At 48.4% G+C, this 121,896-nt stretch overlaps 1 protein-coding gene across 1 annotated transcript; it reads left to right on the forward strand.

Annotated features, from left to right (window-relative positions):
- The first annotated feature begins 50,954 nt into the window (after nt 1-50,954).
- On the forward strand, nt 50,955-119,717 carry ALX4 (ALX homeobox 4). Its single transcript, XM_037840850.1, has 4 exons — nt 50,955-51,423; nt 109,921-110,231; nt 116,555-116,683; nt 119,388-119,717. The coding sequence occupies exons 1-4, from the start codon at nt 50,955-50,957 to the stop codon at nt 119,715-119,717; spliced, it is 1,239 nt and encodes a 412-aa protein (XP_037696778.1).
- Nucleotides 119,718-121,896: the final 2,179 nt, after the last annotated feature.

Here is a 121,896-nt window from a genome sequence, read left to right on the forward strand (position 1 = left end):
ACCCATCAGTTGTGAAGGGAGTGGTTCAGGCTGATGAACCCTGAGGCTGGTACTGGCACCAAGACGTGGGGATGGAGAAAGTTCCCCTGGAAGGAAGCACATTGCTAGATGTCAGAGGATGGGGGAAGTTTGATTAAATGGGCATGAGGGCTGGCAGTGGGGAGTAGGGGAGCCAGCCTGTTGGCTTCTCTCATTCTTGAGACAAATCCCTTAGGCATGTAGAGTAGCCCGTGGCAGCTCTCCTAAGAACAAGAAAGTTTTTATATTAAGGGGAAAAAATCCAGTTGGGGGGTCAGCAGGAAATATGGTAGGAAGAAAATGCCCTTTGCTTTCCCTAATGAAAACCGAAACGGGGCCACCTATAAAATGACATGTCCGGACAATGGAAAAAGTGGCCCCACCAGCAGGAAGGATGAGCAGCCCTTTGGCCGACCATGGAAAGATTTTTCCATTTTCCTAATGTTCTCCAGGAGGCCTGGTCTCACGGAGAAGAAATGCCAAAACTGGCCAAAGAAGTTCAGAAGTGGGAGTTTTCCGCTTAGAACAGCTCGAAAAACCTAGAACTTCGGGAGTTGTGTGGCTCCCCGTGGGACTCGATCCCACCCTGTCTTGTAAGACAGTGGCCCTGAAAATGGCTGGAGCCATCTGCCCCATGTGGACCCCCAGCCTCCGGGTCGCCAGGCAGAGAGGCCCTGCTTTCACCCCTCTTCAAGGTCATTATTGCCCTTTGCCAGGTGAGAAGCAGGTCAGGGTGAAAGAACCCCTGCCTGGTGGACTTTCCACCCCACACTGAGACCCACCGTGGGTGTGGGATGGGGACGGTGTGCTGAGAACCTGGCTGCCTGCCCTCCTGTCCCATCCCTGCCGCAATCAGCCCCAACAAAGCAGCGGCGGACAGAGTGGCATTTAAAGTCAAACCCTCGCATATCAGTTTTGATTTCAACTGGAATCGCCTCCCTCGGCTGGATTTCAAAAGACAGCGTTACTAATGAGAAACACACAAGTTCTTGAAATGAAGTTAACTTTTTTTTTTTAAAAAAAAGGCCTTTTCTTTGGCTCCGTCGATGTATATTAGAACCACATTGTCTATGAAAAAAAAGAAAAGCCGTTCTGCTTCTGAACAGAAATACGGGAGTCCTTGAACTTTGGAAGATACTAGAAGACTGGTGTCCCGGCCCATCATATCTCTCTCAACTTGGAGGGAGTGTGTGTTTATGTTTTTGTTTATGTTTTTTAAAGGCACTAGGGATTTGCAACTTCAATTCAGAACAGAAAAAAAAGGAGGGATACAAAGTGCCTGAAGTGGACAAAAATCAATGGGAAGGAAGTTAGGATTTTTTTAAAGAGCTAGCTTGATAACTGTTTCCAAGAGAAGCAGGAGACGAAGACTCCAGGAGAGACTTGGGTTTACAGTCTGCCCCTGTCTGCTTCCAGCTCTGTGCTCCTGGGCAAGTCATCCTTCATGACTCCGTTTCCTGCATTTCTCCATGGGATTGTGAGAATTCCAGCCTCCCGGGACTCCCGAGAGGACAAGAGGTGAACCATGAGAAAGTGCCGGTGTACTTGTGACACCCAGCCCATGGTCAGAAAATGGCACTTGGATGGGGAGGTCACTGTCCTCTGAGGTCTGTTGGGCCCCGAGAGCTCTTTGGGGCCTGGTTCTTCAGAGAACACTTCTATCTCATTTTCTCTGGAACCCCCCGGAGATTTAATAAGTCTTTTCTCAAAGAATGTTCTCATTTTCAGAGCTGAGAGAAGACCTTTCTCTTCTCCAAAGAGGAAAGGAGAGGGATGTTTGATCCTTTTTCCTGAGCACAGCCAGAGCCCACCAGGACTTGGGAAGCAGAGGGACTGCAGAAGCCTGAAGCAGGGAGGCTGTTTCTGAATATTCCAGTTGCTGGTTCCCCCTGGGGCCTCTGAGTGGGTCCCTGGCCATCTATTTCCCACCCCATCCTTGTCAGCTCTTCTCCAGAGAGGCGGCCTGGGCCCCTGGAAGGCTCGCCAGCCTGGAAGTCAGCAGCTTGGCTCCAGTCCCCACTTGGACAGAGCCTTCCCCTCCCTGTGCCTCAAATTACCCCTCTGTGCCATAAGGGGGTTGGATGAGATGACCCCCAAGGTCGATTCCAGACTCTGTGAAACTGAGATGCCCTCTGACTTGGGAAAGGCTTTCAGATGCCCAAGAGGGGGGTTTCCAGTGGACCCCCAGCTAGCTCAGCACCTTAAGCATCTTCAGCAACTTCCCAATGTAGCCAGACACCGTACTGATGCGGGCAGGAGAGGAAAGGCTCAGTCCCTGTCTTGGAGGGGCTTGGAGGGGACAAGGAATGCATTTGTCTGCATAGTTAACATTGGGGATGGGGGCCTGGTATCAGCACCAAAGCTTCATTGCTGAGGAAAAAGGGAATCAAGTGGGCTCTGTGGGTCCCCAAACACTGCAGGGGTCTCTTCCCCCTTTGGAGGGGGTGGAGGGGGGTCTCAGCATGATCCAGGGCCAGTTCTTGGTTCCATATGGCTTTGATCGGTTCCTTTAGCTTCTCCAGGGCCTTAGTTCTAAGAAATAAGACCTTAGCTTCTTGCCAGAGCAGCCCGAGGACAAATCACAGGCATCCTTCATCCTGTGCTCTGCCCCTCCATGCTGGTTTCCAGGCAGAGGTTCTCTCTAGAGATCTGGGACTTCAGATGTTCCCCCACCCCCACCCAGGCATCTACAAGGAAGTGGGGGGTGGGTTGCAAAGTACAAAGGGTTTCTTCCTCTAAGACCAGAAATGGGGTCTCTAAGACCAAAGGCCTTCACCTTTCTGAGCCTCAGTTTCCCCAGCTGTGAAATGGGGATGGGGAAGCTTGCCTTGTAGGGCTGTTGTGAGGACACACCCTGTAATTGGCTCTCTCCTATTTGAAGGGGAACTTATTCAGATGCCTGGCTGATATTGCGCTCTCTTTGCAAGTTCAAGAATTGTCTGGTGGCAAAGTTAGGAGATGGATTAGCAGCTGGTCTAAAAAACCAACCCAGCGAATTCTTCCATCTCCATCTCTCAGGCTGGACCCAGCATGTGTCACCGCTGGGACAGGCTGGAGTCCTCCAGCAAAGTCCTCCTGTGCCCACCTGTAATCAGGCAGTGAGGGGGCTGCAAAGAGAAAGGAAGGCTGTGAACAAAATGGGGCCATCCGATCAGGATTTTCTAGCCCCGGGACCTCACAGCTGCCCTGTCCCAGGCTGTCTCTCCAGAGTCTGGGGTCTTTGGGGGTCAGCAGCCCCCTAGAGGGCTAAGCCAGCTGGGCCTGCACTAGCCTCCTCCTCAGCAGCTGTTCCAGCCTGGCCTCTCTGCATCTGGGGAGGATGTGTTTTCAGCCAAAGCCAGACCCTGACCCAACAAGCCCCAAACCCTTTCAGTCACCTTGAGCAAGGAATGTTTTTTTCATTAACGTCCCACTCCTCTGCTGCCCTCCCCAGCCCCCCAAAGAGGCCCCCAAGCTTGAGTTTCCTCTCCCTGTCTCTGCAACTTCATAATATCCCCAGGCAGCTGGAAGGGAGAAGGCAGTGATCTCAGCCGACAGCCATGTGCTGTAGCCCCTGCCGCCCACCCCGACCCTTCAACTAACAAGCTGTTTTCCTCCCCTTCGCCCACAGTGGAGACAGCTCTGAGCCCAGAAGGCTTCTCCCCTGCAAGGTCGCCCCAGAGCACCCACCCCAGGGACCGCTTTGAAGCAGGAAACCCAACAGCCACTCCACTTGCCTTGAGTGGTCCCAAATACAGGCTTGTCCAACCATCCTGTCCCCATTTGACAGATTAGGAAACTGAGGGGTCTTATTTAGACTTCGCCCCTGCGGGAAGATCCTTCTTAGTGGTGGGGATGGCCCCGGGTTTCCTGGGCACCCCCTTGGCTCCCCCTTCAGGACCCCCGAGCCTTGGCTGCCACCACTACGTCCTCCTGGCCAGCTGTTGTGCAGCTGTGCTGACCCAGCACTTCACCCGCCTCTGTCTTCCCCTCGCCTCCTTCAGAAATGCTGACTTGGGTCAACGATAAAAATTTTCCTTTGGAGGAAACTGATGGGCCTGTGGCCTAAGGAGTCATAAGGGGAGCACGTTTTACTTTTTAAAAAAATCAAGAAGCATAATGTGGCTTTAGAGTCTTTCAAACTTTGGTTCAAAGCTTGGTTCTGCCACTTACTGGCTGTGCAACCCCTGCAAGCCATGTCTCTCCTCTGAGCCTTGGTTTCCTCTACCGTTAAAGAGGTGTATTAGAAATGGTACCTATACCCAAAATTTGGGGGACACCATGTGAGAATTGTAAGTTCTTGGAAAATGCTAGCTATGATGATAAAGAAGGAAAAGAAGCGAAAGGAGGTGGAAGAGGAAATGTGTAAGGCAATTGATGCTTATTGCCTTGAGGTAATCAATTACTCTAAGTTGCTCCAAATTGCCTTCCCACCAACATCAGGAAAGGAAGAGAAGTAGCAAAAGCATGGTGGCTATTGAAAGTTACTTTAATTAAAACTAAACAAAATTAAAAACTAATTTCCTCAGTCAGTCTACCCACATTTCAAGGGTTCAAGAGCCACAGTGGCTGGTGGCTCCAGCACCGGCGGCACCTGTAAGCCCTAAAGCCCTGGTCTAGAGCATGGGCTGGGAGCCAGGCTGCCTGGATTAAAATCCCGACTCTGCCAATTACTAGCCAGGGGACCCTGGACAGGCTTCTTAGTATCCAGCAGCCTCAATTTCTTTATCTATAAAATGGGGATGATGACAGTCCCCTCCTCCTAACACTGTTATAAAGATTAAATGAATTAATATTTCATTAAAGCACTTCAACAGCTCTTGGTACATAATGAAAGCTGCTAAGTAAATAAAATCAGATTAAAAATGAGGAAAGCTGGTATTTCAGTTTGCTGCTGTCGTGCAAAATATCAGAAATGGATTGGCTTTTATAAAGGAGGTTTATTTGGCTACAAAGTCACAGTCTTAAGGCCATAAAGTGTCCAAGGTAAGGCATCAACAATAGAGTACCTTCGCTGAAGGAGGGCCATTGGCATCCGGAAAATCTTTTTTAGCTGCAAAGGCACATGGCTGGGGTCTGTTTGCTCCCAGGCTGTGTTTCAAAATGGCATTCTCCAAAATGTTGCTCTTGGGGCACTTTGTCCTCTCTTAGCTGCAGCTCCTCTTCAAAATGTCACTCTCAGTTGCTTTGAGGTCTCTCTGTTTGTGAGCTCTTTTTACAGGACTCCAGTGAACTAATCAAGACCCACCCTGAATGGGCGGGGACACTTTTCCTTGGAAACATTCAATCAAGAGGACACATCCTAATCAAAGGTGTCACTCACAGCTGGGTGGGTCACATCTTCATAGAAACACCCAATCAGAAGTTTCCAACCTAATCAACACTAATACATTTGCTCCCACAAGACTGCATTAAAGAATATGGCTTTTTCTGGGGGACATAATACATACAAACTACAACAGCTAGCATTCTGAGTCCCCACATATAAATGTCAGGTTCCTGCCTCAGTACATACCAGATGCCAGATTCCAGACCAAATGGGTTACACATGTGCAATACCTCCTTTAATTTGAATGCTTGCACATAATTTAAGCAAAAAAAAAAAAATGTTAATTAAAGGAAGGGGAAAGGAAATGTGTCAGAAATCAGAGACCCAAAAGATACAGCAACTGAGCACTTGATCTTATCCAGAGCTTCCTGGTGGCCAAGGTAAAAAAGGAAAATATGACAGATGGTTTAGTTCTTACTCTCTGATGATCACTTGAATTTGTGTGCTTCCTTGTATTAGAGATCCAATAAAAAAGGAAATCTCAACATGTGTGTGCCCCAGTGTAGATTAAGTCAATGATGAGACCTCCTTCAGGCAAATTCCCAAATTTCTCAGCTCCTACACCCAACTTAGAGATGCAAACCCCACCGGTATGTGGCTTTGTCTCCCCATATCCTCTGCCCCAAAGAGGGTTGGTCAGTCTCAGACTCCTGGTTATCCCAATAACCTTGGCAGTGCTTCTACCTGCCCTGACCCTCAACCCTGAGCCTCTGTGCGCTTCAGCCCCATCGTAACCTGGTACGTGTCTGTCTGGCTATTAGCATGGGAACAACCACAGAGGTCATTAGGCCATCATGGAATCTGACGGTATTGCCTATTTCACAGCCAGAGGAAACAAGGTCACTGAGACTCAAGCTTCTTGCCCCTGGCACAGAGCAAGTCAATTGCTGGACTTGTCAGAGAAGGCAGCATCTCCAAGGTCTCAAGAGCCAAGCTCAGCCCTGGGCCTTGCTCACACTTGAGCTGCCTCTGTCTGGGGATTGGCATTGGGCTACAGGCCAGGGAGATGGAGAGGAGCCTTGGAAGATGCAGGATGTGGCTGCTAACGAGATTAGCCTCAAGCAAATGCCATCCCGCCTGGCTCCACGGGGACGTCTGCCAGTCTGCCCAGCTCACCAAAGCAGCATCTCCCCACCCCTCCCCCATTGCCCTGCACCCAGGCCTGGCAGCCTAGCAAGCTGGGAATAGAACTGGGGTCTGGTGTCCTGCAACGTGGCAAAGTCAGGTTTGAAGGGATCTTGTAGGAAATGGCTGGTCCCAGGACCAGCCCATGGCTGAAATCACAACACGGGTGACAAGTGTAGAAGTCTGCAAGACCTGTGAGCTTCTCTCCTGGATCTCTGTCCTCCCTGACATCCATCCCAGTGGTGGCAGCTAATTTCTGCTATATAAGAGGAGCTGACAAGGGGAGGTTCCGTCCTAGAGGTACTCCCATTTGGGAAGGGAACTCTCAAAGTTCAAAAAACCTTCAAGTCCCAAAGCAAGGAAGCTATAATGATGAACTGATGGGTCCAAGGCCCCTAATTATTCTGCCAATAAATTGGACCACAGACCCCAAACAAGGTTGCCAAGTAAATCTCATCACACAAGTAGAAGAGAAAGAGAATGGGTATGTGCTGAAGGCTACTAGGTATTGGTCACACATTTACTGCAAATGTAGTCTCATGTAATCCTCCCAATCCCACCAGGAGCAGCAACCCCTCAGCAGTGAAGCTCTTCCGAGCTGTGTTTGAACTCAGGTTTGTTTGGCTTCAAAACCTGGGCCCTGGGAATGTAAAACAGTGCAGCCGTGGTGGAAAACAGTTTGGCAGATCATCAGAAAATTAAACATAGAATTGCAATATGACCCAGCAATTTCCAAGGTATATACCCCCAAAGAATTGAAAGCAGGGATTGAATAGATATTAGTGCATCCGTGTTCATAGCAACCTTATTCACAGCAGCCAAAAGGTGGAAACAACCCACATGGTCATCAACAGGTGACTGGACAAGCAGTATGTGGTCCATCCCTATGGTGGAATATTACTCAGCCACAAAAAGGAATGAAGTTCGACGACATGCTGCAATATGCATGAACCTTGAAATCGTTGTGATGAGTGAAACAAGCAAGTGACATGAGGACAAATGTTGTATTGCCCTTTTATGAAATATCTAGAGACAGCAAATTTATAGAGACAGAAAGTAATTTAGAGGTTCCCAGGGGGTGGGGGGAGGAGGAAGAGGGGGAATTGTTGCTTGATGGGTATAAAGAATTTGGAAATTTTGGAAATTGTTAAATAAACTTAAGAAAAAGAAAAAGAAAAAAAAAAAAACAGGCCTTTTTCACCAGATACTCTACCAGGTAAAAGGCTTTCTGAGCCAGAAGTGTACAGACAGAGGGGACTCCTGGGGCAGATGCCACAGCAATCTGTGAGTGCTGAGCACCACACTGGGGGCGGCGTCCCCGAGTCTCCCAGAGAACAGCCCCGAAGCGTTGTTCCTTGGCAAAGGAAAGAGGCCCTGGGAAGGAAGAATAAAAGGAGAGGAACCCAGACAAAGGGAATTAAAGATGAAGAGGACACTGAGGTGGGTCCAAGAACCAGAGGAGAGAGGAATGCTCTGTCTGCTCTGTCCGCAGCTGGGAAAAGTTCCCTAAAACTCCCTCCTCCCTGCTCCCCAAACCTGACAGCACCAGCACCGAACGTGACAAACGCAGATAAAGCTCTCACAGCACACCAGGCCCTCTGTTCAGTTCCGAACCCTCTCTCCTGCTTTCACTCCTCCCCTGTGTAGAGAAGGAGGCAAAGGGCTCAGAGAGGGAAGTGATTTGCTCAATGACCGCGGCTAGTCAATGGTGAGATGGGACTTCAATCCCTACAATCTGGAGCCAGAGGCCCATTCTCAACCAGACCTCTGCATTGTTGGAGAGACTGTTTCAGAAGCTTCATGGTTCTACTAAAGAAAAAAAAAGGGGTGAGGTGTTGTTCAGTTCAGCTACCAACCATTTATAACCCAGAATGAATGAGAATATATTGCCTTTTGGGGGGTGCATTTTGAGAGGGTGAGAGTGAGAAAAAGCTGATGGCCTATAGGGGGAGGTGAAGGCTCCCAGAAGAGAGAAAAGGGTCCGGAGCTGGGAGGTTGAGGCCAGATTTGCACAGCAAGATCTGAAGTCCTTGACCACAGAAGCATCCACCCTCTGCAGGCAACTGGTCGTTCCGGGGGGCTGTCCCCTCGTGCTTCTGGGCGTCCCTTCCTGCATAGAGTGCTGAGGGAACGTGAGCTCATTTGTCTAATTAAAGCCTAATTCCAAAATTAGATCTGTGGCCAAAAGCAACAGTTATCATGGGGAAATGCCCAGGATTTATGAAGTGCAAAAAAGATTACACAAGAAGTTGCATTGTAATGGCCACAGTAAGCTAAATCATATATTTATTATACGTTGTGCCAGCTTGATTTTGAGAAGAGTTGTACTTATCTTGTTATTGAAATGATTGAAGATTTTGTGACATTGTGATGAAACAAATGTATTTTTGCATTTGGAAAGAAAATGTCTTTTTGGGGTTTGTGGGGTGGAGTGTTGGTGGTTTGAAACTGTTATGACCCAAAAGAGCCAAATCTTTTAACCCAATCTTGTTGGGTGGAACATTTTGATTAAATGTTTCTATGGAGATGTGACTCATCTGTGGGTGACACCTTTTTTGGGTTATTTCCATGGAGGTGTGGACCCCACCCATTCAGGGTGGGTCTTGATTGGTTCACTGGAGTACTTAAGAGAGCTTAGGAGCCAACACAGGCTCTGATGCTTGAAGACGCTTGGAAATGCAGACAGAAGGATGTTTGGAGATGCTGAGCTAAGAGATGGAGCCCAGAGTTTGTCCTAGAGAAGCTAAGAGAGGACCCTCAGATGCTTAGAGAGAAATTCCCTGGGAGAAAGAAGCAAGGACACACAGGAGCTGAGAGACAGGAGTGAAGACAGGAGCGCAGAGACATTTTGGAGAAAGCCACTTTGAAACACAACCTGGGAGCAAAGCACCAGCAGACTCCAGCCATGTGCCTTCCAAGGTGACAGAGGTGTTCTGGATGCCATCAGTTATTCTTCAGTGAAGGCATCCTCTTGTTGATGCCTTAGTTTGGACACTTTTATGGCCTTAGAACTGTACATTTGTAACCTAATAAATCCCCCTTTAAAAAGCAAATCCATTTCTGGTCTTTGCATAACAACAGCTCTAGCGAAGTGGAGCATATATCTATGTATTGATATGTTATAATGAATATACATTCACCCTTCCTTTGGTAATAGTATCCCAATTTTTGTCTGGAGAACACTCCCTTCACTCTCGAGCCAGGTGCTTTTCCAATTGAGGTATAGCTTATGTACAGTAAAGCACACCCATTTTAAGAGTTCAACTCAGTAAATTTTTGCATATATATAGACCTGTCTAGTCACCCTCAGATCAAGATAGAGAACATTTCCAAATCTCCCAGAAGACCCCTTTGTGCCGCCTCCTAGTGGGTCCCCATCCCACTGGAAGCCACTACTCTGACTTCTGTCATGTGGATTTGCTTCTTGTCAGGCTGTGAGCTCTTGGGCAGAGCTGAATTCACTCCCCACTCGAAAGCATGCGGCTCAGACCTGGCCGATCAGAGCTTCACATCCCTCTGGCCACAGTGATGGGTTCAGGGGTGGCATGTGGCCTGAGTAGGGCTGAAACTGGGAGTGCTGGCAGTGACAGAGGCTCCTTCACCGTGGTGCATGTGGAAAGCCAGAGTGTGGGTGCTGGTTGCTGCAGGAGATCCCCACAAGGAGCCTGGGAATAAAGTCAGCATGACGGATGACAAGGCTAAGAGATGGAAAGACCCTGCATCCTGGGGACATGGTTTGAGCACCTGAGTCAAGCTGCAGCCACATGAGCCAAAAGAGTCTCTCATGCTCAAACTATTCTGCTAAAGCACTGACTGATACACATATACACCAAAAAAAGAGAAAAAAATAAGAAAGAATAGATATCAAGTACAAACTTAAATCATGCCGATCTTTATTTATAACAGTTTTGGTTTCCTTTGCTCTTAGGATGAAGAACCAAAAATCCTACTGTGGTCTTCCAACTCTGGGGCACATGCTCACCCCCTTCAGAACAGTGGGATGGTGGCCAGGCTCTCCCCAGTCCCCGGGGAATGTGCTCCACCCTCTCTGAGGCCGGGGGTGGCAGCACTTTTCCTGAGCACGGAGGCAGAAGGCCTGCGCTCTGCCTCCGGGGCACACTCACCCTTTCTACGTGCATAGGTTGTTCCGCTCTCCCTGCCAGAGACCTCTTGACTCCAGACCTCAACTTCCATGGCTCTGTCCTTGGAGAAATTTTTCCTTCAATTCATTCCTTCTCTGTCTCCTCCAGTCCAGACCAGCAGTGGTTCTGTCTATACAGATCTCGCAAAAATTCTGTAGGCTTGGCATGCAGTTTACAGAGGTCAAAAACATGAAACAATAGGACTTTCCACAAATTCTTTCTGGATAACCCCATCTCCAATCCTGGCTTGTACTGAAATGGCTGTCGGGTTCCATGTTTGTTTAAATCCTCATGTGGGGCTGTAGCCTCTGGCGTCTCACTTTCTGAAGACCCAGAATTTTCCAGACTATCAATTTCTGGTTTCTTTGTACCCAAGAGTTCATTTCTCAGCTTATCTCTGTCCTGTCGCATTTTACTATAAGCTGCAAGGAGAAGCAAGGATACATCTTCTACATGTAGTCTGGAGATCTCCTCAGCTAAGTATCCCAGCTCGGTGCTTTCAGATTGTGCCTTCCATCTGACACCAGGACACAATTTTGCTAAATTCTCTGCCACTTGAAAACAAGGATCGCCTTTCTTCCAGTTGGCAATAACACATTCATCATTTCTGTTTAAAGCCATATCAGAAGTATCTTTAGAGTCCATATTTCCACCAATAGTCTCTTCAAAGCAGTTGAGGCCTTTTCTATCAAGCTCCTCACAATTCTTCCAGAACCTTCCCATTATCCATTTAAAAAGCCATTCCAACATGTTTGGTATTTGCAAACTCAGCAGCATCCCATTCTCAGTACCAAAATCTGTTCTGGGTTGCTAATGCTGCTATTATGCAAAATACCAGAAAAGGATTGACTTTTATAAAGGGGGTTTACTTAGTTATAAATTAAAGTCTGAAGGCCATGAAATTTCATGTCCAAATTAAGGCATCAACATGAATATACCTTCATCAAAGGAAGGCCAATGGCGTCCAGAAAACCTGTTAACTGGGAAGGCACGTGGCTGGCATCTGCTGATCCCAGGTTGGTTCCAGCTCCTTTCTCAGCTCTTGTGCTTTCTTTAAAATGTTGCTCTTGGGGCATTTTGCCCTCTCTTAGCTTCTCCGGAGCATGCACTGGGCTAGCATCCCCAAAGTGTCAGCAAAAGTCTGCTTTCAGCAGCTGTCTCCAAAATGTCTCTCTGAGCTGCTCTCCAATATGTCACTCTCAGCTGCTCTGAGGTCCTTCTGTTTATGAGCTCTTTATAGGACTCCAGTGATTAAATCAAGATCTACCCTGAATGGATGGGTCCATATCTCCATGGAAATTATCCAAACAGTTCACTCACAGCTGATTGAGTCACATCTCCATGGAAACACTCAAAGGATTCAACACTAATACATCTGCCCCCACAAGATTGCATCAAAGAACGTGGCATTTTGGGGGATGTAATACATCCAAACTGACACAGTTGGTTTTCTGTGGTGTTTTCCTCCTGGTACGTGTGTGTACTCAATGTTGTGATTTTTACTGCAAACATCTAGGAAAGTCATGTCTTCTGCTGGTTAAATGATTCCTTGGTTCACATGATGGAATTCAAGTTCTGTGGTCCCTGGAGCTTCTCTGTGAGCTCAGAGACATTTGAGCTCAGCCAGGCACAGCTGAGAAGATGACACCATGCTCTGCCAAAGCCAGAAAGAATGGGATGGGTGTCGGGAGACCGGGGCTCAGATTCCAGCCCTGTTGCTTACTCGCCCCGTGATCTTGAGCAAGTACCTGTGCTTCTCTGGGCCTCAGTTTCTCCATCTCTATAATGGAAGGAAGGATTTGATCAGACCAGCAGTTTCCAAAGTTGATTTTGGCCAGAAGTCTTATTTCTTTTCATATAAAATCTAAAGCAGAAACTCAATATTTTAACAGATAAGAGTCAAACTTCTTTGAGGTGGGAATGGGGGCCGAAAGCCTGTCCACTTGCCATTCCTTTTGCCTGCTGAACCCCTACCTCCAAAACAAGCACACATACAGACACATGCACACATTTATGCACATACACACATGAGCACACATACATGCATTCACACACAAGTGCTGGCAGCAGCCCATAGGACACCTGCACAGAATCCCTAGGGCACTGGGGAGCACAGCACAGTCTGCAAGTTGTGAACTAGTTCATCTCCCATTCCCTTACCAGCTCTGTGATTTTGTTTATTTTTATATTAACTCTGCCTGATTTCCCATCTAGTGTTTATTTCACTAGTTTGTTCAGCAGATATTTGCTGAATAAGTGCAAAGGACTAGGTATCAGGCACTTTTCTGGGACTATGAGCAAGGCCCTGCCCTCACAGAGCGTAAAGTCCTTAGGGGGAGACAAATACTAAACTAGCAATGGCACAGATCATGCATGATGATTGTAGCAAGTGCTATAGAGGAGATTCCAGTATTGTACAAGAAAGCAATCTCAGGGCTGGGCTGAGCCAAGACAAAGAAGCAACATTTGAGCAGAGACCTAGAAGATGAGGGGGGCTTGCCCTGGTTAAGAAGAGAGGCAGAATATCCAGGGAGAAGAAACAGCACAGGCAAAGGCCCTGAGTCCAGAGCTTAGCACATCTGGGAACAGGAAAGAAGACAGGGTAGCTGGAGCTCAAGAGTCAAGGACAGTGAGAAGAGCTAAGGAGGGGGTAGTCCACAGGGGCTGGCCATGTCGGCTTGAGAGTGTGTTACAGAGGCTGCTCTTTATGCTAAGAGAAATGTGAAGCCATGAAAGAAGCATGAACCCGATCGACATACATGCATACAGCAGCATTTATTGCGCGCCTACTGTATGCAGCCACTGTTCTGGGCCCTGGGTTAAGGAAGTTTAAAAAAAAAAGAAAAACACAAAAATCTCTGCTCTCAAAGAGAATATATTTTAATGATAGAGGGAGAGACTGAATAAACAAAATTAAAGCATATAAATTGTCAGATGTAGGGGCAGGCTTATGTGGGGCTGAAGTTTATACTATATGGGGAGGTGGGCCCTTTAAGAAAAAATAATTGACAATTACAAATACCAGATTAGGTATAGGGCCTTGGAACCTGCAGATGATGGGTCAGACAATGATGACTGTCATGGAGAAAAATCAACAGGGAGGGTGCACTGGGTTGACTAGTGTCCCCCCCCACCAAACTTCACATCCACCCGAACCTCAGAAGGTAACCTTATTTGAAAATAGGGTCTTTGCAGATGTAATTAGTTGAGATGAGGTCATACTGGATTAGGGTGGGACCTGAATCTGATATGACACAGAGAGAAAGTGGTCAAGTGAAGACAAAGGCAGAAATTGGAGTAATGAAACTATAAGCCAAGGAAGGCCAAAGATTGCCGGAAGCCACCAGAAGCTAGGAGAGTCACGGAAGAGATTTCAGTCTTCTAGCTTCCAGAAGTGTGAGATAATGTTTCTATTATTTTAAGTCACCCAGTTGGAATCTAATCAGAATCTAATCAGAGGAGAATCAGAAGCCTTGGGAAAGTGGCTGCAACTTGAAATGAGGTGACGGGCAAGGGCTCGCTGAGAAGGTGACCTTGGGAAAACCCAGTGGAGGAGAAGGATCCAGCCATGGGGATATTTGGGGGAAGAGCATGCCAGGCAGAGGGATCCGCACATGCAAAGGCACTGAGCCAGGAGCCGCTGGCGTGGGCAGGAATTCGGAGGAGGCCAGTGTGGCCGGAGCAGGAGAGGGTGAGGGAGGAGAGGGGTGGGAGACAGCTGAGGCCGCTGGGGTTAGACTGGCCTTTTTACAAAGAAAACTGGATCCAAGGGGGCCGGAAGTGGATGCCCAGAGACCAGGTGCCAACCGATTTCAGGGAGAGATGACGACTGAGAGCCTGAAATGGGAGGACGGGCCGTGGAAGCAGAAAGATGGGAACACATTTCCAGGGCTATTTGGGGGTAGACTCTCAGCACAGCCAAGGGGACGCTGGCCAGAAAAGGCGGAAGAAAGAGCAGAAGTCTAGGCAGGAGTGGAAAAGACAGAAACCTTCCCGCATCGTTGCACTCCCACCCAGCATGTTTTCTGAGAGGAAACAAAAACATGAGCTTCCGTAGGCAAACGTGACTCCCGTCCAAAGTTGTTTATCACCCACAAAGATGGCAGGGCCTCTGCCAGGCTGCCACAAAGAGGCCGTCTGTGCTGCGTCCCCACCAAACTCACCGGCCCCCCTTAGGGGCAGCAGAGGGGGTGACGGCAGATCCTTTTTGAGGAAGGCAAAGCAGCCCTGACACGGGTGATGCCAGAGGAACACTGGGGCGTTGATGGCGAGCTCTGGATTTCTCCTCTGCCAGGGAAGGTGGGGGAAGGCCAGGGGGTGGGGGACAGGATATGCGGTTGTCGTCCCCAGGGGGTCAAACAGACCTGGGGATTGAGTGCTGTTCCAGCGAGTTAAGGGGCACAGGGTGACCCCTAACCCCCAACCCCAGGTGCTTTTACTCCTAACAGCTCACCCCTCAGGACCAGCTGCACTCCCTGAACAGGCTGTGATGGCCCAGCCTGGCAAAGCAGCCGCCAGTCACATCTTCCAGTGTTGGAAACGGGAAGCAGGCTCAGGGGTTCCTCAACCTCCCATTCCAGAGCAGGCCCAAGGCCCCAGGGGTCCTTGGAACATCAGCTGCCCTTTGTTCCAAACTGGGCACCACTTTTGGGGGCAGTATAGGTGGTTAACCATGAGGCCAGAGACCCAGCTCTTCCAATACAAGCTGTGTGTACTTGAGCATGTTAGTTAAGCTCTCTGAGCCTGTTTCCTTATCTGTAAATGGGGGTAATACTAACACCACCACCTCCCAGGGTCTTTGTGAGAATTCAACAAGTCTCCAACAAAGACAAGTGCTCGGTAAGTTGAGATTGATATTATTATTTACAGACCAAACTTTGAGGCTTCTAGTCTGACATGGGGACAGCGGCACCAAGGATTTTAAACCATAGCTGAAATCCAGGACAGGTGGGCATTCTACCAAGGGGTATCAAGCTCTGATCCAAAAATGAAAAACCCAAAGACTCTGGGAACTCCTGTTGACTGGGGAAGTCAGGCTCTTCCAGGCCTGGGAAGGTGGAAATTAACTTAGTCAGTTTCAAGGCAGGAGGTGACAGACCTTGGCAGGTGCAGAGAACACCCTTGGGAGGTGACCAAAGGGTAGTGTCCACTGCTGGGAGACCGCTCTGCACAGAGAGAAGGGCTCCTTCTGGAGACAGTCAGGGTAGTTCAGTACTCTGACTCAGTGCTCCAATCGGGGGAGACAGACTCGATGTTAAAATTGACACTAATGGCCATGGGGCCCATTTCCCAGCTGGCATTCCAGAAGTGCTCATCGAACAAACGCTGGGGACCAAGCATTTTGCTGACTCATCAGGAACATGATTAATGAGACAGCCCTGTCTTTCTAGAGCTCAAGAAAACATATATTCCCACCTCCTCTGTGAGTTTCCACAAACATTATCCCCTTTAATCCTCAGAACTGCCTCAGGAGGAGACATGAGGAAACTGAAGTTCAGAGAAGTTAAGCAGCTGTCCCAGATCACCCAGTGAAGTGTGTGACAGTCACAAACCTCTGGGCAGAGACTTGGCTCTCCACTCACCTCCTAGTGTTTGAGGCTTCGGCCTTGCAGCCCCAGCTCCTTGCTTGTCATCCTTTCCCCCAAAGTCATCTCTCTGTCCATGAAGATCACATCCAGGCACGCTCTGTGATAAGAAGTTTTGAGGGGAGAGCAAATTCCCCATTTCCACTTCCCCAGAACCAACCCCCTCCATGCCCCTCCTTCGGGCCTGGGGCACTCACCCTGTCCGCTTGGCCCAGGACCAGCCCTGCCCACCCTGCCCAGAGGGACACACCCAGGTTCACCCCACAGGGACTGAGCAGAGGCCTCACTGTGAGCCGCCCAGCCGCCACTGCCATCAAGCATGCAAATCAAACCCAACCGTGACCCCAAACCACAGGGATTTTCTGAACCTTGAAATGAACACAAACCTTCATGATTTACAGAACCTCAAACCCAGTCAGAGGTTGACACCTCCTGAAAACAAAACCAGCCAACAAACAAAAAACATCCAGATGGATCCAAGCCCAAACATTTGCTCCCAGAAGAGTGTCAGGGCAAACCCAACACCCCCAATATTCTGGTCATGGCTTTAAGGCCTTGAATATGAGGAGGGGAGTGCTGAGAATTCAGACCAAACAGGGACTGGGAAGGGTGGGGACAGAGAGAAGGAAAGCCTGACTTGTAGAGTGGACTGGGGTGGAAATTCTTCCCTGGGGGAAACAGGTGAGGGTGGGTTCTTCCCACAAGGAGGCTGCCAGTTACCCCCAGAGCCCAAGGGACGGGAGAGAAAAGAGAGAGAAGGCAGCGAGGAAGGCTGTGGCTCAGCCGGCATCTTCCCGACCAGGCATGGGCCTCCTCTCGGTGGGCGGGGCAGGGCCTGGCTGCCATCTTGCAACTTCTGCTTCCTCTCCTTCCAAGCAGGAGAGGGCTCTCCCAGGAGTGGAGGTGGGAATGCCAGGCTAGGAGCCTTCACCCCAGGTGGGATTCGAGGCCCTGCCTCTAAGGACTCCCCTCCTCCATTGCAGCTAGTCTAGTTTTGACACCTGGTAAAATAGTTGTCTGGTAGGTAGAAGAGACATGGACTTGGGAAATGGGGAAGGCTCTCCAGTCAGCACTCTGGGCCCACCAGAGGCTGGTGATGGTGAATTTAAAGGAAGAGCAGTCGGTGTGGCGGTGTGAGAGCTTTCCAGCCATGTTTAGCCACGAGAGGGCAGGTGAGGAGCAGTGGGCAGGAGCCAGAGGCAGGGAGACCTGGCGACTGAAGCCACTAGAGATGGGCCTCAATCTCCCAGGGGCGTGGGAGGGGGACCCTGGGGATACACAGTAATTGCTGGTGCAGAGGTCACCAAACCTCTCCCCCAAAAAGAGGTGACTGCCCCACCCAGCCAGCACCCTGGGTTCATGGCTGAAAGCCGCGCACCGCTGACTTGAGGGGATGGGGGCTGTCCCAGGGCTGTCCCATCCCACAGAGAAGCAAGCAGCTTCCCTGCTGGGGACTGGGTGGGGAGACCGGAGCTCAGTGGGGGAGGAGGGGGTCACATACTGGGGGCTCAGTGGCCCTTTGAAGGATGAGCCTCCATCCTTTGTGGGGCGGAAAGAGAGTTCACCAACATCAAGGCATGGCTGCTCTAATGACAAGACCCACTTCACAGACTGCCCTGGTGGTAGGTGGGGAGCAGCTTAAAACCACAAGGAGGCCCCAAATGGATTAGAGATAAGAACCTCTACAACCAAACACTCTGCCAACTTAGATCACCTTAGTCCAGGTCAGCCCCTTCCCTGGGACAATGAGCCATTATGTTGGTGACATAAACTTCTGGAAAGTTCCCAGCATAGAGTAGGTGATGTTGGGGAAAACATTTGGGGGTCCACAGAGGCTAAGTTCAGGTACCTGTGTGCTTTGGCGAGTTACTCAAAGGCTCCATCCCTCAGGGTCCCAATCTGTAAAATGGAGATAATCACATATTCTTTGCAGCACTGGTGTGAGGCCTACTCTAGGCACATAGTAGGTGCTTTAAACAGTTTAGACCTACCTGGAGTGGTTGTTTGCCCCAAGGGCACAGAAGGCCTTGGCATTCTGAACCAACCAACCCCCAAAAGGGCTCCAGCCACCTCCTCCCAAAGCCTCCAGCTTTGCCCAGGGCACGTCGCCCAGCCACCAGTTTTTGCTTGTTGAGCCCCTCCACGGAAAAAAAAAAAAGAAAAAAAAACTTGGATGGGCTGGAAAATCCCAAACTAGAGTTACATTTTCAAACCTTCTCACAATCCAAATGTCAACACCAATCGAAACAATATGTTTATTTTCAGACCTCCTGCCAGACCGGATTAATTTCTACAGGCTCAAAGCCCATTTTGGAACTGTAATGTCTCAATTTTACAGATGAGAGGAGGGAGGAAAAAAAGCCAAACCCCTCTTTGCCTCCTTGATTTGGGAAGTGTAGGTTGTGGTGGAGAGCACCGGGAAGGCTCGGTGGTTGTCTGTGTCACTCTGCATGGACAGGTAGGTCCCGGCAGCCATGGGAGCTGGTCCTGGGTCCCCCGCACTCCTGCGGCTTTCATTGGCAAACACATCTCTTCTCCGCGCCTCTACCTCGCAGCTTCCTTTTCCCCTCTGCTCTATGGGTCGCCAATTTCTCTGCAAGATGGAGGCCTGGAGGGGTGGCAGGTAGGCGGGGGGCCTTCAGCCAGGGCCAGGAAGACGAAAGCTGAGCTGAGGGATAAAACTCCTCAGACCCCCAGGGTTCATGTGGGCCCCAGATGGGCTAGGGCCTGGGTGTGTGGCCTTCTAATAAGGACAACGATGTCTTGAGTCCAGACACCGGGCCCTGCTGGCAGAAAACCCACGTCCTGCCTCAGACATCTTGGCCTGTGCTAGGCATTAAGTTGGCACTTAGCACCACCTGGAATCTTCACAGCAGCTCGGCGAGGTGGACACTGCTCTACCCATTTTGCAGAACAGGAAACTGAGGTTTGCCCCAAATTACCAGCATGCATGTGGCCGAGTCGGGATTGGAGGGCAATCTGCCCAAAGCTCAGGTCCCTTCCACTCCCGTGAACCCCAGCAGTGGAAAAGTAGAAGGAAGGTCTTTCAGGGCAAGCTCTCCTTGGGGTCAGCACCAAGCTCTCCTGACCTCACAGCCAAAGGGGCAGCCAGCTGACGAGGACACAGGGGGAAGGACAGGACTGGACACTGAGTTTGTTTGGGGTATTATCTGACACATTTCTCTCTACTTACTTTTCAACCCCACCTGCCATGAAAATAAGTTCAATCTAACCATCCCTAGGCAAAAGTTAAATTCTAAGACTATTGTGAGAAACATTTGAAGTCATATATGTGGAAGGGCTGCGGAAACTCCTAAGCCTTCCTTCCCAACCGCAAGACCCACTGTGCTAAAACTCCCACCCATCCTTCAAGGTGCAATATAATGCCACCTCCTCTGAAAAGCCTCCCCTGATTTTCCACAGTTAGGATGAATCCCCCTTGCCCCATGCTTTTACCAGTGGAAAGCACTTTTTTTTTTTTTAAACCTGGTGTCATGTGTCATATGTAGAGATTTATATGTCTGGAGCCCTCATAAAGTAAAGAACTTGGCACGTGGGAGGCCCTCAGAAGAATCTTTATTGGCGTGAATTGAGAATGAAGATACATTAGCACCACAAGCCAGGCATTGTCCTACGTACTTTACTGATACCAGCTCATCTAATCCTCAGTGTGTATGACCTGAATCATTTCATCCCCACCTTATGAGGAAGGTGCCATTATTGATCCCATTTTAGAGATGAGGAAACTGATGCTCAGAAAGATGAACTGACCTGTCCAAGGTCCCACAGCCGGAAAGTGACAGCACCCAGTCCAGGCCTGGATGACTCCTGACAGGCATTGGAGTCAGGACAGCAGTCAGTTGTGCCCACTCAGAGCGTTCCCCCAGGACCCTCACCCCACTGGCCACCGCAGGTATTGGACCAGGCTCTCAGCAAGGCTGGCAGAGGGCTGGAGAGCAGGCACACCCAGAGGGGGACTGCCTAGCAGTTCCAGAGGGCCCTCATGTGGACTCGGGATCTCAGGATGGACATGTAAGTGGATTCACTTCAAACCCATCTTCCTGCCATCCCCTGACAGGGACTCTGGAACCCGTCAGGCCAGCCCAGCCAGGGAGGGTTGAGGGGGTGGAAGCAGCACAACAAACAGCAGCAGAAGCCGTGTCCTGACTGCCCTGAGAAGAGAGGAAGGTCTGCGCTGGGGAGTTTGTCCTGGCTGAATCACTGGTCCAGTGGCCAGAAGGGAGCCCTGGAGCTGCTCACCAAAACCAAGTGTGGACCAGGGTTCAGTGACCGCAGTAGAGCACGGCAGCTCCCCGGAGCAGATGGGAGTCAGGAGAAACTCGGGACGGTGGTCTTGGGCCTCCAGAGGTTACCCCTCTTAGAACACATTTCTATGAGAGGATCAGGGTCTGTTTATTCATCTATTCATTTATTTGTAGTCACTCACCTGTCATTAGTTTTTAGAATTATCAAAGGAGCAAGCAAAAGGAGACAAAAAGAAACAGAAAATCCTCCCATGTTCCCACCTTTGGGAGATAACCACTGTTACTATTTTGATATCTATGATTCCAGATTTTCTATGCCTCTTATTTTGTTGTTTTAAAAGTGGGATCATCCTGTTGAAAGCTTTTTTGTAACCTACTCTTTTCACTTCACAATGTGAAATTATTATATAAGCACACAAAATTTCCAGAAGGATACATAAGAAATTGTTTATTTGGTTGTTCCTGGAGGGGGAGACCGAGGATCTAGGGTGCGAAAAAGAGCTACTTATCATTTCACAAACTTTTATTTAATAAACATTTCAAGGATATTTATTACATGCCAGATACTGTTCTTCTAAGCACTTCATAAATAGTAACTCATTTAATCTGTGTGTAAAATGCTCTTGTAGTGCTTCTGTTTCTTACCAGGTGTATGTGTTACTTTTATAATTTAAAATGAGTCTAAATTCTCACATGCAGTGAATGTCTCTCCACATCAAATGATTTCCATTTACAGAATCCCTTTACTAGCTATTTGGGCACAGTTGTACAGGGTCAGTCCTATTTAAAGGATCAGTTCAGGACAGAGAAGTCCAATCACTCAATTCCTTTCAAGAGGAGCAGAAGCAGAAAAACGTGACACATGTGAGCAGCCACGTCTATAAGTACTTTATAAACAGAAACCCTTCTTTGTCCTTCTTTGTCCTTCTTTGAACCAAACCAGGTGCCAGACAAGCCACACTGAATTGTTAAACCTCCAACCCAAATGACCCAAACCCTAATCTGTTTTTTTAAGCCAAAATGTCAACAGAACCAGAACTATTTCCCTAAAACCCCAATAAGCCTGCTCAGAGTGGCATTGAACCTCCATATTTTTCAAGCAGTTTAATTGCACCATTCCTTAAATCTTTGAGAAGAAGCTAAGTTTCAGCATCTTGAGGCCCTGCATCTTTATCGATGTAAGGACATTCTGGAATAGTCTCCACCGAGGCAGGGCTCAAGGTTTGGGATCTGAAGGGCCTGGGTTCTGGGTGACCGCGCACAGCTTATATGATTGCTCTGAGCCCCAGAGCCCTACTTCCCAGGACTCTTGTGGGGTTACCCAGCCCTAGGAAGGGGGTCCTTAGGAAGCCGTGGGTATGGAGTGGACCAAGCCCCTTGGTGAAGTTCCAGGTCATTCTGAAACCAAGCCACAGAAGCGGTTCGGAGCACCCTCAAAACCCTGCCTCTCAGGCCTCTCCCAAGCCTGGATGCCACTGCCTCGCTCCAGGCCCTAAGGGTCGTAAGGGTAGCAGGACAGACAGTGCCACCCCCAGCTGTCCTTTCTGAGGTCACACCTGCCCCAGGCCACCCATTCCAGATTCCAATCTCAGCCTAGTAGATGGCAGCATCAAGGCCACTTCCTCACGGGAAGAGTGTCCAGCGTGATAAAAGAGAGCCTGGGGCTTGACACAGGGGTTATGGCAGCCCCCATTCCCAAACGCACACACACTCCCCCATCCATGGGCAGAATGACCACCCTCCCCCACCGAACACCCCCTCTCTGCAGCTGCCACCCCGGCTCAGCTCTCGCAGGCTGCCCACCGCTGCTTCTGCACCAACTGTTTCCACCATCCCTCCTCCCCAACCAGGAGAAGCAGCCTGAGCCGAGCCATGTGGTCGGGGAAGGGGGGCTGATAATCTGTGCAATGATCCCCCACCTCACCCCTCACCCCCCCCCCCCAGCACTGCTAAGAGGAAGCAGCCCAGGCCCTCCAATGGGGAACCCAGGCTTCCGTGGGAGGACAAGTCACAAAATGTGCCCAGGAGACCGCATGAGAGACCCCAGCACCTCAACATCCAGCCCACCACCCAGCAGCTCACGGCTCTCAGCCTCTCCTGGACCCTCCCCAACAATAGGTTAAGGTGACTGGGAGCAGCATATTCTAAAAAGGTGTTTATTTTCAGCAGGCTCCATGAGCCCCAGGGTAGCCTGGGAAGCGTTCACATCGGAGATCTTTTCCTTGTGGCAAAAGCCTCCCTGGGAAGGGCAAAGTCAAAATCCAGGCCCTGCTGCCTGCGCGGAAGGAAAAGCTAGTGCCACAAAATAAACCAGGACTCCAGCCCCTCCGCCCTGCCTCGTTTGGTGTTCCTGGTCTGTGCTGGGGGTTGCTGGCAATTAGACATCAAATTGCGAGCTGACCTGGAGTCTGATCTGTCTCCCCAGCCTAGCAGGGAGAGAGAGGTCAGGGCTGGGGCCCTCCGGTCTCAGGCACCAGGCCCCATCTTCTGGAACTATTATGACAGATCAGGAAAGGGTTTTTACCTGACGCACAGTCCCCGTCTTCAGGAGAGACTTTGATCACTAGAAACTCCCAGTGAAAAACCTCTTTATACCCCAGAAGTCTGCATGTCCCCCTCAACCGACAGAAGACAGACCCTCCAAGGAAGGCTCTGGAACTCAGAATGCTCCCACAGCGCCCCAACTCATGAATGAGTCCCAAGAAAAGCAGATCACAGTTCCCCAAGGTGCCCAGGGTGCAGTGGTAGCACCAACCCCGGTGCCTGCCCCCAGCCATCCCAACTCAGCCCGCAAATACTTTGCATTCCTCCAAATTAGAATGGCCAGGGCCCGTTTTGACAAAAATGCCATTGAGGACTAAAATCCCCCCTGTCAGAAGGACACACTCTCCCACCCCCACCCCAAGCTTCTCAGAAGCCGACTGTGCTGTCCCTGAACTTTGCTAGTTAGGCCTCTCTCACCTTCTTCAGTTTGCTGGGGACTCTTGTGGTGGCCCAGGGGTGATAATAATTATCCAGAAAAATAAATGCTCCCTGGCCCTTGCTTGCCAATCTGTAATTCGAGGGTTGTTGATTTCTGGGCCAGGCACACACAAGGAATGTCGCTTTGGCCTCGACACTACCCTTCACAGCAGACGTGGGTTTTGCTGCCGAACGTGAATGAAAACAGCACGTCAATATCAAGCTGGGACGTGGTCTGCTCTAAAATGCATACACAATTCATAATGATGCATTTGATGAATGGTAAATGAGCATAGAATTCTGGGGGCCAACCCATGTGACGGCCACATTAGCACCAGATGAAACTGTCATGGGGGCTGGGGGGTGATGTGACAACAAAACCCCAGAGCGAAGGACTGCAATGGGGAGACCCCAGGCTGCAAGGGAAAGGGAGACCAAATTTTCTGCAATTTTCTTTTCTTTTTTTTTTTTTTTAATAAGGGGGAGAAGGCAGAAGAATCATCCACTAACAGACATAAAGGAAAAAAATAAATCCAATTTACACATTCGGAAGTTGCATTTTAAAACGAAAAGGTGAGATGTGAACGTAAAGGGTTGAATTTCTTTTTCTCTCTTGTCAACAGGGGTCAGCTCATAAATCCAAAGGGATCATACTGGGGAAAATGGTCTCTTGTGGTTCTCTGATAAGCTCAGCTATTACTGATAGTCAGGAAAGCCATTAAAGAAGGGCAGAGCTCTTAAAACCAGTTGGGCGTTTAAAACAGTGCTGAAAAGTAGAGTCCCGGGGAGCGCGGCGCGAGGTGCAGCCGGCTGGCCCGTGGCCTCAGGCCCAGCATCGCCCGCAGCCCCAGGGTCGGCGTTTCAAACGCCTGCGCTTTGCTGGACGTGCAATGCCTTGCACTCTAGCCCCTGGACGTCTTATTGAAAACATTATCTTTTCCATCAATAATACCTCTAAGTTCTTTATTAACAAACTCCCTGGCAAAAGCTGACATATTTACGGCACGCAGTAAACTTTACGTATTGGCAACAATATTAAAGGAGAGAGGAGAAAACCCCCACTCAGTGATGGCCACAAATCATCCTGTCTTAAAATGATCAAGTGGGAGCCTAATTGTCCTGAAGAGGAGGGCTCCTGACGACTCCCATCCCATCCACTAGCCAGGAGGAGCGTTAACAAAGATGAAAAAAGTATGTTTGAGGATTGGAAACATAAGAATACATATTTAAAAAAAAAAAAAAAAAAAAGGAGAAAGAAAAGAAAACCCAACTGATATCACCGTCTAGGCTGAAGGGGAAACCTGATCTTGAGATGGAATGGTTAACATTTGGGATTGTTTGGAGAGAATTGCTCCAAGCTGTTTTTGTTCAAAATGTATAGATTTAAGGTAAGAAGTGCTGTGTAGGGTGTGCAGGTCACAGCCACTTTGGAAACAAGTCCCCCATTACTTTTCAACTGACCAAGGTAGGGGCGATTTTTGTTTTTTCCTTTCTTCGCCGGGTAGCTTGGTTGACTTTTACCTTGGGAGCGTGCTGGAAAAATAGTCTCTAGCCTTGTTCTTTTTTCATCACTCTGCCAAAGGTTTCTCCTTTTTGGATTTTGTGTCTTTCTCTCGGCTCTTTTGACCCCTTTCTCGCTGGCAGCAAGGCCGATGAAGTGCCGGCTCAGGGAAAGCTTCTCCATGGACCCCAGCCTTCTGCTCCTCTAGAAAAAGAAGGCGGATTGTGCGGGAATTCTGTGTTTTCCTCCACGGGAAGGAATATACAATAGATAGAGCTAGATAACGAAATCTCAAGGTTTCCCCAGGAGGTCACTTGAGAAATGGGGGGTCCCGGTCGCCAAAACTTCCAGCCACAGAGAAAATGATTTGTTTTGATGAAAAGAGAAATAGATGCATATTTATCTGGGAGGAATCCTATCAGAGGTCTTATGGGAAGTATTTGATTTTTAGTTGTTATTTAGTAAATCTGAAGAAGGAATTGGGTGTCTATTTGAAGCTTCTGTTTTCCATCCATTTTCTTAAACGATTCTCCCTTTCCCTTCAGTTCAACATTCAACAATTTTCCTCAAGGAAAAAAAGAAAAAGAAAGGCGAATATTTCCAACTTGAAAAAAAAAAACTTAAATATGCCTTTAGAAGAAAATATCAAAGGTATCTTAGGGAGGAAATGAAAATAATTGTGCTCTAGAAGGACAGACTTTTAAATGTTTTCATACTTTGCACTTGAACAAAAAGATTTTGGAAACTTGCTTTAATAACTAGCTTCCCTGGGGCTGTTCATTTGTAGGGATCTGTCCGTACAGTCAGCATTTTTAAAACCCCTCTTAAATATATGCATTTTTTTTTCCAACTTCACAAATGAATTGTCACATACTTAACACGATCAAAAAAAAAAAAAAAAAAGGAGAGCAGGGTATATTTAAATCAGAAAATTTATTTTTAGTTGAAACCTTTGGTAAAGAAATGTATATTAAGAGTCCTGTTTTTAAAGACAGTTGTTGGGGCAGATTCAAATGCAAATTGGCAACAATAAAATGTCATCGGATTCTTATAATTTTGCCATACAGAACATCATCAAAGTCACCCCATATGTTAACATGGTTTTTATGTATCTTTTGTATGTGGCATCAATTTAATTTTTATCAACAATGACAGTACCAATCTCCAAATATTTGTATCAGGGGCAGGAAGGGGATACACACCCAAAAATACCCTCAAAATTATATACTGATGTCAACACCACTCTTTAGAGCTGTTATGCTTTTGTGGTTTTTCTTTTATGAAAACATCTCTTCCACAAGCTTTTTGTCCATGCTATATCTATATAAGATTTTTTTTTTCCTTGCAGTAACAAGGACCACAGTTTTTGGCTGCTCCATCAGCAATATCTTTTAATTCGTTCTTTCAGCCTCAGGGAAGCCATACTATTTCTTTTTCGGTTGGTCTGTGCTGGAAATGAATTCCACAATTTGCAGTCTCCGGCATCCCTTATCCCATAACAATACAAGATGTGGAAAATGAGCTTAAGATCGAAAATCACATTTTGAAAATCCAAGCATTTCTCTTACTAGACGTTTGCTATGCAGCTTACTATACAAATCCAGGTATTGCTTAAATATCTCTAGGGGTAAAAAGCGGGAAAAAAGAGCATGATGTACTATTTATTATATTTCATTAGATAAACCTCAAAAAAGTAAACATTTTCTCCCCTCGATTCACCCACTGCCTGTTTCAGATTTTAAAGCTATGATATGTTTTTCCAGGATCTTGAATATTTATATTTCAGAACTTAAATATCTTTATTTAAACCATACAGTCTCAATCTCCAAAACCCCAGATTTTTAATATTTTGGCGACTGAAATCTGGCATGTTTGAAGGTCTGCCTCTCTGCAGAAGTCTCTTATTATCCAAAGTAGAAAAACAAACTGGGGACAGATTATAAACTGCCCAACGCTGGCTGCTAGCACAGCGAAAACACTGCAGCCGCCCTCTTTATGCCCTGCCCTGGGGACAACTGCTTTCTTAATAATAAATAGGGAAAATGTAAAATGTTTTCTTTAAATTAAAAATCGAAACAAATTGTTTTAATGAATATCTCTGGTTATGAGGGTAAAGCATGCCTTCGTGTGTACACATTCTGAAGAAAAATTTCCTGTGTGGTTTTCCCTGTGAGATCAAAAGGAACTAATTAACTTTTCTATAAGGTAAACAAAACTTTAACTTGAAATATCCCCATGAAGTATGTGGGAAGTGAGCTTTTGTGTGAGTGAAAGCGGGCGGGAGGGAGGGAGGGAAGAGGGAGAGTCGGATTTAATTTTATATTCGAAATCGTCTCATGCTCAGAAGGTATTGGAAAGCCAGTGTTGTCCAAGATTCAGCCTTGTTTTTTCTCCCCCATTACCAAAATGATATTTAAATCAAAGGCTGAAATGTAGCCAAGTTCAAATCCCTCGTAAGATTAATAGGGCATTGTTCTGTTCATAGAAAATTCGTTCTTCTTAGAGCCCCTTGAAGAAGCACTGGGTGTGTGGAGGGACATGCAGGAAAGAGTGTGGGAAAGGGAGAACACTGAAAAACCAGCCCCGTGGCCTAAGTGGGAGGGTGGGATGGGGAGAGAATCTTCAAGAGGACAGACAACTGCCCGCCCCACCCCCAGCCAGAAGAAATTGGGGTCGCAGAGACCGGGCCCCCAGCTGGAGCCCCATTTCCCCAGGACTTGGCTCGTTTTCTCAGGTTTCTGGGACAAATGAACAGGAGTGGGGGAAGCGGTTCAGAGGGAACCGAGAGTCTCTGGGACTGTCCCCACTCTGGGGTGCGCGCCCCTGGGCTAGGAAGGCTGTGCTGAGAGAGCACGAGGGGCTCCCGCCGGCCCCTCCCAGGAGGAGCAGCTGCAGCCAGGGCTCATCCCCTCCCAGGACACAGAGTCCTTGGCCTGCTTCGGGAAGCCACCTGGGGCCAGGGGACCCTGGCTGGGCCTCCAATTTGCCCTTGCCAGGGTAGAGACAGGCAGCCAGCCCAAAGGGCAAGAGGTAGCCTGTGCAAGACGAAAAGGCTCCTCTAGTGGAGACTGCAAGGTTGCAGACGGTGCCCAAACCTCCAAAGTCTGCTCTTGCCTCCTGGTCTTCCCAGTTTCCCCAAGGCAGAGACACAGGTCACATGCATGTGCTCACACACACACACACACACACACATTCACACACTGACACATGCCTCTGGCCACTTATCAGCATCTCCATTGTCCTTGAAGGTTTCTGCTGAAGATGGTGTGGTGGTGGCAGTGGCTATAACCACTAATATCTGTTCAGTGCTTACCAGGTGCCAGGCTCTGTGCCTTCTCTCTCTCTCTAAAACTTGACAGCAAACATATGAGGCAGATATTGCTACTAACCCCATTTAACAGACCACAAAACTGAGGCATACAGAGCCAAAATAAGTTACTCAAGGTTACTCACAGACTTACATACCCACTCTAAGTTCATTTACTCATTTAATCCATTTACCAAGACCTAAGTTTGCAAATGATTTGCTTTTGGGTAAACTGGCAGGGACTAGAGGCCTTACAAACTTGCCTCCCACCTCCATTCACATCCAGTGAGCTCTCTTGAGAGTACAGAAAGGCTGGTGGGGGAGAGGGGTGCATTTCCCTCCACCCATATGGTCTCTGGTGCAGCCCTTGGAAGAGGCTGGAACAAACTCCATCCTTCCTAGATGGCAAGCCAGAGGTAAAAAACAAAAGGTTGAATCCTTTTTGCTCTAGAGAGTAGCTAAATGCTCACAGGAAAGAAGGCGAGACAGGGGACAGGCAATAGCTCTGCTACAGGATTTAGCCACAAGAACAGCAGCGATCTTTCCCTAAGGCCCAGTATGGGAGTTAGGTCAGACCAACGTGGCCACCTCCTGGCTGTGTGGACTTGGGTCAGTTGCTTTACCTCTCTGAGCTGCCTTTTCCTCATCTGTTAAATGGAGATAGTTCCAGCTACCGCTAATGAAATAAGGTGTTTTCTCTCCTTATCCTTCAGTCTTCATAGGGGCTCAAAGAAGGATTGTTCTCTTCCCTCCCCATCCGCAACCATGCCTTTAACTCCCCTTGCAACCTAGATTACTGAGTTTAAGTTGTAGTCTTTTTTTAAAAAGGTTAGTTATTATAGGAAGTGTCCTCGGCTGGAGCCCTTCCGTCGCAGCCAAATCCCACCCACTTCTAGTCAACACCGCGGCCGACTCCGCCCCCTGCCGACGGCCGACGCCGACCCTCCCTCTCCCCTAAGACGCCGCCGCCTCGGCTGGGGTGGCTCAGGGGAGAATCGCCTGCCCACCAGGGAGAAAACGCCATCCGCTGCCGGGGCCCTCGCAGTCCCTAACGCCCAGAGCTCCGCAACCGGGCTCCTAGGCCATTCATTCTTGCTGCATACATTTGCTGCGAGCCTACTGTGTGCGGGTTGCCGCGCGGCTTACCGGGAGTTCTGGGGTGAACCCGCCCCACCAGGGCCGGAGCGCGAGCTCCGGGGGGGGGGTCCAAGACCCGCGCACGAGTGTGTCGGGAGAACCAGGAGGGTGGGAGGCTGCTTTATTTGTTCAGTGAGTTGGGACCACTCCTTGTACAAGTCCCTCCACCTCTCCAAGCCTCTGTGTTCCGGTATTTTTATTAAGAACCTCCTGTGAAACATTGGGACTGGCGGTTTGATGTGCTGAGCCCTTGAGCAAGGGACTTGACCTTATGAAGCTCGTTACTGCAAAGGAGAGTCTAAACTTGCATGTAATTGTGCCTAAGAGTCTCCCCCTGAGTACCTCTTTGTTGCTCAGATGTGGCCCTCTCTCTCTCTAACTGAGCCATCTCGACAGGTGAACTTGCTGCCCTCCCCCCTACGTGGGACCCGACTCCCAGGGGTGTAAATCTCCCTGGCAATGCAGAATATGATTCCCGGGGATGAATGTGGACCCGGCATCGTGGGACTGAGAGTATCTTCTTGACCAAAAGGGGGATGCAAAATGAGACGAAATAGTTTCAGTGGCTGAGAGATTCCAAATGGAGTCGAGAGGTCACTCTGGTGGACATTCTTATGCACTATATAGATAACACCTCTTAGGCTTTAATGTATTGGAATAGCTAGAAGTAAATACCTGAAACTACCAAACTCCAACCCAGCAGTCTGGACTCCTGAAGACAATTATATAATAATGTAGATTACAAGGGGTGACAGTGTGATTGTGAAGACCTTGTGGATCACACCCCCTTTATCTAGTGTATAAATGAGTGGAGGAATGGGGATAAAAACTAAAGGACAAATGGGGTGGGATGGGGGGATGATTTGGGTGTTCTTTTTTCACTTTTATTTTTTATTCTTGTTCTGGTTCTTTCTGATGTAAGGAAAATGTTCAGAGATAGATTGTGGTGATGAACGCATAATTATGTTATCATACTGTGGACAGTGGATTGTATATCGTGGATGATTGTATGGTGTGTGAATGTATTTCAATAAAACTGAATTTAATAAAAAAAAAAAAAAAGAACCTCCTGTGAGGCAGGCTTTGTGCTGGGGTCTGAAGGTAGAGCGGCAGACTAGCCCAGACGGTCCCCCTTAGAGGCTAGCAGGGGAGTGGAAGAAGGCACTTAGGTTGTGGCTGGGAGGGGGAAGGATGGGGCGCAGACCCACCCAGCCTGGCCCTGATGAGGGAGGGAAACGCTGAGGTCCTAAGTGGAGCCAGCGTGGGGGAGCCATCTGTCTGCCTGTGTTCAGGTGGAGATGCTGAGTTTGGCGGCAGGAGCAGGTAACCCAGGACCCCCAGATGCTACCATGTTCCAGAAGAGTTTCCCACCAATCTGGAGACAGTAACGGCCTGGGTGCAACTGATCTAAAGGGGCTCGTGGCCCCAAGCCTGACCCAGTTCACATCCAAGGAGGCCCAAGACCTTCCTCCATGCCCTCTCCCTCCTCCCTCATTTGGGCTAGTGTTTGCCTCCAGGTTTGGCCTGTTTCACAACCAGAGAATTTGGAGTGTACTCTGTTTTCCAACAGTGATCCTCCCACTCCCAATAACTGGAACTTGGTCGGCTTCTGGTATTTTCATCCACATCTATATTTTATTTGTGTATGAACACATAATCTGCTATATCTGCACACACAGAGATCCTGCATAGAGTGAATACTGAATAAATATTTGCTGGATAGAATTGTTGAAGAGATATGTATGTATGCATCTGTTATAAATATATATGCATCCAGTGTGCATAGAGAGATAGACACATATGGTTTTATATACAAGGTCAGAGATCAGTTTCTGTGAGTGTATATACACACATAACTTTATTTCCAGTTGGCATCTGGCAATAAGCTGGCATCTGGTATAAACTAACTTTTCATTCAGTTGGTACAAGCATGTAATCTGTGTGTTGTGCCGAGTGAAAAATATAACTGATTTTCCCCTTGTGCTTAAAAAGATTGAATACACAACTTGTGAGACTTTTAAATAAAGATTACATCGATAGGATCAACTTTTATCCTAGTTAACTTGGAATTTCCAAAATTAACCATACAAAAATAACACAGGCTGTTAGTCCTCCAGCTCAGAAGAAACGCTATATTTAAATGTACTGGAGTGGAGTTCCCCTGGCATTTACTGAGATGCTTCACATTTGTATGCATTATTTCATTCAATCCCCACAACGCCCTATGAACTGGGGATTATTATCTTCCCGCTTTATAGACAAGCAAATTGAGGCTTCGAGAGGCTTAGAGAGGTTGTCTACACAAGGTAACCCAGCTCCTAAGTGATGGAGCCAGGATTTGATCTAGGTCTGAACCATTCCGACTCTCCTGTCCTTTCGGGTACACCCAGAACCCCACATCCTCCATTTGCAAGGCAGAAGGCAGCAGCCTCTAGCTGACTCTCCCCTTTGCCCTCCATGTCGGGCTTATACACAGCTAAGAGGAACACAGCAGCATGCTGCCCTGCCCTTGGGGTTGTACCCAAGTGCCACAGGGACACATTTACAGGAGCCAGAGCTACAGGAAGGAAAGGGGCCTATGAGCCTTGCTGGCATCCTGCCCCAGGGAAACCCTCTAGAAACTTCTTGCCTCAGCTCCTGTCCCTGCCAGTCACACGAAGTCAGCTTTCTCCCCACACACGCTTCCTCTCCCCTGTCAGCTGCTCCCCACCACCCAGACACTTGATCCCCTCTCCCTGGGCCATGCTCAGGAAGCCTCAGTGGAGGACCCACTTGTTTTGGGAGTCAGGGGGTCATTGCTGGAGTGACAGCCAGGGACAGACACTCCAAGTGGACCTGGGCCATCAAGGAAAAGCTCTTAGCTCCAGCCACAGCTGCCACCTAGGAAAAGTGAAAGAGTGAAAAACGGGCAGGCCTCATCCCCCTGGGAAACCCACCCAGGACTTGCCCGGGGCACCTCGCCGGTGTCAGTAGGACAGAAAGCAGACTGGCCGCCACTGACCACAGGAGACGCCTCCTTCTGCTCCCATTTCTCTAGTGGCCCGTGGCTCGTGGCTTGTATTCTTAGGAGCTCTGCTGTAGGGATTAAGAGTTCCACAGGATGGATGAGTGGAAAGGTGGGGGAAGGAAACAAACAAACAGACAGACAAGGGCGCCCTGTGTTCTTTTTCACTTTGGTTGCTCCTTCTCACTTTAATTATTATTCTGGTTATTTTTGTGTGTGTGGTAATGAGGGTGTCGGGGATTGATTTTGGTAATGAATGTACAACTATGTAATGGTACCGTGAACAATCAAATGTACAACTTGTTTTGTATGACTGTGTGGTATGTGAATATATCTCAATAAAATGAATTAAAAAAAAAAAAAGAGTTCCACAGGCTGAGTGCTGGGATCTGACTCTCGGGCCTGGCGCTTACTAGCCGGATGATCTAGGACAAGTCACTTGACCTCTCTGTGCCTCTGCTTCCTCTTCTGTAAAATGGGAATAGCAATAGCATTTGCCAGTATGGTTGTAAAGATTAGGCAACTGTATGTACTAAAACGCCGGCCTCACTAATGGGCACAGGGTTACAGCCATTGTGGCCCACAGCCATCAACACGTCACCAATATGTTCATATAATGATCGTTATCGCTATAACCTGACTTTCAATGTGACAGGGGAAGGAGACAGGCATTCTGGTTCACAGAAAGTTACCATGGTTTCCATATGTGGCAGTGTTTTTATGGAATTAGATCCCTGTAGAATTAGAATACAAAGTAACACACTAACTCAACACCAATGGCCCCCCAGCTCTACCCCTTATGGGCAAGTCAGCTGACCTCCCGGGGCCTCAGGTTTCTCATCTAGATAGTGGCTTCCTCCCTTTACCAGTTCTGTCTGCAGCTACCCTTGCCTTGGTCAGCCCAGGGGCCTTGGACCCATCACATCCCCTGCCTGGGCCTCTGTTTCCTCATCTGTGAAGTGAGATCACTCATACCCCCCAAGGCTGTTAGAAGACTCAGAGACAATGCGCCCAGGAGTGACTAGCACACGTGGAGACACAATAAGGGTGGCTGGTGTATTAGTCAGGACCAGCTCACCTCCTGAGGCGACTGTGTGGATACTCCAGGTAATGGCCCCTGGGGAGGGGAATTCTGGGTAAGAGAGGAGGGGTCTTTCCCACACGTACCCCACCCTCCCCGCAGCCCCTTCCGCCTTCTAGTCGGGGTACAGAGGGCCAAACAGGGAGTCACAGAGCGGGACCAGGCAGTGCCCGCGAGCTGGGGCCTGATCTCTGCAAGGCCCTGAGGGAAAGTGGGAAACAGGCCTCTATGGGGCTCATAAATTCATTGGCAAGTAGTTTATGGCAGCCCTGTGTAACACCCAATGCCTGCCGGCGTGAGGGGTTAATAGGGAAGGTTAAGGGGCACCAGCCGGCTGATTTATGGGCCCGGCCAGAAGCTTTTATCCTGCGCAAGGCTCTGGCTCCAGAGGCCGGGCTTGGGGAGAGGGAGCAGGGGCAGGCCTGGTTGAAGGGGCTGCGGAGGAGGGGAAGAGGGCCAAGGAGAGGTGTAACCAGAGTCAGGGGAGGGAACAGCATAGAAAACAAGCCAGAGCGAGGAAGGCTGTAACGTTATACGCACCCCAGCTCAGCCGTGGTGATGGGAATTGCTTGCTTGGAGGCCCCGACAGGCTTGTCTTGAATGTGACCTTCCTATGCTGGGTTTAGAGGGGTTTGCATCCATCAGCACAGCCAGAAAAGCTGGGTTTACTGTGTGCATTCAGGGATATAAACTGGGGAATGATTTATGTTTGGAAAGAATAAGGCAATCGACAAATAACTTCATCACCAATATAGCATTATGGTCTGGGGCCAACACCAGCCTCCGGTCCAGGCTTCTGGCTCTCTCACTTACGAGCTAAGTGTTCTCAATCTTGGTTTTCTCATCTATAAAATAGGAATCATGATGCCTACTGCCAAGGGGGCTTAGGTGTGTTTAATGGGATCCCACAGGTAAGGGCACCAGCCCGGAGTTGGCGGGAGGGAAGGGGGTGGGGCTGAGGGCACGCAAGGGCAGCCTTTTAAAGTTAACACCAAAAAAGAGCAACAGCAGCTGGCAGGGCCATTGTCACTCCCTGGCACTGGAAAAGCGATCAACAGGGCAGCTGGATGGACACCCAGGCTGGAGATAGGCCTCCTAAAAGAGTTCAACTGACTCTGTCAAATTCCGGGAGATGAAGTACAATGAAATTGATTAAGTATAATGACATTAAGCTCGAGAGGATTTTTGGGACTCTCCTATAGGTCACCGGCGAGTCCCAAGGGCTGAACTGAGCACCAGACCCAGAATTCCCTGAGGGCCCAGGTTCAGCCCCTCAGAGCTCCAGTGCTGCCCCTCTTGACAGCCCCCGTGATCCTCCCAGCTCCTGTGGGGTGGGTGCCATAGAAGAAGCTGGGCTCAGAGGTGCTCAGTGACTTGCCCAAGGTTGCACAGATGCTGAGCAGAGTCAAAGTGAGAACTCAGTTTCTTGGCTCCAGGTTCAGGGCTTTCACAAGTCCAGGTTCAGGGCTTTCTCCTTGTGTCTGATGCCTGAGCTGCAGAGGCCCCTCATTCATGGCTGTGGTTCTCAGAGGGAGCTGTGGGTGGGACAGAGGAACGACAAGGACAGCCTCACTGGTCACTTCTCAGCCTCCAGAGTCCTCCCCGTCTCGCCTCAAAAACCAACCCCTTTGCCGGGCTCCTTCTCTCTCTGCTTTCTGTCCTTTTCTCAGCTAAATGGCCCTCAGAGGCCATTTTGTGTTTTCTGCCCAGGAACTGGTCTCCCCCACATCCTGCTCTACTCCATGACAAATGCTAACATCCCCAAAATGAAAGTGGGCAATTTTCCCTGATTCAGACCTTCCAGATTCCACACACCTCCTGAGGGATGGGCCATTGTCACAGCCCTTCGGCTGGGCAGTGGGGACGGACAGGCCGAGTACCCTCCCCACACATACACATACATACACACATGCTTAAGTTGGAGCAATCTCCAACATGCACATTCACACACGCACGTGCAGACATACGTACCCACACATGCACATACATGTTAACCCAAGAAAGCCACGTCAGCCTGTAACCCCTCTTGACACAGAGCCACAATCCAAGAAACATCAGTCCAGCACCCAGAAGTAACTTGAAATCCTGCTAAAATGTGTACTGCAGGCTCACAAAGAAAAGGAGATTTTCTATCTGTTCATAACACATAACATGGAAAAGCACCTTAAAGACTCTGACTCTTCTCTTGGCTCACCAGCCCCCAGATCTGGCAGCTTCCCTCTGAGGCTCCCTTCTCTCTGACTCTGCATCCTCAAAAAGTCACTGTCCCATCCCAGCCTGCACCTCCTTGGCACCTTCATCCTTTCTGTACCTCTTCTTACTTCCCACAACTCCCTGCAGCCTTCCCATGTAAATGCGGCCAGCTTTTCAAGCTTCCCCCTCACTTTGCCTCCTCCACAGTTATCCTTAATACATGGTGGGGTGGGGTGGGGTGGGATGGGGAGAGTGACTCTGAGTTCTCAGAGCTTAGTGCTTGCAGATCCACACACACAGATCTTATGAGTCACACTGTGCCAATTCCTTGCCCCCAGGGCAACTGCACCACTTATTCGGTCAGGGACCACGTGCCTTCCTTCTGCCCCCTGGCTTCCAGGTGCAGCGCTGAGTTGGGGAAGAAGAACTGGATGTGGTATCCCAAGACCCAATCCAGTTTCTGCTTGAACACCTCCTGGCTGTGCGAGCCCAGAGAGGTCACTCAGATTCCCCAAGAGGCTACATGCCCGAGTGGGGAGACATGCACGGCCTTTGCAGCCAGATCTGGACTCGAGCGCCAGCCCTGCCACCTCCTTGCTGTGTGTCTTTAGGCAAGTACTCAACCTTTCTGAGCCTTGGTTTCTTCCTTATAAAATGGCATGTAATGAAAACTATCTGGCAAGTTGCTGTGAATTACAAGAAGGTTCAGCTTTTCTTAACACTGTGATCTGATCTGTGACAGAGCTGTACTATATATCATGCAAAGCGATTGCAAATAAACTGAAAGTACAAATCTTAGTGCTAGTGCTGAAATCTCTTCAGAATAGTCATCATAATTTAAAAGTTTGCTTTAAAAATTGCAAACAAAGTGTCAATCAAAACTGAAGATGAAACACCAATGAACGCTGAATTCTCATGCTGTAGGTGTTCTCCCTCTCCAGTTTTTTCCCATTCTCTGCTATTTTTACTATCTTGTTTCATTTAAATTTCCTACACACTAACTTCATTTGTATGACTGAAATAAAATTGCAGCATATTTAAAAATAAAAACTGAAAATAATATATTGTAGGATTGTGAATACAAATACTTAGGAAATGTTTCTTAAAAGATGACAAGGGTGGCAAGTTTCCATTTTTGACGGAAAGTTCACCTTAAGGGAAGACAGGTAAGCAAGGAGAGGTGGCAACAGGTAGGAGAACAGCACAGATTTCAGTGACACCTTCCAGGTTTGGAATCCCAGCCCTGCCCTTCCTGACTGTGTGCCTTTCATCAGGATTCCTAGTTTCTCTGCCTCAGCTGTCCTACCTGCAGAGTGAAGAAAATCATAATACAACCCCCCTCCCATAAGATTGCTCTGAAGATTATTCAGTCATTCAGATAAAAAATAAAATATTTACTGAGCACCTGCTCTAAGGTACTGGAGATAGAAGGTGAACAAACCCACAAGGGTGTTTGTCTCACCCTTGTATTATAATGGGTGAGACAAACAGTAAACAGGGAAACGAATAAATAAACCAGGTATTGCAGCTAGCTCTGAAGGGTGACAGCTAGTGACAAGGGAGGAAGCTTACTTGGACTGGGTGGTCTGGAAGAGGGACTCCATGCCACAGGCCAAGCATCAGATCTGGCTCAGAATAGATACTCCATAAATGGTGCCTATTTATTATCATTGCAATGGACCAGATACATGGCTTGATCAGGAAGGGCTTCTGGGAGTGGATGGGAGTTTGCCTGATGGAGCAGGTCTGGCTGCCCTCACTTTGGGAAATCAGAGCAGTGTCTCAGGGATGGCCCAGTTAGGGCCTTGCTCCAGCTGCCATGCTATTTCTGGAAGCCAACCCCTGACTCCTGTGCCACCTCGTTCTCCAGCTCCCATCAGGCTTTCATTTCCCAGGCCAGCACATCAGACACCAGGACCAAATTTGCCACAGGTTTCACGAGGTGTAAAGTGTTCAGTACCCATTAAAGCTAGAGGGGTTGCAGGGTGGGGGCTGGGATCCTGCCTAAAAGGCTCAGAAACATTTAAGAAACAGCCAAAATCCACCCTGATCCCTGGCCTTGCCATGGAACCATTTACCTCAGCTTTAAAATGTCATGGGCCAGGCTGAGAGTTTGTGAAAGGAGAAAATACATACTGTCCTCATGGGACCAGGATGTGTGAGGTGTAGGCCTAAGAAAGGCACCAGAGCATCAGGTACATTATCTGCTTGGGGAAAGGAGGAAAGGAAAAATATTTATCAAGAACCAGGCTTTCCCATCATCTCCTTCAATCCTGAGAACAGTGCATCAAGGCCAGCATTATCATTCTCATTTATCAAATAAGACAACAGAAGCCCAGAAAGCTTAAGTAATTCACCCAAGGTCACACAGCCAATAAGAGGCAGTGGCAGGATTCAAAGCTTAGATGGAAGAATCACTTTCCTCCACGGAGAAGGCAAAGTAAAGAGCTTGGAGCAGCCTGTTCCTCCCTTCTGGGGAGGAGGAAGGGGTGAAGATGGGAGGAAGGAGGGGACACCTGCCCAGCCAGCTGACCACTCCCAGGGATGATCAGGGACCAGCAGGTGTCCCATCCTGGACAGTGAGAGTGGAGCACTTACCCATGCCAAGCACTTCCCATGAACTTACTCAACTTTCCCCAGGGATCTAATTAGGCAGCTACTGAAACTGCTCCCAGTTCACAAGTGAGAGGACTGAGGTCCCAGGCCAATAATTAGTGGAGCTCAGTCATTCTGACTCATAATCACTGAAACATACACCATCTCTGAGGCATTCTACACTCTGCGAGCCTTTTTTTTTTTTCCATTCATTACCTCCACTGACAATTTGAGCAAATCTCAGGAAGAGTGCTTCCCCCAGAACTCAGGCTCTGATAAGTGAACTCCATGGGAAGACAAGCAAGAGGGTCTTGTGAGTTCCCAGGAGGCTGCTGGCAGGAGGGTACCGAGGCGGTCCCACAGCCAGGGGACAGGGAGGCTGAGCCTTACTGGCCATCAGGCATCAGAACCCTTAGCCTCAACCTTCCAGGTAGCAGCCCTCATATCTTTGACACTTTGGACTAGCATCCTGCCTGTCAAGGAGTCATCTCTTTTCCTTCCTACCTGGAGGCAGAGGAAGGAACTAAATGATCTAAATGACCTCTTTTCTGGCCATCAAACTTAAGCTTATGTCTTTGGACTAAGATGAATGGAACAAGGCACCTCTGAATGAAAAGGTTTCCATCTGATTTTCAACTATTTAGATATATCTTTTAAGGGGAAAATAATCACTCTCCCATCTATCTGCCTTTATGGCATTAACTGAGATATAGTGAAACAGAATTCTCCAACCAATTCTAATTCACTCATTCATTCATTCATTCAATATTCTTTGCTTGAGTCCCTTCCAGACAAAGATTACATTGCAGGTAGTAAGTGGGTAGAGAATACTGTGCAGGAGAAGGGCACCTAATGCCAGTGTGAGAATGGGTGTGGGGAGATTTCCAGGAGACAAGGTTTAAGCTGTGCATCAGAAGCTGCTTGGGAGAAGAAGAAAGGGCTTTCCAGGCAGACTGCACGGTATGGGCGAAGGAGACATTCCAGAAAACCTCTGGGGACCCATATTGCACAACCCAACCAGGGCCTCCTCCCAGCTACTTCCTAGAGCTGAGGCCACTGGCACTTCCTGAAAAGGTGTCATGATTTCCCTCCTTCCTTTCCAAGTGTTGGCTCCCCAATTTGTGGGGACTTTATTAAAAACACACAGATAACGACTAGGAAAGGAGAATGCATTTTTGCTTTCTCCCCACTTCTCCCCACCCCGAGCCCCTGCTCTGGCTGGAATGTAGCCATCAAAATAAACATTAAACGCAAAATGCCAGAGCTGAGTTATGACTTGTGAGGGTGCTGGGAGAAAAATTTATAGCAACATTACAGTATTTTGTTAGAAATCTCTTAATGCACCAAAATGGGAAAGTGTGTATGTTTTTTATTAAAATGTTACACTCTATAAATCCGATCCGAGGGAAGGACACAGGTGGCAACCCAGGGACTTGACTGAGGATGAGGAAGCTGTCACTTCTATCTTGGAGACGTTCCCTGGCTCCGGAGGTAGCCTCTCCCTAATCCCAATCTCTCTCCTCTGCCTCCACACTGCCTCTCCTTTCCTGAAAAAAAACCTTGCCCTTCCCTCCCACCCCCAGGAGAAGCTCCAAAGGGGCGTGATGATCCTGGTGGACTTCCCATCACCCTCAGGGTCTGACTGAAAGTTGTAATTTTCTTAAAAGTCCTCCCTGTGCAGCCCCCACAGCGCCTTTATGAAGTTTGTCTGGCGCAGGGTGAAATTTCCTGTTGGTCCATTTTCATGAATTTAGATTCTGGCTGATGCTGCACTTTTCAAGGGCTTCTTTATAAAAAGGCAACCAATTTCTGTCTCTAGCCTGCTATTATGGAGTCCCTCCTCAAAAGGGTAGATGATATCACAGGGGCAGAATCATAGTGAGTTTTGAGTTTGTTCTTGTTTGTTGGGGGTTTCTTTCCTTCTTTTTAACATACGTGTGTGTGTCCTTCCTTAAAGGAAGGGAACTATGAAAATTTGGATTTAAAGAAATCATACCTAGGACAGAGGGTGATTGCTTCTTTCTCCACCTTTGAAACAGCAACATCAAAGGATTCCTTAGTGACATTCATTTATAAAACAGAGATTCTTAGCCTGGACAGGAGTTTAGGAGCCCCTGAAGATGGATCTGAAATTAGGTATATGGGCCTGTAATGGATTAATGGAGCCCCCCAAAAGTCTAAGTCCTACCCCTACCCACCAACACTTTTGGAAAAAGTGTCTTTGTATATGTGAGGTTCTAGACATAAGATCATCCTGGATTATCTGGGTAGGTCCTAAACCCAAGGACAAATGTCCTTATGAGACACAGAAGCAGAGAAAACACAAAGAAAGCCATGTGAAGACCAAGGCACATGATGGCCTTATTCAGCCACAAGGAAAGCCAGGAACTACAAACTAGAGGACACACCCCTCAAGTCTTCATGGGGAGCACAGCCTTGTCAACATTTTGATTTTGGACTTCTGTCCTCCCAAGCTGTGAGAGAATTAGATTTCTGATGTCGTAAGCCACCCAGGTTGTGGTAATTTGCTCTGGCAGCCCTAGGAGACTGAGACAGCACCTACCTGCACCTTTCCAGAGAGAGGGGTCCTCAGCTTTCACCAGATTATCAAAGGAGTGGCTCTCCAGAAAAGGTTAAGAGTTACTGATGGAAAATGTTTGTGTGAAATTAGATGTGTAAAATGTATAGAGTCCTCACTCTTGCAAGACAAGAATCGAACTTGCCATTTGGACTGGCAGGCACCATCAAAAATCAAAGATCCTCTGTCTAGGCCTGTTTTTCTAGGTCCAGACCCATATCCCTTCCCAGACCCCACAGCTCATTTCCCCAGGTCTGGGTACACGTGTACTTCTACCACCTTGACTCCCAAATCTGGGATCAATTTTGCAGATCAGTTGGGAAACTACCTCTTTTTTTAAAGGTTTTGAAAAGCAGAAATGAAAGTGTTCATTTTTAAATGGTTGATTTTATGTTATGTGAATTTCACCTTAATTTAAAAAAAAAAAAGACAATAGGGCTCAGTTGCTACTCCAGATGCAATAATTAGCAAACCTCGTTTTGCCTCCCACCCACTACCCCAAGAAATTAAAATGGTGTAATTAGCTTGGCAAGGGAAAGAGCAAGACCAGTGAATTATTTTAACACAGACAAATCCCAAAAGGACTAGATTGGTCTGGGAAACCAGCTAAAAGTGGATCACGTGCTCTCAGGACCGCGCCGGGATGAGGAACTCGGGAACCCTGGCCCCGCGTTATCTGAACGCGACCTGACGCGAGGTCAAGGCGACGGCAGGAGCTGTGTGTTCCTCAAGGTCCCCGCAGAACCTTCAACTGTCCCGAATAAGAATAAGAACTGGCATTAAGGGAGCGTCTCCCCCACGTGATCTCTAATCCTCACAACTTTTCTAGGGGATAGAAATAATCACCTCCATTTCACAGATGAGGAAACTGAGGCACAGAGGAGAGGTGGCTTGCCCAAGATCTCACAACCACACAGATCAGGGATTAGCAATCAGCTCCGCCTGGCTCTACCCCTCAGAAACCCGGACCCGTACCCGGAAACTAATGCAGTTTGGAGAAGCAGCGAGGGGTTTCCGCGCTCCCGAGGACAAACAGAGCAAATGGGGAAAATAGGCTCAGAACGGGAAAACTGGGTGTCCACGGCCACGCGGGACGTTCCTGGGCAGATGCAGCGAGGACGCAAGGGCCCCGGCTCTCCTGCCACCGCCAGTCGGAGGGTTCGCATTTCGCTGGGTGTCTCGGGCAGGCGGCTCCTCCTCGTGGCCTGCCTCGGCGATCTCAGACTCCGAGATCTTGGTTGAGGACCGAGGGAGTGCGCGTTGCGCGCGGATCAGCCGGGGTTGGGGAGGTGGGCACAGGCCCGTAACCTGCGCTCAAGGACGCAGCGAAGGCGCCACCTCCGCAGCCCGGCCCCTCTGGGCCTCACTTCTGTCCCCCGGAGGTGACAGGAGCTGGCTGCGCGAATATACACTTGGCCATTTCTTCATCTCATCGGCTGCCTTTTCGGGTTTCCAAGTCGATTCCTTCGGATCCCGGCCAGCCCGGGAGTGCGCGCCGTGGGTTCCCCCCAGGACAAGGGGTTGGGGAACCACGGTGCTGAGCTGCCCTCAGCTCGGCAGTCAGGGCTCTGGGCTCCCGCCCCTCCCCGGCCGAGAGAGGTGTCGTCAGGCCGCTGGCAGCTGCGAGCTCTGAGCGGGGGCTCCAGGCAGCCCTCGGGCCTGCGGCGACACCAGCTGTGCACTCACAGGTCCTGGGGAGGGAAGGACCGCAGGTCAGGTCGGGTGGGAAAGAGGGAGAGAGAGGGTCGAGGTCAGGCTACCGGCATCCTCAGACTACCCGCCAGAAGGAACTGGGTGGGGAGGCTGGGGGTCAGAATAGAAACGTAATAACCATCACCACTTGCAAAGCACCTACTACGTGCCCGGCACCGTGCCAAACGCCGTTTGTGACTGTCTGTCTCCTGACTGGGCCCGCCAAGATGACCCGAATACTTCTCCCTTGCATTCCCCTCGGTCCTGCCCTTCTCCCTGCCAATCACAAGCCTCAGGATTACGCGGGTCACAACGTGTGCTCTGGCTGTCCCCTGCGACAGGTGCCAGGGCCTGGACCCCTCCCGTCTAACACCAGATGCCTGCCTCATCTGGAGGGCCTGTCACTGTGGCTGCTGGGACAAGGCCACCAGACCTGTGTGCCAATGCCCTGAGCTCCAAGGACAACCTGCCTGCAGTGTGACAGGGCTTGTTACCTCCGCTGTAAAACAGGGGCCATAGACCCTTCTTTTTTACAGGGCTATGGTGAGCTTAGAGTGAGAATCAAATCATGTGAAGTTGCTGCTTAAACTGCAAGATGGGGTGGAGCTCTGAGCAGAAAGGCTGTATGGACCCTCCTCCCCTAAGACCGCTCTCCCCATAAACATGCATCCTCTGACTCCTCCTGCACCAACAGACAGGAAGGGCAGGACCCTGGGAGCTAGGAACTCCTTTGGGCTTTGCACTCCTAGTGTTTTGAAAGGACCCCTGACCAAAGGGCAGAGCTGCGGGCACAAAAGGAGGGTGAATATGACCCATTTTCCCTGTGATTGAAGGACAGGAACCCTAATTGATCATTTCTGGGGCTTTAAAGAGGGGCTGTAATATCTACAACAGTGAAGTCCCCAATGCATAAATGAGGTGATTTTTGCTGCTACTAGAATATGTCTTGAGTGAGCACAATCTCATTTAATCCTTGTAGCTAGCCTATAAAGTTGGTACTATTATTATCCCTATTTTACAGAAGGCAAAACTGAGGCCAGTGAAGGCAGTCACTCAGGTGGCATTATTACACAGCCAATAAGCAACAGACCTGGAATCTGAACCTGAATCTAAAGATGGGCTCTTGACCACTAAAGGAATGGCTGTTGGAGCATTCTGTTGTTTTCTCCTTTTCCAGCCATGAAGGCCTCCCCACTTTCACAGACAGACTCCCCAGCCCCATTTTGTCCTGGAGAGAATTCAGTACCCCCTTCCACCACCCAGGAGGACAACACTGAGAGGGGGGGGTGATGTTTGGAATTGGGTTCCACACAGAGACCGTTGGCTGCCCACAAACCCTTGGGGCAGGTGGAGGGGGCAAGTGGGGGGAGAAATGAAGCCTTAGAGGAAAGGACTCTTGTGGGCCCTGGGTGCTGGGTTGTAGGGAAGGCCAGGAGCTGAGGGTGTGAGGATGAGCAAATGGGGCTCTAGAGAAGAGGAGGAGTGGGGAAAGGAGAGGAAGGAAGCAGGACCCCAGCAGAGCTCACGGCCTCCCCAGCCAGAGACCATCAGGAAGCCAGCCCCCTCTTGTCCCCTTAGAAGCCTGCCCCTCAGCCCCTCAAGAGCCCCAGCTTGGCTTTCTGGGTGGTGGGATGGAAAGACCACTCCCTTACTAGACAGGAGTGCCACAGAACTTGGAAGCAGCCCCCCAGGACTGTCAAGTGGGCAGTGCCAGTAGGCATGTAGGTCTCTCAGTTACAGGGTGAAAAGGGTGGGAAGGTCGGTGAAGCCCAGGTCTGAGGGAACAGAGAGGACTTTGGGGGAGAGCATTGCTTTGTCCCAAGGGGCCAGGTCTGCCCGGACCAGTGGGGCCAGACCCTCTGTGGTTCACAGACTCCTTTGAGAGTTTGTTGAAAGTTTCACTCACACACAAACACACACACACACACACACACACACACACACTCCGGAGATAGGCACATGTGGACACACAATAAGATGGTGTCCCTAGAGCCATCACCTCCCCAGCCGAGAAATTGATAGAAAGGTCCTGTGTGCCTCCCTGGAACCAAGGCTGAGCAAGGAGAGATCCATTGGTCCTGACCAACACCTCAGGAAGCTGAGACCTCATTTCTGCCCACAGCCTGCTCCAGAATCCTTGTATATGTAAGGTGATAAATTCTGGCCTCGATCGTCCATCTGCCCATCTTTTCTAGTCACTGTTTGAAACTTTAGAGGAACATTTTCATGGAGAGAATAGACAGGAGGAGAAAAGAAGGGACAGGGACTTCAGTCTGAACACCCGGCTGAGAGTTTGGGCTAATGACATTTGGGAATCATCTGTGGATTTAAATGATCTGTGTTCTCCCTGGTAACCGATATGTAAGGGATGGACAGGTTCAGACCCCAGAGGTGGATTTTCGGTTCCAACAACTTCCTCTCCCAGCCAGCAGGAATTAAAGCTGCCGGCACCGGCAGGGTGGACACTACTTCTCAAGAACTTTCCAGCCAGGTCTTCCGCGGCTCGCCCGACCCCAGTTCGGCCTTCTCCCACACTCGCAGCTTTTGTTTCCGTGCACTGAGCCTTTGCCTCGACTTTGCTTCATGCACCTGGACTGCGCTTTCAGTCGGGAACCTCTGCCTCGCGTGGAAAAGTATTGGGTGCCCGGCGCCCCAAGAGCAGGGAGGCAGATTGTGGAGGGCACGGGTGTGCGCCTCTGGGGAGTAGGGGCGGGGTTGCTTCCCACCCCCACCCCCCATTCTTCCCGGGTTGTACTTAATAGGGACACAGGGCTGAACAGCGTGTAAGCCACTAGAACTCTCTAGAATGGCCTCGTTTATCGGCACCTCGAGAGCTAGCACTTATCCCATATAAATGCAGGCCTCCTTTGGACGCCCTTGCTCCCCTGCCGAATTAAACACAGTATGTTGAGATGAGAGGGGGCGGATACCTCTAAGGCCTCTCCTAGCAACGAATTCCCGAGCGCGTTCACCAGCCGGCAACTGACCCGGCGCCGGAGCTCTGAGAATGGCAAAGCACCTAAATCAGGGGTGCAGGGCCCAGTGTGAGGTGGGGGCCGAGGGCGAGGAGGAAGGGCGGGCATGACAGAGCTCCCGGGGCCCTGCTAAGCAGACCTGGTCCCGCGCCTCCTCCCACGAGGCCCAGCAGCAGGTTCAAAGCGCCTGAGCAGGGCGGGCGCGCTTCGGCACCAACCTGCCGTCTTCCGCGCGCCGACTCGCCGCGGCCTGGAGCGCAAGGAGACTGGTGCAGTGGGGCTCCCCTCCCTGCCTCCATCCAACAGGGGGCGCAGCGGGTCCAAGGGCAGCACCGGGCGCGGGAACTGAGCGCGGAAAGGCATCAAGGCGTCTGTGTACCGCCGCAGGGTCTGGAGCGTCTAAGTGCCAGGGGACGAGCGCCGGCATCGACGCCGCAGCCTCGCCTCCGCCCGGCGGCAGCAGCGCACGGGAGATCTGCACCCGCGGCCGGGTTTGGCAAGGGCCGGGAGTCCCCAGCCGGACTCGCCTCTGTCGCGCCAGCCCCAGAGGCGCTGGAGAAGGGGCAGTTGTCTGCGCGCTGTGCAAGCCAGGAGGGGAGGGGTCAAGGACCTTTCCACCCTCCCGTTCCCAGCCGCGCTTGGCTCCAGAGATCTCTAACAACGCTCAGTGGGTAGAACCGTGGGTTTTGAAGTCAGATTACCCGAGTTTGAATCCGAGACCCTCCGCTTTGCCATGTGATCACTAGTGATTACCTCGTTTCTCCGTGCTCCCATTTTTTTTTTTTTGTCATTGTGAAATGAGGATAGTCATACCACCTTAGGACTGTTGTGAGGACTGCAAAGATCTCAGTGTGCAATAGCTGACATCTAACGGTTGCTCAATACGTGTTTGCTGTTATTGTGTTATTATTTCCAGAGTCTGTGGTTTATGTAAAAGGGTCTGCAGGGCAAGGAGGGCTCTAGTGCAAGATTTATTAACTCCCGATCCCAGCTTCCTATCTTGACTCTTCGCGTCTCCTCTTCGGGTGCCCGAAATGTCATTTCGGTGGCTCCAAACTTCTGAGCAGTCTTCGTAGCCCCCTGTCGTTTTGCAGAGTGGCAACTACTACCCAACTGGTGTACACGACTCGCCGAGGTGGGTATGGTCCCCATTTGACGTACGGGGAAGTTGAGGCTGGGTCGGGTCAAACTAGGTCAACATAAGCCGTCCGCCAGGCGGGGAGTGCAGAAGCAGAGAAAGGGGCGGGGGTGGGGGAGGCGTGGACAGAAGGACATGGCTACAAATTAACCCTTCCCTTTGAAAGTGCCTTTCCCTGCTGGGAACCCCTAACCAACTCAATCTCCCACTCCTCGGTCTCTGCTTCAAGAGCTCCAGCCTTGATCCGCAGGCAGCAGACAGTTACCCTCCTGCCCCAGGATAATACTTCCCTGCCATTGATTCTTCCATTCATTCATCTATTGATACACTCATTCATTCAGTCACCCATTCAACAGATATTTGCTGATCGGTGCCTATGTGCCAAGTACTGTTCTCACCTTCTCGTAGGAAGACACACTATGACAAGTAAATCAACAAATGGAGAAGATAGTATGGGAGATAGATGGAAATTAGCCGGCAGGCGTGATGGAGCTGTAGTTAGGACGGTGAAGGAAAGCCTCTGCGACGAGGTGACACACGGAATGTGGCTTTGAAGAAAGTGTGCTCTCCATCTCTCCCTAACCCTCACCGCGAAGTTCCCAGGGAAGCTGCTTCCCCGAGGGCTGAGAGGGAGAGGCGAGGGACGGCCTAGGACCTAAGCAGAAGGGCTGATCTCCCACCGGGGGTCACTCTTGAAGCCCCCACCATTACTGGTACGCAGTGAGGTTTCAGAAATTCAGAGTCACCGCCAGTGTTGTCAAAGGCAGCCGCACTTAACCTAGAGCAAGGAATGAGGCTTAGCTGCAGGAGCAGTAATGTACCTGGAGAGCAGAGTCTGGACTAAGAACCTCTCTTCAGCGCCCGCAGCACCGCCAGACTCTGGAACTAGGCACTAGTGGCTCGGCTTTCGGCTATTAATGGAAGGATGGATGGATGAACCAATGGACGAACAAGTGATTGAATGCACACGGAAGTAACCAACTACGCTTATTGTCGCTCTCCCAGGAAAGTTGTGTTTGAAGGGACTCAACTGAGGGTTCCCTGGTGGTTTCTATGCGGGTTTCAGGTCACACATAAGCGACATTCCAGAATGTTTTCACGCGAATGCAGACAAATCTGCATGCACTTTCTTAATTGCTGGTATACACTCTCTCCCTTGTTCCATCTATAAGGTATAAAGGTAGGAGGCCCTCACGCCCATTCCAAGGATAGTCAAGGAGAGGTTCCGGCTGCAGTGATCAAATTATGCGCCCCAATGCTTGGGTTTTGAATCTCGAGCATTGGAAAAGATTGAATAATGAGGCAATAATTAAACGGGAAATAAAAGCGCAGGGTGGAGGTTGGTGAGAGGCGGCGCACAAAGCTTCCTGGACAGCGGCGTCCAGTGCGCACAGCGCAGAGGCTACTGGGATTATCTCAGTAACTGCAATTTTGCCTGCCCTGGGGCTGTTCGTCCTCCTCTCCCCGAATCTTGCTTCTACTAGTCGTCCCTTCCTATCCAGGTCGGCAGTGGGGTGGGGGTGGGGGTTAGGAGAGTTGCCGCCAATATCTGGGCGCCTGCAGGCAGATTCCTGGCGCCTCCTGCTCGCTCAGAACTACCGTCCGGTGCAAAAAGCGTTTCCAAGCCCTTAGGAAGCCACACGGTGTTTTCATTCATTCATTCAACACACATTTTATAAGTGCCTACGATGTGCCAGGCCCTTAGGTAAACAAACAGGCCTGGCCCCTGCTTTGAGAGAACTTACTGTTCTCGCTGGGCAGGCCCAGAGCGCCCAGCACGCACTTAATTTAGTCGATTGACTTAGGAAAGGGGGAGCAAGGGGCTGGTTGGCCTTGGCTGGGGAAACCAAAGACTCTCGGAACTTGATGCCGCGCTCGGCAGAGGAAGGAACCAAGAGGTTGGGGTTCGACAGCCCCGGCCTTAATATTTTATTCCATAAAGATTTGCGGGGCTCCCTCAGGGAGCCTTTGACCAGTAGGCTCGAGATGCACACATGTACCTGAGTAACCGCCTGTAACCAGGCAACCTCGAGGTCAGGGACAGAGATGCTTGCATATGGGAGCAGCAACCCAGACTAAGAGAGGTGGGAAGGCTTCCTGGAGGAAGGGACTCTAGGCTGAACCCGAAACATTAGCCAAACAAAATCACAGGGATAAGGTTGGGAAATTCCAGGTAGACGGAGCCACCTATCCAACGATGCATAGACCAGAGAACTTGGCATGTTCCACGAACTGAAGGAAACGTCACCTGGACAGGAGCATCTGGAATGATGGCAAGCTCATCTTTTTTTGGTCTGACGCTGTGAAATTAATTGGTTTCTTCGAGGCTCAGTAAGCCCAAAATGGATATGATAATGAGCGCGTCGCCGGATCACTGGGGGTGGCCGAGGGGATGATATGGCCTGCGGATGTCTTCCGGCACGATAGATGCTCAATAAATATAAGACCTTCGCGTGGCTTCTCTGCAGGCCAGAGAGGCGCGGGTCCTGACGGGCGACGGGGGAGGGGCGCAGGCCTGCCCGCCCCTGGCAGTGGTTTGCGGAATATCTTTATTAACGAGCACTTCAAGGTAAGCCGGCGATAGAAACCAGATGTGGGAGAGCGCTGTCGGCGGCGGAGCAAGGGCCAGAGATACCAAGGGATGGGGTGGAGGCCAAGGATCAGCTCCGATGAGGTTGAGATAGAAGCACGATCTCCCAGTTATTATTTTCTTTGGGGGACCTTAAGTGCAGAAGGTTTGACACCTACGTTCTTGGGTTCAGAGTGCTCAGGCCCTCTCTCATTTTATTTTTCCCCGTTGTCTCTCAACTCACTCCCAGCCTCCCCTGAGGTACCTCCTTGATCCATGGATTTTCCCTGCGGTTTAACAAGGGTTTCTTTGACTGGTCTCCTCCAGTCTGAGCCATCCCGCAACCCGAAGCCCATTTCCTCCTTTATTTGCCGTCTTCGCGGTCGGCATCGCTTTCTCCGGTCCCTGGAGGAATTTGCCTCAGCATGGGTTCCAAACCGGGCGCTGGAACTTCCCACCTGCGCGGCCTTGGCCAGGTGGCCGCGCCTCTCTGAGCCTCGGTTTGCTTATGGGGAAACTGGAGATCCCAAACTCTACCACTCACGTTTGCTGTGAGGCACAATCGATGATTAGTCCTTTAGAAGGAGCCCAACACACCGTTAAAATTAGTTCTCATCCCTTGCTGTGGCTGATCCCAGCGCCCTGAGGCGCGCATCGGTGGGAGAAACCACAGCCCATCAAATCCAAGTTGTCTATTCTACAGTAGGGGACACTGAGGCCAGAGAGGGCAGAGACTGCCTCACCCCCATCCCCAGCAGTGAACAGGTGACAGTGCGACGATCGACAGTACGACGACGTTCAATCCTGTCAGCCAGAAAGTCCCCTGGGCTGGATGCAGACCTGGGGCGTGCGCGGCTCTGCCCGGGGAGGGTGCAGCACTCCGAAGTGTCTAAGCCAGGCCCAGCCAACGGCTTCTCCAGTGGTTGAGTAAATGCAGGTCCCTCCGCTCCCCCTGCCCAGCACCCTTCTAGGGAGGGAAATAGTCATCAAGACGTGAAAGTGACCATGCACGGGCGACCAAGAGTGTGTGTATGTTAATTTCATGGAGGAGCCAGGAATGGGGTGGAGAGGCGGAAGGGTTGGAAACACCGAGGAAGGCCGAGTCCCGGCAGCCGCGCCGCCAAATTCACGCCCCAGAGGACAAACGCCTCGCCTGCACCTCGACGCCAGCCGCCCTTCTCAATACTTCTTAGTGTTTTTTTGGTTTTGTTTTTTTATTTTATGTATTTTTTTTAACCTGTCACTGACGTTTTGTATGCTCCCTCCCCCTGGTCAAAAGTCAGACCGGCCAATTCCCAGAGAGTCCAAAGGGGCCTGGCACCTCTGCGGCCCCGCCTAGGGTTAGAAAGGCCCCCGGGCCGCCTCCGGGTTGAATTCCCTACGAGCGAGTTAGTAGCATCTCTTTAAGAGGGAGGAAAGGAAGGGCAGGGTGGGGAAGGAGAATAGGGAGAAAGGAGGGGGAAGAAGGAAGGAGCGAGTCAGGAAAAAATTTTTTTTTTTTTTTTCCGCTTCAAAACCTTAAGAGGGTTTGGGAGATCTGGTCAACTTTCCGAAACATCTGAATCTTTTTACAGTCCTCCGTTCTTTCCCTGGGCCAGCTGCGGGGAGGGAGGAGGGGGAGGGGAGAGGCAGGCATGGAGGGGGAGCAGGGAGGGAGGGAGCGAGCAGGCCCGCGCGGAGCGCACAGCCACCTCCTCCTCGCCTCTTCCAAACTCCCGGCCAAGGCGCGCGGTGGCGTCCTGGCGCTCTAGCCCCCGCCTGCCGCCCGCGCGAGTCAGGCATGAATGCTGAGACTTGCATCTCTTACTACGAGTCGCCGGCCGCTGCCATGGACGCCTACTACAGCCCGGTGTCGCAGAGCCGGGAGGGCTCGTCGCCTTTTAGGGCATTCCCCGGCGGTGACAAGTTCGGCACAACTTTCCTGTCGACCGCCTCCAAAGGGCAGGGCTTCGGGGACGCCAAGAGCCGGGCCCGCTACGGCGCGGGGCAGCAGGACCTGGCGGCACCGCTGGAGAGTGGCGCGGGGGCGCGGGGCTCCTTTAACAAGTTCCAACCCCAGCCCCAGCCCCAGCCCCAGCCCCAGCCGCCGGCCCCGCAGCCGCCGCAGCCGCAGCCCCAGCCCCAGCCGTCCGCACAGCAATCGCATCTCTTCTTGCAGCGAGGCGCCTGCAAGACGCCCCCGGACGGCACCCTCAAGCTCCAGGAAGGCAGCGGCGGCCACAACGCGGCCCTGCAGGTCCCTTGCTACGGTAAGTACACGCGCCGGTCCCACCGGGCTGGAGACTCCGGGGCCCGTGGCTTCCGCAGCGCCCAGTACCCACTCGGCTTGCGGGAAGTAGGAGAACGCCGACTGGTGAGTTGCGGAGCCAAGTGGCGGGCGACTGCTTGGAAAACGGGGATCGACTGCTCCGAAGGAACCAAGGGATGCGTCCTATTCATTGCAGATACCCCGGCCTAGGGCGCAGAGGATTTGAATTTTAAACTTGATCTGAGTTCGTTTCTCCCCTTCTTCGCGGTTACTCCAAACCGTTTGTTGCGCTGCGGGCGGGGACCGGTTTGAAGCAGATGCTTTGCACTGATTCAAGGCGTGAGGCGGGAAGGCTCCTGGGGCAGCGCTTCGGTACCGGGCTCGGAGGTTGCAGAGGCCTCGCTCCCAGCCGGCGTGGAGGCTCCTCCGACAGCGCCGCAGGTGGAAGCTAAGCAGGTGCGGAGCCCGAGGCGGATCCCCGATGGGGGCCCCGAGCGCAGTTAGTGGAGCGCTCCAAGCCGCGCAGAGCGGTGCGATGTGATACAGGTCAAAAGATTCCTGGAGCCCCGGGGGCCCCGAGTTTCCGGGCCGGGAGCCCGGCTCCCGGCGGGGAGCTGGGCCGGCAGGCTCGGAATACTGGTTTGGGCCGGGCAGATAAGCAGGAAACCGTAGACCCCGAGGCGGCGTGGGGCCGTGGGAAGAGGGAAGGGTCTGAGTTCTGATTTGGGCCCACAGGGAACCGAAAGGAGCTGGCCTAAATGACCTCCAAGTCCCCTTGAACGCTGCTGCAGGACCTAGGCCTGGACCCCAGGGCCCAGCGACCTTAGCGGCCAAGTAAGCCTCTCCAGGCAGTGAGGCGGGGACATCTTGGGATCCTCTGCCTTCTGTGTCTCTCCAGGAGCCCTGAACTGGAAGGGAGCTGGATGGAGAAGGGCAGGAAAAACTCTCAGGGCCAGGAGCCCAGAGCACACCCACCCTTTGAGGCCTTGGTGAGAGGACTGGTTTTGAGAGGGCAGGAACTTTGGCTGGGCTGCCCCTGGTCTAAGGGAGAAACCCTAGGCCTGGGAGCAGAGGGGGAACGTGTTTTAGGCCTCAGCGGCTGGAATAACCTTAGGAAGACATCCCAGGACAAACGCATCCTCACACTCAGACTCTTTGCAGGCTCAGAACTAATTCATGGATAGTTGGTGACACCCACAAACACTCACACGGTCATATACTCGTCTATACTTGTATTCTACATGTGCACACCACATCTTCCCCTTGAGCCGACATGGTCACACACCAAGTACACACACTCTTATGGCTTCCCACACAGCTACACACTCCCAAACCCACAGGACAGGATGAGGTGGAGAGCAGATTTTGGAAGATCCGGTGGCCTTTCCCCTTTTCTGCCACCTTGTTTCTCCACCCTCCTCTTGGAACCGAGATCAAGCACTCAGATTCACGGACTCAGGTACACACGGGTGCCCCTTCCACCCCCAGGCAGAGGGGGCCTCTTAGAGGCTGGTCTGCAGGTGTCCTCCTCCTGGCCTGACCCAGGTCCCTCCTCATCCCTACCATTCGGGACTGTTAGGTGAGAGCAGGTCACAGACTGGGGGACCCCTCAAGGTTCACTGTGCAAGGTCAGGGGACACACTTTTGATTTCCCACTGCACTGGATTTTCATATTTGAAAGCAATTCACTTCTGAGGAGGCCAAGGTATTAGGCAAGGAGAGAACCCAAGCAGCTCCCAGCCTCTTGGTTAGAAGATGCCATCAGGTCCAGAGGAAAAAAGGGAGAAAGCTGGCCTCTCCAGGCATCCTCTCTGTGCCCTACTGGGGACTCCCACACCAGCGTGGCCCTTCCTCTCCCCATGAGCCTCCTTAGCACAGCCAGTGGGGTTAAGAGAAAGGGTGGGTCACCCCACCTGGGACTGTCCCTCACCCCCAGTGTGACCTCAGAGCAAGTAACTCCTCTAAAGTGCCTCCCCCCACCCACTGTTGCCGCATCTGTATCATGAAGTGATAACAGAAAGGCCCCACTGGACTTTTACTGTATTTTAGGTGTAAATGTGGCCCTGCCACCACGTATCTGCCCTACGCCTCTGTGCTCTTTGGAATCTGTGAGCCCCCAATTCTGAGGGCAAACCCATAAGCTGCAGGTTGGGACAAAGCAGTCTGGAGTCTGGGACAGGACCCTTCTGTCCTGCTGCCCAAGATGGAGGCACTTCTCAGGCCAAAGCCACAAACAACTGACAACTAGCGGTCCCATTTATTCTTTTCCCTCTCTTGGTGCCTGTGTTTCCCTAGTCAGGAGGTGATTTCTGGTCCACGTAGAAAAGATTAGGCACCTTAGGTTCAAGATAGTGGAAAATGAGGCACCAAGAGGAAAGGCTCTACTGTCTACAAAGGCAATTAGGAGGAGGGCAGCTAGAGTTCACTCCCTGGATTGGCTGCAAGCAGGGAAACCGAGGCACACACTGGCAGCGGTTCTCTTCTACACTTGCGAGAGAGTGTACTCAAAATCCGGGAAATGCGTTGCAAGGAAAAAGGCACGGGACATTCCCAGGAGCTTGGGGTAAGGAGGAGGCGAAGCCAGCCGTGGCGCCAGGCCCGGTCGCGGCTGATCTCTGTTCCGACCGCAGGCAGAGTAGACTTGCAACCTCCTTCTGGGCTCGAGGGGTCCAGGGGATGGAAGCCGCGTCCTCGATCTGCGTTGCGAGGCCTTCCCCCGTACTTCGGCCTCACACACCTCCCCTGCGTCCGAGCGCAGCTCCGCGAGAGAGGTGCGGGCCTGGTGATCCCTCCAGGGCCATGGCGAAGGAGCGCGGGACGGGCAAGCCGCCTCGAGTCTCGGCTGGCCGAGTCTGCTCGCAGTTTCCAAAGAGGAGGTGAAAAATCCTCACTGACTATAGGGCTTCCCCACCCTTTCCTGGGCCTCGGTTTCCCCATCAGTATACTAAAAGACAGTCGGTGAACTACATGATGCCGCAGCCCCTCGGGTTGCAGAGACATTCGCGTTTTTACGAAATCGTCCCACCAGGTGATTGCCCACTGCAATACCCGCCGCACCTGGTTCCCGGTCCCGCCCTTCGCCACCCGAAGTCCCTGCGGGTCCCTCGGAGCGTACTGCGGGCCGCGTGGGCCCCAGCAGACACGCCAGGTGGGAGATCCGACGTTTCTTAGCGGCTCGAACAGCTTTCTCTCGTCCGAGACCCGGGCTCCGCGCCTGGTCCCCAAACCCCAGGCCAGGCTTCCCGGAGCCGCCACCAGTGCGCCAGGTCTCGCCCGTGCAACCCGGGACACAGGGTCGCTGCAAGGACCAGCCCTGCTACCTCTTTCTCTTTCGCTTTCGATTCGGTACACGCAGGTTTTCGTTGCAAGCAGATCATCACCCCGCCTCCTCTCCTGCGCCCCGGAAGGTAGCGTTCTCCGCGCGGGGGTCTCAGGAGACGCGGGACAGGCTAGAGACCCCAGGGCGCCGCCGCGGGATCTGCCCTGATTTTTTGAATTAGACACGGTATTTGAATGCTGGGGCATTTATTTCCTTACCGACACAGTCCACAACCACGAAATGTGTAAACTCTGCCCTAGTCGTGTTCGAATTTAGTCTAACAACCAGGGTGTGCTTTTGTATGTGAGAAACCCTCAAAGACCGTGAGCCAGAGACCGAGCCGCGGCAGAAACAGAAAGCGCTCTTGAGCAACTGTGGAATGATCGAGGAAACACTCGAGTCCGGGAGCTGGGGGCTGCGACAGCTAGGACTGTTGTTCAGTTTGGGGTAGGGGGTAGCAGGAAGATGCTTTTAATTTTTTATTTTTGAATTTCCATAGCCACCAGCTTGAGCTACAATTAATTGTTCTCCAAGCCCAAACAGTCCGGCGGGAATACAAAGGTTCTTAAACAGAGAAACAGAAGGCCTGGAGTAACGTTCCAGTATTGTTTTAAATCAATCGATTTGCACACATTTTTCCTCTATTTATTACAGTTTACATACATTGAAGTACACAGCTCTTAAGTGAAAAGTTCGAAGACTTGCGTATGTGAACTCCGGCATAATCACCGTTGGGTTCAAGACAAGATACAGAGCATTTATAACATCCCTCTGCACGAAAACTTACGGCGGGGGTGGATTTTTAAAAGTGGTTTTGACGAATTTTTAGAAGAGGCTTCTTAGCGAAAGGCACCCAGTTCTTGCTCCGGATCGGTAATGTTTCTTGAGTAGGTGACCTTGTTCGTCCGGGAATTTGCGCGGTCCCGACTCTAGCGCGAGCGCATAACCGGCTGCGCCAGGAATCTCTGATGCCGCTGGTCTGTCCCGGAGTCACCGAAACCCCGGACGGTGCGCGCTGCTCTGCGAGGCCGCGTTAGGAAAAGAAGTTAAAACACCATACACAAAAACGCTCCAAGGTCCTAGAGGACTTCCATTTCAGAGAGCAGCGGTGCGCTCTTTTGTCCAGGGACGTACCTTCATTTAGACCTCAGCCCTTTTCTCTCCTGCAGTAGTTCCGCGCGCGGCTTTGTTTTGGTGGCAAATCGAGATATGGAATGGAAATATATCTGTCTTGGCAGCTGCCTGAGGGGAGGGGAAGGTGGCGCCCTGCTTTGTGCGGGGTCTAGGCTTCTCCGCTGACCCGAGAGGCGGGGATAGCTACCCGGAGCCCGCGCGGCTCCGCTGGCATGAGGCGGGGAGTGGGGAGGTCGCGCTGGAACCGCGCGCTTTTCGCTGCAAGCATAAGGAGAGTTGGGGTTGTCTTACAAGGAGAGAAAAGAGAATGTCTGGCCGGAGAGCTCCTGGTATCAGGAGCCTCGGCGTCCTCAGCCCCCACGACCCTCGATCAGGGAGCCTAAAGACCTAGGACCCGACCCCGGTTTGGGGAGAGGGGGCTGGCGGAGAGCCTTCCTGCCTGCGTCCAGACGCCGCCTGCCGGGCGCCACCTGGCCGCATGCGCCCGCAGCTATGGGTTTCCCAGGCGTCACTATATGGCTTTGAAGTGACATGGCGGGTCATCAGATTAAGAAACCGCGGCAACAAGGTGATACCGCCCAGAGAATCCAGAGTGGACGCCAACGGTCCATCTTTTGCTTAGGGGCTAAAGGAGCCACCACCATCTGCTGGTCCGGCCACGGCACCAATGGACATTGAGAAGAGGCTCTTCTTCCAAACAATGCCCTCTGGGGGACCGGAGAGGCGATCTTTGTGCCAGCAAGCCCTCCCAGCCGCAGTCCGTATTGGCGGGTGCTTCTCGGAGATCCGAGTTACCGGGGCTCCCGGGTCCGTCGGTCCAGAGGTGCAGCCCTGCGCCTGCCTCTCTCAACTACAGATGTGCAAATTGGCGACACCCTCACCACCACTCCTTCACCCAGTACAGAGGTGCGGCATAGCCCAGGGCAGCAACTGCCATGCTATCCGAAGTCTGTCTCACCAGAAAGGGGAACGAAAAACCCAGCGCGACAGAAGCCTCCAGTGTTCCCCGGGGAGGTGTCGCGAGGGCCGCCAGTCGCACCGGACCCGCGCACCCGCTGCCCCATCCACCAGAGCATTCTGTCGCCTTAGCAAAGACCCTTTTATCCACCCCATCCCACCCCGCGCCCGCTAGCAGAAGAGGGGAAAGTAGAAACGTTGTTGAGATCCGCCGGGGGAAGGAGACAAGCAAAGGGGAGACTCAGCGGAACGAAAGGCTAAGGGAGAAGTGGCAAAGCGGGGTTGCGGGCCGGTTGGGATTTTGGCTCCAGAGGCAGCCGGAAGGGTCTCTGCGGTGCCCGGGATGCCCTTTTGGAAACGCTGGGGTTCCTGGGAGATACTGACTAGGATAAGGGGCGGTGCCGCCAAAGACTTTTTTTTCCTGGCGACCGCGCTACCTGTATATGGGACTCCGCTGTGGGCGCGGGCGTCGCTGCGGGTTCGGAAAAGGAGAGGGAGCCTATGTGTTTCATCCAGTTCTTAAAGTGACTTTCTTATAGCAGGTTCTCATTCCAAACTTGGAGCCCAGGGCGTGGTTATCGACCCCAAGCACCTCCGAATCCGACAGGTTCCCGCAGCCTGCCAGGGTAGGGTCAAGGAACTGTTCTCTAGGTGCTCCGAGGACCGTGCGGGTCGCGGCGCCCGCACGGAGAAGGTTGCCAAGCTGCGTGAGATTTGGGCCGCTTTTGACGGTGATGTCCGGCTTGGCACACGCGCGGGTGCAGGGCGCACAGTCGGGTGTAGGTCGTGGCGTGTCTCCACCATTCTCTCTACTCCCTGAATGGACTTGAAGAAGCCCTTTCTCCTCTCTGGGTCCGAATTTTACCTCTGCGAAATGCGGGAGTTTGGACGATTTCCAAGGTCCTTCTGGGGTCTCTGCGCCGGTACCTTTCTGGGCCCGCCCTCACCCTCTTTCCCTGTCTTCGGCACCCCTCCCCCCCAAATACACACAAACGTATTTTTTGTCCGGGAGAAATTGAAGTAAGGCGGGCGGCAAGGGCTTTCCTGGAAGCAGAAACGGGTCCTGAGGGTTCCTCGAGGTGTACAGGAAGGGCACAGGGAGGAAGGGGGCAGCAGTGCCCGGCCCCGGGCGCAGATCCTATCTCTGTCACACCCACTGCCGCGGCAGCGCGACCCAGGGCTGGCGGTTCTGGAGGGCGGTGGTTGAACGCAGGTTCTAGGCTAGGGGGTTAAGTGTGAAGGCGAGATGAGCCAGGAGGGTCTTCATATCCACACACGGCCAGGCTCAAGCCGAGGCTCTGGAGTTCCTGGCCCCATGGGGGGCGGGGGGCGCACTGTACCCATTGATTGAGCACCTACTATGTGCGGGACCTTCCCTTAGGAGAACAAACCAAGCGTCTGCCTGCAGTCCTATAGCTTACTCCTTCCAGGTGTATACACTTGGACTTTAAAATGCTTACTGGCTGGAGGAATGAATGAAGGACTCAGCACTTTTCAGAGTGTTCTGGAGAGCGTGGTTAGCGCATCTGTGAACATATCCCATACCTTTGTCCGTATGAGTGTAGGCCTGAGGTAAGCGTGTGCACAGTGTGAACGTGCACAAGTGTGCACGCCTCCGGACTCGCCCCTCCGCCCATACTCAGGGGACATGCGTCCTGCTGTCGGTGTGTTTCACGGTGGGGGCCGTTTGTACTAATTTGTGTGTACCGGGATGAAAGGCGTGCGCATCCCCCAGCCTTTGCGTCTGTGGACACCGTGTACAGGAGCTGCGTGCGTGCAAGGGGCGGTATCTGGGCGCGGCTCCGGGCGCCTCTTGGGGCCCGCGTGTGGCGTAGCCTCCGCCGCCAGCGTCGCGCTCCCAGAGGAGACAGTGACTAAGTGGCCTGTGCGTCACGGCCTGTGGCCTTCCCGGCCGCTGGCCGCGGCTCCCGAGGGACGCTGACTCACCGCAGAGACTCTGCCGCACAGTCCCCCTGCGGCCAGTCCCGGGCGGGGCCGGCGAGCCCCGGCGTCCTCGTGGGGACCTCAGACGCGGTCCACCCAGCCCACCCACACTGTGGCTAGAGGCCCCCACCCCCCACCCCCAGCCCTCGAGGGTACCCTGTCCTGTGCCTTGGTTCACTGTGGAGAAGCCACAATCGGCAGGGGCTTCCTGCACGTTGGGGACCCCATTTAACATGAGCAAACTGAAGTCCGAGGAGAAATGGCCCACAGTCGGGTTAGTGGAAGGGGAGGGCGGGAACCCAGTACCGGGTTTCCCTCCTTCCTCTGCCTTGAGCATGGAAGGGGGCAAGGGGAGGCGGAAGTATTGGGGAAAAGGCGATGTCAGCTCACTCACTCTCTTCTTCTCTGCAACTGCGCCAGTAAGTCGACTCTTTGCACATCAAATAAGGCATTTATCTTGAAGTCCCCTCTCCATCTCCTCAGAAATCAGACGGGCTCCACCATCGCTGGTGGAGGCTGGCGGGGGCGGCGGGGGTGGGGTGAGCAGGCCGCGGGAGAGCACCTGAGCAACTCCCGGCGGAAATGCACCGAGCCACCCCTCCTGCGTTCGCACGCTCCGCTCCCCCGACGGGATTTCTCTCCTAAACTCCTGGAAACTTCTGAGGAAAGCGCGGGCCTTAGCGGAGCTCACATGATGGCCACCGCCCCCTCCCCCTGATGACCTGCCATCGTTTCTGTCTACAGGCCCGGGGCCTCGGTCACGTTCAGGAATCCAAGATAGTTCATGGCATCAGGGTGGGGGGCTCAGCGTTGGAAGAGACGGCAGATGGCCGGAGATACCTGATTCTGAGCGCTACCAAACTTAGCCTGACGCTGTGCCAGGCTTTGTGGGGGATTCCGAGAAGCGCTGGACACAGCCCCTGCTTGCAGGTCCAGAGGGCAAGACAGACAAGAAACCAGGCCATTGCAGTTCAGTGGGGTGAGTGCGGGATTGGGGGAAACCAGGATGAGCAGGGAAGGGCCAGGGTGTGTGGAGGCAGGAAGGGTTCCCCACGGGGTCTTGTAGCTCATTGGAGGTCACCCCCAGACCCCTACCGGGACTAGCATGTGGGCGTTACACTGCTGAGTAAGGGCCGGGCTCAGGGAAGTTAAGGGAAGTTGGGAGATCCCAGGACCCTGGATCTGGTCTTCCCACCTTGACTTGCTCCTTTTCTCCCTCCATGCTTTTTCTCTGGAAATCAAGAGATCTGGATTCAAGTGTGGACTTTTCCACGGAAATAGCCATGAGCCTTTAGAACAGCCCCCATCCTTCTCTAGCTGGCACTCACTTTCTCCGTTTGTAAGGATGCTTTGGGTGCTTCCTGCCTCTGAGGCACAAAGGTGGGGAGAGGGAGGTAGTGTGTCTACATATACATCCTCAACCATCAAGTTCTCTGCCAGGGAGGACAAAGGAAATTCCTGTCCAGCCCCCACTCCCCTCACATTATATTCTTGGAACGTTCTAGGCTATTGCATATGGTGGTGAGGGGTTCTGATCAGGTTTCAGATTAGGAATGGAGACTTTAGGACCCTCCTGGATGGGAACCTCCTTCATATTCAGGGGACTACGTGGCCCTGGCTGTAGCCACATTCAGCCACTCAGGTTCACATCTGGTTCGCGTCCCAGCACTGAGCAGTGACGACTCCATGGCCCCTGCCTTCTAGGAGGGAGCTCACCGTCCAGCCTGGAGGATAAACATGCACACAGCTCTGCTGCAGGCCTTGGTCTCCTCACCTGTGAGACCCCTGAGTGTGACTAGATGATTTCTAAGGCCCTGGGGATCTGTGACATCTGAGGCTTGCTTTGAGTGAGGAATGGGCTGGCACTGAGGCACCAAGAGAGGCAGAAGTGTCCTCCGGGATCCCTGGGAGGCCTCTGGGCCCCACCACTCAGTCCGATTCCTTGCACTGAGAGAGGCTCCTGGGGGGTGGGGGGGCAGAACATTAGTCTAACCTGCCAAAGGGTAAGAGCCTGGACATGCCTGGCCTGGCTCTTGCCTCAGTTTTCCCATCTGCAGAATAGGTACAATAATGAAGTGAAGCTGCTGGGGTGCAAGGTAAGGGAGAATTTGAGTTGGTAGGATAACGCCATGTGTTGACTCACATTTATTTTGCACACCTTGTGTGCCAGGCATCATGCCAAGAGATTCTTGCATGTTATTTTGTTGAATTCGTAACAGGTAGATACCCAGTGAGGTGGACACTTTTATCATCCCTGTGTCATGGATAAAAATGGAGACTAGGATAGGTAACTTGCCCATGGTGGGTCAACTTGGAAGAGAGAAGACAAGTGCTTTTAGTCTTCCTTTTTTAAGGATGATCCTAATTAGACTCTTTAGGTTACCCTAATCCTATCTAGAAGATCTTGGGGTGAAAGGCTGGGTCCTACAAACGTGGCCCCCCCAAACAGCTCTTCCCATCCACCTCCTGCCTGCAGTCTCCCCAGTGGGGAATCAACATCCGGGCCTGTGGTGGGGAGCTATAGGGGAACAGGGTGCAAAGCATGCTGTAGATGCCTCATAACTGGAATGAGGGTTTACTGCTGGAGTTCCTGGAGGCCCCGGGAACATGCCAGAGCCTCTGGTCTGGGCAGGATGGCCTGAGGAACATCTGTGGGCCTGCACAGCGGGAAATGGCACCTTCCCAGCAGGGTTGGTGAGAGAACTGCATGAGGTTCTATGTCTTGTTTCCAGCTATTTCTGCAGAGCCCGGAGCAGGGCCTGATATACACAGTAGATGCTCAATAAATGTTTGTTGATGAGTGAATGAATGACACAACATGTGAACATGCTAGGAACTTTATAAATCTTCCCCTCCTTCCATTCTGTCTTCTTTCCTCGTTCCTTTGAATCAAAGGCCTGGGGTGGGAACCTGGTTTCTAGTTCTCTTGCACTGTTTTGGAAACCAGTTTCTTCCCTGCAAGATCACTGTGGGGTGTGGGAGCAGGACAAGCCTCGGGTAGCCCTATTTCCCACAAGCCTTGGGGCTTCTTAGATCCTGGCAGTTGGAGGAGATCCCCTCTTCCCCACTGCCTGCCCCTCGGGTCTCACCTCGGAGGCCACGGGCCTGGGGTCTGACTGCTTGGGAGTGAATCCTAACCCCAACTTCTGCAAGCTGTATGAACTTGGCTGTGTGTAACTCAAGCATGGTAACACGCCTGCCCTCCCAGGGCTGTTTGGGGATGAATATCATCCATGAGCACTTACACCTGAGCCTGGGGCATTGGGGTCCATGGGGGGCCATGACCACCACTTCAGTGAGCCAGGCTCTGTGGGGTTGGTGTGGAGAGAGGTGGAAGAGACCCTGCCCATGGTGGGGGCTCCTTCTTCCTCTTTAAGAGAGGGAATTGGCCATAAACAAAGTGCCCGGCCAAAAGCTTCTCTGTCCATCCAACAAATCCAGCTGGGTTGTGCCCCTGTGCTAGGCAGTGAATGAGCTGGTTCCTGCCTTCAGGAAGCTGCCAGCCTTGGTGGAAGATGCTGCATGTGGTAGGCATCCTCAGGGAAAGTGAAGCATGGACCAGGGCCTCTAGGGTAGGTGGAACATTTGAATTGGACCTTGGAGGAAGAATAGGAGTTTGCCAGCTGACGAAGCTGGGGATAGCATTCTAGACTCAGGAAAAGGCTCGAACAAAGGCTTTGAGACAGGAAGGTGCACGGTGTGTTTGAGGAAGAGCAAGTGGGTGGAGTGCAAGGGATGTCGTGGACACTGGGGGAGGTGGGCCTGAGGTCGGCAGGGCAAAGCTGCCAGGGATGCTCATTTTCTGCCGAGGGACTCAGACTTTGGGGGAGCCGCTGGAGGACTCTGATCAGTGCAGTGAGAGGCAGGGACCCCAAGTTGAGTGCCCTTTGTGCTACCTGGCATGGCCACTGCTGTAAAGTCCAGAATCCCAGAGGCCATGGGGATCCTCATAGGTCACCCTTGTCCCCAGGGCAATGACTGAGATTCAGTTCAGTGATACAGTTCTTTTCTGGGACCCAGGGCTTGTCGGGGGTGGGAGGCAGAGTCAGTGGTGAGGGTGCTGGAGCCACAACCCTGGTCCCTGACTAGGTCCTGGCTGCTTGGGAGCCCCCATGTCCCTTCGGCTGACCAGCCAGTGAAGACATGACCTTGGGGACATTTTCAGGTACATGTAGGGTCCACACCTGCCTCCTGAGAGACCCAAATCTGGCACCACTCCCAGATGATCCCAGGATCCTCTCCGGGAGGAGCTGGGAGGAGCTCCAAGAGGGATGCCTGCTGCCCTTCCTTTACCCTGCTCCGTGTTGTTGGCCCTGTAGCACATCTTGAAGATTTTCTGTTTTATTCTCATACAAGGCATTTGCTACTCCCTGACCCCCAACCCCAGTTATCCCAAGCGGCATCGTCCAGTAAGCTGTACATCCTCCAGTAAGCTGGGGCTGCAGGAGCTAAAGGGAAGGCTGAGCCCTCTGTGAGCAGCCAGAATGGAGGGGACTGCAGAGAAGCAGCTGTTGCCTCCAATGGAGCAGCAGGAGCCCCAAAGGACTCTGTGGCAAAGACAGCACTTCCTTTGCTTGGAATCACCAGCCCAGGGGCCGGGGGCTGGCACACAGCAGGCTGGCTCCCCGCCCGCACTTGCTGACTGCTCCCTGCTCCATCTAAACAGGGGCCTGCGCGAGCCTGGTCTCCCAGCCAGCCGCCCTAAGGAGAGTAACAGGCACAATTTAGCATCCCTGGAGTCTCGTAGGAACTGTTTGTCTCGCAATTGGGCTGCACAGGCTGCCTGACGCTTCAGATGCCTTTGGTTTGGGGAGGCCAGTGTAGCCTGTGTCCTGGAAGCAGACATCCTGGTTTTGAAGCCCGAACAGCTGAGAGAACTTGGGCAAATTAATTGACCTCTCTGTTTCAGTTTCCTTTTCTGTAAAGTGGGAATAAGAATAGCATCTACCTTTCAGGGATATTGTAAGAATCAAATAAGGAAATAGAGATAAAGAGCTTACACTAGCTCCTGGAACAGAGTAAGTGGCCAGTACATGTCAGCTGTTACAGGGATAGGATTTTGCTGGAGCCCTGATGTACTCAGAACTTTGACAGGCAGTTACAGTTGACTTGGATGCATAAACTTGGCAGATGAACAAATTGTTACTGACTCCACACTGTTTGACTGACAAAATTGTTTAGAAGACAGATGGTGATGGAAGGGGCAGAGGCTGGCTGGCTGCCTAGCCCAGGGGTAGGGGGGATCAAGGAGGGGCATTGGGTACACCTAAGACCCCACAGTCCATGTCTCCCCAGGCTGCTGCACCCCATAGCCAGACTGGCTTACAAGCTGGGACATAACTTTCTCCCTTTCTCCTTTGAATGTCTGTTCCCTGTGTCCATCTGAGTCCAAATTTCAGACCAGGAGGTCCCCACTGGCGGGGTTGTGTTGTGTTCATCTTAGCATCGGCACAGGGCTGGGCATGGAGAATGGCAGGATCAGAGAATGTGGGGAGTCCCACCTGCCCCCGAGCCCCCGCTGATTCGTCTGTGGTTGAGGGAGCATCTGGACAGCATCACCCAGGGGCCACACCCTGGGCTGGGATGTTTCCCACAGACCTCTCAGGAGATAGTAGTATCCCCAATCGGTACTCGAAGGTGAGGCCGGGTGAGGTCCAGGAGCCCGCCCAGGGCCACGCAGGTAGGAAGTGTCCTTGCTGTGACTTGATCCAGTTCTGCCTGAAGCCCAAAGGCTCTTTTCCCTCTTCACTCTGCTGCCTGGGAGGCTAATGCCCCATGCCTGATGCAGATTAACCAAGACCACACACTCTCGGGTGGGGTGCACCTGGGGGGATTTTCAGCTGCAGCAAGAGCTCTGGGCGGCTGCCATCTTGCCCTCACCTGCTGAAATCATGACCTTAGATCCTGATTGCCCGGGCCCCGTCTCCCTCCATCCCAGATCTGCGCCAGCCTTGTCTAGGACCCCTGTGTGTGGGAGCAGCTCCCCTGGGTGAGGAAGGAGGAGCTAACCAACCCCCTTCCTGAAATTTGTTGTAACTGACAGCAGGTGGAACACCTTTTCCTTTGCAGCTGCTCAGCATCAAAGTCTAGTCTGGGGATGAGAGGGCAATTGAGACAAACATTGCCTTAGCCAAGACAGACAGGAAGGGCCAGGGTTTGCTCTGGGCCTACACATGCCTTCACCCTTGTTTTACCTGATGAATCCCACAGGTTTAAGCCTATTGAAAGAAGTTTCTTCAGAAGCTGGTACAGTCTAGCTATTTCAGGGGATTCATTTCCCCAAGAAGTTGTAACAGACTGAAAGAATATGTACTTATCACACATTAATAGTGGGTTAAGTTTTCCTCTATAGAAGGTATGCACTGTGCAAATTAAAGGAGGCTTATTTTGAATTATTTCTTTAGTCTGGATGAGCAGAAGTCAGTGAAAGAACCATTTTCAATCAACACAAAAACTGTGAGCACTGGAGGAGAGCAGAGTTCCTTAGGCTTTGTATGCCGTGGGCAAAATGCTGAGACCCCAGCTACTCCAAGTTCCAACCAGTTTTAGACTGAAACTAACTGAAAGCTTAGATAGAATTATTTTTTAGAGTTTTTTAAATTTTGAAATAATTTCAAACTTACAGGTCAGTTACAAAAATAATACACGTATGACTGCATGGTATGTGAATATATCTCAATAAAATGAAGATTAAAAATAATAATAATACAAACCCCATACAGAGAATTCCAACTTATCCCCATTCCCCAGATACCCAGAATCACCAATTTTAACATTTTGCCCCTTTGGTATTCCTTCCTTCCTCCCTCCCTCCCTCCCTTCCTTCCTTCCTTCTTTCCTTCCTCCCTTTCTTTCATCTATCCATCATCTATCTACCTATTTTCTGAATATTTGAGAACAAGTTCCACACATAATACTTCCATGTGCATTTCTTATGAACAAGGATGTTCACTTACATAACCACCTTAAGTGCACTTACCAATTTCAAGAAATTTAACATTGATATATAGCTTATATTCTATATTGCAATTTTTCCTTATGTCCCAAAAATGTCCTTTTGAGCCCTCTCTCCTCCATTCTTAGATCTTATCCAGTATCATGTATTGCATTTAGCTGTCATTATCTCTTTACTTTCTCTTTCTTTTTGGTTAAATTGTGGAAGCATATATGCAACATAAATCTTCCCATCTGTTACAGTTTGCTAATGCTGCCCTTTTGCAAAACACCAGAAATGGATTGGCTTTTATAAAGGGGGGTTATTTGGTTAGAAAGTTACAGTCTTAAGGCTATAAACTGTCTAAGGCAAGGCATCAACAAAGGGTACCTTCACTGGAGGATGGCCACTGGTGTCCAGAAAACCTCTGTTAGCTCGGAAGGCACATGGCTAGCATCTGTTTGCTCCCAGGTTGTGTTTCAAAATGGCATTCTCCAAAGTGTTGCTCTTGGAGCATTTTGTCCTCTCTTAGCTTCTCTGGAGCAAAAGACTGCTTTCAACAGCCATCTTCAAACAGTCTCTCATCTGCAGCAAGCAGTGAGCTCCTTCTATCTGAGCTTTTATAGGGCTCCAGTGAACTAATCAAGGCCCATGCTGAATGGACGGGGCCACACCTCTGTGGGGATTATCTAATCAGAGTCATCACCTACAATTGGGTGGGTCACACCTCCATGGAAACAACCTAATCAGAAGCTTCCAATCTAATCAACACTAATACATCTGTCCCCACAAGATTGCATTAAAGAATATGGCTTTTTCTGGGGGACATAATATATGCAAACCAGCACACCATCTGAATCCCTCGCAAGCATAACATTCTCTGGGATTAATTACATTCACAATATTATAATACCCTCACCACCATCCATTACTATAACTTTCTCTTCATCCCAAACAGAAACCCTACACTCATTTTGCATTAACCTTCCATTGCTCCTGCCCCTCCCCCCACCCCCCCCCCACCCCCCGCCCCTGGTAACTTATACTTTACTTTCTGTCTCTATGAGTTTGCATATTCTCTGATATTTTCTTTGTGGTGACCATGGGGCTTAAATTTAGCATACTAAATCTATAATGATTTCATTTGCTTTGATACCAACTTAACTTCATTAGCATATATAAATTATGTTCCTATACCCCTCTCTCCCCCACCTTTATGTAGAGCTTGTCCCACATCACATATTTATACATTATGAATCCAAAACCATTGATTTTTCACTACATTTTATATATTTGCCTTTTAGGTCCTATAGGAAGTGAAATATGGAGTTACAAATAAAAAAAACATAGTACTGGTATTTATATTTACCATTATCTTTACCAGAGATCTTTGTTTCTTCATGTGGCTTCAGTCAATTGTCTGGTGTCGTTTCTTTCGACTTGCAGAACTTCCTTCAGCATTTCTTGTAGTGTCTGTCTAGTGGTGATGAAGTCCCTCAGCTTTTATTTATCTGGGAATGTCTTAAACCCTCCCTCATTTTTGAAATATGGGTTTGCCAGATATACAATTCTTGGTTGGCAAGGTTTTGCTTTCATCACTTTAAGTAAGTCTCTCCACTGCATTCTTGTCTCCACGGTTTCTGATGAGAAATCGGCACTTAATCTTATTGAGGCCCCCTTGTCCAGGACATGTTGCTTCTCTCTTGCTGCTTTCAGAATTCTCTCTTTATCTTTGGCATGCAATAGTCTGGCTATACACAAGGTGGGTCTATTTGGGTTTATCCTGTTTGGAGTTTGGTGAGCATCTTGGAAGTATATATTCATGTCTTTTGTTAAATTTGGGAAGTTTTCAGCTATTATTTCTTAGAACATTCTCTCTGCCCCTTTTTCTCTTTGTTCTCCTTCTGGGATTCCCACAATGTGTATATTGGTACACTTGATGGTGTCCCACATCTTCCTCAGGCTCTGTTCATTTTCCTTCATTCTTTCCTTTTTCTGCTCCTCAGACTGGATGAATTCAATTGTTTTATTATTGAATTCACTGATTCTTTCTTCTGCCATCTCCAAATCTGCTGTTGAACCGTTCTAGGGAATTTTTAATTTCTGTTACTGTGGTCTTTAGCTCTGTTTGGTTCCTTTTCATAATTTCTATCTCTTTATTGATATTCTCTTTGTGTTCATCTATCAGTTTCCTGATTTGCTTTAGCTCTTTGTGCATATTGAAGATCATTTTTAATAAGTCTTTGTCCAAATGATCTTCCTCACTGATGGTTTCTAATGCTTTAATCTTCTCCTTTGCCTGGGCCATCACTTCCCATTTCTTTGTGGGGTTGTAATCTTTTGTTGGAACCTGGACATTTTGTTATTTTAATGTGTTTTTTCTGGAATTTAGACTGAGACGTCTGTTCCTTAAGCCTGTATCTAGCTAGTGTTAAGACAAAGCTTTCCCTGAATGCCAGGAGCTAACAAAAAAATCAATAAATAAAAGAAGGAAAAGGAAAACACCATTTCCAGTCTTTTAGATTGACCTGTGCAAGTGCTCTCTTCCAGGATTTATCCATAGAACGAATTTAGAGGAAGTCTCCAGGCCTGAGCTTAGGGGCCTCCCTGGTCCTTTTTGCATGGGGGTCTCCTCGTGGGCATGTGCATTTGGCCCGAGGAATTCTCCCCTTTACATGATACTAACATGTCCTCCTCCCTAGGAGTCAATTTCCTCACTGCTGTGGCTACTGCACTGTGTGTCCACAGCCAGCAATCCTTTGGCCCAGGCAGCATGACTTGTCTGCTCCCCCACTGCCTTCTGTAGGAGAGCTCTGTGAGCTGCCTTCTACACACAGGGCAAGTTCTGGGACAGTGAGTCCCTTGGCTACCACCAGACAGATTGGGCCAGATATACACGTTCCCAGGATGTGCATGAGGGTCACCCTCCTCCTTCTGGAACCAGGGCCACATGGGCTGGCTCTGTGCCAAGTTGGCAGAGGGATGGAGGAGGGGCCAGCCAGGGTGCCATGAGATCCTAGCTCTTTTAAATAGCCTTTTTCTTGATTTGGGACTCATCCTGCTACTGCAGCCCTTTAGATGTTTTCTGGAGCTTTGAAAAAGATGTTTCTGCCAGTTCCTGCTGGTTGTTCAAAGATTCTGTGGCAAAGACGGAGCCCTGAAGCTTCTCCCGCCACCATTTTGTTCAGAGCAGGGCCCAGTTGCTAAAGTGGAATCTTTAAAAGCAAAGATTGAATGATGAAAAAAATCACTTATCCTTATCAACCTCAGAAAAATTTAAATGGCAACCTTGCTACTTAATTCAACAATTACTTTTCCTTTCTTGTCACAGGGAGAAGAGCCTCTTTGCTTGTTGAGTTTACAAATGATTCTTTAGGTTGGAATGAACAGGTTTGGAGAAAGAAATCACTCAGTTTTGGTGGAAGAAGCAAATTCTTTCCAGGCGATGTGGTACTTCTGCAGGCTGACAATTTCAGTGACTTAAACTAGATTAATTCAATTCAATAGATATTTGTTGGGTGCCAGACACTGGGCAGGAGAGGAGGTAACAGCTTTGTAAGATACTTTCCCTGTCCTTGTCAAGGTACCATCTAGTGGTGGAGGTTGCCATAAACATGATCTTGCAAGGCTTTGTGATAAGTGATTGAATCATCAGAAGCAATTAGGGAGGCTCAGGGGAGGGCATGGCAGGGAATCCCCAGGGAAGAGGTGAGCTAGACTCAGGCCTGGAAAAGTCGCTTGAGGCTCCCCAAACAGAAAAGGCCCCGCATGGCTCTGAATTACCAAGGTTGGTTTTCCCTATAACAGCAGCAGCAGCAGCCAAAGCCCATTTCTAGAAAGGCCCCTCCCTCCGCTCTCCACCCTGAGACACCTTTCAGGTGGTGTGACAGACTGGGGCCCAGCAAACCCTTCTCCAGCACTTTAAACCTTGGTGTGGCTACATAAGAAAGTCTTCCAGATGTTGCTGAGAGTATAAATGGCACTGAGGTTTTTATAAGGGGCCCACAATCAACCTCAGCTTTGTCAGGTGGTTTTATAAACCATGCCGCCCTCAACGAGATGATTAAAATTACAATTCTCGTTTCACGGTTATACCTTCAAGCTGCAAATCTAACCTTAGTTGGAATATGTTTACGTAAGAGTCTTTCCTTAAAATAAACTAAAAGGTTTTTTGTTTGTTCGTTTTAGTGTGTGACAAAATAAATTCACACTTAACATCTGATTTTCACAATAGTTTCAAACACTTCATGCCATTTACAGTCTGGTTCTGTGAAGCGGGCCCTGGTTTGAAGGGGACCCTGGGCGCTGCTTTGGACAGGAGTTTGTAAGTATCATCCTGACAGCTGGAGCTGGGGAAACTTGAACTGAAGAGAATGCACTTGGGGAAAGAAAGGAGGGTGGGACGAACATTTGCAGTTTGAGTGACTTTGCTTTGCTTTTGCAGCTGCCCTGGCCTAATTGGTCCCCAAATAATAATAGCTATATTAATATAGCCCCGCGACTCCCTCTGATGGAAAGCATGCTGTGTATTGGCAGGCGGCGGGGAGGGTGTGGGGGGTGTGTGCATTCACACACTCTGCCTCATTCAAACTTGGTTACTCTTCTGGGATGTGGATATTACCAGCCTCACTCTACAGATGAGGAAATTGAGGCATACAGAGGCCAAGCCATTTTCCCGAGTAGTGTGGGAAACTCCTTAGCAATCTCCTTTAGCCTTTCCCATTTCTTTAAAGAAGAAAACTGACAGCTCCTTGTCTTCTGTAAAGGGCTGGCTAAATGCAACTTCCTTTTAAGCAGATCACCACCTCAGAGCCCTCCCAGATAGAGAGCTAGAGTTGTCCCTGGAAATATCCTATACACACCCCAGGCTGGGCAGGTGTCCTTGCTCTGTCCACCACCCTGCGCTGTAATTGCTGCCTCCCCATGAAGGCGGGTGCCAAGCTTTATTGGGCTTCATATATCCACCATCTGGAACTTTGCCTAGCACATAGTTAGTGCTCCAGAAATATTGAATGGATGAAGGGAGAAAGGAAGGAATGCTGAATGTATGTAGCAAATAAGTGGCAGAATCAGAAGTCAAACCCAGGCCTGTCCTGCTCTGAAAATCTCTCATTCATTTTGTTTTGCCTTGTGCAGGATTTGAGCTTCCCCGTCTTGCCTGCCTTGGGCCTGCAATGATATTACAGGGTGTTTCGGTTTGCTAAGGTTGCCAGAAGGCAATATACTAGAAATAGATTGGCTTTTTCAATGAGGATTTATTAGGTTGCAAATTTATGGTTCTAAGGCCATGAGAATGTCCAATTAAAGCATCAAGAAGTAGACACCTTCTCTGAAGAAAGGCTGATGGCATCTGAGGTGCTGAAGGTACATGGGAAGGCACATGGCAATGCCTGCTGGTCCTTCTTCTGCTGGGTTCTGGCTTCCTCCAAAATGTCTCTCCAGTATATCTCTCTTGGCTTCTCCTGTGTGTCCTTCTTGCTCCTCCTGGGGCATTTGCTTTCTAAGTATCTCTGAGCTGTCTTCAAAATATCTTTGCCTTTTATTCTCTCATAGAGGATGCCAGCAAGGGATTAAGACCCACCTTGAATGCGTGGGGTCACATCACCATGGAAGCAACCTAATCAAATGGTCCCACCCACATTGTCTGCCCCCCACAAGATTGGATTAGAACAACATAGGCTTAAGAGTCTCCCCCTGAGTGCCTCTTTGTTGCTCAGATGTGGTCCTTTCTCTCTAGCTAAGTCAACTCGACAGGTGAAGTTACTGCCCTCCCCCGATGTGGGACCTGACTCCCAGGGGTGTAAATCTCCCTGGCAATGCAAGATATGACTCCCTGGGAAGAACCTGGACCCGGCTTCGTGGGATTAAGAACATCTTCTTGACCAAAAGGGGGATGCGAAATGAAACAAAGTTTCAGTGGCTGAGAGATTTCAAATGGAGTTGAGAGGTCACTCTGGTGGACATTCTTATGCACTATATAGATAATCCTTTTTAGGTTTTAATGTATTAGAATAGCTAGAAGTAAATGCCTGAAACTATCAAACTCCAACCAGTAGCCTTGACTCTTGAAGACGATTGTATAGCAATGTAGCTTACAAGAGGTGACAGTGTGATTGTGAAAACCTGGAGGATTGTACTCCCTTTATCCAGTATATGGATGGATGAATAGAAAAATGGAGACAAAAAACTAAATGAAAAATAGGGTGGGGGGGGATGATTTGGGTGTTCTTTTTCAGTTTTATTTTTTTATTCTTATTTTCACTTTTTCTGGTACAAGGAAAATGTTCAAAAAATAGATTGTGGTGATAAATGCACAACTGGATGATGGTACTGTGAACAATTGATTGTACATGTTGGATGATGTATGGTATGTGAATATATCTCACTAAAATCAAATTTTAAAAAACAGGACAATTGATTGTACATGTCGGATGATGTATGGTATGTGAATATATCTCACTAAAATCAAATTTAAGAAAAAAGAACATAGGGGTACATGATAGATTCAAACCAGCCCCCAGGGTCTCCATGGAGGTGGTTGGGGATGCAGGTTTTTCATGTTACATAGGAGAAACAGCCTCAGAGGGACATAGGTCAGTGGAGGGAGAGAGGGACAATGGGCAGATAGACTACAGGATGAAATTTGGGAGACCTGGGTTTGAGTCCCGGCCTTTCCACTGACAGGCTGTGTGATCTTGGGCCACTCACATCTTTCCAGTGTATCCAGCCTGTAAGGAGAGGGGATGGCCCAGTGTGGTCCCTGAACACTATGGGCTTATTGTTGGGGTGAGAGGAATGAGTGGAAAGCTCTCTCTGCTTCTCTGGCTGTGGACCCCCAGGCCAGCTCCCCTTTCCCCTGTTGGCTGTGAGGTGCTAGGATCTCATCCAGCCAGACAAGCCTTGAAATGGAGCACTCTTTAGGGAACGAGTCCTGGGATGACACTTCTTAGTGGTCCTGAAAGGTGGGAGGTGGGGAACTTTGAGGAGAGCAGCGAACAAGGGTAGTTAGAGTCGCTGACTGAGGTCAAGACCTCCATCCCTGCGGTAAGCATCAGGAGGTGATCTCAAGGTGTTAGATCATAAATGGGGCTTCTCGTGGTAACCCTAAAGCTTGGTTTAGATTAGTCCTCTGTTAAGGAAGTTACTCCTGCAGCTCAATGGGGTCTCCGTATGTCAACACGAAGCCTGCCTGTCCTCCTTCCAAGACTTGAGAGGCCGTAGGCGGGACCCTGGGCTGGGACCTGGACCATCTGGGTTCAAATCCCAACTTTGCCTTCTCCTACCCCCTGGCTATAGGATCTTGGGCAAGTTACTAAACTCTAGACCTCAGTTTCATCCTCTGTAAAATGGGGGTAGCAAAACTGACTTCACGGGGGACGTGGTGAGAAACAAATGAGAGGGTGAATGGGTCAGTATATGTAAATACAGGGGATTGCATTATTGTCGTTGTCATCAGCCCTGGTTGGAGATGCATAACCTCCAGCCCGGTCTAAGGCTTCTCACTTGGCAATTAGGACCAGCCTGGTTGGGGGATGTGCCTTGGTTTACCATAAAAATGCCTTGGTTTTCAATGCGTAGTTGGAGAGTTACGCCTTCACCCAAGTCTCCCCTGACCTTCTCAAACAGAACCGGCCACTCCCCCTCCTGGGCCCGCTGGGCCCGGGACACAGTACAGCTGCTTCTCAGGGCTCACAACACACGACCACACTCATTACTCATCTGTCCCCTCCACGAGGCCGTGACTCCTGAGGGAGGCTCTGAGGAGGCACTTGATGATCCGTGTGGAAGGAATGAGGAATGAATGAACGACGCATGGATGCAAGCCGAGATGCAGTGTGTGGGGAGAGGACAGGAGAAAGAATTAGGGGCTTAAAGCTGGGGGTGGAGCTGGCTGTGGGGGCTGAAGGCAGGACAAAGGCCCAAGGGAAACTGGCTAGTGAGATTTTTCTTTAACTTTCTTTTTTTTTTTTTTTTTTTTTTGATACAAGGAAACCTCACTCATTTGGATGAATCGTAGGAAAGTTGAAGTTATAATAGACTCAAAAATAACAGCATACTGCCTCCTGCAGGCCACGGAAGAGCTGTTTTAAGGAACTGTGTGCTCTAATTGGGTCTCGATTGCTTCTGTGGAAAGTGGGGGCTTCCAAAGAGATTGGAAAGCAAGGTCTGTTCCTAACGTTGGCACTTGTCTTGTGACTTTGATTACAATATGCAAGCCCATTTGTAGAGGCTGTGGGTCGTGGTGGTGGTGATGGTGTGATGGGTGGGGGGCTTTTTATCTAAATTCCTATGTAGCCCTTGTTCAAATTATTATAAATTCCCACTTTACAAGAGAGACCACTGGATAAAGTTGTTTCTTCCTATTAGTCCATATACTAAAAAAAAACAAAACAAAAAACTTTCTACTTTGACATAATTTCAGACTCATAGAAAAGTTGTGAGTACAAAAAATTCCCAGGGTCCCTTTACCTGGATTCTCCGAATGTTAACATTTTACCATAGTTGCTTTATCTTTCTCACCCCCTACGTGTATTTTTATATTTATATGTATCTAGAATCACATTTGAGGTTCCAGCTGTTCGACGAAGTTGCCTCACATGATCAAGTTTTATCAGGGCCAGCGCCAAAGGTGCGGTGGACTGGGGCCTCCGGCGCCTCCGAATCTTCTTCCCTTCCCCTTGACCTTGTCCCTTGTCTCCCCGCCCCACTCCCACCCAGGGCATCTTCTGCAGGGGCGCCTGGTGGAAGTGACCCAGCTTAGAGGCTCAACTCTTCACTCTGCCAGCTGCATATTCTTAGACACGTCATTTACCCCCTCTGGTCTCAGTTTCTCAGCTGTAAAATGGGGAATTTCACAACAACCATGCCTAGTCAGTAACCATAGGAGCAGTGTGGCACGATAGACGCCCTGGTACAGTGTGAAGTACCAAGCACAGTTCCGGCTGTAGTGAGAGCTCAGTGTTATGCCTTTTCCCTCCCTGGGAAGCCCACTCGGCCTCTGGACCAGGAGAAAGATGCCCCACCTCACACCCCCCTGTGGGAAGAACCAAGAGAACTTCTCTCTGGGCAGGGGGTGGGGTGGGGGGATGCAGGAGGGAACTGCAGCCCCTGCCTTGGCTGACGCCTTCTTGGGAAGAACCCACAGGGGAGCTGGTAACAGTCTGCCCGCCTCATGGAAAGCCAACTGGGCAAAGCAACAGTGTCACGGGGAGGGTTTGCACGGCTCAGTCACTTGCAGATTAGTCAAACGTTTCCTGAGCAACTACTGTGTGCTAGCTTTAGCTCCTGCCCTCAGGAGCTCGTCATCTAGCAGGAGGGCCAAGGAATCCCCAGGGATTTCCATGAAAGGAAGCAACTTTAGGGGAAGGGCTCAGGTTTCAGGCCTGCTAGTCGGGTGCTAGTGACGTTAGAGGTCTCTTCTCTCTGAGCCTTACTCAGTTTGCTCATCTGTAAAATGAGATGATAATAAAGGCCACCGTGTGCACATTTTGAGTGGATTGAAATGAATCAAGAATGTGAAAATACTGAAACCAGAGGAGAAAGGGGGTGTAAAGGAAGGGCAGGGAACTGTCTCATCCATCTCTGTGCCCCTTGGTATGCTAGGAAAGTGCCAGGCACGTAGCAGGATTGACTACATGCTAGTTCGGCAAATCCCCAACGTAGGGCCTAGGTTCTCAACCAACTTTCTGGAAACCCCAGGATTGGGTCCCTGGGGCACCATCTGTGGCCCAGAGAAACTTTGTTGACACTGCAGTGCCTCTTGGTGGCCTATGTGAGCAACTGCATCCCTGGTCTTGGCTGCTGGAAACTGGGGGCTGGAACCTTCAGGCAGGGGCCAGGAATCCAGCCCTGTGGGTGAGCAGCATGCCCCAGGGCCCGGGACACCTCCTCATTGGTTCCCCGCATGGTCTATGCCCTTCCGTAACTCCTCACCTCCTTTCTGCCAAGGGGTTTGTCCAGGCCCCAGCAGCACAGGCCTCCCTTGGTACTTCAGGCCCTGCCCTGTGGCTGGTTTCCTTGAGCCCCTATCCCTCGAGGTCACCCTCCCACCCCCCCGCCGTGGGCAGGCCAAGCAGGGGGGCCGACGGACCAGGCCCTCATGGGTCTGAATCCCAGCCCCGTGGCCTGGGTCTCTTTCCTGCCGGTGCCCTTCTTGCCGCCCTTAGCAGGGTGTGAAGAGTGAAGAGATGTCCCAAAGGCCCAGGGAACCCGGGGTGTCGCCTACCACCCCCATACAGCAGCCGTTTATATTCCACAAATACTCATGCCAGGCCCTGGCCCAGCTCAGGGACCCAGCAGTGAATCAGGGAGACCCTGCTCTGAATGGCTCATAGTCTATGAGGGGACGGGCCTGTAGGCCAGTGTTTTTAAAGTGAGTATTAAGTGTTCATCAGAGATAAGTCCAGCCTAAGGTCAGGGAGGGAGAAAGGGTGAGCCTTGTGCTAGCCTTGGAAGTTAAGGAGAAGGAATTCTCAAAAGAAGAAATACAAAAAATAAAAGGCTTAGCTTCATTAATAATAAAAAATGTAAATTAAAATAAAATCTTGCTTTCATCTGGCATATTGGCAAGGATTCTTAAAACATTATATAATAGCACTTCAGGTTGATGAAGATGGGGGCATAAGACATTCCATGGTGCTGTTCCCCAAAAGAATCTTTGAACAACTAGCAAAAACTGGCAGAGCCATCTTCTTCACAATCCTATAAAACAGCTAAAGGGTGGCAGTACCCGAGTAAGTGCCAAATAAAGAAAAAGCAGCTTTAAAAAATGGTCAGAGAAGATCCCGGATCTTTGTGGAGCCAGCCTGCACGGCCATTGTGGGTCCCCGGCCCTGTTCCAGAGGGAGCAGAGTAACCCCTATGTGCATGCTGTCCTGTATGTGCCCATAGTTGGTGCAAATCGAGTGGGTGGTAGCCTGAAAGACTCAACCAAGACATGATCGCTGGCTTGCCCTCCGAGGACTTGACCTGAGGCAGAAGCAGCTTGTGGAAGCAGCTAAAGCAGTGGAAGAAACAATTAAGTCAGAGTGGCCCAGGGCAAGTACTGCCTGCCTTAAGTCATACAGCAGAACACCTAAGAGGGGGAGAAAATCTATTTCATGGAGAGTAGAGGGAGTATTTGAATTCATGTAAATGGGAGAATTCCTAAGGCCACTGAACAAGCACAAATCCAGGACAAGATGCAGTCTCAGAAAAGATGGAGAAGACCCTGCACTTCACCTTTTGCCTCAGGCTGATCTTCTTGAAAGGAGGCATAAACTCAGAAGGGGAGCACCAGACCAAGCAGAACCACTTTGCAAAGACTGTGAAAGGTGTTTTCTTATGTGTGTGTTGGTTTGTTTTTGTTAGCTCCTGTCACACAAGAAAATCTCTGTCATATCACTAGCTAGACACAATAGTAAGTAAGAGCTCAGGAACTAAATCCTATAATTAACACTTTAAAATATTAAAATGTTCAGTGTGCAACAAAAGATTATAAGCAAAGAAACAGAGAATGATGGCCCATCTACAGGTACAAGATAAAAATCCAGAAACCATCAACAAGAAGACCAAATGTTAGTCATACCAGGCAAAGACTTTTAGAAAATGATCCTCAATATGCTCAAGGAGATTAAGGGCTAAACGATATAAAGAAAAAACACGAACAAACAATATGAAAATCTCAATAAACAAATGTAAGTGTTGAAAAGGAACCAAACAGAAATACTGCAGTAAAAAACTGCAACTGAAATAAAAAGTTCCCTACAGGGTTTCAAAGCGCATTGAAGCTGGCAGAAAAATCAGTGAACTCAAAGACAAGACAATGGATTCAGAGGGAGGAGCAAGAAGAAAAAAGAATGGGGAAAAAAAGAACAGAGCCTAAAAGACCTATAGAACACCATCAAGTGTATCAATGTATGTATTATTGGAGCCCCAGAAGAAGAAGAGAGAAAGGGGCAAAAAGAATATTCAAAGAATTAATGGCAAAAATTTCCCCAAAACTAAAGATATGAACAAGCACATGTAAGAAGCTCAATGAATCCCAAACAGGATAAACTGGAAGAGAACCATGCCCAGACACATAGTAGTCAAACACTCAAATGCCAAAGAAAAGGAGAGAGTTCTGAAAGCTGAAAGAGGAAAGCAATGTATTATTTACAAGGGAGTCCCAATAAGATTAAGTTCCATTTTCTCATCAGAAGCCATGGAGGCAAGAAGGCAGTGGAATAAAGTGCTAAAAGAAAATAACTTCCAACCAAGAATTTTATATCTGGCAAGACTGTTTTTCAAAAATGAGGGAGAAATTAAGATATTCCCAGATAAACAAAAGCTGGGGTAGTTCAACACCACTAGACCTGTCTTAGAAGCAATGCTAGAGGAAGTTCTTCAGACTGAAAGAAAAAGACACCAGACAGTGGGTTGAAGCAGCATAAAGATATTAATAATAATTATCTCTGATAAAGGTAACCATATAGGTAATTACAAATACCCATACTATTATATTATATTTATTGGTATGTAAATCCACTTTTCCTTCTTACAAGTTCTAAAATGCAGATGCATGAAAAGCAATTGATAAATCTATGATATTAGACATGCAATGTATGTAGATATAATTTGTAACAAATACAGCAAAAAGGTTGAGGTTCAGAGGGGTATAGGAACAGTGTATGTGTATTGAAGTTAAGTTACAATCAAATCAAACATGATTGTTATAGATATAGGGTATTAAATTTAAGCCCCGTGGTAATTACAAAGAAAATATCTGTAAAGTATATAAAGAAAGAACTGAGGAGGGGCTCAAAATGATCCATGACAATAAATCAAATAAATATGAAAGGCGGCATTAATGGAAGAATCGAGGGAGGAAAAACATATAAGACTAACATAGCAAAATGGCGGGGTCCTGCATTATCAGTAGTTACTTTAAATGTAAATGGATTAAATTCTGCAGTCAAAGGGCAGAGATTGACAGAATGGATTAAAGAAAAGCAGGACCCAACTCTATGCCATTTAAAAGAGACTCACCTTAAATTCAAAGACACAAGTAAGTTGAAAGTGAAAGGATGGAAAAAATATATACCATGCAAATAGCAATCAAAAGAGGGCTGGGGTTGCTATACTAATAATATCAGATAAAATAGACTTTAAGTAAAAAGGTGTTACAGGGGACAAAGAAGGTGACTATACTGATAAATGTGTCAATTCAACAAGAAGACATGTCAATTATAAGTATATATGCACCTAATGGTGGTGCCCCAAAATATATGAAGCAAATATTGACAGATTTGAAGGGAGAAACAGGTAATCCACATTAATGGTAAGAGACTTCAATATGTGACTTTCAATAATGGATAGACTATTTAGACAGAATAATAAGGAAACAAGATTTAAACGAAACTATAAACCAATTAGACATTAACAGACATATAGAGAACACTTCACTCAACAGCAGCAGAAGACACATTAATCTCTGGTGCACGTGGATCACTCTCCAGGATAGACCATATGCTAGGTCACAAAACAATCTCAATAAATTGAAAAATATTGAAATCATACAATGTATCTTCTCTGACCACAATGGAATGAGGCTAAAAATTGATAACAGAGGAAGAACTGGAAAATTCACAAATATGTGGAAATTAAACATACTCTTAAACAACCAATAGGTCAAAGAAGAAGTCAAAAGGGAAATTAGGAAATACCTTGAAACAAATGAAAACAAAAATACAACATACAAATCATACAAACACTTACTCTGTAAGTGCAGCAAAGGCAGTGCTGAGAGAGAAATTTATAGCTCTAAATGCTTACATTAAAAAATAAGAGAGAGAGCAAAAGCCACTGAAGCTGGGAAAGAAAGCCACAGAAAACAGAGAGGAAACCACTGAAGCCAGAAGCTGGAAGCAACGAAACCTAGAACAGAAGGGGGAGAACAGCAGACGCCGTGTGTCTCGCCATTGGATAGAGGAATCCAAATATCATCTGAGGATGCCTTGACTTGGACATTTTCACAGCTTCAGGATGAGCAGCTGGCAATTACCCAAGAACTATATGAAACAGTGTTTTCGGGGACTCCAGTAACCAGTCACACATCGGACACAAGTTTGGAATTGGAGGAAAAGCTGAGAACGCAGCGAACATTGCAAGCTCCCCGGACCAGGGGTCTGGCGCCCCTCCCCACCCAGACCTCACAGACTGTCTTGCTGCCGGCTCCCTGAAAGGGGGGAAAAAAAAACCCCAAAAGCAGCAGTCTGCTGAGGGCAACAAGGGGGGCTCAACCCAGCCTCAACTGCAGAATTAATTAACAAATTAATTAACTTAATTTTGGGAGCTAGGGTGCTAAAGAAGGGCTGGGCGCCGAGAAGTGGGGGCACATAAAAGCGGGCACCCATTACCAAGCTCCAAAAAAGCCATTTTTTTTCCCCTACATTTTGTCCCTTCTGGCTTTTCACTGATTCCTTATCTTTTTGTATTTCAATAGCCCCCGGCAGGGGTGGAACTGAAGCTGTTGGAGAGTAATTATCAGACAATAGCCCAAAGTACATCTTTAAATGCTCTGTTCTGACACTGACAAAACTTCCAGGCTGGAGAAAGACTTTTAAGAGGGATTCCTTTTTTTTCTTTTTTCTTTTTCTTGTTTTTCTTTTCTATTTTTTTTAATCTAAAAGTAACATATGTGGTTATTTTCTATCAGAAAGCCCAGGTTGAGGGACTAGGCTGGGCTTGGGGGGAGACAGAGTACCCACAGCTTCTTCGAGTTCCGGATTCACTTCTGAAGGTCTCCACCCCCGTCTTTAATTGGCAACTCAGGCTGACCAAGGAATCTAGCTGGAGATGCCCCAAAGAGGAGCGGGGAGAAGGGAATGGTGCCCCTGAGAGACAACTGCAGTTCCGAAGATTGGGAGAGTGGAGGGAGGTCCAGCTCACTGGCAGTTCTCCTTCTGGGAACTCAGACCCCAGGGGCTGGAATTCAGATTCCGGCTTCAGTCAGCCACGCCCCCAACAGGATCAGAGTCACCAGGAGAACCAAAGTCTCCATACCTCCTTACACTGGTGGGGGAGCTGAGGGCTGGCAAGTGCCACCTGCTGGGCAGGAGAGGAAAAGCACCAATTCTAAAGGCCTCATAGGAGGGTCTCATTCTCAGAAAAACTCCATACCCTCCCAATGAGACCTGGGCCTCACTAGACTGGGAAAATCTGACTGGAGTCCACCATATCTGAGGAGACCCTCTCACAAAAAGGCTACATAGAGGCAGAGCAAGAAACAGAAAAAACAAGAGGTGAAAAATTCTGATCAGTTAAATAGAACCTAAGTTAGAGGTCTAGACTAAGTTGAACTGAATAACAGAGGCCAGAGAACAAAGCCAACCAACAAGAAAACCCCTAGGTAAAAGAGAAAACAAGCTCCAGAATAAACTAATCAAGAAAATCAGATGCCTAGACAACTTAAGATAACAAGCCATACCAGGAAACACGAAAATATGGACCAGCCAAAGGAACAAACTAATAGTTCAATAGAGATACAGGAGTTGAGGGAAGTAATGCTAAATAAATTCAATGAAATGAAGGAAGATATAGAAAAAGAGATGAAGGATATAAAGAAGACACTGGATGATGATAAAGAAGAATTCATAAACTTGAAAAAACAAATGGCACAACTCATGGGAATGAAGGCCGCAATGGAGGAGATGAAAAACACAATGGAGGGACACAACAGTAGATTTGAACAGGCAGAAGAAAGGATCAGTGAACTGGAAGACAGTTCATTTGAATTCACACACACAAAAGAACAGATGGTGAAAAAAATGGAAAAAAACTAGCAGGGTCTTAGGGAGCTGAGTGAAAACATGAAATGCACAAACATACATGTTATAGGTATCCCAGAAGGAGAAGAGAGGGGAAAATGGGCAGAAAGAGTAATAGAAGACATATTCACTGAAAATTTCCAAACTCTTATGAAAGACAGAAAATTAGAGATTCAAGAAGTACAGCGTACCACAAATAGAATAGATCCCAATAGACCTACTCCAAGACACTTACTGATCAGATTTTCCAATGTCAAAGACAAAGAGAGGATTCTGAAAGCAGCAAGAGAAAAGCGATCCATCACATACAAAGGAAGGTCGATAAGACTATGTAGAGATTTCTCCACAGAAACCATGGAGGCAAGAAGACAGTGACATGATATATTTAAGATACTGAAAGAGAAAAACTGCAACCAAGAATTCTGTATCTGGCAAAACTTTCCTTCAAAAATGAGGGAGAGATTAAAACATTTTCAGACAAACAGACATGAGAGAGTTTCTGAATAAGAGACCAGCACTACAAGAAATACTAAAGGGAGTGCTACAGGCTGATAGGAAAAGACAGGAGAGAGAGAGTTTGGAGAAGAGTGCAGAAATGAAGATTATCAGGAAAGTTAAAAGGAGAGAGAGGAAAAAATAAGATATGACATATAAATTCCAAAAGACAAAATGGTAGTAGAAAGTACTGCCCTTACAGTAATAACACTAAACGTAAATGGAGTAAACTCCCCAATAAAAAGACACAGACTGGCAGAATGGATTAAAAACAGGACCCATCTATATGCTGTCTCCAAGAAACTCACTTTAGACACAAGAACAAAAATAGACTGAAAGTGAAAGGTTGGAAAAAGATATTTCATGTGAATGACAACCAGAAAAAAGCTGGAGAAGCTATATTAATATCAGACAAATTAGACTTCAAAAGTAAAACAATTAAAAGAGACAAAGAAGGACACTATTTATTAATAAAAGGGTCAATTCACTAAGAAAACATAGCAATCATAAATATTTATGCACCAAGCCAGAATGCCCCAAAATTCATGAGGCAAACACTGAGATCACTAAAAGGAGAAGTAGACACTTCTACAATAATAGTTGGAGATTTCAATACACCACTCTCATCAATGGATAGAACATTTAGACAGATGATCACTAAAGAAACAGAGATGTTGAATTGTATAATAAATGAACTGGACTTGACAGACATTTATAGAACACTACATCCAACAACAGCAGGATACACTTTTTTTCTCAAGTGGTCATGGAACATTCTCTAGGTTAGACCACATGGGTCACAAAGCAAGTCTCAACAAATTAAAAAATACTGATATTATACAAAATACTTTCTCAGACCACAATGGAATGAAGCTGGAAATAAATAAACAGCAGAAGGTCATAAAATTCACAAACATATGGAGGCTAAACAACACCCTTTTAGAAAACCAGTGGGTAAAGGAAGAAATTACAAGAGAAATTAGTAAATCCTTTGAGGCAAATGACAATGAAAACACAACTTATCAAAACTTATGGGATGCAGCAAAGGCAGTGCTGAGAGGGAAATTTATTGCCCTAAATGCCTATATTAAAAGAGAAGAGAGAGCAAAAATTAAAGAGTTAACTGTTCACCTGGAGGAATTAGAGAAAGAACAGCAAACTAACCCCAAAGCAAGCAGAAGGGAAGAAATAACAAAGATTAGAGCAGAAATAAATGCAATTGAGAACAGGAAAACAATAGAGAGAATCAACAAAACTAGAAGTTGGTTCTTTGAGAAAATCAATAAAATTGATGGGCCACTGGCTACACTAACAAAAAAAAGAGAGAGTGGATGCAAATAAATGCAATCAGAAATGGGAAAGGAAATATAACTACCGACCCTGCAGAAATTAAGGAGATAATGAGAAGATTCTATGAGCAACTATATGCTAATAAACTAGACAATTTAGATGAAATGGACAACTTCCTAGAAAAGCATAAACAACCAACATTGACTCAAGAAGAAATAGTTGACCTTAACAACAAACCAATCACAAGTAAAGAGATTGAGTCAGTCATCAAAAAGCTGCCAAAAAGGAAAAGCCCAGGACCAGATGGTTTCACATGTGAATTCTACCAAGCATTCAAGAAAGAATTAGTACCAATCCTGCTCAATCTCTTCAAAAAAATTGAAGAAAAGGGAAAGCTACCTAACTCATTCTATGAAGCCAACATCATCCTAATACCAAAATCAGGCAAAGATACTACAAAAAAAGAAAATTACAGACCAATTTCTTTAATGAATATAGATGCAAAAATCTCAAAAAAATACTCACAAATCAAATCTAGCAACACATTAAAAGAATTATACACCACGACCAGGTGGGATTTATTCCAGGTTTGCAAGGCTGGTTCAACACAAGAAAATCAATTAATGTAATACACCACATCAATAAATCAAAGGAGAAGAACCACATGATCATCTCCATCGATGCAGAAAAGGCATTTGATAAAATTCAACATCTTTTCCTGATGAAAACACTTCAAAGGATAGGAATAGAAGGGAACTTTTTCACTATGATAAAGGCAATGTATGAAAAATCCACAGCTAACTTCATAATCAATGGGGAGAGACTGAAAGCTTTTCCTCTAAGATCAGGAACAAGACAGGGATGCCCACTATCACCATTGTTATTCATCTTTGTGCTGGAAGTTCTAGCTAGAGCAATTAGGCAAGAAAAAGAAATAAAAGGCATCCAAATTGGAGAGGAAGAAGTAAGACTTTCACTATTTGCAGATGACATGATCCTATATGTAGGAAATCCAGAAAAATCTACAGCAAAGCTACTAGAACTAGTCAATGAATACAGCAAAGTGGCAGGCTACAAGCAAAAATCTGTAGTATTCCTATACACAAGTAATGTGTAACAAGAGGAGGAAATCAAGAAAAAAATCCCAATACAATAGCAACCAAAAGAATCAAGTATTTAGGAATAAACTTAACCAAGGACACAAAAGACCTTTACACAGAAAACTATAAGAAACTGCTAAAAGAAATTGAACAAGACCTGAAAAAATGGAAGAACATACCATGTTCATGGATTGGAAGACTAAATATAGTTAAGATGGCAATTTTACCTAAATTGATTTACAGATTCAATGCAACACCAATTCAAATCCCAACAACTTACTTTACAGAAATAGAAAAACCAATAACCAAATTTATTTGGAAGAGCAAGTTGCCCTGAATAGCCAAAAATATCTTGAGAAACAGGAACGAAGCAGGAGGTCTCACAGTACCCGACTTTGAAGCATATTACAAAGCTACAGTGCTCAAAACAGCATGGTACCAGCATAAGGACAGATATACTGACCAACGGAATTGAATTGAGTGTTCAGAAGCAGAACCTCACATTTATGGACAACTGATCTTTGATAAGGCAGTCAAGCCAAAGCAACTGGGAAGGAGCAGCCTCTTCAATAAATGGTGTTTGGAGAATTGGATATCCATTTCCAAAAGAATGAAGGAGGATGCCTATCTCACACCTTATACAAAAATTAACTCAAAATGGATCAAAGACCTAAACATTAGCACCAAGACCATAAAACTCTTAGAAGAAAATGTAGGGCAATACCTTAAAGATCTTGTGATAGGAAGTGGTTTCTTAGATCTCACACCCAAGGCATGAGCAACCAAAGAACAAATAGACACATGGGATCTCCTCAAAATTAAACACTTTTGTACATCAAAGGACATTGTCAGAAAAGTAAAAAGGCAACCTACACAATGGGACATGATATTTGGAAACCACATATCACATAAGGGTTTAAAATCTCAAATATAGAAAGGAATCCTACATCTCAATAACAGAAAGACAAACAATCCAATTAAAAAATGGGCAAAAGACATGGACAGACATTTTTCTGAAGAGGAAATACAAATGGCTCAAAAACATGAAAAAAATGCTCAACTTCACTGGCTATTAAGGAAATGCAAATCAAAACCACAATGAGATATCATCTCACACCTACCAGAATGGCCATTATCCAAAAAACAGAAAATGACAAGTGCTGGAGACGATGTGGAGAAAGAGGCACACTTATGCATTGTTGGTGGGAATGTAGAATGGTGCAATCACTCTGGAAGACAGTGTGGAGGTTCCTCAGGAAGCTAAATATAGATTTGCCATATGACCCAGCTATTCCATTGCTAGGTATATACTCAGAGGAACTGAAACAAGACACAAACAGACATTTGTAAACTGATGTTTATTGCGGCATTATTCACAATTGCCAAGAGACAGAAACAGCCCAAATGTCCATCAACAGACGAGTGGATAAACAAACTGTGGTATATACACATGATAAGAGTATTGTGCAGCTGTAAGACAGAACAAAGACACAGATCATATAATAATGTGAATGAACCTTGAGGACATTATGTTGAGTGAAGTTAGCCAGAAACAAAAGGACAGATTCTGTATGGTCTCACTAATATAAACAGACATTAATGAACAAACTTTGGGAGTTAAAAGCTGACAACACAGGTGATCAGGAGATAGAAAGAGGGCAGAGACCAGGCATTTGATGCTGAAGGACTACAGAATGTTTAGGATTGATTGTATAGATCCAGAAATAGATAGCATAATACTGTGTGATGGTAGCACAGTATTGTAAGTACACCGAACAAAGATGTCTGTGAGTAAAGCTGAAAGAGGTGGGATAGGAGAATGTATGACACCAGAGGTAGATAGATGATAAAGACTGGGACTGTATAACTTGGCAAAAACTGGAGTGGCTAATGACTGTTACTAAATTTACAAATATAAAAATGTTTTCACATGTGGGAGAGCAAATGAATGTCAAGCATGTAGAGTGTTGAAAAAGGGATGGTACTTGGGAAAAAAACATAATCAAAGCAAACTGGAGTCTGTGGTCAACAGTAACATTGTAATATACCTCCATTAAATGTAACAAAGGCAATATGCCAATGCTGAGTGTGTATGAGAGGGAGATATAGGGGAAGAATATGGGATTCTTGGTAGTGGTGTTGTTTTCTGTCCTTGCTATTATATTGTATTGTATGACATGTTATTTTTCTTTTTATCATCTTTTTTATTATTGCTTAAAAAACACATTTTTTCTTGTAGTAATCAATATGTTCAAGTGCTGATAGTGGTGATAAACGTACAACTTTATGATACCATGAACAACTGATTTTACACTGTGGATAAATGTATGGCATGTGAATATAACTCTATAGAATTGTAGGAGAGAATATGTGTAGGAGTAAAAGTGTTGGAGAAAGTATGGTGAGAGGGATGTGCCTATCTACTGCTGATGAGCAGGTAGAATGGTGTAGCCTTTCTGAAGATCAGTGTGGTGGTTCCACAAGGGGTTAAGTATGTGGGGACCATAAGGTCCTACAACCTCATTATGGGGTATGTCATTTGAAGATCTGAGAGCAGAGAGATGAATGGACATTTGCAAACTGTTGTTCATGGAGACAGTAATCATGCAATGGGTGGAGGTGACCTCAAGGTACATAGACTGAGGAACGGAATGGTGAACTGTGACGTATGCCTACAATGGAAGATTGAGCAGCTATGAGGAGTGAAGTTGTGAGACACACAACAAGGTGAATGGATCCTGTACACAGTATTTGAGTGAAGTACACCAGAAATAAAGGCAAATACTATGATGTCTCACCAATATGGACTAACTACAATGTGTAAACTTAGAATTGAATCTTAGAACATAACCTAACATGGACATGATTATTGTAGTCCCTAGATTGTAAGCTCTTACAGCAGTCAACTCTATTCCTGAATTGTAATGCCTATCTCTAAACTTTGAGATGCTGATCCCTTAGTGTGTAACCTGATTGGTCTCTGGAACAATGCGTATCTCTGAGACACCTGAAACTCAGAGCTAGAGCTCGGCAGATATGAATGTCAGTGTTAGTGCATACAGCAACTGTTAAAAAAAAAAAAAGCTGAAGAAGAGCCCAGACTTCAATTAGTGATATGAATGAAGCAGATCTGGTTAAGAGTAGGGCAAACCCGGCCAAAGGGTAAAGGTCGAAACTGACTGTGTTTTAAAACTTCAACTTCCATGTGAGACCAAGGGAAGAGATGTCTATTTGGTGCAGGATCTATATTTTCTAAACAGTATAACTCTACTGTCAGTTTGTTCAAACACCACAATTACATGGAACTTTGAATAGGAGGTGAGATATGGTAGGTTAGTATAGGTTAGAGTGAAATAGTGACACATCCCAAAGTAATTTGGGCAGAGAATAAAAAATATATTTACAGCCTCCCCCCACCCCATCCCCACCCCAAGGAGCTGGGGGAAGGTGCAGAAGTGTTGGACTTCCTCACCTGGACTGGTGTTAAAATTAAAAAAAAAGGAAAGATTTCAAATCAGAGACCTAATTCCCCAACTGGAGGATCTAGCAAAAGAGCAAACTAAACTCAAGACAAGCAGAAGGAAGGAAATAACAAAGATTAGAGTGGGTATAAATGAAATAGAGAATAAAAAAACAATAGAGAGAATTAATGAAACCAAAAGTTGGTTCTTTTGAAAAGAACAATAAAATCAACAAACTTTAGCAGGACTGACAAAGGAAAAAAAAGTGTGTGCAAATAACTAAAACCAGAAATGAAATGGGGGATATTACTACTGACCCCACAGAAATAAAAAAGACTAATAATAGGATACTATGAATAACTGTATGCCAACATATTAGAGATCCTAGATGAAATGGACAAATTCCTAGAAAGACAAAACCACCTAAACAGATTCAAGAAGAAATAGAAGATCTCAACAGACCAATAACAAGTAAAGAGATTGAATCAGTAATCAAAAACTTTCCAACAAAGGGAAGCCTAGGATTGGATGGCTTCACTGGTTAATTTTACCGAACATTCCAAGAAGAATTAACACCAACCCTGCACAAACTCTTCCAAAAAATTGAAGAGGATGGAACACTTCCTAATTCATTCTATGAGGCTGACATTACCCTCATACCAAAACCAGATAAAGATACTATAAGAAAAGAAAATTATGGACAAATATCCCTTTTGAATATGGATGCAAAAATCCTCAACAAAATACTAACAAAGAGAATCCAACAGCACATTAAAATAATTATATGCTATAGTCAAGTGAGATTTACATGAGGTATGAAAGATTGGTTCAATAAACAAAAAATCATTAATAGAATGAAGGAAAATACACACATGGTCATCTCAATTCATGCAGAAAAGGCATTTGGCAAAATCCAGGACCACTTCTTGATAAAAACACTTGGAAATACAGGGACTGATGGAAACTTCCTCAACATGATAAAAGTCATATATGAAAACCTTACTACTAATATAATATTTAATAGTGAAAGACTGAAAACTTTCACCCTACAATCAGGAACAAGACAAGGATGCCTACTGTCACCACTGACAGTCAACATAGTTGATCTAGCCAGAGCAATTAGGCAAGAAAAAGAAATAAATAAAAGGCACTTTACTTTTACTTCTTTACAGAAGAAGTAAAGCTTTCCCTATTTGGAGATGGCATGATCTTATATAAAGAAAAGCCTGGAAAATCGACAACAAAGCTACGAGACTAATAGAGAAATTCAATGAAGTGGTGCAGTACTAGATCAACAAGCAAAAATCAGCAGTGTTTTTCTATATGCTAGTAACAAACAATCTGAAGAGGAAATCAAGAAAAAAAATCCATTTACAATAATAACTAAAGGAATCAAATATCTAGGAAAAATTTAACCAAGGATGTAAAAGACATACATATGGAAGAGTACAAACCTTTCTAAAAGAAATCAAAGAAGACCTAAATAAATAGAAGGCCATTCCATGTTCATGAATCAGAAGACTAAATATTGCTAAGATGTCAATTCTTCCCAAAGCAATTTATAGATTCAATGCAATCTCAGTCAAAATTCCAACAGCCTTCTTGATGATTGGAAAAGTCAATCATCAAATTTATATGGAAGGCTAAGGGGCCCTGATTAGCCAAAACCATTTTGAAAAAAGAATGAAGTTGAATGACTCATACTTTTGGATTTTAAAACTTACTAAAATGCTACAGTAATCAAAACAGCATGGTACTGGCAGGACAGAATATAGAGCAATGAAGTTGATTTAAGAGTTCAGAAATGAACCCTCACATCTAAGGCAACTGATCTTTGACAATCATGCAAAGTCCACTCAATGGGGAAAAAATAGTCTCTTCAACAAATGGTGCTGGGAAGACTGGATGGACACACACACACACACACAAACACACAAACACACACACACACGAAGGTGAGCCCCTACCTCACACCATATAAAATAACTTAAAACAAAAGGGATCAAAGACCTAAATATATATAATAGAATAATAAAACTCCTAGAAGAAAACCTAGGGAAACTTCTTCGGGATCTTGTATTATGTAATGGTTTCTTAGACTTAACACCAAAAGCACGAACAACAATAGATAAATGGGACTTCATCAAAATTAAAAATGTTTGCATATCAAAGGACTTTATCATGAAAATAAAAAGACAAACTACAAAACGGGAGAAAATATTTGGAAACCACATGTCCAATATGGGTTTAATATCCAGAATATCGATACAACTCAACAATGAAAAGACTAACAGTCCAATTTTTTAAATGAATAAAGGACTTGAGTAGTCATTTCTTTGAAGAAGATATACAAATGGCCAAAATATTAAATGAAGAGATGCTCAACATCATTAGTCATTAGGGAAATGAAAATCAAAACCAGAATGGGATACCGTTTCACACCCACTAGAATGGCTACTATTTAAAAAATGGAAAACAGCAAGTGTTGGATAGGATGTAGAGAAATAGGAACACTCGTTTATTGTTGGTGGGAATGTAAAATGGTGCAGCCACTTTGGGAAAGAATTTGGCAGTGCCTCAGAAAGTTAAGTATAGAATTAACATGAGACCCAGCAATTCCACTTCTTGGTATATACCTAAAAGAATTGAAAGCAGGTACTCAAACAGATATTTGAATACCAATGTTCATAGTGGCACTATTCACAAGTGGCAAAAGGTGGAAGCAACCCAAGTGCTTGAATGGATAAACAAAATGTGATGTATCCATACAATGGACAATTCAGTTGTTAAAAGGATTGAAGTTCTGATACATGCAACAACATGGACGGATCTTGAAGACATCATGTTGTGTGAAATAAGCCAAATACAAAAGGAAAAATATTGTATGATTTCACTGATATGAAATAATTGGAATAACAAATTCACCAAGCCAGAACTAGGTTACCAGGAGCTGGGGTATGGATAGGTGTTCTGGTTTGCTAATGCTGCGAGAATGCAAAATACCAGAGATGGATTGGCTTTTATAAAGGGGATTTATTTGGTTACAAAGTTACAGTCTTAAGACCATAAAATGTCCAAGGTAAGGCATCAACAATCAGGTACCTTCACTGGAGAAAGGCCATTGACATCTGGAAAGCCTCTGTTAGCTGGGAAGGCACGTGGCTGGTGTCTGCTTGCTCCCAGGTTGTGTTTCAAAATGGTGTTCTCCAAAATGTTAGTGTCACCTTCCAACAGCCATCTTCAGAATGTGTCTCTCAGCTTCAACTAGCTTGCTCCTTCTGTCTGAACTTATATAGTGCTCTAGTGAACTAATCAAGAATGGGCAGGGCCAGGCCTCCATGGAAATAATGTAATCAGAGTTATCACCTACAGTTGGGTGGGGTGCATCTCCATGGAAACACTCAAAGAATTACAATCTAATCGACACTAATATATCTGTCCACTCGATATTGCTTTATTGCATCAAAGATAATGGTGTTTTGGGGGACATAATACATCTAAACCAACGAGTAGGGAATGGGGAGTTAATACTTAATTGATACCGAGTTTCTGATTGCGGTGATAGAAAATTTTGGTAATGGATGATGGTGATGGCAGCACAATATTGTGAATATAGTTAACACCACCAACTTATGTATGGAATGTGGTTAAAAGGAGAAGTTTTAGGTGGTATCTATGATACTAGAATAAAATTTTTTTAAAAACACCATAGGACAGTACAACACAAACAGTGAACACTAATGTTAATTGTGGACTTTAGTTAATAGTATAATTACAATAATATTGTTTCATGGATTGTAACAAAGTTATATTATTGCAACGTTTTAATAAGGAAAACTGCATTTGTGAGTAGGGTTATGGAAATACTCCTTTTTCTGCATGATTTTCCTGTAAACCCACAACCAATCTATTTAAAAAAAAACCTATATACGGATAAGCATTGTCCCTGTGCAGGAGGACACAGTGCTGGTGGCTAAGGAAATTGGCACATTTCTAGAAGACAGCTTGGTCTTATTTATTAGAGGCCTTATAATGTCTAAGTGGTTTAACTTAGTATTTGTAGTTCTTGGCTTCCTCTAAGGGAATCACCATGAATATAAGGAGAGGTTTAACTAGAAGATATTCATCACTGAGTTGTTATAATTTCAAACAATCAGAAACTCAATCCTTGTGCCCAACAGCAAAGGACTGATGAAATAAAATAGGGCTGGTCCATATGTTGGAATACTACGCAGCCTTTAAAAATGATGCAGAGAGGCGGGGCAAGATGGCGGAGTGGTGAGGAGCAGAATTTCGTCTCTCCCCTAGAGCAGCTGGCAATTACCCAAGAACTACATGAAACAGTGTTTTCGGGGTCTCCAGTAACCAGTGACACATTGGACACAAGTTTGGAATTGGAGGAAAAGCTGAGATCGCAACGAACATTGTAAGTTCTCCGGACCAGGGGTCTGGCGCCCCTCCCCACCCAGACCTCACAGACTGTCTTGCTGCTGGCTCCCTGAAAGGGGGGGGGGGGGACAAAAAACAGCAATCTGCTGAGGGCAAGAAGGGAGGCTCAACCCAGCCTCAACTGCAGAATTAATTAACAAATTAATTAACTAACTTTGGCAGCTGAGGTGCTAGAGAAGGGCTGGGCTCCGAGAAGTGGGGGCACGTAAAAGCGGGCACCCATTCCCAGACTCCAAAAAAGCCATTTTTTCCCCCACATTTTGCCCCTTCTGGCTTCTCACTGATCCCTTATATTTTTGCATTTCAATAGCCCCCAGCAGGGGTGGAACTGAAGCGGTTGGAGAGTAATTATCAGACAATAGCCCAAAGCATATCTTTAAATGCTCTATTCTGACACTGACAAAACTTCCAGGCTGGGGAAAGATTTTTAAAAGAGACTTTTTTTTTTTTCCTTTCTTCTTTTTCTTGATTTCTTTTCTATTTTTTTTTTTTTAATCTAAAAGTAATATATGTGGTTATTTTCTATCGGAAAGCCCAGGTTGAGGGACTAGGCTGGGCTTGGGGGAGACAGAGTACCCACAGTGTCTTCGAATTCCATATTCACTACTGAAGGCCTCCACCCCTGTCTTTAATTGGCAACTCAGGCTGACCAAGGAATCTACCTGGAGAGGCCCCAAAGAGGAGAGGGGAGAAGGGAATAGTGCCCCTGAGAGACAACTGGAGTTCTGAGTATTGGGAGAGTGGAGGGAGGTCCAGCTCAACTGGCAGTCCTCCTTCTGGGAATTGAGACGCCAGGGGCTGGAATTCAGATTCCGGCTTCAGTCAACCACGCCCCTGACAGGATCAGAGTCACCAGGAGAACTAAAGTTTCCATACCATCTTACACTGGTGGGGGAGCTGTGGGCTGGCCAGCAGGACAGGAAAAGCACCAATTCTAAAGGCCTCATAGGAGGGCCTCATACTCAGGAAAACTTCATACCCTCCCAATGAGACCTGGGCATCACTAGACTGGGAAAATCTGACTAGGGTCGACCGTATCTGAGGAGACCCACTCACAAAAAGGTTACAAAGAGGCAGAGCAAGAAACAGAAAAAAACAACAGGGGAAAAATTCTGATCAACTAAATAGAACCTAAGTTAGAGGTCTAGAATAAGTTGAACTGAATAACAGAGGCCAGAGAACAAAGCCAACCAACAAGAAAACCACTAGGTAAAAGACAGAAAACAAGCTCCAAAATAAACTAATGAAGAAAATCAGATGCCTAGACAACTTAAGATAACAAGCCATAGCAGGAAACACGAAAACATGGACCAGCCAAAGGAACAAACTAATAGCTCAGCTGAGACACAGGAGTGGAGGCAACTAATGCTAAATAAATTTGATGAAATGAAGGAAGATATAGCAAAAGAGCTGAAGGATATAAAGAAGACACTGGCTGACCATAAAGAAGAATTCATAAACTTAAAAAAACAAATGGCAGAACTCATGGGAATGAAGGCCACAATGGAGGAGATGAAAAACACAATGGAGGGACACAACAGTAGATTTGAACAGGCAGAAGAAAGGATCAGTGAACTGGAAGACAGTTCATTCGAATCCACACACACAAAAGAACAGATGGTGAAAAAAATGGAAAAATATGAGCAGGGTCTTAGGGAGCTGAGTGACAACATGAAACACACAAATATACGTGTTATGGGTATCCCAGAAGGAGAAGAGAGGGGAAAAGGGGCAGAAAGAGTAATAGAAGACATATTCACTGAAAATTTCCCAACTCTTATAAAAGACAGAAAATTAGAGATTCAAGAAGTACAACGTACCCCAAATAGAATAGATCCCAATAGACCTACTCTAAGACACTTACTGGTCAGATTGTCCAATGTCAAAGACAAAGAGAGGATTCTGAAAGCAGCAAGAGAAAAGCAATCTATTATATACAAGGGAAGGTCAATAAGACTATGTAGAGATTTCTCTGCAGAAACCATGGCGGCAAGAAGACAGTGACATGATATATTTAAGATACTGAAAGAGAAAAACTGCCAACCAAGAATTCTATATCCAGCAAAACTTTCCTTCAAAAATGAGGGAGAGATTAAAACATTTTCAGACAAACAGACATGAGGGAGTTTGTGAATAAGAGACCAGCACTACAAGAAATACTAAAGGGAGTGCTACAGGCTGATAGGAAAAGACAGGAGAGAGAGAGTTGGAGAAGAGTGCAGAAATGAAGATTATCAGGAAAGGTAAAAGGAGAGGAAAAAATAAGATATAACATATAAATTCCAAAAAACAAAATGGTAGAAGGAAGTACTGCCCTTACAGTAATAACACTAAATGTAAATGGATTAAACTCCCCAATAAAAAGACACAGACTGGCAGAATGGATTAAAAAACAGGACCCATCTATATGCTGTCTACAAGAAACTCACTTTAGACACAAGGACAAACATAGACTGAAAGTGAAAGGTTGGAAAAAGATATTTCATGCAAACAACAACCAGAAAAAAGCGGGAGTAGCTATATTAATAGCAGACAAGTTAGACTTCAAAAGCGAAACAATTAAAAGAGACATAGAAGGACACTATATATTAATAAAAGGGTCAATTCATCAAGAAAACATAACAATCATGAATATTTATGCACCAAGCCAGAAGGCCCCAAAATTCATGAGGCAAACACTGCAAGCACTGAAAGGAGAAATAGACACTTCTACAATAATAGTTGGAGACTTCAATACACCACTCTCATCAGTGGATAGAACATCTAGACAGAGGATCACTAAAGAAACAGAGATGTTGAATTGTATGATAAATGAACTAGACTTGACAGACATTTATAGAACACTACATCCAACAACAGCAGGATACACTTTTTTCTCAAGTGCTCATGGAACATTCTCTAGGATAGACCACATGTTGGGTCACAAAGCAAGTCTCAACAAATTTAAAAATATTGATCTTATACAAAACACTTTCTCAGACCACAATGGAATGAAGTTGGAAATAAATAAAAGGCAGAAGGTCATAAAATTCACAAACATATGGAGGCTAAACAACACCCTCTTAGAAAACCAGTGGGTAAAGGAAGAAATTACAAGAGAAATTAGTAAATACCTCGAGGCAAATAACAATGAAAACACAACTTATCAAAACTTACGGGATGCAGCAAAGGCGGTGCTGAGAGGGAAATTTATTGCCCTAAATGCCTATATTAGAAGAGAAGAGAGAGCAAAAATTGAAGAGTTAACTGCTCACCTGGAGGAATTAGAGAAAGAACAGCAAACTAACCCCAAAGCAAGCAGAAGGGAAGAAATAACAAAGATTAGGGCAGAAATAAATGCAATTGAGAACAGGAAAACAATAGAGAGAATCAACAAAACCAGAAGTTGGTTCTTTGAGAAAATCAATAAAATCGATGGGCCACTGGCTAGGCTAACAAAAAAAAAGAGGGAGCAGATGCAAATAAATGCAATCAGAAATGGGAAAGGAAATATAACTACCCACCCTGCAGAAATTAAGGAGATAATGAGAAGATACTATGAGCAACTATATGCTAATAAACTAGACAACTTAGATGAAATGGACAACTTCCTCGAAAAGCATAAACAACCAACATAAACTCAAGAAGAAATAGATGACCTCAACAAACCAATCACAAGTAAAGAGACTGAATCAGTCTTCAAAAAGCTGCCAAAAAGGAAAAGCCCAGGACCAGATGGTTTCACATGTGAATTCTACCAAGCATTCAAGAACGAATTAGTACCAATCCTGTTCAATCTCTTCAAAAAAATTGAAGAAGAGGGAAAGCTACCTAACTCTTTCTATGAAGCCATCATTACCCTAATACAAAAACCAGGCAAAGATACTACAAAAAAAGAAAATTATAGACCAATTTCTTTAATGAATATAGACGCAAAAATCCTCAACAAAATACTCACAAATTGAATCCAGCAGCACATTAAAAGAATTATACACCACGACCAGGTGGGATTTATTCCAGGTATGCAAGGCTGGTTCAACACAAGAAAATCAATTAATGTAATATACCACATCAATGAATCAAAGCAGAAGAACCACATGATCATCTCGATTGATGCAGAAAAGGCATTTGACAAAATTCAACATCCTTTCCTGATGAAAACACTTCAAAGGATAGGAATAGAAGGGAACTTTTTCACTATGATAAAGGCAATATATGAAAAACCCACAGCTAACATCACACTCAATGGGGAGAGACTGAAAGCTTTTCCTCTAAGATCAGGAACAAGACAGGGATGCCCACTATCACCATTGTTATTCAACATTGTGCTGGAAGTTCTAGCTAGAGCAATTAGGCAAGAAAAAGAAATTAAAGGCATCCAAATTGGAGAGGAAGAAGTAAAACTTTCACTATTTGCAGATGACATGATTCTATATGTAGGAAATCCAGAAAAATCTACAGCAAAGCTACTAGAACTAGTCAATGAATACAGCAAAGTAGCAGGCTACAAGATCAACATGCAAAAATCTGTAGTGTTCCTATACACAAGTAATGTGCAACAAGAGGAGGAAATCAAGAAAAAAATCCCATTTACAATAGCAACCAAAAGAATCAAGTATTTAGGAATAAACTTAACCAAGGACACAAAAGACCTTTACATAGAAAACTATAAGAAACTGCTAAAAGAAATTGAACAAGACCTGAAAAAATGGAAGAACATATCATGTTCATGGATTGGAAGACTAAATATAGTTAAGATGACAATTTTACCTAAACTGATTTACAGATTCAATGCAATACCAATTCAAATCCCAACAACTTACTTTACAGAAATAGAAAAACCAATAACTAAATTTATTTGGAAGGGTAAGGTGCCCCGAATAGCCAAAAATGTCTTGAGAAAGTGCAATGAAGTGGGAGGTCTCACACTACCTGACTTTGAAGCATATTACAAAGCTACAGTGCTCAAAACAGCATGGTACTGGCATAAGGACAGATATACTGATCAATGGAATTGAATTGAGTGTTCAGAAGTAGACCCTCACATCTATGGACAGCTGATCTTTGATAAGGCAGTGAAGCCGAAGCAACTGGGAAAGAGCAGCCTGTTCAATAAATGGTGTTTGGAGAACTGGATATCCATTTCCAAAAGAATGAAAGAGGATGTCTATCTCACACCTTATACCAAAATTAACTCAAAGTGGATCAAAGACCTAAACATTAGCACCAAGACCATAAAACTCTTAGAAGAAAATGTAGGGCAATATCTTAAAGATCTTGTGAAAGGAGGTGGTTTCTTAGACCTCACACCCAAGGCACGAGCAACCAAAGAACAAATAGACAAATGGGATCTCCTCAAAATTAAACACTTTTGTACATCAAAGGACTTTGTCAGAAAAGTAAAAAGGCAACCCACACAATGGGAGATGATATTTGGAAACCACATATCACATAAGGGTTTAATATCCCGAATATATAAAGGAATCCCGCATCTCAATAACAGAAAGACAAACAATCCAATTAAAAAATGGGCAAAGGACATGAACAGACATTTTTCTGAAGAGGAAATACAAATGGCTCAAAAGCATATGAAAAAATGCTCAACTTCACTGGCTATCAAGGAAATGCAAATCAAAACCACAATGAGATATCATCTCACACCTACCCGAATGGCCATTATCCAAAAAACAGAAAATGACAAGTGCTGGAGAGGATGTGGAGAAAGAGGCACACTTATTCATTGTTGGTGGGAATGTAGAATGGTGCAACCACTCTGGAAGACAGTATGCAGGTTCCTCAGGAAGCTAAATATAGATTTGCCATATGACCCAGCTATTCCATTGCTGGGTATATACTCAGAGGAACTGAAACTTAAGACACAAACAGACATTTGTAAACCAATGTTTATTGCAGCATTATTCACAACTGCCAAGAGATGGAAACAGCCCAAATGTCCATCAAAGGACGAGTGGATAAACAAACTGTGATATATACACATGATGGAATATTATGCAGCTGTAAGACAGAACAAAGACATGGATCATGTAATAATGTGGATGAACCTTGAGGACATTATGTTGAGTGAAGTTAGCCAGAAACAAAAGGACAGATTCTGTGTGGTCTCACTAATATAAACAGACATTAATGAACAAACTTTGAGAGTTAAAAGCTGACAACACAGGTGACCAGAAGATAGAAAGAGGGCAGAGATCAGCCATTTGATGCTGAAGGACTACAGAATGTTTAGGATTGATTACATAGATCCAGAAATAGATAGCATAATACTGTGTGATGGTAGCACAGTATTGTAAGTACACTGAACAAAGATGTCTGTGAGTAAAGCTGAAAGAGGTGGGATAGGAGAATGTATGACACCAGAGGTAAAGATAGATGATAAAGACTGGGACTGTATAACGTGGCAAAAACTGGAGTGGCCAATGACTGTTACTAAATATACAAATATAAAAATGTTTTTGCATGTGGGAAAGCAAATGAATGTCAACCATGTAGAAATTTGAAAAAGGGATGGTATTCAGGAAAAAACATAATCAAAGCAAACTGGAGTCTATGGTCAACAGTAACATTGTAATATACCTCCATTAAATGTAACAAAGGCAATATGCCAATGCTAAATGTATATGAGAAGGGGATATAGGGGAGTAATATGGGATTCTTGGTAGTGGTGTTATTTGCTGTCCTTAGTAGTATATTGTATTGTATGACATGTTATTTTTCTTTTTATCATTTTTTCTTATTGCTAAAAAAAACAAACAAACAATTTTTCTTGTAGTAATCAGTATGTTCAAGTATTGATTGTGGTGATAAATGTACAACTTTATGATGATACCATGAACAACTGATTGTACACTGTGGATAAATGTATGGTATGTGAATATAACTCTATAAAATTGTAGGAAAATATATATATAGGAGCAAAAGTGTTGGAGAAAACATGGTGAGAGGGATGATGCCTCACCAATATGGACTAACTACAATGTGTAAACTCAGAATTGAATCTTAGAACATAGCCTAACATGGACACAATAATTGTAATAGTCCCTAGATTGTAAGCTCTTACAGCAGTTAACTCTATCCCTGAATTGTAAGGCCTATCTCTAAACTTTGAGATGCTGATCCCCTAGCGTATAACCTGATTGGTCTCTGAAACAATGCATATCTCTGAGACACCTGAAACTCATAGCTAGAGCTCAGCAGATATGAATGTCAGTATTAGTGCATACAGCCACTGTCAAAAAAAAAAAAAAAAAAAAAAAAAAAAGCTGAAAAAGAGCCCAGACTTCAATTAGTGATATGAATGAAGCAGGTCTGGTTAAGACCAGGGCAAGCCAGGCCAAAGGGTAAAGGTTGAAACTGATTGTGTTTTAAAACTTCAACTTTCATATGAGACCAAGGGAATAGATATCTATTTGGTACAGGATCTAAATTTTCTAAACGGTACAACTCTACAGTTGATTTGTTCAAACACAATTGCATGGAACTTTGAATAGGAAGTGAGATATGGTAGGTTAGTATAGGCTGGAGTGAAATAGTGACACATCCTAGAGTAATTTGGGCAGATAATAAAAAATATATTTACAGCCTCCCCCTCCCCAGCCCCGAGAATCTGGGGGAAGGTGCGGATATGTTGGACATCCTCACCTGGACTGATGTTGATGTTGTCACAAACATTGGGACTGGCGGTTTGATGTGCTGAGCCCTCGAGCATGGGACTTGCCCTTATGAAGCTCATTACCACAAAGCAGAGTCAAAACTTGTATGTAATGGTGCCTAAGAGTCTCCCCCTGAGTACCTCTCTGTTGCTCAGATGTGGCCCTCTCTCTCTCTAACTGAGCCATCTCGACAGGTGAACGCGCTGCCCTCCCCCCTACGTGGGACCCGACTCCCAGGGGTGTAAATCTCCCTGGCAATGCAGAGTATGACTCCCGGGGATGAATGTGAACCCGGCATCATGGGACTGAGAGTATCTTCTTGACCAAAAGGGGGATGCAAAATGAGACGAAATAGTTTCAGTGGCTGAGAGATTCCAAATGGAGTCGAGAGGTCACTCTGGTGGACATTCTTATGCACTATATAGATAACACCTCTTAGGCTTTAATGTATTGGAATAGCTAGAAGTAAATACCTGAAACTACCAAACTCCAACCCAGCAGTCTGGACTCCTGAAGACAATTATATAATAATGTAGATTACAAGGGGTGACAGTGTGATTGTGAAGACCTTGTGGATCACACCCCCCTTTATCTAGTGTATGGATGAGTGGAGGAATGGGGATAAAAACTAAAGGACAAATGGGGTGGGATGGGGGTATGATTTGGGTGTTCTTTTTTCACTTTTATTTTCTATTCTGGTTCTGGTTCTTTCTGATGTAAGGAAAATGTTCAGAGATAGATTGTGGTGATGAACACATAACTATGTTATCATACTGTGGACAGTGGATTGTATATCATGGATGATTGCATGGTGTGTGAATGTATTTCAATAAAACTGAATTTAATAAAAAAAAAATGATGCAGAATAAGACCAGAGAACAGCATGGAAAGATGTACAGGATGTAGCATTAGATTAAAAAAAAAACTTTATTTAGTATATGGTCCCCTTTTGAGTGTGTGTTTATGTTTGTGTTATCATTTTCTTAAAAAAATGTCCATATAGAATATAAATAACTATCTGTAGTGAGAAAGAAATCCTACAAAAATTACAGACAAAAAAAAAGTTGTACAGGTGATAGGAGAAATTAGCCAGATGCATCGAGGGCAGAAGGACACACCAATTAGAAAGAAGGGTGCAAGCAGAAACGTGGAAGCCTGAGATCCTGCATGCATTGCACAGGGGAACTGTGTGCAGGTCTGTGGGGCCAAAAGCAATGTGAAGGGAGTAGGGAGTGGGAGGATGTGAGGCTGAAGGCGCCAGTCCTGCCTGAGGACCCTGAATTGCCACAGTAAGCTTGATTTTTAGGGTATGAGATTTAGCAAACACCCCCCCCCACAAAAACAAAACAAAACAAAACAAAACACTAAAACAAAAACAGGATGCTCAGTTAAATTTGAATTTCAGACAAATAATGGATAATTTTTAGTTTAAGTATGTCCCGTGCAATATTTGGGACATACTTATACTAAAAAAAATTATTTGTTGTTTATCAGAAATTCACATTTCATAGGGCATCCTGTATTTTATCTGGCAGTCCTAATGAGGGCTCTGGAAGCCAGTGAAAGACTTTAGAGAGAGTCATAGTCTGATCAGATTTGTGATTTTTAGACATTCTCTTTGGTGGTATACGGGTTAGTGAGCCCAGAAGCAGAGAAATCCATTGGGAGGATGTTGAGTAATCTAGATGAGAAAAGAGGTAGGCCTGAACTCTGTCGAGTAGGAGCAGGAGGGCAGGGATGATGATGGTGATGATGATGATGAAGATGATGATGATGAAGAAGATGATGATGATGATGGTGATGATGATGGTGCTGAGGATTATGGTGATAAGGAATATGGTGATGAGGAGTATGGTGATGATAATTCAGGGTCTCTTTGGAGGGGAGAACAGACTGGAGTCAGTGGGTTTTGAGAGGGGTAGGCAGAGATGGCCGTCAGATTTCTGTGTGGGTCATTGGGTGAACAGGGGCAGATGTGGAGACTGTGAGGAGACAGGGTCTTCCCTTTGGATGTTGAGCTTGAGGGAGTGATGGGGCTTCCAGTGGAGATACTGGCAGAGGTTTGGGCTGAAATATGGGTCCACAGAGCTCAGGGGAGAGGTCTGCCTCGAGCTTGCTCTCTGGGACTCAGCAGTATAGTCTCCTAGAGGGCTCAGGATCCCTGCTGGCCCAGGGTGTGAGGACAGTGGCCAGTCCCCTCTGCCAAAGGGGCCTTTCTCTGAAGCTTTCCATGACTTACTTCCAGCTCACTCCAGCGGGGCTCGTATCTCACCTTCCATAATTCTGCAGCACAGAGTCCACCACACCATCAATCACAGCATGCACCACTGGGGATTCAAATCACTGCTTTCAAATAATGTTTTGAAATGATAAAAGCAATAACTGTTCATTGTAAAACAGATTAAAAAATTCAGACCAAGAAGAAGGAACAAAATCAACTCATGCATGCATATTCCCTTCACTGGTGTCTCCTTGAACAGTCTGATATACAGCCTTCCAGTCTTTTCCAAGGATGGGCACTGCTCCCCCCACACACCCCATTTTAACAATATAGCACAAACATCTAAAATTCTATTCTTGTACAAAATCAGTTTCATTCATTCGTTCATCAAATGTTTATTAGCCATCTGTGGCGTCCCAGCCACTCTACTAGGCATTAGACGTTAAGGGGTGAACAAAGCAAATATATTCCACATATATTCCCTGCTTTTTGAGAGGGGGAGAGAGAGAGAGAGAAAATACACAGGCAAAAAAAAAAAAAACACACACACAAAAAAACAAACAAACCAAATAAATGTATAACAGCATGTGTTAAACACCAAGAAGGAAAGAATGTGCAGAATAAAGAATATTAGGAAGGATCTTCCACTTACAAAGATGCCGTCCTTTATTTAACCAGTCCCCTATGGTTGTACATTTTGGTTATTTTCAGTATTTCTATGTAATACACACTGCTATGATGAATTTTCTTTGTAATTCTTTGTGCCCATTCATAATTATTTCTTTAGGATAAATTCCTAGAAGTGGGATTTCTGGATAAAGTGTATGCACTTTTTTTTTTAGTTATTTAGTTTTCCCTTAAAATATTTAAACAATATAATCAATTTGAAGAATACAACCTTGTAATTTCTCCATAGTCCACATGATTTTTTCACTTTTAAAAAACATACCGTAAAATTAACATTCTATGGTGTGCAGTTTTATGAGTGCTTAACACACTCATGTACAGATTTGTGTCATCACCACCACGCTCAGGATACACAACAGTTTCCAACCCCAGTGCTGCAGACTTGTAGGTAAACCATCCTCTCCCCCAACCCCTGACAGCCACTGATATGTCCTCCGTCCCTATAGTTCTGCCTTTTCCAGAATTCTCATACAATAAATAAATGCAATAATACAGTATATACATTTTGAGACTGCCATCTTTCACAGGCCACAATGCCTTTGAGATTCATCTGTGTCACTGCTTGTTTCAATTGCCTGTTCTTCTCATTGCTGAGTAGCATTCCACTGCCTGGATGCACCACAGTTGGAAGGACATTTGGGATGCTTGCAGTTAGGGGTGTTATGTGCTATAAACATTCACATGCAGGTTTGTGTTTTTTCTCACCTGAAAATAAGTTTCCATTTCTCTCCAGTAAAATGCCTAGGCATGGGATTGCTGGGTCATGAGGTGAGCATATGCTTAACTATAGAAGAGGCTGCCAAACTATTTTCTCACCAGCAATGTATGAGAGTTCCAGATGCTTCAAGCCTCACCACCATTTGGTGTCATCAGTGTTTAACAATTCCCATTGTAACAGGTGTGTAGCAGCATCTCATTGCAGTTTGAATTTGCATTTTCATGATGGATAATGATGTTGGGCACCTTTTCATGCTCACTTGCCACTTGTCCATCTCCTCCAGTGAAGTCTCTGCTCAAAACTTTTGCCCTGCCCACCCTCCCTTTTTTTTACACTTTACTATAAACTGAACTCCACACTATTTGGCATCATTAGTTTTCCCCTAACGTCCTTTTGTTGTTCTCCTCATGTCTCCTTAGCCTCCTCTGGTCTGTGACAGTTTCTCTGACTTCCCTTGTTTGGGAATAATTTTCCAAGGCTTTGGGTGGTGTGTGTTGGCAGTGGGGGTGCCTGTGTCACCTCCTGTGTGCCTGGCCTGGGTGCCGGTTCTCCAGCCCTCCCCCCACAAATTCCCTGGGAGACTGTCAGCTCCTCAGGGGACGTGCTCAGGGCTGTGCCCCCGGCACGCTTGCTGAAATGTTACTGCAGTGACTGCCACCCTTGGAGCTAAACTAGAGACATCCCCTTGGAGCTTTGGATAGAGCCCAGTGGCAGATGATGTGGGGTGGGGACGTGATCAATGGCTGACTTTAACCCCCAGCCCCAGCCCCAGCCCCACACAACTGTTTGGACAGCAGTGGGTTTAGTCAGTGCCCTTTAAATAGCATGAAGGGGCCTCACGCTGGCCTGTTTTGCTGAAGGAGATTACATCGGTGCTGCGTGCCGCCACAGGGTGGGGGAGGCCGGCTCGCCCCGAATTCTGAGCGCACAGCATGCCCCCCACAAAGCAGATGTTTGGAGGAAAAGGAGATGTAATCAAAACCCTGGAGGATAAAATTACTCAGACCCCTTAGACAGACACTCCATATGCCCAGGCCCAGACACGGCCCCATGGGCACACCCACCCTGCCTGCACCCACGTCCGTGTATCCGCACTTAATCACCCAAGCAAGCGGGTGCGCTCCGTGGCCCTGTCTGCCGGTCACTGCACACATGCTCCCCACACCCGCTTCCCGCTGCGGCCTGGGCACCAGCAGGCACACTGAGTGGTGTGCACACCTAGAGGATACACACCAAGGTGCCTCCCGTACCCACTCCCCAAATGGCATTTGGAAATTAATTCTCTTTAAATCCCAAAACACAACACAACAAAAACACACATCGTCCTTGGAAGTCTCTCAAGGGTTTTCATGTCAAGAAGAGGTTAGATTAGATTGGAGTCACTCTGTTGGGCTGAACCAGGACCAATGGGTAGAGGTTGAGGGGTTGAAGAAAGGCTCTCTATTTCTTGCACTTCTAGAGCTGAAATCTAACAGCCCGGCACCCGGCAGCTCCAGGAGGCAGTGGGTGCCTCATCCCTGGAGGAGCTAAGGCAGAGGTTAAATGACCTCCTGATTTAAAATATCTTCCCACTTCCTCAGGAGTGGCTGATGGAAATGATATTTTCCTAGGATCATCTGGAGGGCATGAGATACCCTAATGGCCACTTGGTGAGTCCATTCCACAGGCAGCGTGGCTCTTGATGTCGTATCTATGCACATTGCTCGGCTCCTCTGAGTAGTAATGGGTTTTTTTTCCCTAGATCCAGATGTTTCCCTGCGAAGCTGCAGATTGGGTCCCACAGCCTCGGCCCTGGGGCAAAACCGTCCCAGGGCTCCCCTCCCCACTGTGGGAGATTTCAGTGTAGAGCCTGTCCTGAGTGCCCACAGGAACTGCCCAGGGAGGGTAGAGGAGAAGGCTGAGCCCCAGGCTGGTGGCCCGGACCCAGCGGGGCTCAGCAGCTGTTCATCTTCACCCCAGTCCTCAGTGCCATTGGACCATTAGGCCCGGAAGAAGGCAGGCTCCGGAACTGCGCAAGCTGAGAGCTCCCCAGTGGCCTTCTCTCTATCCCAAGGTGGCAGCGAGGTCGGGGGGAGCTGGTTGCATGCTTCTTGGCAGATCCTGGACAGGCTTTCTTGGATGTTGGTTTAAATTCTCAAGCCTCTTCCATGAACCCTGCCACTGTGCTTCTCCTTCTCCTCCTTAACCCTCCTTATTTCCCTCCTGCTCCCTGCATGGCGACAGCCCTGGAAGTTCTGTTTTGATCTTTCTCCTACTCTCTCTCCCTCAATGATACCTTCTACTCCTACTGCTTCAGTTGTCAGACTTGACTGGGAGGCATTAGTTATGGCACGCCTCTCTTTGTGTGAGTCTTACCCAACTTTATCTTCATTGTCTAGAAGGATGAATTGCTTCATTCATTTGTTCAGCAGGCCCTCTCCCGGGCGCTGGCACACAGTAGGTGCACTCAGGTGGCTGGACAGAGTGAGAGCTCAGTGATGTTTGCTTGCTAGGGATTGCTCATTTATTCTTCAGCAACTGCACACTGCATATCTACTGTTTGCCTTGTGCTAAACCCTGGGCTGAGAAGGGACAAATGACATGATGTCCCAAGCCCAGAGGAACTGACATTCTATAGGAGGAGCTGGACCTTCAAGGACTGATTGTTTGCCAGTCAGCAAACACAGGCAAAAATTGGAGAGGCTGAGCAGAAGGGGAAGGGGTCAGTGTGGCTAGTGCAGTCAGGGAGGTCTTCCTGGAGGAGCTGGTGCTTGATCTGGATCTTGGAGATCAGCTGGAAAGAGTGGACATTCCAGGCAGGTGGCCAGAAGTGGGGGGAAGGGAATAAGGAGGTCAGTGGTTTCCTTTAGTCAGGGGTAATCAGGTCTGAGTTGTGGGCCCCTCTTTTCCTCTGTCTTGTTGAGGAGGGCACTGCAAAGCGAGCTGGATTCTGACCGGCACCTGGGCCTTGGACGACCGTGTTGAGTCTCCAACCTTGGCATCTCTAGTTGCCTCTTGGGATCTCTAGGTGGAGAGCAACCTGCTCTCAGGGCTCTGAGTAGCCAGCACGCTCGTCTAGCCCATCCCTGGCACCCACCAGCAGGGCCACCTGGGGCATAGCAGTGGGAACTGGAACTATTTATTCAGGAGGCTGGAAGATTCAGAGAGTGGTGGCAGCTGTCCTCCAACGTCCAGGCAGCTGTCTTGGGGAAGAGGCCTGAAGGTTAGAACCAGGACCAATGAAGCAGAACTACTGGAGACAGACTTGGACAATGGTCCAGCTGGCCTGGGGCACTGAGCTCCCTATCACCAAAGACCAGTGACTCAGCACTTGGTGGAGAGGCTGCAGCAGGGAAGGAAGTCAAAACGGATGACCCCTGAGTCCAGGATGTTAGGACTGAGTACCTGAGAGGGCTCTGGCTTCAGGTGGGGCTGCAGAACATTGGGGAATTTTCTGTTACTAAGTTAGGGACCTGGCCTTGGGATTTAAAGCAAGATGATGCCATCAGGTTGACATTAGAAGGCTTTCTTTCATCTTCCTTGAGGAACCAGAACCTCCAGTTTCCCAGGAGTCCTCCAATCTCTAAGCCTTCCAGTTGGCTGATGTTCACCTGGACTAACTGTCCACGCACGTGCCTGTCCTCCTCTCCCACTGTCCAGGCGCAGGCCCCACGGAGATTGAGAGAGGAGACTCTGATTGGCGATACGGGATGTCTGGAGTCAGTCAGAATGTGGTGGAGCTGGGCTCGAGAGCACATCTCCTAGCTCTTGGCCTGCTGGTCTTCAGACCACAGCTTGGTGTCTCCCCTGTTCCTCCCCCATTCCCTCGGCCTCCACGGGTGGCTGGAGGTGGGAAAACCTGGATTCTTATTTCCCACCATGGAATTGGACAGACACTCTGCCACCTCCACCGAGGGCAAGCCAAGACCACAGTTCTGTGGTGAGCGGGGAGGAGCCGAGCAGGGCTCCCCGACGTCAGGCCCCCTGGCTTCCTTCACCCCCTACCTCTCTTGTCGGGAAAAGGGCTAAGCCCATGTGGTGGGGATCAGAGGGCAGGCCCAGGAGAGGAGAGGCCACCTTCTATTTCTAACTAGAGCACATTCTCTCCCCTCTCTGGCCTCAGTTTCCCCAACAGTACACTGGGAGTTTTGGCTACAGCATGGAGCCCATCTTGCCCAGCTCCAGCCCTGCTGCTATGCAGGGTGGTCCCCATCCTAGGCTGGATGCAGAGGATAGTGCAAGGGGATGCAGCCAGAGGGTCCCCAGGGTAATAAGACAGAGTCTGGGGAGCAGTGCTATGGCAGAAGAGGGCAGGGGCTGCCTCTCCCCCACCCCATCTGGCCTCCAGAAAATTGCATAACAGGGATGATTATTTTTGGTGAGACTGGGTGGGATTTCTTTCCTTCAAAAATCCCAAAACATAAAACTTACTTGTCTGCCAGGAAGATAAATATCTTTGCTGAAAGCTCTTGGCCCGGCTGCCAGCTGCAGTTTGCACAATGCTGTCGCTGCAGCTGGGGCTCGTGTGGATGGGCATGCATGGTGCCCATGGGTCCCCCTGTCCCTGTGGCATCAGCACCACCGGTGCCCCTCAGGGATGGTCTTGCCAAGCCACTGCCAGGCCTACTTGGGGCACTCACCCCCACACCCTTTCCATGGTGCCTGGGAGAAGTAGGTGAGAATTACAGAGGCAAAATGTCCCTCTCAGCCCCTACCCCAGCAATAAGAGAGGCCCTCGGGTCCATAGAAAGCCAGGATAGGAGTGAGCCTGATGCTGCAGCCCTCAGTCTCCTTGGAGCCGGAGACCTGGGCTCAAGGCACGGTCCTGCCACTCAATGCCAGTCATTTAGCCCTGCTTTCCAGGAGAGGAAACTGAGGCTCAGAGGGGTTAATGCTAACACCTGCCACACGTGGCTGTGATGATCAGAACTTGTGCACGTGAAAGGTCTTGTCAAATGTTCCCTACCTGCTTCTTCTTATTAAGCAGATCCAATAGCTCACTCAACAAAGTGCATTTTCCCCAAGTCACAAGCAAGGGAAGGTGGCCCAGAAAGGGACTCCAGACCCTGTCTCCTGACACCCAGTCTCATGCCCTCCCCACAGCATCAGTGGATGCTCCAACAGTCACCGCTCCTGGGTCTGTAGGCTTGCAGCTGGCTGCTGGAGACTTCTCTCATGCTAACAGGTTCAAGTCCAGACCAGAACTGAGAAAAACAATAAAGGAAAAACCTACAGAGCCTGCTCCGTGACAGTGGTTTACTTACATTAGCTTCTTCAATTCTGACTACCCTATGGAGAAGTGCCAATGAGTTATTTTCCTTCCTATTTGATAGAAGGGGAAACTGAGGCACAAAGCCTCTAAGTAAACTTTGCAAAGAACATAGCTGGAGAGCTGTAGACATGGGATATATACCCTGCTCTAGACCCCTCTATCAGGGGGCTGGTGTGTTTTGCCAGGATGTGAACTGGGCTACATGGACCTGGACAAGCCCCTCCCCTGCCCCCTACCCCACCCCCACCCTGGCCAAGGCCTCCTCCTCCTTAATCTGCATGGGTTAACTAGTCCTTTTCAGTGCTGAGCTTCTACGAATCAGCCGGCAGAGCTCCGCTTTGTTAGATGGTGGTGGCTGTGGGCCCTGGCCACAAGCCATGTTCGTGTAAACCTGCCGGGGTCCTCATGTCAGCATCCTGGGGATGGCCAGCTTCCTCAGTAAATGCAGCCCCAGCCTGGAGGGGAAAGATGCTGCTTGGAAAAGGAATGTGACCCCTGCCTTGATTATAAACCACCTCCCCCCCAAAGAAAGATCCCTGTGTTGGGTAAGAGGTGAGACCAGTGTGGAGTGTGGGATAGTGAGCAAGTGGTTGCATCACGCCTCAGCACTGGATTCCTGGGGCAGACGTTCCACAGCTCCTGCCAAACCCCAAACAGGACCAGGCCAAGAAAGGAAGGGCATTCACATCTGCTTCAATGCCGGCCTCTCCTGCTTGTCCCAAGCCCAGGTGGGCCAGACATGGCTGCTGAGTTTTTCTGTTCACCCAGAGAGTCAGAGTCATTGGGTTGACATCCTCGATGCCCAAAGGAGAAGTTCTGGCAAAGGGGTGCTCCTTCTAGAGAGAGGAGAACAGGGTCAGTGGGGTAGGGGTTAAAGGTCATAGAGGTCAGATTGGGTTGACCCAGAGTTGCATACCATTGGTACTGGAAGGGCCCATTCTAAGATGATGGCACAGAGGGTCAGAGAGGGAAGGGACCTGCCCAAGGTCATGCATCATGTTAATGGCAAGCCGGAATTATAACCTGGCCACACATCCAATTCATCTCCTCTCTTGCTTGGGTCAACCATTGGTTTCTGACCTTGTTTCCTCCTCCCTTCAGCCAAAGAGAGCTCTCTTGGTGAGCCAGAGTTACCACCCGACTCTGACACCGTGGGGATGGACAGCAGCTACCTCAGTGTGAAGGAGGCTGGGGTGAAGGGCCCCCAGGACCGAGCCAGCACTGACCTCCCCAGCCCACTGGAGAAGGCTGACTCTGAGAGCAACAAGGGCAAGAAGCGGCGGAACCGTACCACCTTCACCAGCTACCAGCTGGAGGAGCTGGAGAAGGTCTTTCAGAAGACCCACTACCCAGATGTGTATGCACGGGAGCAGCTGGCCATGAGGACAGACCTCACCGAGGCCCGTGTGCAGGTCAGTGAGGGCTGCCTGGGGGTGAGGGTGGGATGGTAGAGCAGGACCTGCCCTCAGGCTTCTGGCTAGAGCTGGGATCTCCTGATTTTCCATCAGTCACAGGAGTTCTGTCCTTATTTCACTCTACTGGGATCCTGAGAGACTGAGACAGTGGGTTCCCAACCAGCACAACTCTGCTTTTATTCACTTTGATATCAGGCTCCTGTATTGTGGGAGGAAGTGAAATAAGAGGAGGTCCTTAGTAAAGGGGCAAGAAGCTTGTTGGGTGTGTTTCCAGGGCTCTACACAGTGACGACTCAAGGCCCTTTCATAAAGAAGGATGACTAGTCTCTGCTCTGGAAGGCCTATGCCTTAGAGAGAAAACAGGATAAATACAAAAACATCTATGGAACCCAACAGGCAGAAACAGAGAACAATCAGCTGTTCTTCCTGCCTGAGATGGCTGCCTACTCCTCCAAATTTCAGGTCTCCATTCAACATACCTCCTCTGAGAGGTTTTCCTGATTACCATAGCTAAAAAAGTAGCCCCTTACCACTACCCAACCACCAGAAAACCCAACCCAGCCCAACCCAACCCAACTCAACCCAATCCAACCCAATTCAACCCAACTCAACCCAATTCAACCCAACCTAACCCAACTCAACCCAACCCAATGCAACCCAGCTCAACTGAACCCAACCCAACATAACTCAAACCAACACAACTGAACCAGCTCATCTTCTACCACATTATCCTATTTTCTCTTCTTTATAGAATTTGTGATTAACTTATTTTATTTATTTTTCTGCCCCCATTAGAGTGTTTCTTCCATGAGGGCAGGTACTTCTGATCGTTCATCATTGTATTTCCACCAATTAGAGAAGGCCAGAGTAACAAGGGCAATAAATAAATATTTGTGGACAGATTGACTTCCTTTGTCCAGGGAAGTGTGTCTCCCCTCCCTGTATGAAATCACAGCAAAGAAAGAACCAGAAAAGAAGCAAAGACTTCTGAGTAACTAAAATATAGGTCACAAAATCCATGCACATTCTTCATAGGAGATTTACTTCAGCTTAAAGGAAAATAAATATCATGTTCAATCTGCTTTCCCAAACCAAAGCACATTAGAAATAGCAATTACAGTGCTGCCAAATACCAATTCTCCCCCTGTAGTGAGCCAGGGGAATCAACAGCCCAAGAGCAAAGAGGCTTTTTTTTTTTTTTTTTTTTTTTTTAAGAAGCACATCACTGCAGTCTGGGGCCATCCCATGTAAGGCCAAAGCCCTGCCTTACTCAGCAGGCCCCAAAGGCTCTGTTGCACTAGTTCATTAAAGAATCTTCAGCAGAGAGGTTCCAAGGCATCAATGAAAGATTCATCAGTCTCAATCATATTCTGTTAATAAGGCAGAATTATTTGCAATATAGTCCAGAAATCTTTTTATCCAAAAGAGTTAATGTGGACAAGGACTGGCAGTTAGTAAGTATGCAGCCCCCCAGAAACCTCAGCCGCCCAAAGTGATTCTGAGTAGCTATGCTGCTGAACTGCAAGATCAGGCTGCCTAGTGAATGCTCGAGGAGGGAAGGCAGGGCAGCCAAGGTTTTACCATGATGGAGGAAGCTCTTGCACACCCACTATGTCGTTTGAGTAAGGATCACCAGCCGTGTATCTTTGCATGCCTCAGAGGCCCTGCAGGAACCCTGCTATCCAACCTCAGCTCAGCCTTTGGATTTGGGTAGGTGGAAAACGGGTGGGGGCTGGTTATGGGACATTCCTGTAGGTGCCATGTTTGTGGGCTGGATAAACCCAGTTCATTTTCTGTTCATTTCCTGTGTGCCTATGTGTGCATATGTACAAATGGATGAGAGTACCCAGGAGGAGTTGAATTCACTTAGTATTGAGAAAGGGGGGCCCTTCCAGTCCAAAAGTGGAAATGACACTAGGAAAGGTCTAACATTTTTCGGTTATCCACACACAGCTAAAATGGAGGGTCCTCTGCGCACACATGCACACAACCTCACACTTGTATATTTATGCCGACTTCCAAAAAGGAATTCAGACAGCTTTCAATTTAAGAGTTATTATTTTAATGTAAGAACAAGAGCCATGTTGTGAAGGGGGAGCAATTATGTAAAAAAATCTAGGCTATGGGTAAGAAGAGCTGCCACTGAGCACAAATGAGCTTCCTGGTAGCCAAGGCAGAAAAGGAAAGCCTGATGTGTTGCACAACTTATCATCTAATGGAAGGATCAGAGAATTATAGAATGTTAGTGCTGGGAAGGATTATCTGGTCTTACTGTTTGACAGACAAGGAAGAAGAGGACCAGAAGTGGGAACTGGCCAGCCTGGAGCTAACAGTGCTGCATTAGCAGTGCTGAGACTAGACTCCAGAACTCCTGAGTTCCAGTGCATCTCTTATTTTAGTCTGCTGTACCCATGCCAGATTGTTCAGAGACTTTTCTTTGTATGAAGACAGCAGGGTGGGTGGGATCTTCATGTGCGTCAGACCTCTGGGTGGAGCCCTGGGGCTGGCAGTGCCCTGGGGGGTGAGGGGAGTTTGAAGGAAACTGGTGAGTATCCTGCCTGCCTCTGAGCAGTATCTTCGGGGCCCAAACTCTGCTGGTGAGAAGCCAGGTGCCTGGTGAAGAGTGATGATGGGGACAGGGAGGAGATGATGGGGGGCCCCCAAGATGGACTTTTCCTGGGAAGAAGCCTGGGGTTTGGCCCTGCTCCAGGGGGCTGTGGGGGCCTCTTTCTGCTGTCTGGCATTCCAATCACTGCAGCTGGTGTCTGAAGACAATAAGACAGAGGACTTCCCGCCCTGGGCCACCCCGCCCTGGCCCCAGATGGGCTGCGGTTAGCGAGGCCTCCGCCAAGACGGTTGGTTCCTTGCACAGCCGGGTCCTGGGGAGAGGCCTGTGCCTAGTGGGTCCAGGCCAGGGTGGTCCCGAGGTGTGACGCTTGGGCTGGAGGGGTGGCTGGGAGTTGCAATCTTCTGTCCTTGGGGGGTAAGACAGCAGGCCCACGCCTGGGGCTGTGGGGACTGGTGTCGCTTCTGGAGGGGAGTTCTCAGAACTTGGAGAGGCCCAGGCAGTCAGAGATGGAGGCCCCCAGCAGGGCTGGGCAGGATGCCCCAAGTCCCACAGCTGCGAAGGTGAACCTCAGAAGGAGCCTCTGAGGATACCCCTGGCCCACCCAATGTATGGTCCAAGATGCTGAAGAGCAGAGCAGCTGACTTCACCTCAGCTCTGAGTCTGGGCAGAAGGGCAGAGCCAGGAGCTGTGGCTCTGTCCACGGGGTAGGCCCCAGGACAAAGAACTTGCTGGGAAGGAGGAGGAGGGGGAGGAAGGCTGCCCCGCCCCCATCGGCCTGCTCCCACGACATGTGCCGCTGCCTTCCACACTCTCCTCTCCAGCCCTCGAATCAATCCCTCATCCTGACCCTCTTCCAACCCCCTCCCAAAGTCAGTGTTATCTCGGCCCCCCTCTCCCCCGCCTGCTCATCTATCTTCTGAGATAACCCCGGGTCTCCCTCCCTCCCTCCCTGCCGCCTGCCCCCTCACTACTCAGTTCCAGCCAGCCCCCCTTCCCCGCCTCCACATTCCATCTCCCCCACACTGCTCCTCCCCTCAGTTCTTTTTTTAAAAAACAGCTTTATTGAGATATAATTCTCCCCTCAATGCCAGACCCCTTTCACCAGACAGCTGGCCACCGCCTTCTCCCCTGTGTCCCTCCCGGCCCACTGGGGCCTGGCTCCAGCACCCACCCTGACACCTTCCATAGGCACCCGCCACCCCCGCGCTCCCCAGCAGGGACCTGGAACCCACACGGACACAAGGGGACCCCCCAGCAGTGGCAGCAACATCAGCTTTTCCTTGCCTTCCCCCCACCCCTACAGAAAGAAAGAAGCCATATATCTCAATGTCTCCAGTGGGCTTCACCCCTCCCCCCTGACCCCTCACCCCATCCCCCAGCAGCTTCCCCCACAGAAAACCCTGGGAGGCTGGGGAAGGAGAGGGAAGTCTGAGCTAAGCCTGCAGGAAATTAAACATGAAATGAAAACAAGCTCCTCTGGTTCGTTCTCTCATCCTGCCCCCAGTTCCCCAGTCCAGGCCACTGATAAAGGGGGATCCCGTTTCAGCAGCACAGAGAGGAGACCCGATCTGCTCCTTGGCTGCCAGTGGGCGGCCTGGGCTTGGACACCGGGATCCCAAGGAGGAAAAGGGGTCCAGGGGGCCTCTGGGGCAGGGGCTGAGGCCCAAGGCCCCGGAGAAGACCCATTCATCTCCAGGGACAACGCAGGAAGAGTGCTTTTCCACTACCAAAGCAAGCTGGGGAAGTGGAGTGACTTCCAAAGAAATGTAGACAGGCTCCTTGTGTATGTGTGTGAGTGTTTCTGTGTGTGTGTTTGTACTTGGGATTGGGGAGCAGAGAGTGTGAATTAGAGCAGGAGTGGAGAAATACACTAACATGCAGCCCCCCACTCCCCCCCCATCTCCCACCCTCACTAACATGTGGTACACAGACCCCATCTTTTTTTGACCTCTAGCAAAAGAAAGCGAACTATAAATCAACAAATGTGCAGTACTTGAAACACCCTGACGGCATTTCCCATCTACCTCGCCTGCCGTTCCCACCCACCCACTGAGGCATTAAGCGCAGCGACCGGCTCCATTTTACAGATGCTGAAACTGAGGCCGTTGGTGATGGTGCGCGAATGGGCACTTCTGTCCCCCAAATACACAAGAAGCCCAGTCGGGCTGGTCAGCCTCCGGGTTACCTCGTGGGGAGGCCTGTTCACGCCCCAGGCCTAGGTCCTTCTCCCCTCCTCTTGGTGGTTCCCAAGGAAATTCTGGGGTCTCCGGTGAAAGGAGTTGCAAGAGACCCCTCCTCTTCTAGCTACATCTGCAGCAGCACTGATCACAGAGGACAGGAGGTGTTTCCCCAGGGGAGCAGGGACTGCACCTGATGAAATCTGCCTTCCTGGTGTCTCTGCCCTCCTGGGGGGCCCTACAGTTCAGGGTCTCTGCTCCATGTGCCCCATCCAAAGGCTGCGGGTGGGGTGCAGTTTGGTTTGCATCCACTTGCACCCGAGCCTGCAAGGTCAGATGGCAGGTGCTCATGAAGCTGATGGAAATTTCCCTCTGGGGAAGTCATAAGCCTGCCTTTGAGTCAGCCTGGAGCTGATCCTACCTCCCTCTCCCTCTCCCACCCCTCTGGGCCCCGTCACCACTTGCCCAGAACCCAAGTCATAGGCATGGGGTTAGCAGGCCCCCAGGCAAGCTCCTTTGCCCACCAAACTTGGGAAAGTTCCCAGTCTGTCAGCAATGCTTCTGCAGAGGAAAAGGACCCAGCATGCCCTCTCCACCCACCGCCACCAAAGACCCCTGGTCACACACCTGACAGGTCCTAGAAGCCATTGTCCCACCCACCCATGCTCGGTGAAGGGGTCCTCCAGCGCTCTTCGGCATCAGGCCACTCTTCTGCTTGAGGTTTTGCAGTGGCTGTCTCCATTGATGGCACCGAGGGCAGAGGCCCTCACTGGGCACTGAAGACCCTCCGTAATCAGACTCCAGGTTCCAGGCTTCTTTCTCTCCTACCACTGCCCCCAGTGTGGGCAGCATGACCTCCTCATCTACAGCCTTGCTATTTCTAAATTTGGGTCTGGACTTCCCTCCAACCCTTCAAGGCCCAACTCCAGTCCTCTTCTCCACGAAGCCCTCCCTGACTGAACGGCCCACAGCCTCTGTGCCCAGCTGAACCCAGCACCCCACAGGACCGCACGTGGCTCTCAATTGGGAGACTGTTTCCAACAAGGTTGCAGAGAGGATTCAGGAAGGTAGGAATTCTGAATCAGGCCCCAAGGAGCCCTGAACTTTCTGGAAAACTGACGAAACTGTGTGTGGTTGTGGAGGAGAACGATTTTTCTGGAGGAGTGTGCATAGCTGTGATCAGATTTGCCACTGGGAACTGTGGCCCACAACTGATTAGGCCACACCAATGTCGTGATTGATTAGACAACCTCTGAGAAAATGGGCAGCGGCGAGTTTTGTGTGTGTGTGTGTGTGTGTGTGTGTGTGTGTGTGACTTGTCTGCTCTGGGGTCTGAAGCTCAGAAAAACGAAGTTACTGGACCAAGATCATGCCCAGGGCTAGAGGTGTGAGCTACCTCCCCCAGTCCCAGAATCGATCATTCTAGAATGAAAGCTCTTGAGGACAGAGACCAAGTCTGATTATTTATCTGTAGCCTGCGACAGGAGGGGGCTCAAGCAAGAGGCTTGCCAGGCCTTGAAAGTGATGCCGTCGGGATGGCACCTGACCCCCGGGACATCTGCTTTGTCCCATAGGTCTGGTTCCAGAACCGGAGGGCCAAGTGGAGGAAGAGGGAACGTTTCGGGCAGATGCAGCAGGTTCGGACCCACTTCTCCACTGCCTATGAGCTGCCCCTTCTCACCCGAGCTGAGAACTACGCCCAGGTAGGTCCCGGCCCCTTGCTGCCCCCTCCAAACCCCATCCCTTGTGCTCTGAGAATGGGCCCCTCGGATAAGGGTCTAGATTCCCTGTGATGGGACTCATGGCTCCAGGTTGCCCTGTAGTCCTGTTCAAGGAGTGTGCCTCAGTTTACACCAAAATATGGAGGCCCAGAGTTATTTCTTTCAAATATATGTACATCACATAATTTCCCATTTAAACCACACTCAGTGGTACATTTCAGTGGCATTGATTGCATTCATAATGCTGTGCTACCATCACCACCATCCATTATCAAGACATTTTCATCACCTCAAACTGAAACTCTGTACCCAATGGGAAATAACTCCTCCTTCCCCCATCATGCTGGCCCCTGGGAACCTCTACTCTAGTTTCTCTCTGTCTGAATTTGCTTATTCTAGATGATTCCTATAAGTGGAATCATACAATATGTGTCCTTTCATGTCTGGCTTATTTCACTCTACATGAAGTCTTCAAGGTTCATCCTTATGGTTGTGTGGATCAGCACTTCATTCCCTTTTATGGCAGAACAATATTTCATTGTGTGTCTATGCTGCCTTCTGCTTACCCATTCATCTGCTGATGAACACTTGGGTCGTTTTCACTTTTTGGTTATTGTGGATAATGCAAACATAATTTTCAAGCCAGGCTTGGCTGAACTATGGGCAATCAGAACTGACACAGGCTGAAGGCTGGGGGCCTCCCAGAGATCAGGAATCACCCAGAGAACGTTTTCTAGGAAAGGAGTCCTGAAATCAGGAGGACTGTGGCAAGTTTGGAAAGAACATGGAATTCTGGGTCCCCAGGCTTGGATTGTCATCCCAGCTTCAGGTCTTTCTAGCTTCAGGCCAGTTACAAGCTCTCTGAGCCTCAGTCTCTCCATCTGCAAATTGGATATTATGAAAGTATCTGCCCCGGCTCTTCTGTAAGGTCTAAATCAGATCATGCAGAGGGGCTTTGTGAAAACTGAAGGTTCCACCAAGCTTGCCTTGGAAGCTCTCTGTCCTCCTGGGACTTCTGTCTCCCCACAGCATCTTCCTTAGATGTCTGTCTGAACACCAGTCTGCCCCCATTCTAGAGGCTTTTGAGTCTTCAGCAAGATGCAAAGGGATGAGAAGTAATGTTGGTTATGTCAGGATCTCAGGGCATGTGGAGATCATCCACTCCTGACACCCTTCAACTTGCTGGCAAAGGGCCCTGGCTGCTGAGGCCTCATTTCTGGCCTGGCCTTCCTGCCTCAGCTCCAGTTGCATAGACATTTTCATCTCCTTCTCTTCTCCTGGCCCCAAAACCCTGCTAGCAAATGGTGTCCAGGCCCCTACTGGTCTGGCTCTGCTGCTCCCCGCCTCCCAGGATTACTGTGGGAGGGGTCAGGGGTCAGCCCTGGGGTGAGGCTGAGGTATGTGGGATGTCTCTACACGCACCATCTGGATCAGCTCCCGCTATGTTTTTTCATCTCTTTCTCCCCTCTTCCCACCCCCTCCGAACACAGCCTCCCTCCTGCCTGAGCTCATAAGCCGGAGGCAGAAAAAACAAAGCAGGGCTGTCCTCGCCCCTCTCACCTGTAGCACCACGATAACCTGCCCCAGACCTCCTCAAAGTGGGTGGGGAGTGGCTGACGGGTCCCCCAGGCCCTAAGCCAACGGGGAGGAATGGGCCAGTAGAGCACATGCACCTTGGGGTTTGGGGGTAGAGTTCCCTCCCTGCCCGGCTTTCAAATGCCTTCCCCGAGGGCACTCCCAAAGCGGGGAGAGGGCAGGCCCCCAGAATCCCTGCACACAGCTGAGAGGTGCACATCTCCTTCTCAGGGCTTGTCCTGCCCAGGCTGCTTCTCCACAGCCAGGCCCACCTCCTCATAAATGCTTCCAGAACAGAGGGAAGGGGCATGAAAGCCCAGAGGTGGAGGCCAGGGAAGGGAAAGGATTTACAGTTGCGGAGCTGGAAGACAAGTGATCCAGCTGAGGCCCCTGGCCCAAGGCCTGAGCTCCCTCCACTCCCAGAACACGGGGGTTTCAGCCTGGCCTCCATGCATCCGCTCCAGGCACTCACTACCTCGGGGGCAATCCCTGCCATCAGGAGTTGTTCAGAATGTTCCAGACTTCTGCCTCTGGAACCTCAGCCACTGACCTGGGCTTCTGGGAGAATTTAGGCTCCTGCTCCCACTCCCACCCCACCGCTGCCCTGGCCTGTCAGCCCAGAGCCCCATGGCAGTTCAGGTCAGCTCACGTCTGTCAGGCCCCTGCCGTGTGCCGAGCCCATGGGGGAGTCAGTGAATCGGCCACAGTCCCTGCCCTTGACGAGTCCAAGGACAGAGAGACAAAATCTACAGCTGTGTCTAAAATTAGGCATTCAGGGCCCTTGCCCGGCTGAGTTGGGGGCTGTCCTCAGCCAGTTAGCTGTGCCCCCAGCACCCGTGATGAAGTTTGAAATGCAGTCCTTGAAACTGACTTCTTATCTGCCCATAGTCTAGCCCTGGAAACAGAGGACCCAAAAGCATAAATTCCGGACCCTCCTTGGGGTATCTGGATGTCCACAAAGGTTTGGAGGGTCTCCCAAGTAAACACTCAAGAATGGTTTCATTATAATGATGGGCTTGGTGAGATGCTGCCATGTGGGGAGAGGGGAGCCCCTGACGGGCCGTCCCGCCCTCGGCCTGGCTGTGACATCTCCCCTCTCCGCTCTCCGCAGATTCAGAACCCGACCTGGATCGGCAACAACGGGGCGGCCTCGCCTGGGCCAGCCTGCGTGGTCCCCTGTGACCCAGTGCCTGCCTGCATGTCCCCTCATGCCCACCCCCCTGGCTCCGGGGCCAGTGGTGTCACCGACTTCCTGAGTGTCTCAGGGGCTGGCAGCCACGTGGGGCAGACACACATGGGCAGCCTGTTCGGAGCAGCTGGCCTCAGCCCCAGCCTCAATGGCTACGAGCTCAACGGCGAGCCGGACCGCAAGACCTCGAGCATCGCGGCCCTTCGCATGAAGGCCAAGGAGCACAGTGCGGCCATCTCCTGGGCCACATGACAGGCCACCTCCCCGTCCTGTCTCCTGCCCTCCCCCACCTCGGGGCACTGGCCATGCCCATGCTTTCCAGGCCCCCAGCCTCCCACTCGACTTTCCTCCCAGGAGCCTGGCCTGGGCCGGGGGCCTGACCCTCAGCACTTTCAGCCACCCCAAGTCTGAGGCCGCGTGGACTGCTGGGAGGGAGGGGGGCGGCAGGCCCCTGCTCCCCGCCGGCACGGAGGCCCGAGAACCCCTGCTCCCGGCTAAAGGCAGTGGGGAAAGCTGGGCAGTCCAGTTTTGCAGCTTTGCATCCATTATAAGCTGAACACCCCTTCTTCCCACTCCTCCTCCACCTCCACGCTGCCCGATTTGGCCGCTGAGTCGAAGTCTGATTCCCAGAGGCATCAGCCGTCCATTCTCATCCACCCTCCCCTTCCCTGCACGGTCCCCTGGTCAACGGGCCAAGGACAGTGTGCCCGAAGAGCAGGCTGCCCGCCAGGGTCTGCCTCCAGCTCTGTCATCTCCTCGCCTCTCTCTACAAGCACGTGCAATCCCACCTCCTGGATCCCAGGCAGCTTCCCGGAACAGCAGGGAGTGCTGACCTCCTCCTGGCCGTGCCCTGGGCTGGATAAACCAGAGGGAGAGGGGCAAGGAAGAGAGTGACGCTGGAGAATTCCGCTGTCGCCCAGCAGCGCTGGCATCTAGGAGGACTAGCAGTCCTCAGGCGAGACGTGTTCCAACTCCCTTGCATCCCGGAGACTCCGGTTCTGGGTGAACACGTGGAGGGGGAGGAGCCAGACCTTGAGGGAAGCTGAGAAAAGGGATCTCCCAAGGGGCCTGCACGGTGCTGGAAGAAGAAAAGCTTCCAGGAAGGAGGAAGGGCTGCAGGGAGGTGTGGGGAGGGGGCAGGGCCCTAGGTGCGCACTTCTGGTTTCCAGCCCCTCTGTTTGTCCCACTGGGAGGCAGGATGACAGGTTCCAGTTGGGAGATCCTGAAGCTTTGTTCTCCATCCAGGAAGTACTGGGGGCCCCTCCAAGAGGATGTGGAGACACATGTGTCCCCCCTCCCCTCCCCCACCTCTCACTCACTCAGCTGGAGTGGAAGGACAAATCGGAACATGTAAGCTAGGGCTTGGGGTCACAGCCGCAGTGGGTACAGCATAGCGTGCAGGGCTTGCTGGAGGACATGTGCCCAGGCCCGGCCTCCAGGCAGGCGGGGGCTGCATGTACCTCCAGGCATAGGGGAGAGTGTCATCGCTCCCTGCGTGGCCTCCCCTTGCTCTTAGAGAACCTGCCCCGACCCTTCTTCCCCTGGGGATCTCGATCCCTCTCCCCTGCCTTTGGAAGGGCTCCTGGGCAGAGCTCCTCTGGGTCAGTTGCTCTGTTCCAGAAGTGGATGGCAGGAGGCCTCCCGAAGCCAGGTCTCCCCACCTGCAGGAAGGGCCTCCCTCCAGGGGGGCCCACTTGGGTCAGAAATCTTTCTGACCCAAGAACTGCAGCTTGGGATTTGGCGCCAGGTCCCGGCCCTCCCTACGCATGTTGCACACAGTAACCGTCCTCTGAGCCAGGCCTTACACACCCCTGGCAGGTCCCAAAGGCAGGGAGGCCCCCGGGGAGAAAGACTTGCATCTTCTGCCTTCTCCCTTGCTTCCAGGCATTGTGGAGGGTCAGGCCCAATCGGCTCAGGGTCCTGCCCACGGAAAGGCCTCTTGGAAACCACAGCGGAGAGCTCCTCTGCCCTTGAGCTGCTCAAAGCTTCAGGGGGATAGGGTTTCCCTCCCCTGCCTAGTGCTCTCATCTGGGGTCTGCTGCCTTCCTAGGCAAGTACCTGTTCCAGAATTGACTAGGGAAGGATCCAGCTTTGGCCCCTCCTTAATAAGAGTCAGAACTCTTTGTGAACTGAAGTTCTAAAATTGATCTTAGGTGAAAAGGGTCTTGGATATTGAATTAGATGTTCTGGAAGGCTGGGCTTTAAGTGTTTCATGTATCTGAGGATCTTGGAATGACTCTCAGGAAGACTTTTTCAGTTCTGAGTTTTACTGAAATAACTCAGACTCCCCAAGATACAGGAAGGGAAGGGAAGAAAGAACTTCGGGTTGGGAATGGTGCTCTCGTTTCCTTCTTAAATGCACTAGAAGCTCGGGAAGGCCAAGGGAGGAACTTCCACTGTTGGTCTTTTCTCACTCCAGAGAGAATCAATA

Source organism: Choloepus didactylus, chromosome 6 (assembly GCF_015220235.1).
Source record: "Choloepus didactylus isolate mChoDid1 chromosome 6, mChoDid1.pri, whole genome shotgun sequence".
Taxonomy (NCBI): domain Eukaryota; kingdom Metazoa; phylum Chordata; class Mammalia; order Pilosa; family Megalonychidae; genus Choloepus; species Choloepus didactylus.

Bases quoted from the DNA above. Each gene is read 5' to 3' on its own strand.
- ALX4 (XM_037840850.1), top strand. From the start codon at position 50,955: ATGAATGCTGAGACTTGCATCTCTTACTACGAGTCGCCGGCCGCTGCC. The intron at 51,424-109,920 runs GTAAGTACACGC...TCCTCCCTTCAG, and splicing joins CCTGCAGGTCCCTTGCTACG to CCAAAGAGAGCTCTCTTGGT. The intron at 110,232-116,554 runs GTCAGTGAGGGC...TTTGTCCCATAG, and splicing joins TCACCGAGGCCCGTGTGCAG to GTCTGGTTCCAGAACCGGAG.